The sequence below is a fragment of the Oncorhynchus gorbuscha genome, linkage group LG26 (assembly GCF_021184085.1).
Source record: "Oncorhynchus gorbuscha isolate QuinsamMale2020 ecotype Even-year linkage group LG26, OgorEven_v1.0, whole genome shotgun sequence".
Classification (NCBI taxonomy): domain Eukaryota; kingdom Metazoa; phylum Chordata; class Actinopteri; order Salmoniformes; family Salmonidae; genus Oncorhynchus; species Oncorhynchus gorbuscha.
Window position 1 is genome coordinate 7267373 of NC_060198.1, and position 144179 is coordinate 7411551.

Consider the following 144179-nt stretch of genomic DNA (forward strand, 5'->3'; position numbering starts at 1 on the left):
AACGCAAGAAGCCCAACCTCAGCCGACGAACCAGCACGCTTACTCGCCCCAAAGTCCCACCCCCAGCTCCACCCGTCAAAAAGCAAGACTCAGAGGAGACGCCCTCACCTTCACCCAGTCACTCCATCTCCTCATCGTCCAAAGCCACAGAATCCCCTAGTCGGCCTGCAGTATACGAGGAACCTGAATACGACATTCCCGCCGTTGGATGCGAGGGCGAGTCAGACACAGATTCCCTGAAGGGAGAGACAATACATCGCCCCCTGGAGGTGAAAATCAACAATGTGGTCTATGAGAAGTACCGTAGTTCTCCTCCGGTCTGCAAGACCTCCCCTGTGATTATCAGCTATAGAAGAAGGTCCTTCAGGTCTGTTGAAGAGATGGCCAAGGAGGAATGTATCTATGAGAATGATGGCTTCAGGCGCAGTAGTGGTGATGAAGGGGCTTCGGCCAAAGGCTGCGGCGGTTCCAACTCCCCAAGGATCTACCACTCCTCGACTGTACCCCGCAAACCCTCAGGGTCTTCACCTCTAGCAGGGGGAAAGCCATTGAAGAAGGTCGCCCCAGAGCTGAGCCGGAGCCAGTCCTTAGCCAAAGCCGACACCAGCCCCAGGTCGTCCTCAGATGAATCAGGTAGAGGTTCCAGGAGACCTCCAGGCATCCGGACGGTGGAGCAAAGGATAGGCCAGAGCCCCTCCACCAAGCTCAAGCCCTCGGTGAGGCCTAAACCTCTGCTCACCACCAAGTCAGAGCCACAGTGCTCCGAGAGAATGGACATCACTTCCCTGAGACGCCAGTTGAGGCCCACGGGACAACTCCGGCATACCGTCCATGGGCTCAAAGACTCAGAGACGTCCTCTGTCATCTCGTCGGAGGACTCCCATTCTTCCCGCAACAGCACCTCAGACCTCTCTTCCATCTACTCCAAGGGGAGCCGGGGAGATTCAGATCTGGAGGGGTTCAACCTGTACCGGACCACAGACGCCTATGACAAGGTCCAGGAGTCAGAGCTGAGCTTTCCACCTGGGGTGGAGGTGGAGGTCCTGGAGAGGCAGGAGAGTGGATGGTGGTACATTCGTTGGCGGGACGAGGAAGGCTGGGCGCCCACCTTCTACCTGGAGCCCATCCACCAAGGGAGGGACGGTGGTGGGTCCGAGTCTGACGGGCAGCGCTCTGGGTCGGGCAGCGGCACCGGGAGCAAGTCCAACAGCCTGGAGAAGAATGAGCAGCGCGTGCTGGCGCTCAACGACATCAACCTCCAGGGACTCACCAACCACCACCAGGTACACAACACGCCAGGGGGTCTGAGATCGAGGAACATTCCCCCCATCCCCTCCAAGCCTCCGGGGGGCTTCTCCAAGCCGGCTGTGCTGGTTAACGGAGCTGTGAGAATGAGGAACGGTGGGGTGAGACCGCAGTCCGCTGTCAGACCCCAGTCCGTGTTCGTGTCTGTGCCACAGCCTGCCATGGACAGTCAACACTACATGACGAGTTCCCTGAGGCGGAACGAGTCATTGGCCGCCCACAACCAGTATCGTACCGACCAGTACCGCTCCGGTTCCTCTACCCTCGGCGTGCGCCGTAACTCCTCTTTCAACGCGGTGCGTGCGCAACCCGTCATAGTCGAGACCCGATCGCGACCCTCAGAGCGCTCAATCACCACCAGGGATTCTTCGGCGGAACGATTTGGCGCCGGTGGCGGGACGGACGCCTTGAGCAGGGTTGGGGTTGTTGTGCAGCGTAATGGTATCCCCGTAACCACAGTCAGGCCCAAGCCTATCGAGAAGAGCCAGCTGATCCATAACAACCTGGGGAGGGAGGTATATATTTCCATCGCTGACTACCGGGGGGACGATGAGACCATGGGCTTCCCTGAGGGCACCTGCCTGGAGGTTCTAGACAGGAACCCCAACGGGTGGTGGTACTGCCAGGTCCAAGATGCCCTGCACCCCCGCAAGGGCTGGGTCCCCTCCAACTACCTAGAGAGGAAGAAGTAATGGCCTAGTAATAATAACAATGTCCCCCTTTGATGATGTCACTAAGAATATTGGTGATGACATCACTCCATAAGAATGTTACCCCACAAGAGCTACCACAAGCAATATGCTCCAAATATGTAAACAGATGATTGATTCTGAAAGACTTTATGTAAAAAAACTACATGTTGTTTTAACCTTATAATGAGAAAGAGACACTTTTATTTCTGGCTTACTAAAGTGTACACGTAAAAGACTAAAAGTCCAGATTTTTGCGTGCGATATGGGATATAACGAGAGACTGAAAACAGGGTTGGCCACCCCCAGTGTTAGAAACACAAATACGTTTTTGTAACTTTGGAACGATTTGACACGACACCTTTTAGAAGGGGTTTACATTAGAAAGAGAAGATAGCTGGGCAATGATGGCAAGCCTTATACCTGCCCTTGTGACTATAATGCCAAATAGGTGCCTTTCGTAGATGATCAACTGAATGGGGGTTCGAAGAAGTGGACGGAACACATCGGTGAATCAACGTCATTACCAAATGTATTACTGTGCCATAGGCCTATGAGCATGAATACCACCAAAATGATTTTTGTAACGTTCAAGAGAATCACTTGAGTAGGAGTGTTTTAAGAGCGTTACCGAGCGAATAGGATCAATCTAGAGTGTTCCGAATCAAATAAGAAAAAAACAAGAGAACAGGAGAGATATCAGTGACTCTCAGTGAGTCACAATTGAGTCCCAATTGACTCACTGAAAATGACTCATTGTTTGATTATCTTTTTTAGACATTACTGTATGTTTTGTTCTTTAATGTCTCTGTGTGTCTTTCTGTCTGTCCTTAGAGATGTATTTCTGCTTTCTTGTGAAACACTCCACCGACAGCCCAGAATTGGAAAGAGTCCAAGTTTCCTCTCTCGGATATTCGATTCTCTGAAGTTTCACTGACGGAATATCTCTGTTTGAGGTACACGTAATTAGACAAACTTTGTAGTGTCACCCCGTTTTTGGAGTCCAACTTCTTACTCTATATTTTCAACCAAGCCTACAGTATCTTGCACACAAATAAAGCCGAAACTTGTCAAGCTTGAAATCTAATCAAAGTATAGTTATTGGGAAATAAATTCCAATTGAAGGTGCTTTTCAGTTAAAACATTTTTTTTAACCTACCACCAAGATATTACTTTACACAATAAGTTTTAGTATTGTCTGTCTTAGTCCCAGACAAATATATTTGTATATATGCTTTACTGTATACAGTAAAGCAACCGCAGTTGCACAGAAAATAAGTACTGGAAATATGGCTTCATAATGATCTTTGAATCCCAGGGATATATTTCCATAGCCTCGAGCCCACAATGTGATCAAACCAAAGCAGAATATCATTGCATTGGCTATTTTGTAGCTTTACTATTGTAACGAATGTGCTGGGAGTCAGGAGGCAAGTTCAGGGAGTGTGTTTTAATTAATAAATGTAACATAATACAAAACACAAACAACGCACCTACAAGAAACAGAAACAATGGGGAAGGAACCAAAGCGAGTGAAATATATAGGGCAGGTAATCAAGGAGGTGATGGAGTCCAGGTGAGTGTCTTTATGCGCTAATGTGCATAACATGGTGCCTTAACGAGCAGCCTGGTGACCTAGAGGCCGGAGAGGAATCACACGTGACAACTATCTATTTATGGATACAAATAGCCCAATACAATGTATTCTAAAAAATAACTAAAACGAAGTTTAAAAACTGAAGAATAAAAAAATATATATTTTGATAACATCTGGACTCAGTTAATGTTCTGAACCCAAATGAAAGAATGTTGAAACATGCGGATATTGCTGTGCAGTATTGGTTCATGTGGTATGCAAGAACATTTATGTTCACTTCCTTGCTTTAAAAGTAGTTTGGTATCTACTGGATTTAGAATAGTACTGCAGGACTATTTTGAGTTATTACTATTTACTTATACATTTTCCCCAAACACAAAACTGATATTACTTCAATACGATCCCCAATTGAAAATCCAAATGAAGTACTATTTCAACTGGCTGGTGTTCAAGACTGCTGAAATATTTTTCTAACAGTGTGTGACATTTTTTCATGACATTTTCTGCTGGACAGTATTATAGTATTAAAGTATTGTACCTGCTAGATCGCAGTTATATCTGTTTTAGCCAACCATAGTTGTTTTTTGTTGTTACAGTGTGATCACACATAGACAATAATGAAGATTGAAGTTCCGTTTTTTGTGAATTAATGCACTTTAACACTTGTTTACAGTGCATTAATGTAAAGATGCAGTTGAAATACTCAGCATATTATTTATTGATAAAAAAAAAAACTATTTAATAAGAGTATTTTTTTACCTCAAGTTTTTCAACTCCTGTCTTTTCACAGGAAAATATCTCAGTCATTAGAGGATGCCAAAGCTCCTCACAATATAATAATTGGATACTGTACATGGTACTCTCTTGTGGGAGATTAATGCTACTGCAACATACTTTTTTCCATGTTGCCCTACAAACCGGCAGTTACAATGCAATACCAAATGCACTGCTGGTCAGTGAAACTTCCAACTACACAATCAATGCCTGTACATAATTGAATGTTTTCAAATTTGAATGCAGCTAAGAGTTGTTGTTTTTTGTAGTTTGTACATTTTTTTTAGTTCACTTTATTCTATTTGGCTATCTTTTTTCCCAACCTTCTAAATGATGTTTTTTCCCCCCCATGCTGTGTGCTGCAACTAGCAAAATCATGGACACTTCCTTTCTCCTTATTGGTCTGTACGTAATGCCTGATTCAAATCATATTTATTTTTGACCTAATGTTTATATCTCCCATTTCTGGTTTGACAATCAAATATGTATCCACTGCCTCACTAGACTTTACTACACCTGTCAACCTAGTACAAAAGTCAATAATGTGTGAGATACTGTATCATTTAAAAAAAACATTTCTACAGTCTGTTTGGTATGAATTTCAAGCCGTTGCATACAGATCTATAGAAGCTGAAGTTAGTTCTGCTTCACAAATGGAGGGTATAAAATGCTCCTTATCTCACCCATCATATCCCATCTAAAGCAATGGAAATCAATAATTAGGTCTATGTATAGTACAACTACAGTTGATACAGAACCCCTAACCCATCTCCCTCCCCTCGACGAAGGCATTATGTAAACGTGTTGAATCACCCATAACATTTCGCTTCAGCACATATTAATGCATATCGCTGTTGTTTAATTGAGTACAATTTACATGGCTTCTCTGCCTGCGCCTGCAAATTACAAGGGAATTGTAATGGGTCAAGCTTGACTTTTTCATATTTGGTATTATGTATTTTTTAAATATTTAAAAAAAAAAAAAAAGTTCAATGTTTTGGTCAAAATGATACATTTTTGTCTTATTTGTTTTTCCGTTTTCACCCCATTGTATTTGAACATCTTTCAGAAATGTAATAACGAGGAAATGTGCAACAGAAATAGGCATCTTTAAAAAGCATAGCTATAGAAAAACATGATCAGCATGACCTCCTCTTTCAACATGCCTAAGGATATATGATACAAAAAGATATTGTATATCCCTTAATCCATTCAAGCCCTCATCGGTCATGTAAACACCTTTAGGTCATGACTCATTTCAGGTCCACTGCTTTTTGCATATTAGCCTTTTTCAAAACAGCAACAATCTAATGGCACTAAACATACTCCTATCCCATTGGAGATGCTTACTTCCATTGAGCTACAGCACAACATGTTGTGACATGATGGACAGGATTTTTAACCAATGGCCACATAAGAATCCCTTCTGGTCCTTCCTCCTGGCTAGCGTGTGTGGCTAGTGGACTGTGAATGTCACCGGCAGAAGCCAATGACCCGGGTTCCGACCTCGTTAACATCTAGCTGTGCTCTACCACAGATCCACAGCGGTAAGAGTTGTGTCAGCATCGAGGGCCTCTAGGTACTCACCAGACTGCCTTCGAGCTGTCACGTTTGTGCCTGAACAAAATGTTTTTGTTCTTGGAGTATCTCTCTCCTCCAACTACAGTACGCAGATGCCTCCATGCCATTTGAACACAAGCCATGCTGGCCTCTTTCAACCCCGTTGCCATGGCAAAAGTGACATTTGGAACCATCACAGATGTCAACCGCGTAATGTAAACTGGGAGAGAGACTGTTAACCGGTAGTCTTGTAGGAAAACAGTGATGTGTACTACAGGGCCACCGTAGTTTAATCCATCCGCTTCCAAACCTATACCTACCACCAAATATAAGAAAACACTTTTTTTAATGTATCTCTATGTCCTCGATTAAGCCCCATGGGAATTAATTTCAGACTTGACCATGTTCTGAATGTTTAGAATCGTCTGAGGAGAAAGAGAGAAAATACTACATGGGTTTGGTTCTTTGTCCACAGATTACAACAGTGATGTTCTTGAGGTCCACTAAAACTGGTTGGTTTAAAAGTTTCCTCTACAGATTATTTTTTTCACTTATCCCCACATAACAGTTAAGGTGCTTCGTGGCTTTGGAAGGTCTCGGTTCATTTCCTTTCCCCTCCAGTGGGTTTTATAGGGAAGAAACACACACACCCTTGAGTTTTAACTTTGGTGGAGGGTGCCAGTAGCACCCATGCACAGGGCGACACACACACACACACACACACACACACACACACACACACACACACACACACACACACACACACACACACACACACACACACACACACACACACACACACACACACACACACACACACACACACACACACACACACACACACACACACACACACACAGACGAGGGATGCCATTCATGTCAGAGGGAATAGATTAGAGCCTCTACCATATTTGCGAATTCAGCCAAGTGAGACAGTCCCTACTGACGCCACACTGCCTCGACTCTCTGCCCCCGCCTCCTTTCTCTCTTTTTATTTTAACAAATTGGCGGGCCTTCTCGAGCTTGACCTTCCCTTAAGCCTAGTAATCCTAGATAGCACCAGCCGGAATGTCCTTTTTCCTTCCCGGATCTTTTTTTCTACTCTTCCTTTACTAGTGCCTCCTTGCTCACGCTTTGGCCTTTTCCACCATACTTCCACCATGTTCTTTTTCTTTCTTTCGCCTCAACCAAAGCTAGCAGTTCCCAGTGCCGAAAGCTAGTCACTTGAAGAAAGAAGAGATTGGATATGTTGAGTGTATCTAGTGTATGAGGTTTGGGTCATAGAAGCAGGTAATGTGAGATATTGTGTGTTGGTGTGTTTGAGAGAGAGGACGTGCGCACTGTGATGAGATGGATTGCGTGCAGGTGAGGTCAGGAGAAAGATAGGAGGAGGTCAGGGATGAGGTTGGTTGTGTGTGGGATGCGTCGGGAAACCTGAGATGGATCAGATTGTGGATCGTAGATGACATGGCAAGAATGAGACAGAGATAGATAACAAGAGAGAGTGAGAATGAGAGAAAGAGAGACAGGAGCTGGATACAGTTGTGGACATTGTGCTCCTCTGTTCATGCTGACTGGACTTCCATTAAAACCAGCAGCAACAGCTTCCATCAGAGACAATGAATAACACATCATACTTCCTCCTCATCTCCCATGGCTTGGGCTAATGAACTATTCAATGTACGATGCGTGGCTGTGAAATCTCATTACCAAAACAACATTTTAATTGCGGTAGTTAAAGGTTTGAAGGCCAGTAATTCTCGCGCCGGTGGGGCCCTGATAGCGGTGTAGCACAGCCACGAGGGGCTAATCTAAAACAAATGAGATTGCGGCTGTCGAAGATGGATAGATGCTCTCACTCTTTGTCGCTCTCGTTCTGTCTCTCTCCAGCTTTTTAGCGGGTGGCATATTAATCATGTGTCTGATTTATTCGGCTTTATATAATTTCCTGTGGTGAAGCTTCAACTTCTGTCTGAAGGCTTATTCTGCCCTGGTGTGAAGGGAGAGGCTGGAGAGCCAGGTTAATGAGAGAAAGGGTAGGAGGTGTGATGTTTTGAGAAAGTTAGTAGTAAGTGTTTGTGAAAGGGGTGTGAGGTGTTTAACCTAAGGGTTGTTTTTAGTAGGTATTTTTAACATAACTTTTTTAGAGTGAATTTTTTATGTTGTTTGCTCATGAAGTAAGTCAATGAATGAAAGAAAAGAAGAAGAAAATGAGAGGGATGAAAGCTTACTCAGTGCTAGAACTGATGGTAACGCTTCAGACAGGTGGAATGGGACTGCCGACTACGCCAAGTGTTACTTAACACAACAGGTGGCGTTGGGGCATTGCTTAGAATGCTAATGTATTGCATGGCTGAGGAATAGTGCATGCTGGTTCTTTTTTTGTGTTTCCTGCTGTGCTGAGACTCTCACTGTTTGACTTCCTGTTCTAATTACTACTTTATACTCTCTTTAATTAACCCTCAGACAGATACATCATGTCATATCACTCTTAGCAATAACTGCTCACACTGCTTAAAACTACCTTCCTTTTTTGTATGGGTACCAATATGGACCATATTTATTGCCACATCCATATTTTCTGGAGGGAGGATTTGTCAGATAAAGATGTGTGTCATTTCAGGGGTCACCAAATTCTTTTTAGTTTGCATAGTCAAAAGTCTTGTTATTACCTAAGATCAGGCCTTCATGAGCATTCTCTGATGCCAGTTATAGTCTAATTCCTATTTACAGTAGAAAGTAGTGTGGCAAGTCTCCAACACTGTCACAAAAACCTAATTTGTAGACAAGGCCTCAAACCAAAGTTATACTCTCTAAACCTACGCTCTGTAAACCGTCTAGGTCCTTATACCCAAACTCGAAACAATAATGACCCACTACCAGCATGTCAACTCTGTTACATCATACCACCAGTGCTTCGAGTTGGACCAAAGGAGTTGCTATAATATCTGTTTTTCTCTCTTTTTTTTAAATTTGCATTATTCTTATGCAACATTTGTGTTCAACTCTATAGAGACAACTATAGAGACTGGTCCTGTTTTCAATAGAAAGGTATCGTGGGAGGATGAAGTTCAAGAGAAACGTGTTTTCTGATTCCTTTTGTCAATGTCACTTGACGTGAGTCATTCGGTGTGACAAGATGTCATGTTGTGTGACAAGGCGATAAAGAAGCAGGACATGTCATGATATTACAATGTGGCATCAGTGAGTCAACAAGTGTATGTGAAAGTACAGCAAATGTACAAATAATCGAATCAGTCTACTCTTCAACGGGAAACATCGGAATTGGTCTGTGTGCCAGCGGTTCGTTTTGAAAACAGGGCCGTCCCTTTTTACCGTTCTCATTTTGAAAACTTTTTTGTTGTTGTTGTCTCGTTTATGTTTCCATTGTATCTTGCATTGCCCCTAAAGAGAAACACTATTAAATGTATTATCTTTGTTTAATTCATGTTGCCTCTCTGTCTTCATTTGTTAGCCTGAACACTCACATGCCATATATTACAAAACAGAATATTTACAGCACTATTAAATGTTTCAGTCATTTAGCACTTTTATCCAAGCAACTTACAAGAGTAAATATTCATACTTTTCCCCCTGTGCTGGTCCCCAGTGGGAATAGAACCCACAACCCTATCGTTGCAAGCACCACTCTCTACCACCTGATATTTAGATTTATTTATAACTTTTACATACAATCGTAGGCGACAGTCATTTTCTGGAACGACACATATATCTTCATTTGTTGTATGGTATAAATCAGAATAAGTATAATTAGACTTGGATTGTACAATTGAACAACCCTGTTTTTAGATGTATATTGTATGAGTTACGAGAGAATGTTGTAAGGGCAGCGAATGAAGACGAACTAGTATTGGTAGAGCCCTCCGTACCGCTACGAAGAAAGATGGAGCGGGGGGGGGGGGGGGGGGGGGGGGAGCATATTTAAGTGTGACAGTGTCGACAGCTGAGGAAAGCTCCCATAGGACGACCCATCCCTAAAACAGATTCTCATTGGTCAGTGGAACTATTTCTATATATCCACTAGATGGCAATCTTGAACTAGTCTGTTCTCCTCAGCCTTAGTCAGACGGGAGTTTGAGCTCATGGTTTGTGGTTTTTGGATGTTTATTTGTGGTCTTACCTCAAGGGGCTTTGTAATGCTGGACTGCATTATGTATTCAAATTATTATTCTTTTTTTAACACATGAAGGTTTAATCCATCATCACAGAGTATTGCCTATCGACATGAACTATGACCCATCATGGTATAACAGAGTCATGGGATACTAAGACATCTTGATGACAGATTTGATATATATCGTCTAGAATATTATCAGACCTCATACCTGCTCCTAGCTATTACCATGTCTTACATGCTATTAATCCACTACTGACAGACATATTGGGGACATCAGAGGGATATTTGGAAGAGGCGGTAGCTGCCTGCAGTGTTTGGAGCCCCTGACCCTAAGCCTAGTGTCCTCCTGGAGGACCACGGTTGAACATAAACCACCTAGGCAGCTGGGGCCGTCCAAAACACATGATGTAACAGGTGCCACAAATCACATACCACTGAAAGCACCAAGTTCCACTGGACCACAGAAGGTCAGGGTTGTGTAGGTCTGGGTTAGCCTCTCTATTTGGATTCCTGTGTGTTTTACGACTATGCTGACGCAAACTGTTTTTAAATGATATCACTCAAACCCTTGACGAAAAAACAGCAATGTGTCTCGCTTTTTATTGATCTCTCTTAAGGTTTTTGATACAGTTGATACTAAAGCAGAGAGTGTCGCGCGTTAGTCTTTCGGTGCACACAGTTGCATGATTTGCTAACTACAGTTGAAGTCGGAAGTGTATGTACACCTTAGCCAAATACATTTAAACTCTGTTTCTCACAATTCCTGACATTTAATCCTCGTATAAACTCCCTGTCTTAGGTCAGTTAGGATCACCACTTTATTTTAAGAATGTGAAATGTCAGAATAATAGTAGAGAGTATGATTTATTTCAGCTTTTATGTCTTTCATCACATTCCCAGTGGGTCAGAAGTTTACATACACTCAATTAGTATTTTCTAGCATTGCCATTAAATTGTTTAACTTGGGTCAAACATAGCCTTCCACAAGCTTCACACAATAAGTTGGGTGAATTTTGCGTCATTCCTCCTGACAGAGCTGAGTCAGGTTTGTAGACCTCCTTGCTCGCAAAAGCTTTTTCAGTTCTGCCCACACATTTTCAATTGGATTGAGGTCAGGGCTTTGTGATGGCCACTCCAATACCTTGACTTATTTGGCCTTAAGCCATTTTGCCACAACTTTGGAAGTATGCTCGTGGTCAATGTCCATTTGGAAGACTCATTTGCGACCAAGCTTTAACTTCCTGACTGAGGTCTTGAGATGTTGCTTCAACATATCCACATAATTTTCCTACCTATGCCATCTATTTTGTGAAGTGCACCAGTCCCTCCTGCAGCAAAGCACCCCCCCCCGCTTCATGGTTGGAATGGTGTTCTTCGGCTTACAAGCCTTCCCCTCTTTCCTACAAACATAATGATGGTCATTATGGCCAAACAGTTGTATTTTTGTTTCATTAGACCAGAGGACATTTCTCCAAAAAATACGATCTTTGTCCCCATGTGCAGTTGCAAACCATAGTCTGGCTTTTTTTATGGAGGTTTTGGAACAGTGGCTTCTTCCTTGCTGAGCGGCCTTTCAGGTTATGTCGATATAGGACTAATTTTACTGTGGATATAGATACTTTTGTACCTGTTTTCTCCAACAAGGTCGTTTTACTGTGCTGTTGTTCTGGGATGGATTTGCACTTTTCGCACCAAAGTCCATTCATCTCTAGGAGACAGAACGCATCTCCTTCCTGAGCGGTATGATGGCTGCATGGTCCCATGGTGTTTATACTTGCGTACTATTGTTTGTACAGATGAACGTGGCACATTCAGGCACTTGGAAATTGCTCCCAAGGATGAACTAGACTTGTGGAGGTCTACAATTATTTTTCTGAGGTCTTGGCTGATTTCTTTGATTTTCCTATGATGTCAAGCAAAGAGGCACTGAGTAATGTAAAACAAAACTCAAAAGAAATGTCAAACAACATTTCAGCTAACCTAATCAAATTAAAATCACTAAACTGAAAAAAAACTCCACGAAGAAAAATTATTTAACCCCTATGGTCATAGGGAAATAGACTTAAAGCAGCATACCCTTAGTTAAAAGCAATGCCCTACTCCCTCTTCACAGTGGTCAAAATTACAAATATGGATAAGAAACATATTTACCAATTACACAAATTATTTTGAAAGTAGTATTAAAAATGACCATACATTTATTATCCAAATGGCTTTCCAATGCGGGTGATCAAGCCACAACAGAAAGTCATCATAAGGTCATAGGTCATACAAAATCCTTCAAAGCAGTGTTTTTCACTATATAATAAAACAATTTGCAAACAATAATCAACTAGTTGCAAACATTTTTGTATTTCCATGTTCCCAGAACATTCCTTTATCAAAATAATTTGCGTGTGTAATGAAAAGTGAGTGCCCCTTTCAATGTGGTAGTTTATGGCCCCAATTTCACTCACTCTCCCCAAGAGTATAGTCCCTGGAAACATTCCAGAGAGAGACAGTGAAATTTCAATTTTCCCAGAGAAAACACAAAAACACTTAGTATTCATTTACACTACATCGATTCAGAAACTCAAACGTGAACTATAAACCAAACCTAATGATAATTCCACTGTACCTCAAATCATTAATCATACGTTTTAATCAAATAAACGTATATGTATGATACAATGTTTAATTAAGTTAAATCAACTCCTAAAAAACATTTTAATCAGCAACCTAATAATTTCAAGAATTTAGTAAAAACTAATCCTGATTTTTTTAAACAAATCTAAAATCCTTCAAAAGTCGGTGCTGTCTCATCATCTAAAAATAAAAATAAACTTGTTTTTTCCCCCACTGATATCCACAAAGGTCAATACTGTTCAGCACATCCATTAATGATCTTCCTTTAGTCTGTACAGGGTCTGAAGTTCCAATGTATGCAGATGATACAGTGATAAATTCATGCAAATAACAAACTACACAAGAACTCACTACTATAGCACATCCATAATTAAAATCTATGATACTCCCCCACTCAACATACTAGTTTAGTCTTTGGCCCAATCTTGCTTTTCAACAGTCATACCCATTCAGTCTTCTGTCAACAAGTTGGCGTACTATTCAATCCAGCAACCATCTTTAATGACCTGACATTGTTCCACATAATGGAAACATACTATAACGTTAGACTACATGAACTTTCCTGCTCACATTAACTGGTGTTACTTAAACAATCAAACCAAGAATCAATAACCATCAGAATCTATCCTTACGACGTTTTATGATTCAGACATCCAGTTTCCCAATTCTCATAGCCTAACACAGTAAATATAAACGCCACAAATCTATGATGCCCACCTAGCGAATCAGCTGCTAGAAATACAGAAATAATGTACCTGAACAACGGTTAAAACAATCAGAGTAAGGTTATTGTATATTCAAACTAATAACGCAAATTTACGTTATTCTACAACAATCTACCTGCCTCCAGCAACTTTCCCTGACAATTAGTAGCCAACATAACAACTAACTCTCTTCCATACTTTCAACTAAACTTTCCAATTTCTTTTTCCCCCAGTGGGCAAAAATATAACCCCTCTCATTTCAACGTTTTTCCTTACCTCTATCGTAAGATTAAAACCCAACTTCATAACTTCCTCTTCTCACTTATGAAATGTATCCTATTTCTTTAAAAATAAATTATAACATGCGTCAGTCACTCTATAAGAATGAAAAACATTTCGGTAATCACTTCCTATCGCCATTCTCTCCCCGCTATCATTCAGAATTTCTTTAACTTAGGTAACTGTCTTCTCTATTGATACAGTAATTTAAGTACGACCCAATTCTCAATACATTATTCCAGCAGATAATTTAGTGAACAGACATCGTCTTGCATCAGAATTCGCTTCGTTATTATTTTAAGTTGAATTAGTCTATCAATTTAATCTAAACAATCTATTGAAAACGTTCAATTTATCTCTTATACAAACACTAGCGACCATAACTTTCCAGGCAAAACATACAAATAGATGATTTACAATCAAAAACTCTGAATTTAGCCAGCGACATGACTAGGAGTGGAACTCTGGCCTCCAGTGTGCCAGGTGAGAATCCTACCACTGAACCACTAATGCTATTGCAAAAAACTAAGATTCTCGGCATATAAACCCCATTTACAAAGTAAAATCAAAACACGTCACTATCGGTAATTCCCAGAAGAATAATAGCCCAATTTTAATAGTACAAACGTTACTCATATTCTCATACTCCAGCTATGATTCTCAAATTCCAAATGAATATATTAGCAATCAAAGAATAAAATCGTCATTAATGACTAGGAAAAGATATTGCGCCTTTTAATTAAAGTAGATTATGTTTACTTATGTGTTACGCTCCCCAGTTTATGTGTTGTAGTTTGTGTATTTGCATGTGTTTATTTCAGGAAATGGCTTCCTGAAATCCCTCAAGCAGCTGATTGGTCGACTCCATGGCTAATTGGAGAGCTGACCCTGCCCCCTCGTCAAGACACAGCTGTCTCCAGTTACACATTCATTCTGAAGCTATATAAAAGCCAGTGTTCTGTTCAGTAGATTTTGCTGGGAGTTCATTGCAGAGAGATTTTGCTGGGAGTTCATTGCAGAGAGATTTTGCTGGGAGTTCATTGCAGAGAGATTTTGCTGGGAGTTCATTGCAGAGAGATTTTGCTGGGAGTTCATTGCTGGGAGTTCATTGCTGGGAGTTCATTGCTGGGAGTTCATTGCTGGGAGTTCATTGCTGGGAGTTCATTGCTGGGAGTTCATTGCTGGGAGTTCATTGCTGGGATTTTGCTGGGAGTTCATTGCAGAGATTTTGCTGGGAGTTCATTGCAGAGAGATTTTGCTGGGAGTTCATTGCAGAGAGATTTTGCTGGGAGTTCGATTTTGCTGGGAGTTCGATTTTGCTGGGAGTTCGATTTTGCTGGGAGTTCGATTTTGCTGGGAGTTTGTTGCTCAGGTAGAGCTTATTTGATGTCCTTTGTTTCTTAGTTTGTTTGTGAAAATGGTTTAATATTCTGTTTCATTTGTTCCCAGGGGGAAGGGGAAGGCACCTAGGGAGTGCTTAGGCAAGAGGCCCGCGGGCATACATATACCCGTAGTATATTCATTGTCTAGGCACAATAGGTAAGACCTGGGCGGACCACCCCCTGTATTTTGGTTGGGGCACCAGGTGGTGCTAAATTAAGTAAGTATTGGTTAGGCAGGTAAGATAGGAGAGGGGGTGGCTTTGAAATGTACTTTCTTTGCTTTGGTTCCGTCCAGCCCCTTTTCCCCATATTACCGTGTAAAGGAATAAAGTCCTTGCAAACGGTACCACATTCTGCCTGTTGTCATTCTTACTTGCACCTACAGTCCATACCTTTTTCACTTCACGGAGAGTTTAGTTGTAGCAGGGTGTTGCGCTCCCTCTTCATAGAGGCGTGTGTAACATTATGCAACGTATTTCAATTACTTTACTACATCACATTAATCACGCAATGATAATTAGTTTGATGGAAAACCTTAGGCTTTGTACAACATTATAAATTACATCGAGCATCCCTCGAATTCTCTTTAACTTTATGGAAAACAGTTTATTCAATAAATCCCGCAACTTCTCTCATACTGGGAGGAAAAATTATAACATGTTCAGACCTTAAGGGCAGTTTAATTTAACATGTTTCACCTAGACGGAGATAATCCAATATGCGTTTTATAGTTACATCGTTAGGGTAAAATAACCAACAGTGGACACTCTAATCAGTTTCTAGAGTTCAATTTCCCAGATTTTGGGATTATTTTAATAGTGCCTAACTTAATCTTTATCATATCCATTTAAGATACCAACTCAAAACCTACGTACATCTACGAATGGGTGGTTTAAATTGTATCTAATCATTCTCCGCATTACTTTATACACACATACCATTTATCAATTTCAAATAATTCACAGAACCCATATAAAACTTTAAAAATCTTAGGTACTCACACAGAACTTTCACGATCATCCACACAGGATTGGTCAGATTTTCACAGAACTGTTCTGACGTCCACACAGAACATCAAAAGGTTTGCCCACACAGAGTCAACCCTACCCCAGAGTAACCCAGGGCATACCTGGCTAGCACATTTAAAATCATTGGAATTCCCCACATCTGAGGGTCACTTAGACAAATCACACAGATACACAGAATGAGGTCCTTCTTCAATAGGGCTTCACCAAGTGCCGTGTTTCACCTAGAACACACAGACCCCCTGGCCCATCACTCCGACAGACCTCACCAAATCCCCACCGTGATCAATTCAGTGTCAGGAGGGCTCTTGGTCACTGGCAACCGGACAGTGCAGAGCATCTTTTGAGTCTACAGAACCCCCAGATTACTCTCCTCTGACTCGGCCCTGCTTACACCGCCATGGTGCCTTCCTTACAAAGGAATTCACGCTCAGAATATACGTAACAGGCATAATTTAAAAACTTGACTTCAAATCTGTGTGTGGTTCGCTCACCTTTTTCTTAAAAAAAACTCCGTTCGAGATGTGGAATCCACTTGGCTCGCTTCCTCTTAGATCAAAGGTTGGTTCATCTGCTTCGTTCCCGAAGTGTGGTTCTCCCTGAGATCCCAAGTTTAGGGCATCCCTCGTGCACGATTTATTTACCTAGATTGTAGGAACGGTCACCGAGTGAAGATTCACATCCCCTCCTCGTCGCCAAATGTCGTGGAAATTTCCTCTATTTACCAAATCATGGGAGCAAACACCACACAAGTCAGAGTTAGTCATAAAAGTCCATCTTTAATTATATAGCATTTTGACTTTCAACAGTTCAGTATCTCTAATGAAAAGTTGAGAGTCTCCCCACAATGGCAAAATGGGATCCTTTATAGCAAAGATCACACATAGTCAGACAGCATAGACATAATTCATCGTTCAGCTTTGTCTCCTTTCTCAAACCCCAGAACCATAAACCAATCCTCCATATCAACAGGCCTATATCAAATTGTCATTTAGATACAACCAACCGTAAATACAACCAATCCTGGACAAACTCACGGAGAGGAGAATGAGGCTATAGGTTAAGATAGAAACAACATTAGAGGGAGCATAGAGGGAGCATAGAATGATTCCAGACACTGCCACCTTCCTTTCCCCACTTTGACCTCTCCCCTCTCTGCTGCCCATGCAACTTAGTCTTGACATAGAACAGATAACTGCAACCTCGCCACAGAATTTATACAAAAATACCATTCTGATGAGAAGTAACTTACACATTTGATGAATATAAAACATCTTACATATGTTACCAACAAATTCTGAATCTTCCACGACATGACTCCAACCTAAGTGTATGTAAACATCCGACTTCAACTTTATCTGTCTGATAGAACTCATTGCATTTGATGGGCTCATGTCTGTTAAATTGTCTGTCTGTAATGGTGTGCCCCGGAACTCTGTACTTGGTCCCCTCTTACTCACTATTCATATAATTAATTTAGACAAAAATGTGCAAAATACGCAAGCTCACTTTTATGCCGATGATACTGTTTTTTATTGTTGTGCCTCTTCTCTCACAAAAGCAATCAAGAACATGCAAACTGCTTATCCTCAATACTGACGAAACTAAACCTATGTTGTTTTCTTATTTTTCTCCTCAATTTTATGTCATCCAATTGGTAGTTACAAGCTTGTCTCATCACTGCCACTCCCGTACGGACTCGGGAGAGGCAAAGGTCGAGAGCCTGGACGAGAATCTCTAGTGGCACAGTTTTCTAAAGCAAGAAATTGACCTCTGAACCTTTCACCTTTTACTACCTGTCAGGGCAATGAGATTGAGACTGTAATCTCATATAAATATCTTGGAATTTTAATTGATGACGGCCTCTCTTTTAAATTGTATATTCAACAATTTACACAAACATTGAACCTGAACTTGGGATTTTATTTGAGGAATAAGGCCTGTTTTTCTTTTGAAGCCAGTAGTAGACTAGTATCAGCTACATTTATGCCTATACTAGACTATGGGGATATTCTATATTTGAATGCTTCCACACAGTGTTTGAGATCAATTGACACCCTTTACCATGGAGCATTGAGATTTATTTTAAACTGCAAAATCCTTACACACCACTGCACGTTATATAACAGGGTTGGCTGGCCTTCTCTAGTCAATTGTAGGCTCAGTCACTGGTATACTTTTATTTACAAAGACATTTTGGGTTTACTACCATTTCATTTGGGCATTTTTATTGTCCAGAAGGATGATTTGAGGCTGATTCCCTGACCTGTCAATGTTTTTAATTGTATGATTTTGTTATACTCTTGTGAATTCTATGTCGTTTTACTAGATTACCTGTAGTTTGGCCAAGGCGCTCTTGAAAAAGAGACTTCAAATCTCAATGAGCCCTTCATGGTTAAATAAAAGTTAAATAAAAAAATAAAAAATGACATTTACAGGATGAATTCAAATCAAGAGTATGGATATAATAAACAAGAATTTGTCATCAAGTGTATGTTATAGTTGGATATGTATGGGAGATAAGCCAATCATATTAAGATGGATATTGGAGATGTGATAGAAAATATAGAATTAGTCTGTAATCAAATGTATTTAATGTATGTTCTATTTAAGTTTTATGAGAAAAGCAGGCACAGACACTTCCTTGAAACACGTATGGAAAGTTTATTGACACAATCATCCGAATCACATTTAACAGAGCTCGCAAACAGATCACTTGGAAACTAGTTTTCAAATAAAGACATGTTTGCAAAGTATCTCAAACAATGGATGAGTCACAACATAGAACATATATTATTCTATATCATATAAAATAGGAGCAATCGTGTTTGACCTATAGCCTATGTTACATTTCTATGTGTAGCGTTCTGATCGACCCCTGAACTCTGTCTAAATGATGGCCTAGGAGATTAAAAAATATATATATATTTTTCAGCTAGTCTTCTATTGGTCCCAAAGTTCACTAACTAGGACGGAGTGAACAAACAACTCAAACAACTAAAAGACAGAAAATAAAAGTATATTTCCCAGGTGAAACCTGTCTAGAAGAAGGGGTTTTCTAAAATGGAGGACAGTAGAAGAAGAAAGCAAACACCCAAGTACTGTTGGATCTGAGATCCAAACACTTCAATGGAAAATAGATACAATACAGGGTCGACAAACAATCAGGAGAGAAACCAAAAATGTTTTTTTTTTTTTGTGGTAAATTGGTATCACACCGCAACTGGTTGGTGTTATAGTTAGGGCCCTGAGTTTTCCAGGTCACTAGTCCAGGAACAATTCTGGGCCCTGGTCATAGTATCTGTGTGGAGGGCTGAACTTTAAGCTACTGAGTACTGACACGAGTCAGACCACTTCAATTAATCCTGTATGTAGTAACTCAATAAATACGATAGGCAGCAATGTAGGTGCCTTGTTGATTTTGCATGATATTTCACTTTTACATGATTATAGGTTGTCAATGCCATTTATGACATGACCGTATGTCCAATGACTATTGTTTACATTAGTGGTTGCAGGTTCAATTCCTTGGATTAAGGGGCAGTAAAAACAAGTTTCAAGCTAGAGGAAATGACGTGTGTTTAGCACAGGCTTTTCAAATGACGAGGTGGATTAACACATGATTTTTTTATTGGGTTTCGGATTTCGTCGGACACTTAGTATCAGCACAATTTTTCTCTGCAATAGAATATGCCAGAGATTACCTATAGACAACCTATAGACCATTTAAAAAGTACAATCAGGATTCTTATAAAGTGACATTTAACATTGCCATACAACGACGGCCTTTAAACTATATACTTGGTAGGGGCTATAAAAACAAACCTGGTTTGGACTCGAAAGGAGGCATAAAAAAACAACGTATAAATTACAACATAATTCAGCGTCTGAATATTCAGGGTTTGTAAAAATGATTCATCTGTGCTTGTCTTGTACTCAAACGCAACAAGGTGTTATGATTGTATGCTGCAGGTACAAGATAATATCGTTCCTGGCTCTAGGATACACCGTCGAAGTAGAAATAGCGGATTATTTCATGGTTTCAATCAACCAGAAAACAAACATTACAATCATGACTATCATTCAACAACAAAAAAGCTGACAAAATATGTTTTTCTCTCTCGATACTACCAACCACACCAATAAAACGATTTGCCTCATTTGAAAACATAAATTAACATTCAAAATGTGAAAAAACACTTCAAGCAGTAGCGTATAATGTCATGAAACCACAAAGTTCTGTTTGTGAGTGTAAAGAGGACGTATACGAAACATCTGTCAGTATTTGCCCCAAAAACAAGGAACTGGCAAATACCGTTGCATCATTACATTCCAGATTCAATTGTCGATTATCTATTAATTACACCAAGATGCAAGATAAACGTGTTAAAAAGAAACGGCCTTTTCAGCTCTCGGCAGAAAGCTATGGCATATAGCTCCAGGACACACAAGCGTGATGGGAATTTCAATGGGATATATGACACATACTGATCAAAAAGGGGAAAATTCTTACTTTTACAAAATCACATTTTCAGGTAGTCTTGCATTGATGTGATAATTCGACTTTAGTGGAAATTACGATTCTCCTCAAAGTGATAAAAGTCATATGGGGTAAGTGACAACATGTGTAACCAAACTGTATATCAACTTGTAACATTGAGGAACTCCCATCTACCTCTCATAACCCTACATTAATGTGTGCAACTGTGAAGGGTATTTGTTGCTGGTTGAAGCACTATGCAGATGTTAGAATAGTACCGTTATAGGGCTTAGGGTTGTGTACATATTACTGACTGTATGTGATGCAAATGACCACTGACCAGTAAGTATTTTGAGTTATAAAAATAAGTTGGGGTCAATTCAGTTTTGTTACATGTGCTTCTTACCGTCTGAGTTTATCCTCTGAAGTCCTGTTTCGGAAAGCTTTTCTTCGGACACACAACATCGTATTTGGTATTTTAGTAAGGGGTCTTGGTGAAAAATATGAATAGAAACAAGGTATTATTTATCACACATCCGCATGTAACAAATGAACTGTTCATAAAATAAGGCAGGGGGCTGTGTCACGGATCGACGGTGGACAGTATTCCATGGCAACAATCACAGTGCATTGGGCTGGTGTCTGCGTAAACTGTCACCATTTTTGGGGCGTTAAACAGCTGGACCTGAGGAACACCCAATAAATGTACTTTCACTTCCTGCTTCCAAGTCACATGATGTGGGTACAAATTCTGGGATTGGATTGGGAGCTGAGGCTTCCAGTGACATGGTTTTGATGGTTGTTTAAATGTATTGTGTAAAATAATCTGTTTAGATGGGGCATTTCCGAGAGCGCAGTACTGACTTCAGTGCAACACACGACACTGCAGAGCAAGCAGATAGCGAGCTAGCGCAACAGGACAGCTACCACCAATGAATGTGCTATAGAACTACCACACAAATACATTTGGTTGAGAATATATGACCTACTATATAGGAGCAAGAGGTGATTACAGACCTCCTTCACACGTCATATACTTATGTCCCCATAATTCACAACTTTATACAACTGTGATCATCTTCCTATTGATGAATCCTATGACTACTGCAGAAATGCATCCCTATCCGGTCACGACGCTTCAGCAACAAATAAGTCCTCTCTTTTCCTCTGCAGTTTGCCTAAGTAACACACAGACAGAAGTTGTGCCATACTGAGACGTAGTGTTAATAAAGAACTGATCTGTAGACAAGGACGGCTATTTCCTGTTGTTTTGGTTTTCACAGACAGAAGTTAAAAAAGCAAATGTTGGAAGTTAACAGTCCTTCTGCTCTTAAACATAGATAGATCACCTCGAGACCAAAAACGTTGAATTGAAACCACCTCGTTTGCTCCCATGCAAACGAGCAAACTCGCGGCAGTCGTCTGGAAGTGGCTTCTCTTCCCTCAAAGTCTGAAACTTCCTGAATCCTTGGAGAGAGCAAGAAGAATGAACACTTCTAGTTGAGAGAGGAAGCTCTCGCCGCGGTTGCAAACCCCCCGCCACTTCAAAAGCCGTCACACACTGCGTCAGAGAGGGAAAGTGGAAATGTAAGAGACCTTTGCAGTGAAGGTCTACTAACTGTACCAGCCAACAAAAAATGGGTTTTTGAAACAAAAATTCTTCTTGAAACAAGATTCTTCCTCAATATCTATCACACAAAAGTACCAGAGTGAACTGTCCATTGTCCATTTCCCTGATCTTAAAAGTTTATCAAAGTCTTTTCCCAACGTCTTCCTCCTCTCCCCATTAACTTATGCCTGTGGCCCTCAGTTTCGGGGCCCTTAGCTTCAAAGGCCCCCTACGTGCTACGGTAGGTCTTAATGATGTCTTTGATTTGTCTCCTGCAGATGGGGCAGCAGGCGTTGGACATCTTCTTGAGTTTGACGCCGCAGGTGTAGCAGAGACACATGTGACCGCAGGCGTAGATGACCGTGTCCACGTGGTTCTCGTAGCAGATGGAACACTCATCTCCAGTCGGCCACCCGGGCCCTCTCCCGCTGCCTGATGGGAAGGTGGGCGACTTGGGGAGGCTGATGGGCGAGCTGGGGGTCGTTCCTGTTAGGGGGGACGTAGTGACGGAGGGAGGGAAGGAGGGAGAGGGAGAAAGAGAGAGACATTCTGCATGTACACTACAGGTCAAAAGTTTTAGAACACCAACTCATTCAATGGTCTTTCTTTCTTTTTACTATTTTCTACATTGTAGAATAATGAAGACATCAAAACTATGAAATAACACATGGAATCATGTAGTAACCAAAAAAGTGTTAAACAAATCAAAATATATGTATTCAAATAGCCACCCTTTACCTTGATGAGAGCTTTGCACACTCTTTGCATTCTCTCAACCAGCTTCACCTGGAATGATTTTCCAACAGTCTTGAAGGAGTTCAACTGAGCACTTGTTGGCTGCTGAGCACATGTTGGCTGCTTTTCCTTCACTCTACGGTCCAACTCATCCCAAACCATCTCAATCTGTTTGAGGTCGGGGGATTGTGAAGGCAAGGTCATCTTATGCAGCACTCCATCACTCTCCTTCTTGGTAAAATAGCCCTTACGCAGCCTGGAGGTGAGTTGGGTCATTGTCCTGCTGAAAAATAATTTATAGTCCTAATAAGCCCAAACCACATGGGATGGGGTATTGCTGTGGTAGCCATGCTGCTTGGGTGCCTTGAATTCTAAATAAATCACAGACAGTGTCATCAGCAAAGCATCCCCACAACATAAGACCTCCTCCATGCTTTATGGTGGGAAATACACACATGGAGATCTGTTCACCTATTCTGCGTCTCACAAAAACATGGCGGTTGGAACCAAAAATCTTCAAATTGGACTCCAGACCAAAGGACAAATTTCCACCGGTGTAATGTACATTGCTTGTGTTTCTTAGCCCATGAAAGTCTCTTGTTGTTATTGGTGTCCTTTAGTAGTGGTTTCTTTGCAGCAATTCAACCATGAAGACCTGATTCACACAGTCTCCTCTGAACAGTTGATGTTGAGATGTGTCTGTTACTTGAAGTCTGCGAAGCATTTATTTGTCCGCAATTTCTGAGGCTGGTAACTCTGAAGAACTTATCCTCTGCAGCAAAGGTAACGCTGGGTCTTCCATTCCTGTGGCGGTCCCCATGAGCTTGATGGTTTTTGCGACTGCCCTTGAAGAAACCAAGTTCTAAGTTCTTGAAATGTTCCGTATTGACTGACCTTCAGGTCTTAAAATAACAATGGATTGTTTCTATTTGCTTATTCTTGCCATAATATGGACTTGGTCTTTTACCAAATAAGACTATCTTCTGTAAACCATCTCTACCTTGTCACAACACCACTGATTGTCTCAAACGTATTAAGAAGGAAAGACGTTCCACAAATTCACTTTGAAGAAGGTACACCTGTTAATTGAAATGCATTCCATGTGACTACCTCATGAAGCTGGTTGAGAGAATGCCAAGAGTGTGCAAAGCTGTCATCAAGGCAAAGAGTGGCTGTTTGAAGAATCTCAAAAATAAAATATATTTTGATTGGTTTAACACTTTTTGGGTTACTACATGATTCCATATGTGTTATTTCATAGTTTTGATATATCTTCACTATTATTATACAATGTAGAAAATAGTAAAAATTAAGAAAAATCCTTGAATGAGGAGTTGTTCTACAAATGTTGACCAGTAGTGTATGTATTGATGTAATGGATCTAATCTACAGTGTTGATCAATACATTCCTTACAATAAACACAGTACAAATCCATTTTACCACTGTTGTTCTACTATGAAGGCAGCCTCACATGATGTAACTACAACAGTATACGAGACATTGTGTCCTCCCGCTGCACAGCACGAGAAGCAATGTACTGAACAGACTCACCACCCAGGACATTTGCTACCTAGTGTCCCCCTCTCTCCTCTCTTAACCCCCTGCAGTGGGTTTGATAGTTTGATTAATAGAGTGGCTCTGAAAGGTACAGACCTCCCGCAGAGCCACCACAGTAGACCGCTGAGCTGGGGCCTCCCAGGCCTCCGTTAAGGACCGGGTCGGAGCTTCCACTACCCAGGGCCAGGGCACTGGGGGTGTGGGGGGAGGAGGAGGGAGAGCTGGGGTTGGAGGGAGGCCGCGCCGGCTGGTCCCCGAGATGTGTGGAACCTGGAGTCCGAGAACAGACAGAGAGAAAATAGATGGTTATGAAAGCATAGAGTTCAAATATAGGCACCCCAACTAAAGGCACCTCAATTATAAGCACCTCAAATATAGGCACCTCTAGTACTGTAAGTGGACTATCCAGTAGGTTCTACATTGAAGAATGATCCTATATCATAAAGAACCGAGAAAAATAAAGATTGTTATTACTATTTTGATGTATTATTATTATTGTTTTATTCTTTTAAAAATAATCTCTGGTAATATTATATGTATATATGTTTTCTTTTTTCCCCCCTTTCTCTAATCACCATTACAATGCTTTTTTTTTTAAACTGTCATTATTGGTGTCGTTTTCTCACCTGGTTTTAGCAACAGTGGCCTTGTTCATTCATGCTAATAAAGCTTATTTGCATCTGAAAGAAGAGTTGGTATGTTATAAAGACATGGGCCTACAAAGATCAGAGGGGGTTTTCTCTAAGTGTGCTATACAGTAGACAGATGAATGATCGTATGATCAAGTGAATGGCTTTTCAATAACTTTTGGGGATTACTAGCGTGAAGTTTAGGGAGATATGTGAGGGGTTTGTCACGTTCCACTCTTTTTTTAAACAGTTTTTTATTTGACATCCCCTGTTTCTGTGGTGAAGGCAGGGTAACAAATGGAAATTCCGAGTCCACGTTTAAGAAGCACATATTAGGATGCCAGTGATGGCTGGGGTGAGGGGTCATGTTTCAGAGACCCCAGCCCCAGTGTGATTAACATGACATATTGGGTTCCAAAGTCACAGACATGGACACATTAAGTAAGTCTGGCTGCGTCAGACATACAGTACATGCCTGTACATTTTTTATTTTACCTTTATTTGGCAAGTCAGTTAAGAACAAATTCTTATTTTCAATAACGGCCTAGGAACAGTGGGTTAACTACCTGTTCAGGGGCAGAACCTTGTCAGCTCGGGGGTTTGAACTGGCAACCTTCCGGTTACTAATCCAACACTCTAACCACTAGGCTACCCGGCTACCCTGGATGAAATACAGTACATGCCTGTACATGGATGAAAGAGGATACGTCAGACATACAGTACATGCCTGTACATGGATGAAGAGGATACGTCAGACATACAGTACATGCCTGTACATGGATGAAGAGGATACGTCAGACATACAGTACATGCCTGTACATGGATGAAGAGGATACGTCAGACATACAGTACATGCCTGTACATGGATGAAGAGGATACGTCAGACATACAGTACATGCCTGTACATGGATGAAGAGGATACGTCAGACATACAGTACATGCCTGTACACCGATGAAGAGGATACGTCAGACATACAGTACATGCCTGTACATGGATGAAGAGGATACGTCAGACATACAGTACATGCCTGTACATGGATGAAGAGGATACGTCAGACATACAGTACATGTCTGTACACCAATGAAGAGGATACGTCAGACATGCCTGTACATGGATGAAAGAGGATACGTCAGACATACAGTACATGCCTGTACACCGATGAAGAGGATACGTCAGACATACAGTACATGCCTGTACATGGATGAAGAGGATACGTCAGACATACAGTACATGCCTGTACATGGATGAAAGAGGATACGTCAGACATACAGTACATGCCTGTACATGGATGAAGAGGATACGTCAGACATACAGTACATGCCTGTACATGGATGAAGAGGATACGTCAGACATACAGTACATGCCTGTACATGGATGAAAGAGGATACGTCAGACATGCCTGTACATGGATGAAAGAGGATACGTCAGACATACAGTACATGCCTGTACATGGATGAAAGAGGATACGTCAGACATGCCTGTACATGGATGAAAGAGGATACGTTAGACATGCCTGTACATGGATGAAAGAGGATACGTCAGACATACAGTACATGCCTGTACATGGATGAAGAGGATACGTCAGACATACAGTACATGCCTGTACATGGATGAAGAGAATACGTCAGACATACAGTACATGCCTGTACATGGATGAAGAGGATACGTCAGACATACAGTACATGCCTGTACATGGATGAAGAGGATACGTCAGACATACAGTACATGCCTGTACATGGATGAAGAGGATACGTCAGACATACAGTACATGTCTGTACACCGATGAAGAGGATACGTCAGACATGCCTGTACATCGATGAAAGAGGATACGTTAGACATACAGTACATGGATGAAGAGGATACGTTAGACATACAGTACATGCCTGTACATCGATGAAAGAGGATACGTCAGACATACAGTACATGCCTGTACATGTATGAAAGAGGATACGTCAGACATACAGTACATGCCTGTACATGGATGAAAGAGGATACGTCAGACATACAGTACATGCCTGTACATGTATGAAAGAGGATACGTCAGACATACAGTACATGCCTGTACATGTATGAAAGAGGATACGTCAGACATACAGTACATGCCTGTACATGGATGAAAGAGGATACGTCAGACATACAGTACATGGATGAAGAGGATCCGTTAGACATACAGTACATGGATGAAAGAGGATACGTCAGACATACAGTACATGGATGAAAAAGGATACGTTAGACATGCCTGTACATGGATGAAAGAGGATACGTCAGACATACAGTACATGGATGAAGAGGATCCGTTAGACATACAGTACATGCCTGTACATCGATGAAGAGGATACGTCAGACATGCCTGTACATGGATGAAAGAGGATACGTTAGACATACAGTACATGGATGAAAGAGGATACATTAGACATGCCTGTACATGGATGAAAGAGGATACGTCAGACATACAGTACATGGATGAAAGAGGATACGTTAGACATACAGTACATGGATGAAAGAGGATACGTCAGACATACAGTACATGCCTGTACATGGATGAAAGAGGATACGTCATACATACAGTACATGGATGAAAGAGGATACGTCAGAGAAATGATGTTTGTATCTGAGGACCAAGTGGTTCCTTAACATTGGTTTGACGGTTGGTTAGTTAAATGGTTGCTAGTGATTGAGTAGAAATAATTTATATAGACTGAGCAAGATTGAGTGTCGCTATTGTTTTTTTTAAAGGGGGATCACCTAATCAAAAGTGATACCACACCAAAAAAAATGTAATTTATTTCTAGACTGTATTCATGTAGACATATTTTAGTAGACATATTGTATGCATCCAGGCATTGTTAGTCTTGCGCTGACCCGCAGGAGTTGTAATATGAGACCAATTGTTTTATTTTTGGTTTAAGTAGGCACTAACAGAATGACTATTTAATGTTTAGTAAATTACTATGAAAATTGTCTGTCTTGTTGAGTGTACGTGTCATAATTAAAATAGAAAAATGAATAAAAGATTATCAAATTCGCTTGGAACAATGGAAATGGCTATAGTCACCATTCGGCCCGAAAGCCACACCATCCAAAAACATGGACATCATCAACAACAACAGCAAACAAACAAGCCACAATGAACTACAATGAATCCTTGAACATTTCAATAACATGTTATTTTAAGACACGAGGGATGAGAGGAGGAATAGTTCATCAAAGCCTATGGGGACTGTGGTAACTGGGAGTGACCTCCATGGTCTTTCTCAGCGCGCTATGTCTGTTTTTCTGGATGGCATGATGGAAGAATGTGAAAAATGAGTCGTCTGGTGTGTGGCCCATGGTCCATCATTAAGACTGCCGTCAGCTGACAACATGGCGACCGGCCACCGTTTCTGGCATCTCTCTGGGAGCGATTGATCTATGGCCAGATCCAAAATGGCTGTCTTTCTATGCTCACGAACACTGGAGAGGCTGTCGACTAGGCCAGTGGTTCCCAAACTTTTTCACTTACTGTACCACCAACTCAATTTACCCACTCGTGCATTTTATCAGTCGGCCTATGGTCTCATGAGTCTTCACAAGTACACCGTGTGGATAGGCCAAGTACCGCCAAGGGTCCTAGTACCCCTGGTTGGGAACCACTGGACTAGGTGGCCATTTTGGTTCTGCGATAATGCTAACATAATGCATTAGGACCCATGTTGGCTGTAATACTGATCTCTGTTACCTGATGACTGACTGACATGGTGCATTACGTCATGTGGTAGGTAGGCTGCTCTGTACAAGTCTTGTGGAGTCTTTGAGGTTTTCTAAATGGGGCTGTATGTGCTGGTATAGTTGGAGAGGAGGGTTAAGACCTGGGCTGTTTGTTTGTGTAGAGGGTTGCTCTGGTGCCCCTAGGCTCTTGGTGCCTCAGTGTGTGTGTGTGTGTATATGTCTAAGTGTGTGTGTGTTTATACGGTGTGTTTTTAGATGGTCATTTGTAGAATGTCTATGTATAACGCACACTCCCATAACTACCCTTAGTTCGTACGGACACACCCTTATCCTCCTTATAAACTACCACTACAACTACTATTCAGAGTCCCCCTACGATCATATTACTACTACGCCGACAGGTCCCCCTGTGGACTCTAACCCAGAGGTGTGGTGGTGGTGCCGAGCCTCTCTCTGTCCTCCATCTCTCCCATTTTAATCCCCTATCTGGCTTGTCCTCAGCAGCTGACCTAGGATCAGTGGAGCCCAGCCCCGATCCTCCTGTTCACTCCCAGATTAATTTAGAGAGGGACTGTAGACAGCTGTGGCGGCTCACTCTCCGCCTCCCAAATGGCACCCTATTCCCTATGTGGTGCACTACTTTTGACTGCACTACTTTTGACCAGAGCTCTATGGGCCCTAGTAAAAAGTAGTGCACTATATAAGGAATAGGGTGCCATTTGGGACACAGGGTGTTTATTAAGAAGAGTATGTTTGTCCAGATCCTCTAAAGCAGTCTGCTATGGCAGGATTCTGAGGAATGTGGGCTATGTGACACTGAGACTGGGACATACTTTGACTCAACAACACTGGGTCACACACTGTCGCAGCACCTCGATGGGGTTGTGGCTTCAAAATGGCCGCTTGGCCCTACAGTCATGGTTGTGACTGAGGATGTCCTTTGTTGTCATATAGTGAGTGACCTTAGGTCATCATAGGTCTCCACATCTTAGAAGAGGAGTGTGGGATATCCTTGTAGGGATCTGTTCAGTGGTAGACTGATGAATAGGAGGAGGGGAAGATGGGAGGAGGAAAAGAGGAGAGTGGGGTTGTAAAGTGGTTGCTTATCTTTCTACATCCATTGATCTTTCTGAAACACGATATCCAAAGAAACTTTAAGAGCTTTGAGAGGTTTGGCGACTGTATATGGGTGGTCTTTAAGTTGGTTGGCAGCACCATTTTCTACATTTAGGCTCTCAATGGTAATTTGTCAAATATATATATATATATAGGATAGTATATACTGTATATATAGTTAAAGCTGCAATATGTCACTTTTTGGACGACCTGACCAATGAGAGTTAAAGATCTGTCATTCTCATTGAAAACCAGCAGTAGATCAGATGTGGTTTAATGCTTCCTGTGCTTTGTTTGATTTCTGTGTCTATTACCAGTTTCAATCAGCTGAAAACACAATATGTTTGTTTATGGAAACGATATTTCACAGCGGTTTACATGGTACAATGATTCTCTACACTATACATACTTGCAGGCATGTGGAGAGTGTGTGTGAGAGACAGGATATTATCTGGCCCGACATGAAGTGAGTGATTTTATCAGTGCTCTGGTGCTGGAAAATGTTTTGCAACATCCAGGTGTTTATAGCCCTGACATCTTAACATCCAGGTGTTTATAGCCCTGACATCTTAACATCCAGGTGTTTATAGCCCTGACATCTTAACATCCAGGTGTTTATAGCCGTGACATCTTAACATCCAGGTGTTTATAGCCCTGGCATCTTAACATCCAGGTGTTTATAGACCTGACATCTTAACATTCAGGTGTTTATAGCCCTGACATCTTAACATCCAGGTGTTTATAGCCGTGACATCTTAACATCGAGGTGTTTATAGCCCTGACATCTTAACATCCAGGTGTTTATAGCCCTGACATCTTAACATCCAGGTGTTTATAGCCCTGGCATCTTAACATCCAGGTGTTTATAGCCGTGACATCTTAACATCCAGGTGTTTATAGCCCTGACATCTTAACATCCAGGTGTTTATAGCCCTGACATCTTAACATCCAGGTGTTTATAGCCCTGACATCTTAACATCCAGATGTTTATAGCCCTGACATCTTAACATCCAGGTGTTTATAGCCCTGACATCTTAACATCCAGGTGTTTATAGCCCTGGCATCTTAACATCCAGGTGTTTATAGCCCTGGCATCTTAACACCCAGGTGTTTATAGCCCTGACACCTTAACATCCAGGTGTTTATAGCCCTGACATCTTAACATCCAGGTGTTTATAGCCCTGACATCTTAACATCCAGGTGTTTATAGCCCTGGCATCTTAACATCCAGGTGTTTATAGCCCTGGCATCTTAACATCCAGGTGTTTATAGCCGTGACATCTTAACATCCAGGTGTTTATAGCCCTGACATCTTAACATCCAGGTGTTTATAGCCCTGACATCTTAACATCCAAGTGTTTATAGCCCTGACATCTTAACATCCAGGTGTTTATAGCCCTGGTATCTTAACATCCAGGTGTTTATAGCCCTGACATCTTAACATCCAGGTGTTTATAGCCGTGACATCTTAACATCCAGGTGTTTATAGCCCTGGCATCTTAACATCCAGGTGTTTATAGCCGTGACATCTTAACATCCAGGTGTTTATAGCCCTGGCATCTTAACATCCAGGTGTTTATAGCCCTGACATCTAAACATCCAGGTGTTTATAGCCGTGACATCTTAACATCCAGGTGTTTATAGCCGTGACATCTTAACATCCAGGTGTTTATAGCCCTGGCATCTTAACATCCAGGTGTTTATAGCCCTGACATCTAAACATCCCTGCTATCAGATGTTGGTATCTGTAGGGCGGTGAGTGTGTATATGTGTGTGTGTGTGTGTATGTGTCCATTAAGGTCCCTTTCAGAATATTGAGTTGTACCCCCCCTTTGCCGTCAGAACAGCCTCACTGGTTGGGGCATGGACTCAACAAGGTGTCGAGAGCGTTCCACAGGGATGCTGACCCATGTTGACTCCAATGCTTCCCACAGTTGTGTCAAGTTGGCTGGATGTCCTTTGGGTGGTGAACCATTCTTGATACACACAGAAAACAGTTGAGTGTGAAAACCTCAGCTGCATTGCAGTTCTTGACACAAACCGGTGCGCCTGGCACCTACTACCATACCCCGTTCAAAGGAACTGAAATCTTTTGTCTTGCCCATTCACCCTACATACACAATCACAAACAATCCATGTCTCAATTGTCTCAAAGCTTGAAAAAGATTATTTAATCTCCTCCCCTTCCTCTACACTGGATTTAACAAGTGTAGCTTTCACCTGGATTAACCTGGTCAGTCTATGTCATGGAAAGTGTGTGTGTGTGTGTGTGTGTGTGTGTGTGTGTGTGTGTGTGTGTGTGTGTGTGTGTGTGTGTGTGTGTGTGTGTGTGTGTGTGTGTGTGTGTGTGTGTGTGTGTGTGTGGTATTAGAGACTAGAGAGATCATGTTTACTGTAAGCACAGACCGCTGGATGATACTAACTCACGTCATATGCTGCCCTTTATCGCTCATTAAAGTCCAGTGGTGTGTGTGTGTGTGTGTGTGTGTGTGTGTGTGTGTGTGTGTGTGTGTGTGTGTGTGTGTGTGTGTGTGTGTGTGTGTGTGTGTGTGTGTGTGTGTGTGTGTGTGTGTGTGTGTGTGTGTGTGTGTGTGTGTGTGTGTGTGTGTGTGTGTGACTGCTAGGGAAGAGAAGGACATCAGAGTCACTAGACACGGAGAGTGAGAGAAGGTGAGAGAGAGAGGGAGAGGGGGGGGGAGAAAGAGAGAGAGAGAGAGGGCGAGAGATAGAGAGGGCGAGAGAGAGAGGAAGAGAGAGTGAGAGAGAGAGGAAGAGAGAGCGAGAGAGAGAGAGAGAGAGGAAGAGAGAGTGAGAGAGAGAGGAAGAGAGAGCGAGAGAGAGAGGAAGAGAGAGCGAGAGAGCGACGTCAGGAAATGTGAATAAACGGCCAACCATGCCAGACCCAAGGATGTTTCAATGTTTCAGTCTGAAGGAGGGAGAAAAGAACGAGGGAGAAAGAAAGAAAGAAAGAAAGAAAGAGAGAAAGAAAGAGAGAATTACAGTGGCTGGAGTAGCTGTGGGTGTCGGGCGAGACTGTTCACTTGAGCGTGAACGAGCTGACATTCTAATGGAATCTATAATGTATGGGGAGAGTGTCAGAGTAATAGTGTCCTATTTCTCTACTGCTGTTCTCTCCCTCCCTCTAACATCTCCTCCACTATCACACCATCAGTCTCCCCATTTACAGATGTAGGACCTTCATTTGATCACCCTGTTGCACGACAGGTCATTTAAAACGTGTAGTGTAGATTATAAACAACATTGATTATAATCCACATAATAATTCACATTCATTTGTATTTTCATTTGCTTATCCAATCATCCATTCACTCATTTATTCATTACTCTTAATCATTCATTCGTGAACTGTTCAATCATTAATGAATTCATTCATTCGTTCGTTCATTCTCTCTGAATATCAAATTGTTGCTTCTTAGCGGGCACGCTAGCTAGGAGCCCTAATACTTGACCTTCGGTGTTCACTCACCCTACCAAGGGCACTCCCCCACTAGGGGAGCTCAGGGATTAGTGGACCTCATGTCAGTGCACAACACACACACAGCTTAAGCCAGTTTAAAGGAGCACTCCCAAATGTACACGCTGCCCCACGGGACAAATCCAGGTAAACCTGAAAGCCTATAAAAACACATTTAGACCTGCCGTCACATACACAGACAAGACACTTCCTAACGTTGAACAACTGGAACATAAAGGTGATTTACTATCTATCAGGGTCAGACGGAATTCCTAGATTTGTTCGGATGAATGATTGTAGTGCAGAGTCTCTAGAACGGCTTCTTCATGTTGCCGTAAGCTCCTCGTAAGGCGATCCGTCCTAAAAGAAACTCAGCAGTATTCAGGCAGTTTCTGTTGTCAACAAGAGAACTTCCTTGAACTCCTTGAAAAAAATGGAAGAAGTAGCCGTTGTGCTTCTAGCCAAATGTTTTTAAAAGCACGTGTGATGTACCAGCACAACAGACAATCAGAACAAACCACAACACCATAACCATCTCTCTATGCAGCTAACGAGTTCCTAGTAATAAACAAAAGCACGGTAAGAAGAACCATAGGGGTGCATTTCCTGTGCACTTTTCATGTAGGCCCATAGTATTGACCGTTGGCTTAGTGCCACTGCGGTTGCCCGATCTATCAATACCCCAGAGCCACACTCCAGCCTCAGAAAGTGTGTAGTGTGCGCTGCAGCCCTAAGTGTAATGTATTGCTGTGGCTTTCATTGATCGCGCTGTCAGCCACCTACCTCCCTGTGTGTCTCCAGAGTGCCTAAAGGAGCAGACCAGATCCAAAATGGCGGCTGTGTAATGTAATATAATGAGAACAGTGCTAACAGGGCGGCATGAGGGCATGTCGATGCCTCGCTAACTGCTGTGACCTCCATGGCTGCATGGAGAATAAGCGTGTTAGTATGAGGGCAAGTGACAGGTGGGCAAACAAGCAGCACTTAATGAAAATACCATGTTAGCATTATATATCAGCACTGTAAGGTGTAGTATCTCTCCCTCCCTCCCTCCCTCCTTTACTTCACTGAGAGGAAAGAGGGATATATTTATGCGGCGCTTGATTCGTCCTGAGAAGCAAAACAATGATGACACATTGATGAGGTTGTGCCTGATTTGGTTGTGCGGCTTCGTAATTGGACTGTTAAAATAAGACAGGCCATCAACCTTCCCAGTCCTTCTACATGATACACCTAACAAAGATGTGTCATTTTTTAATTTCCGTTTGTCCAATCTCCGGAAACGCTCTGCCAAATTTTAATTTGCATGTAATTATGGCTCAATAAAAAAAGCCATTATGTCATAGAAGGATTTAGGAGTGAACATTCGCTGTTCTTTAGTTTTGACCGTTTGTCTGCCCTTTTCACAGACTATGTAAAGAGGGATCTTGTGCACCAGTCGGCTTGATAGGGGGCCTACAGGTGTAGGATCTACATTTGATCATTTCATTTTTAAATTTTCCACTTTGAGATTTCACACTAGATTTTCTTCGTATAACCCACATAATAATTCACATTTGCTGTTGCTGCAGGTTGATTTTCCTCTGTCGCAAACTCGCTCAAACTAAGATCCTACATCTGTAAGTCCCCAAAAATATAAAGAGCGCAGCAATTCACCTCTCAAAAAGTCTAAAAGCACAGTTGTAGCTACTTTAGGAACACCTGCCTGCCACGGCAGAAATACATTATGTTTGGGCATATTGCAAATGAAGCGTACGGCCTCCCGCTCACCCACACATCTTTCCCACTTCATGTTCATTATCTGTATTTAGAGTGTGTAATCAAGCATGGGGGCTCTCGGCATACTGCTGAGAGGTAGCGTGTGTCCCGCAGCGAAGACACGTTTCCACCGCTGTGAGTAGGTCGCAAACACACACACACACACGCACGCGCACGCACACGCACGCGCACACGCACGCGCACACGCACACGCACACGCACACGCACACGCACACGCACACACACACACACACACACACACACACACACACACACACACACACACACAGACACCATACAGACACCATACAGACAGGAGAAGATGTGTTGTTGCCGCTAGGTTGCAGGGCCTGGCTCCCACACTCCTCCTTTCACTTGTTCCCTCTCTTCCTGTTATTTATCGTGGCAGGTGGTGAGACAGCGTCGACTTTGCTCCCTATCGATACCTCCAGAAGTGCATTTGGATCTGACTTCCTGTGTCAAGACTCTGTGTTGAAGCACATGACATAAGTGCACATCTCTGAGCTCTGTGATGCGGGTGAGGCCCTAAATCCATGGCTTACGATCGATCATGAACGGATAAATGAAAAAGTTTATACCGTTGTATACCATGTCAGATTCAGCCCTCCTAGGGCCTGTAGTACTGTAGACACTGTTGTATTAAAGGCCAGGACCTGACCATCTGACTTGATCAGGAAAAGTCCCCTAGCCCCTACAGTCCATAGCTAGGGCCTGGAGTTTTCCCTAGTCAGGTAACATAAATAGGGAAAACTCCTGGCCCCACGCAGAGCATACAAGTAATAGTAGAGAGAAGTACTCTAAGTACACGTAACTGCCAAATTAAAGGAAACACGTGCGGTGGCCCAGCGGCCTATTAAGACAAGTTAGGTCAGTGTTTCCTTTATTTTGGCAGTTACCTGTATAACATAAAAGTCATACTGACTTACCCAGTATCCTGAGTTGAGTGACGGCTCCATGCAGACCAAAGAACATCCACAGGGGCCGGGAGTTGTCCACACAAACTTGCATCCCTGCGTTGGTGCCATTGTGGCTCAAGATCACCTCCCCTTCCTGGTTGACCAGGAAGCCCAGAATATCACTGCTCTGGAGCAGCGTGGGCACTCGGCACACGGCCCAGAATTCCTTGCGGTCGACTAACGCCTCCGGGTTGTAGGGCAGGTCGCTAGGGCGCAGCACAGCGGGGTCACATGATGTCACGCCATAGGACAGCGATCCCGACCTAGCCGGGCTCGACTTGGTCACCTTGATAAACACGGTCTCGCCGGTACGCAGTGGCCGGTCAGTGAAGACGAGCGTTCGCTCCTCTCTGGCGTGCTCGGATCTCGCCACCGTCTGCTCGTCGAGCGTCTTGATGTGGGCACCGCGGAGGGCGTGGAAATGGAGGTCGCTTTCGAGGGAGTGTGGGAGGACAGAGCACTGCTGGGTGTTGAGGGAGTTCTGGGGGATGGGGCAGGAGGCGGAGGGAGGGGCCAGGTGGAGATGGGCGTGGTTATGTGGGTGAGCTGGGCCAGAGCCGTCCACTTGCTGCAGGTTGAGGTCACAGAGGCTGACAGAGAGGCGGGAGTCATCTGCCTCGCGGCGGAGAGAAGAGGAGCGTACGGTGGTGAAGGAGCGGGGACGGAGGAAGTCGGGAGGGACCATCTCACTCTCTGGAAGAAAAGAAGAAGGGAGAGAGAGGGGGAGAGCGAGGGAGGCAATTTTAGTTTCTATAATCATTGTAAATTGTGTTGAAATATAAAGAGAAAGAGAGACCATTATATCTAAGAAAGAGACGAAGAGATAAAATGAGGGATAGTCAACTAATAATAATACTGCAGTGTTGTCATTTGTTAGTGTTAGAATTATTTGACAGTTTATATAGCCGTTTCTGTCGCAATGTATTGTTTTGCCAACCTTGGAATATTCCTTGAATTGAAAAGAGAGAGAAACAGAGAGGAACAGAGAGAGAATTAAAGGAAGAGAGACAAGCCAAGCACTAAAGAAAAGGCAGAAATTGGCTGATGTCACAAACTAGTACGAGATGTAGGATATTGCTAATTAGCTGGTACAGCAGCAGAGGAAAGTGTCATTTAGCTTGTTTAAAGATGTAGAAATTAATTTGAAAAAGAACCCTACAGATTTGGTTGAGTGCTTTAATATCAGTAGGGAGCAGAATCAGCTCATTTCACACGAGGAGGACAAAGTGCTTAATTAACCAGCCTTGGATGATACCAAGAAAGGAATTAGTGTTTGTGAGACCGTGTGTGTGTATGTGTGTGTCTGTGTGTGTGTGGAGCTCCCTCCTTCTGCATTCCCAGCAGTCCATAGTACAGTATCATCCCTCTACAGTGAGCCATTTATATCTGCCAATACATGTCTCCCTTCACACAGTAGGGTGGCTAGAAGTGGCGCACACACACACACACACACACACACACACACACACACACACACACACACACACACACACACACACACACACACACACACACACACACACACACACACACACACACACACACACACACAGAGAATGCCCTGCTTATAGTCTCCCCCTCCCCACCCCACCCCTGCTGGGCAGCTGCCTGCCTGAAAATAAGGTCTCTAAATGTGTAACCCCCTCCACTCCCCATCAGCCCAGCATTGGGAGAATTAGCCCTGGGGTGTATTCAATAGGAGCCAAACATAACCAAAATGGAAGCAAATGGAACGAAATGAGGCACCTACAGTACCTGAATTTGTCAAATAGAAATGCTCGTTTTTGTTGCGAAACGTTTTCCGTTTGCAACTGTTTCCTACGGTTACGACCAATGATTACACCCCTGGCGGCGCTGAAGAGACATCCTCATCACTCAGACAGAGAGAGAAGCAGGAGGGAGAGAGGGAGGGGGGAGAGGGGAAGGGACGGACAAAGAAGAGGGACAGTCATTGCTCAGAGGGTGTAAGTGGATAAGGAAAATGAGTGACCAGACTGACTACCCTTGTTGATGGAGAGAGAGAGAGAGATTGGGGAGATGGATAGCAAGGTAAGCGGGGGAGGGAAAGAGAAAGAAAATGACATTGTTGACCACCTCCTCTGAGGGCAGAAGATAGGAAGAGAGCCCATCACTCAGAGAGAGAGAGAGAGAGAGAGAGAGAGAGAGAGAGAGAGAGAGAGAGAGAGAGAGAGAGAGAGAGAGAGAGAGAGAGAGAGAGAGAGAGAGAGAGAGAGAGAGAGAGAGAGAGAGAGAGAGAGAGAGAGAGAGAGAGAGAGAGAGAGACACAGAGAGAGAGAGAGAGAGAGAGAGAGAGAGAGAGAGAGAGAGAGAGAGAGAGAGAGACACAGAGAGAGAGAGAGACAGAGAGAGAGAGAGAGAGAGAGAGAGAGAGAGAGAGAGAGAGAGAGAGAGAGAGAGAGAGAGAGAGAGAGAGAGACAGAGACACACAGAGAGAGAGAGAGAGAGAGAGAGAGAGAGAGAGAGAGAGATGATAAAGCCAGCATCCACCAGTCCTCCCAGGAGAGGTCTAGTCTGCAGCCAGGCCCATTTTACCCACTGCTCCCTCTGAGGCCTGTCCCAGAAAGCCTTTTAGAGGCCAGGACCAGCTCTGGACATAGATAAACCTCTTACCCCTTAATTACTACTCTCACGAGGCCTGCCAGAGTGTGTGTGTGTGTGTGTGTGTGTGTGTGTGTGTGTGTGTGTGTGTGTGTGTGTGTGTGTGTGTGTGTGTGTGTGTGTGTGTGTGTGTGTGTGTGTGTGTGTGTGTGTGTGTGTGTGTGTGTGTGTGTGTGTGTGTGTGTGTGTGTGTGTGTGTCTGCTAATAACAGCAGTGAAACCACAGAGAGCTAAAATCTCTTAGCCTGTCCCATCTGAAAGGGCTGAAAGGGACCCTGGCCAGAGTGGGATTATCTTCCATTCGAAAAAATTAAAATGTATTTTGTCCTGATAAGGACACCGTACAAACATTAATGCCTGGCAAGTCAATGTAGTGCATTTGAATGTGTGCCAGCAAACCAACTGCTGTCCATTTGTTAGCTATGCTGCATTTTGGTGTACATTCCTTTGTCCACTTAAATGTGATGAACGGTATGACATTTAACTGTGTTAACAACAGCCAGAGAACCTATGCTGTCAAATGCGGTGAGGAAAATCTAATTGAGAACCGGTTGCGACCCGTCAGGCTGACCAAGCCGGCGAGATTATCAGACCTTCGTCTTTCTTGTTGTTCACTAAGAAGATTATGTCCAGATTGTACAGGGAAAAGGAGAGATTTCTGTTTTAGTGCTGGCTGCAATAAATGTTAGAGTCAAACCAGGATCCAACTCTTACCCAATACCAGATCATTCAATCAAACCTCACTAAATCATTTCAAAGAGGCACTGTAAGGGAACATTTCAGTGGCCTACTGAGAGTCAACAATGAACTTCCTATACTAATTTTACATTTGAGTAATTTAGCAAGAGCTCTTATCCTGAGTGACATAACGTAGTGAGTGCATACGTTTTCACCCCCCTAACCCCCCAATGGGAATCGAACCGGCAACCCTGGGGTTGCAAGCGCCACACTCTACCAACTGAGCCACACTTGCTCCCTTCACATACTATACTGTGTGTGATTGACAGATGACATCATTAGGGTTATAGGTGCTCATTCAGTCTATCAAAAGACCAGAGGACAAAGACACCTTACAGTGTGTGATCCTCCTGTTTGGCAATGCTGATTCAACGTAGCTCATCCTCCAAATGCCATCCCTTTGATCAGTTCCCGCCTTTAAATCCAAGATGGCAGCCCAGTTTGCCTCAAAGTCATGTCAAGTGTCAATTAGCATTAGTGGCTAATGCACAGACTGCTCTGGAAACTGACTGTATTCATGTTTCTCGGGACTATGGGACTTTAATTGTTCTATTTGATCTTTGTTGGGAGTACAACATGGATGGAACAGTGGCTTGAAAAAGCGTGCATTCTTCTCAGTGACTGCTAATCGACCGTTAAACTAACAGCCCAAAAAGCACGCAGTGCAGTTAGCACTGTTAGCGCCCGAAGCCAGCAGAGAGAGAGATGACTACCGCTAGCTTTTTATTCAATCCTCCCCTACTGTAGTGTCCAATAGGCCCTTAGTGGATGCCGCAGACCGGCTAATGTAAAGGAAGAAAATGATCAAAATCTATTTCCATTTCATAAAACTTTTAATTTCCCAAACAGTCGAACGCAGAGGGGCTACCGGTCAATGAAGTATTTCCTAATGAGGCAAGGAGACAAAAGCACTTGGCCACATACTTAAGCCAAATGATTGGGGAAGGAAAGGGATTCTCCCTTGGCGGTGGGAGTATGTGTGCTGCTCAGGCGTACTAACTTCTAACATCCCCAAAGTCAGCCCTGATTCCAATGCTGGATGAACTCTCACTCTCTAGACCAGGGATGGGCAACTGGGGCCCGCGGACCAAAAATAATGACATGTACAGTACCAGTCAGAAGTTTGGATACACCTATACGTTTAAAAAGAAAACTATTTTCTACATTGTAGAATAGTGAAGACATCACAACTATGACATAACACATATGGAATCACGTAGTAACCAGAAATATTATGTTTGAGATTCTTCAAAGTAGCCACCCTTTGCCTTTTTTATTTATTGATTTATTTCTCCTTTATTTAACCAGGTGGGCAAGTTGAGAACAAGTTCTCATTTACAACTGCGACCTGGCCAAGATAAAGCAAAGCAGTACGACACATACAACGACACAGAGTTACACATGGAGTAAAACAAACATACAGTCAATAAAAAAGTCTATACACTATGTGAGCAAATGGGGTGAGATAAGGGAGGTAAAGGCAAAAAAAGTTCATTGTCACACCCTGACCATAGTTTGCTTTCTATGTTTCTATGTTTTGGTTGGTCAAGGTGTGAGCTGAGTGGGCATTCTATTTTACATGTCTAGTTTGTCTAGTTCTATGTTTGGCCTGATATGGTTCTCAATCAGAGGCAGGTGTTAGTCGTTGTCTCTGATTGGGAACCATATTTAGGTAGCCTGTTTGGTGTTGGGTTTTGGTGGGTGATTGTCCTTGTTCTGTCTCTGTGTTACTTTGCACCAGTATTAGGCTGTTTCGGTTTTCGTGTTACGTTTTTATTTGATTCGTGTTTACTTTGTTTCATTAAACATGGATCACAATAGCCATGCCGCATTTTGGTCTGACTCTCCTTTGCCTACAGAAAACTGTTACAGCCATGGTGGCGAAGTAAATACAATATAGAAAGAAACACTGGAATGGTATATTTGCAGTGGAAGAATGTGCAAAGTAGAAATAAAAATAAAGGGGTGCAAAGGAGGAAAATAAATAAATAAATAAAGTAGGGGAAGAGGTAGTTGTTTGGGCTAAATTATAGATGGGCTATGTACAGGTGCAGTAATCTCTGAGCTGCTCTGACAGCTGGTGGTAAAAGCTAGTGAGGGAGATAAGTGTTTCCAGTTTCAGAGATTTTTGTAGTTCGTTCCAGTCATTGGCAACAGAGAACTGGAAGGAGAGGCGGCCAAAGTAAGAATTGGTTTTGGGGGTGACCAGAGAGATATACCTGCAGGAGCACGTGCTACAGGTGGGTGCTGGTATGGTGACCAGCTAACTGAGACAAGGGGGGATTTTACATAGCAGGGTCTTGTAGATGACCTGGAGACAGTGGTTTCACGATGAGTATGAAGCGAGGGCCAGCCAACGAGAGTGTACAGGTCGCAGTGGTGGGTAGAATATAGGGCTTTGGTGACAAAACGGATGGCACTGTGATAGACTGCATCCAATTTATTGAGTAGGGTATTGGAGGCTATTTTGTAAATGACATCGCCGAAGTCAAGGATTGGTAGGATGGTCAGTTTTACGAGGGTATGTTTGGCAGCATGAGTGAAGGATGCTTTGTTGCGAAATAGGAAGTCAATTCTAGATTTAACTTTGGACTGGAGATGTTTGATGTGAGTCTGGAAGGAGAATTTACAGTCTAACCAGACGCCTTGTTATTTTTAGTTGTCCACATATTCTAAGTCAGAATTTTCCAGAGTAGTGATGCTGGACAGGCGGGCAGGTGCAGGCAGCGATCGTTGAAGAACATGCATTTAGTTTTACTTGTATTTAAGAGCAGTTGGAGGCCACAGAAGGAGAGTTGTTTGACATTGAAGCTCGTCTGGAGGGTTGTTAACACAGTGTCCAAAGAAGGGCCAGAAGTATACAGAATGGTGTTGTCTGCGTAGAAGTGGATCAGAGACTCACCAGCAGCAAGAGCGAAATCATTGATGTATACAGAGAAGAGAGTCGGCCCAAGAATTGAACCCTGTAGCACCCCCATAGAGACTGCCAGAGGTCCGGACAACAGGCCCTCCGATTTGACACACTGAACTCTATCAGAAAAGTAGTTGGTGAACCAGGCGAGGCAATCATTTGAGAAACCAAGGCTATCGAGTCTACCGATGAGGATGTGGTGATTGACAGAGTCGAAAGCCTTGGCCAGGTCAATGAATATGGCTGCACACTATTGTTCTTATCGATGGCGGTTAAGATATCGTTTAGGACCTTGAGCGTGGCTGAGGTGCACCCATGACCAGCTCTGAAACCAGATTGCATAGTGGAGAAGATGCGGTGGGATTCGAAATGGTCAGTAATCTGTTTGTTGACTTGGCTTTCAAAGACTTTAGAAAGGCAGGGTAGGATAGATATAGGTCTGTAGCAGTTTGGGTCAATGACAGCTTTGTACACTCTTGGCATTCTCTCTGGTTTCACCTGGAATGCATTTCAATTAATAGGTGTGCCTTGTTAAAAGCTCATTTTGTGGAATTTCTTTCCTTCTTAATGCGTTTGAGCCAATCAGTTGTGTTGTGACAAGGTAGGATGGGTATACAGAAGATAGACCTATCCATATTATGTCAAGAACAGTTCGACACTCCAACCCATCTCTCAGATTTGGTCCTGCCGTACATACCTACACGTACGCTACGGTCACAAGACGTATTGTCCCTAGAATTTCTAAGCAAACAGCTGGATGCAGGGCTTTCTCCTACAGATATACATTTTTATGGAATGATCTGCCTATCCATGCGAGAGACGCAGACTCGGTCTCGACCTTTAAGTCTTTACTGAAGACTCATCTCTTCAGTAGGTCCTATGATTGAGTGAAGTCTGGCCCAGGGGTGCGAAGGTGAACGACAAGGCACTGGAGCGAAAAACTGCCCTTGCTGTCTCTGCCTGGCCGGCTCCCCTCTCTCCACTGGGATTCTCTGCCTCTGTCCCTATTCCATGCCGTCCCTAGGATGGGTGTGTCACTTGAGTGGGTTGAGTCACAGACGTGATCTTCCTGTCTGGTTTTGTGCCCCCTCTGGCTCGTGCGGTGGAGGAGATCTTCGTGGGGTATACTCAGCCTTGTCTCAGGGTAGTAAGTTGGTGGTCTGTTGATATCTCTCTAGTGGTGTGGGGGCTGTGCTTTGGCAAAGTGGGTGGGGTTATATCCTGCCTGGTTGGCCCTGTCCGGGGTATCGTCAGACGGGGCCACGTGTCCCCCGACACATCCCTGTCTCAGTCTCCAGTATCTATGCTGCAATAGTCTATGTGCCAGGGTCAGTTAGTTATTTCTAGTATAATTATCCTGTCTTATCTCGTGTCCTGTATGAATGTCAGTGCTCCCTCTAATTCTCTCTCTCCTTCTGTCTCCCCTACCGGAGGACCTGGGCCCTTGGCCCATGCCTCAGGACTACCTGCCCTGATGACTCCTGGCTCTCCCCAGTCCACCTGGTCGTGCTGCTGCTCCAGTTTCAATTGTTCTGCTTGTAGGCTAGGGAAACCTGACCTGTTCACCAGACGTGCTACCTAGTCCCGGCCCTGCTGTTTTCGACTCGCCCTCTCTCTCTCTCTCTACCGCACCTGCTGTCTCGACCTCTGAATGCTCGGCTATGAAAAGCCAACTGACATTTACTCCTGAGGTGCTGACCTGTTGCACCCTCTACAACCACTGTGATTATTATTTGACCCTGCTGGTCATTAATGACCGTTTGAGCAATCTGGCCTTAAATGGCCACGTACTCTCCACCTGGCACAGCCAGAAGAGGACTGGCCAACCCTCAGAGCCTGGTTCCTCTCTAGGTTTCTTCCCAGGTTGCGTCCTTTCTAGGGAGTTTTTCCTAGCCACCGTGCTTCTACACCTGCATTGCTTGCTTTTTTGGGGTTTCAGGCTGGGTTTCTGTACAGCACTTAGTGACATCAGCTAATGTATAAAGGGCTTTATAAAGACATTTGATTGATTGATTAAATGTTTTTTTCCCCCTTCATCGATCTACTACACACACTACCCCAGAAGGTACAATTTAGAAACGTGGTTGTGAATCAGCAGTCACTCAATTAGCCCACGTCAGCAAAACATTTTTTTTAGATTGATCAATTAACAGTCAGCTATCTTCATTTGTGGTAAGTATGATTGAATTACTGACTGGCGCGGGGCCCACTGGTTATCGGATATCATATTGAAAACCGCAAACATTTTCCTCCACCCTATTGACAAAATGTGTAGAATTTCAGGAAATTAGTTATAAAATTGCTAAATCTTCTCCCCTCCCCATGGGAAAAAAAGTGTAACATTCAAGCAAACTGGCTTTACAACGGCAAAAGGGAATGAATGTTAAAACTGAGTTTATTTCTCTTTGCTGTTTCTAACTTTTTTTCTAGCGGGGGGGTTGGGGGGGTATGGATGCGGCTGTGGCCCCTCATGTATTTACTGTAGTGTTCTGTTGTCCTGCCCTGCTCTAGGCTCACTCAAATCAAATCACCAGGCTCTTTGAGAATCATAGCATCATCAAACGTAGCCGAGAGTGGCGTGTGGCTTTCTTTCATTATTGCAGAGCTCTGTGGGGATAGACGTTTGGCATGCCGAGGAATAGCTGAGGAACCCACGGGCACGGGAGAGGCACGGAGGAATGGAGTTTGGGAGGAGGGCATGATGATGACACGACTCAGGGGATAACGGGATTTAGGAGAAGAGACGGAGGGATGTGAAAGGAGAGGGTGGGATAGGAGGAGAGGAGTTGAGACAATGTCAGATTAGGAATGCTGAAAGAGGGGAGCAGCCCACCTATTAATTAATTCTCTCTCTCTCTCTCTCTCTCTCTCTCTCTCTCTCTCTCTCTCTCTCTCTCTCTCTCTCTCTCTCTCTCTCTCTCTCTCTCTCTCTCTCTCTCTCTCTCTCTCTCTCTCTCTCTCTCTCTCTCTCTCTCTCTCTCTCTCTCTCTCTCTCTCTCTATGATCTGATCTTACACTAGCTCTGGCCCAGGGCGTTCACACGTTCCTCTACTTAGGGTAAAACATGTGTTAGTAGAGGGACTTGCTAGTGCCGTGGACAAGAGCTAGTCTTACTGTATAACAAATACAGCAATCATCATGAAGATTGTACCATGAGATTTGATAACGGTTCATTTTTTTCTGCCGAGCTGAATGTTGACATTCATGAACACAGTTTCAAGATGTTAGGCTTTGGCCCAGTTCTTCATGAAAGGAGGTCTCTGTCGACCAGTTCTAAAAGGCAGTGCATGTTTACCTTGTGCCCCTATTGAGACGGAGAGAGGGAGGAGAATATGAGAGGGAAGATAAAAGAGTGAAGGATGCTGTGCCTATGCTGAAAAAGTGGAGTGTGTGTTTGTGTATGTTTGTGTGTGTAAGTTTGTGTATGTGTGAGTGTATGCGTGTAACTGCACCAGCTGCTGCCCACTCATCATGGTGCACCTGCTCTTTAAGCTAGAGACAAACCCCTTTGTCCCAATTGGTCCTTGTCAGATAGGCTGCCCACAGATGTGCGTTCTCATTGGCCGAGGGCACAGATTTGCAATTGCAGCTCTCTGAAAGAAGCTTCAAACAAAGTGGACACTCTGGCCTCTCACTGACACTCTCTCTCACACACACACACACACACACACACACACACACACACACACACACACACACACACACACACACACACACACACACACACACACACACACACACACACACACACACACACACACACACACACACACACACACACACACACACACCATCCCAATCTAACCATGTTAAGGAAACTAACTGTAATGGGGACACAAAGCGAGGCAGCTGTAGTCAATACACTAGGAGAGGGGGGGAGTATTTAAAATCCAAACACATTCAATTGAGAACCAAATGCAGCACCTGTTGGGCAAAACCAACAAGTATACAAAATGGATGAGGGGAGGGGGGTGTTTGGGCTCTTTCTCTGAGCGTTTTATTGGGGTTGGCAGTGAAGCTAGCAGGCTACTAATGCTGTGTGTGTGAGGGGAAGAGGAGGGAGGAGAGGGAGAAGAAGGAGAGGGATAGGCTGGCTGGCTTAGAGGCTTTGCTAGCTTTCCACATGAAAAAGTACTATAGTATTTACTGTAGTATACAGTAGTACTTACAGTTAACTAAAGTATAAATACTGTAGTAAAATAACTAGTATATACTATAGTAATTAATGTAGTGTTTTGACAGATTGTAGTATACATTTACATTTAAGTCATTTAGCAGACGCTCTTATCCAGAGCGACTTACAAATTGGTGCATTCACATCATACTGTAGTATGGATTGTTGTTCTTTTGTGGACTGTAGTGTACTATAGTATTTACTGTAGTGTTTTGGGGGCATTACTGTAATTTTTACAATAGTGATCTTGTTTTATTATCTTTGACATATAAGTGGAGGCTTTCTCCTTAAAAAATACTATAAGAGGATATTTTCTATAACCTGTAGGGAACACAATATATGGTCTTTATGTGGCATGTAGGTCTCTTACTTATGGGTGCGATATGGGGAGAGGAATGGGCAGGGTATATGCACATTAACTACTGTAGTATTTAGTATAGTTTAAAAAGGGTAGTGTTTTTGGAGACTGTAGTGTTTTTGTGGACATTTCTGTAGTATTTGCTACAGTGTTTTTCTTCCAGATAATACTTTTGTATTTACTATAGTATTCTACAACATTCTATGGTAATTACTACACATGATAGAGGGTTTCCACAGTGTGTAGTATTTTGTATGTGGGTTTAGCAGAGCGAACGTGCCAGGGCCCGTCCCCGTGAGAGGGGGGATTTGCACAGTTATACATCTGGTCTCTCTCTCTCTCTCTCTCTCTCTCTCTCTCTCTCTCTCTCTCTCTCTCTCTCTCTCTCTCTCTCTCTCTCTCTCTCTCTCTCTCTCTCTCTCTCTCTCTCTCTCTCTCTCTCTCTCTCTCTCTCTCTCTCTCTCTCTCTCTCTCTCTCTCTCTCTCTCTCTCTCTCTCTCTCTCTCTCTCTCTCTCTCTCTCTCTCTCTCTCTCTCTCTCTCTCTCTCTCTCAGAGCTTGGCTTTATTTACAAACTCTCAGGGATTCATAAGATGTGAGAGACTGATGGGAGTGGAGGATTGGGACGGGGCTGAAAGGAGGAGAGGAGAAGTGGAGTACGGAGGAAGGAGAGCAGCTCACAGCTGTGTTCTTTTAGAAGTAGAGCTGCACAGCTGAGACGGGCGGGGATGGATGGGGAGGAGAATGCTCATGTTTGAGATGGTTCCCAGGAGAGACTAAGTGATGGAGAGATAAAGAGGGATGGAGAGAGGTGGAGAGAGAGAGTTGGAGAAAGAGAGAGGTGGGTGAGAGAGGTAAAGAAGTGTGTGTGTGAGAGGGATAGAAGGAGAGAGTGATTGAGTGAGTGAGAGAGAGAAAGAAAAGAGATGAAGTAGAGAGAGAGAGAGAGAGAGAGAGAGAGAGAGAGAGAGAGAGAGAGAGAGAGAGAGAGGCAGCGAGGGAGGGTTCGAGGGATGCTTTGGATGGTGCCGTATACCCTGATACTCCCTGGCTTTGGGCCAGTCGCTCCCTCGCCTCACCGGCAGGTCGATTTCGAACCCCCAGGCTGGAAAGATCAACAGCCTTTTGGGAGGCAACACACGCCACATGACTCCAAAACAAAAGCTCATGCACAAACGCTCTCCATAAGTCACAAAAGCCCCAGAAGCCCCGGTCCCTTAGGTCATCGGCAAAATTCAGCATGTGCAACATCTCTCAACCAATCAGTGGTCAGGGCCTAAGCATTAATAGATGAATAAATCCATCATAAGGTTCTTATATTAAAGCCTCTCTCAGTCAGTTTTCCTCCTGCTCGACTGCTCCAACCAGACCGTGGCAGGTCTGGGTTCAAGTACTATTTACAATTTTTCAAATACTTTTGAGTGTTCGCTCTCAACTGCCTGGAATGCAAGATGGGCAGGGTTTACAGTATTGGGGCTATTCTGTTGGTTCCATTAAGCCAGTCACACTCAATTAAGAACAGATAAAGCATTTGAAGTTACTTCGAGTAGTATTTGAACCCAGGTCTGGATTGTGGTGGGTACAGAGCTGTTATTTGGCTAATCAATTATCGGGTCAAAAGGGGGGAATTAATTCCAGCCAATGTAAGGGACTGCCTTTGACTCGGATTGAATGTATTGTCTTGCAATCTTCTATGCATCACCTATATGTTTAGACAGGTGTCACGTTCGTCATAACGAGGAGACCAAGGCGCAGCGTGATAAGAATATATTTGTCTTTATTTACACAAAGAACACTAAACGACCTAACCAAACGTGGCGCTATACGACACGAGTGCTGAAAGGCAACTACACATAGACAATAACCCACAAAACCAAAATGGAAAAAGGCAACCTAAATAGGATCCCCAATCAGAGACAACGATAAACAGCTGTCTCTGATTGGGAACCAATTTAGGCCACCATTGACCTACAAATATACCTAGACAATACCAAAACCCCATAGAAGTACAAAAACCCTAGACAAGACGAAAACACACAAAACCACCTCGTCACACCCTGACCTAACCAAAATAATAAAGAAAATAAAGATAAGTAAGGGCGTGACAACAGGGCTATATAAATGGTGTTGTTTCCCACACTTTCCCACTGTACGGTGTCCATTTTAGGATGTGAAAGACATGAAGTACAACGTCAGGAAGGACAACATAGATCTTGGCATTACACCTCTGGTGTCTTCCCACTGAGCACAGATGATCAGTTCAACGTCTAGTTAGGATTTACATTTGGTTGAGATGTCAACTAATGTGAATTAAATCCGGAAACAACAAAACATTTCACCATGTTATTATTGGATTTAGGTTAAAAGTTTGGTGGAAAAAAGGACAACATTCCTTTACGTTGACGACTTTTTCCCAAATCCAATCAGTTTTCCACGTTGGTTCAACGTCATCACACTGAATTATTTTGTTGAAATAACGTGGAAACAACATGGATTCAACCAGGTCTTGCCCAGTGGGTTTAATCGACTTCATAATGTCCTACAAAATAGGAAATTAGTATTAAACTCAGTCAACATAATCTCAAATTGGTTTCACTGCCAAACCATACAGAATATTTTTTCTCTGTCTATCCAAACCACTGACCAAACAATGACCTTGACTTCTACAGTACATTTCACATTTATGTCCAAAAACACAGCCAGACAATTCATTCGTATTTTGAATGCGGAGACCGTTGTGACATTCTACAATACATTTCCAGTTTGAACGCTTAAAACCACAAAGTTACAACATCATTTATCCTAGCGCGTATTATCCTTGGATCACCTATTTTGACCAGGGGACTTATAAGTGCACCTACAGTATTAGCTAGGAATTAGACAGTTCGGCCAAGTCAAACCTCAATGCCAGTCAAAATACGAAAATAATCAAATAACCATTTCACAGACAGGAGTGTGTTTTCCCCTCAGTGGACCGTAACCAGTAACCTCTGTGGTCTGCGTCTATGGTTTTGGGTAACGTTTGGATAACGTCCCTCAATGACTTCCAGTGTTCCAAATGACTTCATGTTACCGCAGTCATAAGATTGGACCAAGAACATAGTGGACGATTGGTCCAAAACGTGGCAAGGAACCAAGGGTCCAATAATCTCGACTTCAGAATCCATCTTCTCTGTGCAATATCTTGATAATAACAATAATAGGAGATGTTTTCCATATGGGGACATATTGCAGATATTCCTTGAGAAAGTCCTTACTCCAGTGACACGTGTCATCTACATGTTTGCGTTTCAACCTTGGCCGACCTCTCAGCAGTTGTCAATCTCTTCTCGTTGCCATTGGAATCGTCATTAGTTTATATACAGATGTGGGATCTGAATTTGATCACCCTGCTGCAGGAGAACGTTCCTGAAATGTAAAACCTGTAGTGTATTTGAGGTTTAAAAAGGCTTCTGAAGTTTGTAATTTCCACTTACAAATTTCAGACCTGATTTCCTCTTCTGAAAAATGCATCAGCCCCTACAAAAAAATGTCCATTCATTATAATCTGCATAATAGTTCACATTTCCTGTTGCTGCAGGGTTATTTAGCAAATTGTCTCAAATTAACTACCATCTCTCGGTAGTTACTCTCTCAGTATCCTTAGGGTAAAAGTAAGTGAGAAAACGTTGTGAGTTTGCAGTGAGAGTAAAGCAAAATAGTGAATTAGCTTGCTTTCATGAATGCTCTTCTATGCTAATGCCTCTCTTCTCACACTCATTTATTCTCTCTCTTCCGCTCCTTCTTTCCTTCTCTCTCTCTCTCTCTCTCTCTCTCTCTCTCTCTCTCTCTCTCTCTCTCTCTCTCTCTCTCTCACTTTCTCCCTCACTCCCACTTTTTCACTCATCCCATCATTCTCTGTCCCTTCCTCTCCCTCCCTCCCTCCCTCCCACCCACCAGCTCTCCTACTAATCATTAGTTGGTGCCACTACACAGCTGCACCACGACATATCACATATGCATCTTGGTACGAGCCAGCAAAACACAGCCCAAGCAGACTGGTTCCATCCAGATCTCATATGTCATTAATGCTTACGTTAATAGAGTAATTCTCTACAGCTGGTCACAAAGGTTTAAACTGTGTTAACTCCAAACAGGGACACAGTCAACTACACTGCAAGAGCCTCTACGCTGGTCTGCGATGTCTGAAATGATCTGCACTGTATATAAAAGTCCTGTCTTATTGGATGTATCGATAAGGAGAGGTCTACAGTTGAAGTCGGTAGTTTACAAACACTTAGGTTGGAGTCATTAAAACTTGTTTTTCAACCACTCCACCAATTACTTGCTAACAAACTATAGTTTTGGTAAGTTGGTTAGGGCTTCTACTTGTGCATGACACAAGTCATTGTTCCAACAATTGTTTACAGACAGATTTTTTTTCACTTATAATTCACTGTATCCCAATTCCAGTGGGTCAGAAGTTTACATGCACTAAGTTGACTTTGCCTTTAAACAGCTTGGGAAATTCCAGAAAATGATGCCATGGCTTTAGAAGCCTCTGATAGGCTAATTGACATAAATTTAGTCAATTGGAGGTGTACCTGTGGATGTATTTCAAGGCCTACCTTCAAACTCAGTGCCTCTTTGCTTGAAATGAGAAAATCAAAAGAAATCCGCCAAGACCTCAGAAAGAAAAATTGTAGACCTCCACAAGCATTTCGCTACACCCGCAATAACATCTGCAAAGCACATGTATGTGACCAGTCACATTTGATTTGATACCTCTGCACAACAAATCATAAGTGAAAGGTGCTGTATAACCATGAAGAGACGTCAGGTTTCTAACCTGCTGCCAACCAGACAACAGAGCAATATGAAAGATTTGAATATGTTCCCGTATCAGACCTGGCATATTTTCATTCTTCACATCTCTCCTAACACACACACACACACACACACACACACACACACACACACACACACACACACACACACACACACACACACACACACACACACACACACACACACACACACACACACACACACACACACACACACACACAAACACACACACACACACACACACACACACACACAGACACACACACACACACACACTCTACAAGGTTCGGACAACCTTCTAGACATTGTGACACCTTGTCAGAGATAAGCGACATTTCTCTGACACATTCGCGAAAGACATAAACAAAAGCACCCATTTTTCTCACGACCTCATCCGTCAAGCTTTCACAGCTTGTGTTCCCCCGTGTCAAAACATTGGGCTCTTTTTTCTCTGTTGCCCCTGCCGACATCTATAGAAAAGAGCACATTCCGCAATCACTGGTGTTTTGCCCTACAGTATAAACAATACATTGAGCCAAAATGGGAGAAAGTAAAATCTACTTGTATTGAAAACTTTTTAAACAGGTCAAGGAGCAGAAAGGCTTTTGCATGTCCTAGAGTATTCTCTGGAAACACACACACGCTTTGAAAATGTTTTCGGGGCCATTTGAAAAGTAACAGAATGTTCCCTTGCTTTGAAATGTTTATTTACCCCCTGATTTTCTATGAGAGAGAGAGAGAGAGAGAGACAGAGAGAGAGAGAGAGACAGAGAGAGGAGACAGAGAGAGAGACAGAGACAGAGACAGAGACAGAGACAGAGACAGAGACAGAGACAGAGAGAGAGAGAGAGAGAGAGAGAGAGAGAGAGAGAGAGAGAGAGAGAGAGAGAGAGAGAGAGAGAGACAAACACACCCTACAGAGCCCCAGGACAACAGCACAATTAGACCCAACCAAATCATGAGAAAACAAAAAGATAATTACTTAACACATTGGAAAGAATTAACAAAAAAACAGAGCAAACTAGAATGCTATTTGGCCCTACACAGAGAGTACATAGCGGCAGAATACCTGACCACTGTGACTAACCCAAAATTAAGGAAAGCTTTGACTATGTACAGACTCAGTGAGCATAGCCTTGCTATTGAGAAAGGCCGCCGTAGGCAGACATGGCTCTCAAGAGAAGACAGGCTATGTGCTCACTGCCCACAAAATGAAGTGGAAACTGAGCTGCACTTCCTAACCTCCTGCCCAATGTATGACCATATTAGAGAGACATATTTCCCCCAGATTACACAGATCCACAAAGAATTCGAAAACAAATCCAATTTTGAAAAACTCCCATATCTACTGGGTGAAATTCCACAGTGTGCCATCACAGCAGCAAGATTTGTGACCTGTTGCCACGAGAAAAGGGCAACCAGTGAAGAACAAACACCATTGTAAATACAACCCATATTTATGCTTATTTATTTTATCTTGTGTCCTTTAACTATTTGTACATTGTATATATTGTATATATATATATATATATATATATATAAATAAGTCTCAATACACCATGATTGTGTCACGAAACCATGAAAAGTTGTGCACCTAAGCTGAGATCTGGTGTTGGGAGGGGCTTTGAATGTAAACCCAATGTAAGTGTTTTAATACACCGAATGTTCTTTAAAACAGAAACGAAGTACCCTGAAATACCCAAAGTGGTTCATCACCTGAATATTGGTGTTTTTGAGAGAATGTGTGAAAACACTTCTTAGGGTTTCAGTGCATGTAAAAGGCAGCGTCAAAACACAAAAACTTTGTTTCTCATAAAATCAATGGTTTATAAATGCAAGTGGTTTATAGCCTAAATATTGGTTGATGATAAGAGACTACGGAGATGACAAAATCTCCAAAAATGCTTCCCCCGAAAGTTCTGCTCCTGTTTGTTGGTACGTCCAGCAGACATGTAAAATACGACCATACAATACATTATTCAAAAAGGTACTAAAAAGTACAGCAAAAATATGGAATTGTGGAATTCCACCTTAAATCTTCTTCATTTAGACAGATTGGGAAAAGGACAGGCAGAACAGATGATACATTTCGTTAGAATGTTACCCGCTCAACCACACAGCCACACTGTAGGAAATGACTCTGTGGTGAATTGAAATAGTTTGGCGGTAACACACCCGGGTTAGTCACCACTCTCCCCAACGAAGACCAGGTATAATTTCCCTGCTCCAACCCTTCATTCTGTTTATCTCACCTATCTCTATCCCCTCTAATCATTTCAGAACTGTCTCAATAAAATGGATGCAAGTCGTTTCAATTATTCACTATTTCCATTTGACCAAAATAATGTACAAATATATGTGTCCTTTATGAGGATAACAAAGACAGAGAACATTGAGTGATTGAACTCATTAGAAGTCTTTGGTTTGAATCACCTTGCATTTCCTGTCTTGCCACTTGACTCTGTTTTCAGAGGATTGTGGGTAATTCAAACAATTAGGACTTTGTGATTTTTTTCTTCTCTCACACAATGTCGTGTGCATGTTTGAAGAAAGAAAACTCTAACGTTAAGCTTGTTGTGCCATGATGTGTAATGGATCATGACGAGCAGTTATCAAAACTGTCAGGCAAAATGACGTTCAACGAAAACTGCACCCATTCCCACATTCATTATTGTTAATGAAAGATGTGAAGGCAGAATCCTCAAGTTCTTGCAGTTCAACCTTCAGTTGGGTCTGACAATGCCTGCCAAAATTTGTATAGAAAGGCAAGTTCTCAAATACATAAAATAAAGTTAAACATTAAGACACTCCAGAAAAAGTCATCTACTTCGGTACTAGACGGGATTCAAAACATCGTAATGGTGTTTAGAAGCTTTAGAGAGAGGAAACTACACCAAAAGAGAAGGGATCAACAGAACTTAACAGAACTTGAAACACCAAAATAGTGTTTTCAATATTTTCTGTGAGTGCTCCCAGTCCCTGGCAAGGTGTTGCACAACGCTTGATTTAGTGGTGTTACAACACACCATGCAATATTTCAAAACATCTCAGGATGATGTGTTTCAATACTCCAGCACTGTTAAGGTTCCGTCTCCTTCAAGATGGTGGCGAGCTCATTGTTACAAAGCACTTCATTTTAACAGTGTTGGGTCAGTTCCTACCTAGGAGGCTCTAGCAGTGAGTGTCACGCTATCACCTTTCCCAAATACCAGCGCCATAAAGATATGGACTTGTTTATGGCTACATATATTGCCGGGGAAGGTGAGCTTAATGGTGCCAAAAAGGAGAAGTCAGATAAGAGAGATGATAGATTGACAGCCAGGCAGGCAAGCGCATCTACATTTCTATGGTCGTCATTGACGGTGTGTGTGTGGTGTGTGCGTGTGTGTCTGTCTAAGACTGTGTGTGTGTGTGTGTGATGTGTGTGTGTCTCTCTCTCTCCATCCATGTGTGTGTTTGTGGAATGAAACTGTCACCCTCAGAGTAGCTAGATGTATCGAGCCCATAATTCTGCTTGTCTGGGTTTCATTAGCTAGAGCTGGGATCTTAAACTATGCTCATCATCCAACTGTAGGGGTGGAAAACACTAAATCACACTATGCCATGTGCAATAATATCCCCAAAGGCTTTAAGACTAGTGTTCTGTGCTGACCTCAATACAAAATGTATTTAAAAAAAAACATGTACATTTGCATCTTTGCTAAAAATGCATTTAACGACTCAAAAAGCATATACAGTGCTTTCAGAAAGTATTCACACTCCTTGATTTTTTTCACATTTTGTTGTGTTACAAAGTAGGATTAAAATGTATTTAATTGTCTTATTTGTGCTTAGCTCTATTCTGTTTTTTTTGCCATAAAAAACTCCCTAGTCCTTGCTGATGACAAGCATACCCATAACATGATGCAGCCACCACCATGCTTGAAAATATGAAAAGTGATACTTAGTGTTGCGTTGGATTTGCCCCAAAAATAACGCTTGGTATTCAGGACATAAAGTTTGTTTCTTTGCCAAAATTTTAGCAGTTACTTTAGTGTCTTATTGCGAACAGGAATGTTTTTATTCCGTACAGGCTTCCTTCTTTTCACTTTGTCAATTAGGTTAGGATTGTGGAGTAATTACAATATTGTTGATTCATCCTACATTTTATCCTATCACAGCCATTAAACTCTGTCATTGTTTTAAAGTTACCATTGGCCTCATGGTGAAATCCCTGAGCAGTTTCCTTCCTCTCTGGCAAATGAGTAAGTAAGGGCGTTTGTATCTTTGTAGTGACTGGGAGTATTGATACACCATCCAACGTGTAATCAAAGAGATATTCAATGTCTGCTTTTTATTTATTTTTACCCATCTACCAATAGGTGCCTATTTTTGCGAGGCATTGGAAAACCTCCCTGGTCTTTGTGGTTGAATCTGTGTTTGAAATTCACTGCTCAACTGAGGGACCTTAAAAATGGTTAAACAATGTTATTGCACACAAAGTGAGTGCATGCCTTCTTATTATGTGACTTGTTATGCAAATGTGTACTCCTGAACTTATTTAGGCTTGCCATAACAAAGGGGTTGAATACTTATTGACTTTTCATTTTTTTTTATTAATTTGTGAATATTTTGAAAAACACAATTCCACTTTGACATGATGGGGTATTGTGTGGAGTCTAGTGACAAAAATAAAGGCTGCAACACAACAAAATAAAAATAAAAAAGTGGAAAAAGTATAGGGCTTGCTGAAATGCATGTAATGACTGACAATGTTCCAGAAATGTATGGCTGTGACATCTAGGCTACAAGGTGGCCAAAGTGTTTAATCATTTGGCTTCCTAGATTTCCCTTTACATATTGATCGATGCAAATCATTTGTTTGGCCACCAAGCCAAAACTTTGTCAGTAGCTAGGTTTCCATCTACTTTTCCCACCAGCGATGTGTCTCCATGAAACTGACTTGTTGCGGATAATAGTCTGTGTGTGATAATGTAGTGCACATAAACAAAATAACCTTTGCCGTTAATTTCCAATGTACCAAATAAAAAATACAAGTTAAATTTCCATCGCCTTTTCAACTCTACTGTACTGATGGTTTTGTCAAAACAACTGCTGTGTTATATAGAAAATGTGCCCACTCTGGTCTTGGTACATGTGCTTCTCGAGCCAACAGCTTGCAGATACAGTACGGGTAGGCTACATGATGAGATCATTATGGATAAAGAGCGATATTATTTATATCTGTCAAAGGGCAGCCAAGCATCGATAATCTAGTTACCAGAACAAGACCCTCGATATTTATTGGACAGGAGCATCAAGCTCATCATCTTGCACTTTCACCATCCTGTGAAGTTCATCATTACTTATCTCATCTGTAGCCTAATAAACTGCATTCTTTCCCGAGTCGTAGTGGGAGGACCGCACAACATATCATCGCGTGACTACAAGTTTCCTTCTATATGATGGTTAATATATCAATATTTGCGCATGAAGTCATTTCCACCACTATTTCTCCCCCAAATAACTTTGCAGACACAAAAGATCCCACCATGTCGAATGAACAAATTGTCTTTCGGCATTTATAAAATTAGACATTCGCATTTCATGTTTCCATCGGCCCGTTTGTGACGCATCGGGTAATTCATCCGCATGAATTGGTTGGATGGAAGCGTGGGTCGTGACAGCCTTTCAATTGTGATGGGGAGTAAAATCATTTCACATCAAAGGGATGCAGAAGGCGGTCAGTTCGTGGAACGACCCCAGTACACGTTCATTTTATTACATTTTTGATTCAACCTTTATTTAACTAGGCAAGTCAGTTAAGAATACATTTTTTATTCACAATTGACGGCCTAACGAAAGGCAAAAAGGCCTCCTGCCGGGGACGGGGGCTGGGATTCAAAATAAAATACAATTAGAGGACAAAACACACATCACTGACAAGAGAGACAACACAACACTACATACAGAGAGACCTAAGACAACAACATAGCAAGGCAGCCACACGTGACAACACAGAGTGGTAGCAACACAACACCACAACAACGTGGTAGCAACATAACATGGTAGCAGCACAACACATGGGATAAACATTATTGGGCACAGACAACAGCACAAAGGGCAAGAAGGTAGAGAACAACGACACATCACGCCGAAGCAGCCACCACTGTCAGTAAGAGTGTTCACGATCGAGTCTTTGAATGAAGAGATGGAGATACCACGGTCCAGTTGGAGTGTTTGTTGCAGCTTGTTCCAGTCGCTGGCTGCAGCGAACTGAAAAGAGGAGCGACCCAGGGATGTGTGTGCTTTGGGGGCCTTTAACAGAATGTGACAGGCAGGACGGGTGTTGTATGTTAAGTTCAATGCTCTCGTCAACTTTGCTTGTTTATTTGCCATGATGCACTCTTAATAAGAGATAGATGGTTAAGAAGAGATAGATAGTTAAGAAGAGATAGACAGAGAAGATAGTTAAGAAGAGATAGATGGTTAAGAAGAGATAGACAGAGAAGATAGTTAAGAAGAGATAGATGGTTAAGAAGAGATAGACAGAGAAGATAGTTAAGAAGAGATAGACAGAGAAGATATTTAAGAAGAGATAGATAGTTAAGAAGAGATAGATGGTTAAGAAGAGATCGTTAAAAAGAGATAGACAGGCAGGCAGGGAAGTGCAGTGCATTGCCATTCTCATGGTTGTCAGAGAAGGTGCAGTCTGTGTATGAGGAATGAAGCTGCCAACACCAGAGTAGCTAGATTTATTCATCCCATAATTCTGCCTGTCTGGGTTTCATTATCTACAGCTTGGATCTTAAATTATGCTCATCACCCAACCGGAGGTGTGGAAAACACTATATCACACTAAGCAATGTGTAATAATCGGAGGCCTTGAAGTTGTTGCCGGGTGCAACTGGCGTCATACTGTCATCCTAACCTTCTGTGCTGACCTCAACACAACCCTGGGGACTTTAACCGATGTTATCGAATGACAAAATGCACTTTATTTTTAGAAGTAGGCACGTGTGTTCACTTTGCTGGTGAGATGGTAAATAACGGTTTCTGTGTGTGTGTGTGTGTGTGTGTGTGTGTGTGTGTGTGTGTGTGTGTGTGTGTGTGTGTGTGTGTGTGTGTGTGTGTGTGTGTGTGTGTGTGTGTGTGTGTGTGTGTGTGTGTGTGTGTGTGTGTGTGTGTGTGTGTGTGTGTAATTATGGGTTTTGAAATAGCTCATATCTTGCAACAGGGTTTGTTTTTCAGTGATTAAGGATCGTTTACGTTCATTTAATAAATCTTTCGGGGGTTGGCATTTGATTAAACAGAACAGACAGTTTGAAAGCTATTCTAGGTATGGTCCGTAACAGTAGTCTGTGGGAACACCAGGATGACTAACAGATGCCTCAGGTACTTCTCTATCTGTGCCATTCCCAATAAGCAGAAACCTGTGATCAGTTAAACATTTCCTTAGCCCAACCATTACCACTATCAGGTAAAGCTAAATCTGACCTTAGATGATTACCTGCATGTTAGACTTTACAGTAGCAGCTAAACAGACATGTCCTGGCGCATGTACAGTGCAGTGGAGTCATTAAGTTAAATGAATAGAATATGTAACATAATGCGTGTCGGCAGGCTTGGGAAAAAAAGTGATTTGGTCTGACAGATACCACCTCTGATAGGGAATATGAAGTGAAGGCAGCCTGGAGGTTTGCGTGTGGTAGGTGGAAACAAGTATAAGGCCCACGTTCATTCCTGTCACATGAAATTTCACGAAGCCCTAATAAGGTAGAATGTTCCATGTTCCATCCTTATAAGAGATTAATGTGCCTAAATAAGAATGTGTAGGCCTACAGTACTGAAGGGGGAAAAAAATAGCTGGACTGCTGCATGTCTGTGTATACAGAGAGATAAGAGGACGCTGGTTTTATTGCATTCACGATGTATATATTTTGGATGTAGCTGGAAAGCTAAAGCAGGAAAATAACAAAAAACATCTGGGGAAGAAAATGTTAGGACTGTTACAGTTCAGATGTAAGCGACCAGTATGATGAGGGCAGATGTTAGTCAGAAGGCCCCCTGAGGACCTATAGGAGCTCTGCACCCTAGGCTGCCCTGGCTATAGCCTGACTGTAAAAGGCTGTGTGTTGATTTAACTAGGGCTGAAGAGAGCGATTGTAACAGCACTCCGAGCAGCATACAGTTTACCAAGACGCCAGGGATCTCCCCAAGTGACTTATAGAAGAGAGTTCAAACTGTCCAAGTATTGTAGGAAATATACTTTTAGCCAAAGGAACACACATGATTCTTGACATTTTAATATTTTTTGTTTGTTTTGTTAACTTTTTTCTCTCCCCCCGATGCTATTCTTGCTTTCCGGCGTCACGGTAATGCGAGACGACAATGTGAACTTTGGGCCAACAAATTGTGGCCCCGTTGTCTGACGTTGCTACTCTCAGGAGTCCGTGCTAGTCTGTTCAGGAATACAGCTAGGTTTCTATCGCTGCTTGTCATCACTGCCTCCCGTCAAGACTAGGAGTGCGGGGGGACTGGGGAGGGGTTCAGATAAAACGACTCCAACATCACACCCCTCTGCTATCCGAGACAGGAGATACCACTGTACTCCTGTCAATTGGCACGGCTCGCAATTAGGATCAAATGGGCTATCTATGGAACATGTGACCAACCCCCTTGTCTATTTTTATCATAAGCGGGATGACAACATTGGCACATTGAATCTCTAGAGAACAGAAACATGCACAGTATGCCATAGGCCCTGGTTACATCAAAGCATTGGCTAATGCTAGGTTATCGCATGCTATGTCTATCGCTATGGTTGCATGCTAAGCCTTTGGCTAATGCTAGGCTATCGTATGCTATGTCTATCTCTATGGTATGTATGGTAAAGCTGCATTTGCAGCCCATGTGCTATAGTGGTGCAGACATACTAGGGCCAAATGTTAGTCATATATAGATAGCATTTGTAAAGACCTTGTCATCAGATCTTAGAGTGGTTCACATTAGGTCAGAATAACTATCACTAACCTCATCCACCTTAAGAAAATATATTTCATTCCCAGTCAGGAGACACTATGTTTACAGTAGGTAAACATGTTACAAAACCTAACATGACTTTGGAGTGGACAAAACGCACCATTACATTCTGTATGATCATAAGGTGCTCACCGTAAAGGCATGGGTGATCACCAAATGCCATAACCTCCTAATTCTCTCATTGTCCATCACCGTACCAAGACGCTAGAAGTGAGGAATGGTATGGAGATGTATGTGTAGGTGTGCATGCATGCTTTCTTAACATACCTAGCAGTTGCACTCCACGGGTCAACCCATAGACATCTATCAGTCCCCACAGAGGTTCTCCTGTTCTCACCCCACTGAAGAACAACATTGGGTTGGACTCATTGATTCTATAGAAGACCCGGCCCTTCTTGTCCACCCAGAAGGCGATGACGTTCCCTTCGTTGGCGAACTCCTCAGGGAGTGCCTTGGCCCAGAAGCCACTCTGGGAGACCAGGTCAGGACAGGCATACTTGGGCAGGCTGTCTGGGTTGATACGGGACGGGTCTTTAGCCGTGAAGCCCAGACGGAGAGCGCCGCTCCAGCAACACTGCTTCTTAGTGATCTGCGGAAGGAGGACAGACTGTGATAGGTCGATGGTCTTAGAGCAGTTTGTCGTAGCATAAGAGTGTAAGGGTCTCGGATTGTACTTCATAAGGAAGTCTAAATGTTGCCTTGAAGTTTGAAGGTTCCCTTTGTGTATTGTCTGTCAATGAGATTCCATTTTGTGACCGAGGCCTATACAATGCTGACAGGTTGCAAAAGAAAGCAAGTAATGGGCCTATTTGGTTGGTTGAGTGAATGGCTTGCCTTGGTTGTATAACTGTACTAGGGTTTCCGTTAGTAAAATATGGTGGCAGACCTTTGACAGGCAGCATTTTAATTTACCGGACATTGCATCATTTTCATTTTCCCGGACATTTAAGACATTTAACGGACCCAATATGCATTGGGTGCGTAACCTGATAAGGGCGTCCACCCACAGTGACAGAAATCCCATTTAGATTATGGCAATTCATCTCAACAGACCATGCGACTCTAGGACGCAATGGCGTGCGTCCTTCTTACAGAAATCCGATGCGCAATTTGAAAATAACTGCCACATTTGATTTTCCTCAGCTAACAACAGGAGTAATGAACAGCAAAATCACTAGCCTATGTCAATCTGCTATCCCCCATAGTTGAAAAGTGTACCTATTCTATTGGACAGCTTGTCGTTCCGTGTGAAAGAAATAGGCTATTACAAACTAAATCTGGGACAGCTGTGGGACGATAGTTCCCAAATTCATACAACTAGAAGACCTAGGCTACATCTCCAAAACAATGTAAAAAGCAATGACGCTCGTGCAACTGATCAGAATATTTAGCTTAAAATATTGATACGTTATTATTTCTTCACATTATAAGCGCAGCAATGCGCACAAGGCAGTAGGAAACATGCAAATGTATGTTTCATAATGCAAGTAGCAGGAAAACACAGTTGTCAGAAGCGCACAGAGAAAAATATATACAATACAACATGAGAGGAATAGGCTACTGGTTTCAATGGCATATGGAATACGGTACGTTTGGTTGGATTTTGGCTAGGCTACTTCGAAGCCAGGTAAGACATGCCTCATAATATGTACTGTAGTAAAACTTTCAGGTTTCAAACAGTTAAGTATATGTTTTCAAAATTCATACTGCCTTCAGCCCATTGCAAAGTGGTGTGTGACACACTAATGCCTGCCTAGTTGCCTATGCACTTGACTTGCGAATGGGAAGTGCAAAGCAATTACCAGTTGAGAAATAAAAATAGTAGCTCTTTTTAATCGTGGCCATCAAAACTGTTTTTAACAGGCGATTGCATTAAGAATTGTTGCACAATGATTGGGCTTATAAAAGCACGTTTCACTCCAGCACTAACGAACCAGCTGTTTGATGAGCTGTAGCAGAAAATCTCACGCTACAGCGACTGGTATTTCAATGGCTCCGGACATTTGAGTGAAAACCTCGCTGAGGTTTTAGCAGCTTTTCTTTCTTTTCTACAGGTTAACGGAAATCCTGAACTGTACCTAAATAAAACTAATGCAAAACAAAAGCCTACGTTGTCTTGAAGTTTAAGTGTACTTCAGAGCAGGGGTTCCCAAACCTTTTTCACTCAGGCTCCCATTGCAGCATCGGGGAACATCACGCGTTCCCCCCAGCGAGCGAGCCAAGTCTATTTTTGTGGGCACAAGCACTATATTGCAGGTTTAAAACATATTTCCTGCAGTTCTACACATTTGTCAAAGGGTGAGGAGAGCATTTATCAGTTTTAAAGATTATTTTATTTTAATTATATATATATATATATATATATATATATATATATATATATATATATATAATATATATATACAGTGAGGCAAACAAGTATTTAGTCAGCCATCAATTGTGCAAGTTCTCCCACTTAAAAAGGTGAGACAGACAAAATGAGAAAAAAATCCAGAAAATCACATTGTAGGATTTTTAATGAATTTATTTGCAAATTTTGTTGGAGAATAAGTATTTTGTTAAAACAAAAGTTTATCTCAATACTTCTTTCCTTTACACGGATCAGTCGTCCTGGTCCCTTTGCAGAAAAACAGTCCCAAAGCATGATGTTTCCACCCCCATGCTTCACAGTAGGTATGGTGTTCTTTGGATGCAACTCAGCATTCTTTGTCCTTCAAACACGACAAGTTGAGTTTTTACCAAAAAGTTATATTTTGGTTTCATCTGACCATATGACATTCTCCCAATCTTCTTCTGGATCATCCAAATGCTCTCTAGCAAACTTCAGACGGGCCTGGACATGTACTGGCTTAAGCAGGGGAACACGTCTGGCACTGCAGGATTTGAGTCCCTGGCGGCGTAGTGTGTTACTTAGGCTTTGTTACTTTGGGCCCAGTTCTCTGCAGGTCATTCAATAGGTCCCCCCGTGTGGTTCTGGGATTTCTGCTCACCGTTCTTGTGATCATTTTGACCCCACGGGGTGAGATCTTGCGTGGAGTCCCAGATCGAGGGAGATTATCAGTGGTGTTGTATGTCTTCCATTTCCTAATAATTGCTCCCACAGTCCCACAGTCTTCCCAGCCTGGTGCAGGTCTACAATTTTGTTTCTGGTGTCCTTTGACAGCTCTTTGGTCTTGGCCATAGTGGAGTTTGGAGTGTGACTGTTTGAGGTTGTGGACAGGTGTATTTTATACTGATAACAAGTTTGAAACAGGTGCCATTAATACAGGTAATGAGTGGAGGAAAGAGGAGCCTCTTAAATAAGAAGTTACAGGTCTGTGAGAGCCAGAAATCTTGCTTGTTTGTAGGTGACCAAATACTTATTTTCCACCATAATTTGCAAATAAATTCATAAAAAATCCTACAATGTAATTTACTGGATTTTGTTTCCTCATTTTGTCTGTTATAGTTGAAGTGTACCGATGATGAAAATTACAGGCCTCTTATCCTTTTAAGTGGGAGAACTTGCACAATTGGTGGCTGACTAAATACTTTTTTGCCCACTGTATGTATGTATGTATATATATATATATACGTATATATATGCGTATATATATGTATATATATATGTATATATATAAATAAATAAAAGACGTTTAGGAACCACTGCTTTAGAGCACTTGGCTGAATTAACTGTTGCGCTTGCTGCTATTCACTCATCACTGTTTTACCAACACCCAGTAAAGCCACAACCACTTGCCCTGGAGCCATAAGCAGTATTGACCCAGTGCTTTGACTGTGTTGACATGCTGGCTTGTTAGATGGAAAGCTGCTAAGCCTATTTGGGGAGACACAGGAACAGGAGGGGGAAGCAGCAGTAGACTGAAAGAAGGATGTACCTGGACAAACTCATAAGCTAGGTGTGTGTGTGTGTGTGTGTGTGTGTGTGTGTGTGTGTGTGTGTGTGTGTGTGTGTGTGTGTGTGTGTGTGTGTGTGTGTGTGTGTGTGTGTGTGTGTGTGTGTGTGTGTGTGTGTGTGTGTGTGTGTGTGTGTGTGTGTGTGTTCACATCACCATCCTGACTTGGTGTGTTTACATTATATATACCGTGCATACATCAGATACTGTACCCATCAAAGCTCGTCTCACCTATTTTACAGATCCGTGTTAGTATCTCTCTCCGTATCTTGCGTCACCATCTTTGGAGCCTATGGTGTCAGCATCCCACCATGTATAGAACATCCTACAAAAGTTCCCTACAACTGGATGTTCTGGTGCCTCTCTGGCAGTTCAACATGTTGATTGGGGACCTCGTTGAGGGATGGGCTTTTTTGTTGTTCTTGAAAATGTTCATAAAAATCAACAAATAAAATGAATCTACCGTTGTTAGAATACTTTGTACACTGTAAATAAACCTCCTTGGGTGTGGTGTTGTGTCCATCTAAATCTCTACATACCTTGATCCGGACCTGCTCGTACAACGCTACGGGTCTGTTGCTGAAGGTGATGGCGTTACAGAAGCTGGCCTGCCTCTTGACGGTCCTCTGGGCCAGGTCCATGGCGATCTGGGAGCCCTTGGTGTTCGGGTGGAAGAGCAAGGGACTTATGGCCAGGCCTCTCCTCTGGCCCCCGCCCACAACGCCACACTGCTGGATGGGCAGGCAGCGCTTGGGCTTGTGGTGGCATCGGTGGGTGGTGGAGGGGAACGGACCGCCCAGAGAGTCTGATGGATAGACAGAGGGGTGCCATCAGAATGATATTCAACCCCTTCTAATCCTTTATACAGCATGGGTTTGTGTTCTACGTTGTTATGCGTCTTGTACTGTATGTAACACTCATCACCACACATGGCGTTCCCGACCAGGAAATATATAGGATTACATCTAGATAGATAATTTAGTCCATTAGTGCCTCACTAGGATCATCCTCATAGGAAAGCTTCAATATGAGTGTGTGCCTGAGTCCTGACTACTGGTAATGAATAAGATGCAGAGTGAATGAATGTGTTTACCAATGACTGAGGGAGCAGGTGGCGGTTCTAAAAAAATCGGTCCCCAGTCACCTCTCGTTTCAATTTCATGGCTCCTTCAACTGTTCTGGCTATAATGTGAGACCTTTATCATGTCATGTGAAAGGGACATTAGCCTGTCCCCCCCCCCCCCCCATGAAGTTCCCTCACAGAGAATAAAAGTTGTTTGAATTGAATTGAATATAAATACAATCATTAGAATAGGCGTAGTTCTTGCTCAGCTTCAGCTGAAGTTGGATGATTGTCACATATTGGAAAGTGTAAATTGCCCCATGATGCCGATCTAAGCACAACGTCACGTTTCCCCACGTTTACGGCAAAGGTTATGATTTAGGGAGGCTACAGCTGATCCCAGATCTGTGTCTATGGGGAACTTCTATGGATTTCTAGGCCTCTTCCTACTAGTTCACCTCTCACTACAATCTGACACATAAACACCAGTTGCTCAGTAATCCGGTCGGTCCTCCAGCGAAAACCAATTGCCCATGCTGTTGTTTAACGTTTTACAATGTTTGACTAGGAAATGACATTTCCCTCCCTGTTCATTGCTTTGTGCTTGACCTTATGACCTTAGGACTGGCAAATACAGTCAGCGGTTGATGTGCACCATCGCTGACCCAACATGATCATCCTGTTGTGAGTATTGATGCCAAGCCTGAGTCAGTGACAACGTGGCATTCTCAGTTAGGATAAAGCATCATTACTGTACAGTGTAGGATATAATATAATACTATTATAGTATCCATGTTTATAGTATAAACCACGTGTAAATGAACTTTGAGTTTAATTGAATATTATTTATTGATATAAGGAGGGGGGGGGGTGTCCAATAACCTCGTATTGTCTCGGGAAAATGCATACAGTTCATCATGTGACTCATATAAACAAGTACAGGGAAGTACAAACGGACAGGAAACTTCAAACTACATGATTTAAATCTAGTAACAGAATCCAAATAGATATTCTAGCGCATCATTAGGAACTGCAATACTAGGAAAGTTCCAGTACGGTACAATATATCATATGACTCATATAAACCAACTCAGGGACGCACAAACTACATGATTTGATTACTATCTACAAAAATAATGTAAATAGAGAACCTAGTGCATTAGGAACAAACTATAGGATTTCACTTCTATCTAGTGCAGCCACATCTGTTATAACACATCAGTAGGATCTGCAACGGAAAGCTTCAGTATTATCATGACTATTAGGAATTACATCTAGATAGATAATTAGGCCATTAGTGCCTCACTAGGATCATCTGCATAAGAAAGCTTCAATATGAGTGTGTGCCTGAGTCCTAACTACTGGTAATAAATAAGATGCAGAGTGAATGAATGGGTTTACCAATGACTCAGGGAGCAGGTGGCGGTTCTAAAAATGGGTCCCCAGTCACCTACTACACTGCAGCAGCCAGCCATGCTCTCAAAGACACACGTCTCGTTTCAATTTCATGGCTCCTTCAACTGTTCTGGCTATAATGGCCTACACTGTGTACAAAAAGGTAGGAATACCTTCCTACTATTGAGCTGCACTCCCTTTTGCCCCCAGAACAGCCTCAATTCGTCAGGACATGGACTCTATAAGGTGTCAAAAGCGTTCCACAGGGATGCTGGTCCATGTTGACTCCAATGCTTCCCAAAGTTGTGTCAAATTGTCTGGATGTCCATTGACCATTTTTGATACACACGGAAAACTGTTGAGTGTGAAAAACCCTGTAGTGTCATAGTTCTTGACAAAAACCGGTGCGCCTGGTACCTACTACCATACCCCGTTCAAATTCACTTCAATCTTTTGTCTGGCCCGTTCACCCTCTGAATGGCACACAAACACAATTCATGTCTCAATTGTCTCAAGACATAAAAATCCTTCTTTAACCTGTCTCCTCCCCTTCATCTACACTGATTGAAGTGGATTCCGCACTACAGTGGGTAGTGTGAACGGCCCAGTACATCACTGGAGCCAAGCTTCCGGTCATCCAGGACCTCTATACCAGGTGGTGTCAGAAGAAGGCCCTAAAAATTGTCAAAGACTCCAGCCACCCTAGTCTTAGACTGTTCTCTCTGCTACCGCACGGCAAGCAGTACTGGAGCGCCATGTCTAGAGGCTTTTAAACAGCTTCAACCCCAAGACATAAGACTCCTGAACATCTAATCAAATGGCTACCCAGACTATTTGCAGTGCCCCCCCCCTCATCCCCTCTTTACACCACTGCTACTCCCAGTTGTCATCTATGCATAGTCACTTTAACAACTCCACCTACATGTACATACTACCTCAACTAACCGGTGCCCCCGCACGCTAACTCTGAACCGGTACTCCACATATATAGTGTCGCTATTGTTATTTTACTGCTCCTCTTTAATTACTTGCTACTTTGAACTCTTATTCTTATCCGTATTTTTTTGAAGCTGCATTGTTAGTTAGTGGCTCGTAAGTAAGCATTTCACTGTAAGGTCGGCGCATGTCACTAATAAAATTGTAGTTGATTTGATTGGATTTAACAAGTGAGATCAACAAGGGATCACAGCTTTCACCTGGATTCACCTGGTCAGTCTATGTCATGGAAAGAGCAGGTGTTCCTAATGTTTTGTAGACGCAGTGTACATAATGTCACGTGAATGGGGTATTAGCCTGTTGTGCCCTTTCAATTAGCTCACTGTGTTTTTGTTCTATTCTATATTAAAATCAGGGCATCTTGGTTGTCCTCACCAAATTGTACAAATCACAATAACCCAGCTCTCCTACTTTTTACCATTGATAACCTCAACAAAGGCTGCAACAGCAACTGAGGTTCTGGAAATCACCGATAAGGCCAGTATACAGCGTTCTACATAACAGCTAGCCTACGTCCCAAATGGCACCCTATTCCCTACACAGTGCACTACCTTCAACCAGAGCCCTATAGGGTACTGTCACGGTCGTCGTATAGAGGAGACCAAGGTGCAGCGTGGTAAGCGTACATAACTCTTTTAATGAAAGAACAAACACTGAACAAAACAACAAAACGTGAAGCTATATGGCTAATGTAGACAGGCAACTAAATATAGAATAACAACCCACAGAATACCCAAGGAAAATGGCTACCTAAATATGGTCCCCAATCAGAGACAATGATAAACAGCTGACTGATTGAGAACCAATCTAGGCAACCATAGACATATAAGCCCTAGACATACAAAAACCCTAGACAATACAAAAACTAAACAAACCACCTCGTCACACCCTGACCTAACCAAAATAATAAAGAAAACAGAGATAACTGAGGTCAGGGTGTGACATGTACGGCCAAAATGAGTGCACTAACAAGGAAATAGGGTGCCATTCGGGAGGAAGACACTACTTTATCAATAGATACCCACTCCCAGTGTTTAGCCTATACAACCACTTACTCACTCAGGCCCCATAATCAAGCATCATGTCCTTTGTCTTAGCGTTGGGGCAAAGGGAGAGCATTCATCGAATGGGGCATACATGGTCGCAGCAGATTGGACAGTGTGTGTGTGTGTGTGTAGTGTACAGTATGTGTGTGTCAGGCCAGATTGAACTGAATGCATTAGCGACAACTAGCGAAATGAGAGCCGCAGCTGTTGGTTGAGGGAAACAGGGGTTAAGTGTGAATTCACGTTCCTTAGCAACCCTCAATCCCTGCGTCAAAGGCTAGATTTGCGGGAACGGCTCAGGCTTGATACGGACAGATGCTATTTGTTTGCTAGCAGACAACAGATGACTGATAATTGCATTTTAGTGCCACGGTTTATCAGGACAGCATTGTAGGCTACAGTAGGATCACTAATATTTCCCAACTCATCTCAGCCTATCTGAATGAAAGTCATTTTTCCATAAAGGATTGCTGTGTTTTATGCTTATTGAAAGGCTGTCTGTCAATGCTTTGGAGCTATGCCTACAGATATAGGATATTAATTTGACCAGTTTCTAACGCAGGTTGGCGTTTCTTGTCATGAGTCTTGTCCTGGAGGCAGAACGGAGCGATTTCCATTAAATAGCCCAGCGGTTAGCTTTTTGGTCTGAATTTAAAGAGGTGCCCCAGTCTCCTTTTCACCTCATTCCACACCTGATTTACTTAACACAAGGCACATCTCTATAGGTGGTCCGGGTAAGTCACAGATTCCCATCAGACCAACTCCTAGAATGCCCTACTAAAATAAAAACACACTCTTTTGCTCAGATTTGGTTGTTGTTTGTTTACCCTTTACTGTCTGTACTTTACTGTATTCATACTTGGGATATTGCTTTTCAACAGTAACAGTTCTAACCATCGCTGAAGGACATTTTTAAGGATAGGGTTAGGCATTAGGGGCAGTTTGAATGATGAGCGATGTTTGAACTTCTACTGTTGAAAAGCAATATCCCAAGTAGAAATACAGTAGCAGTGTGGTTTTATGACTTTACAGCTGTGCCAGCTAGTGAACACTCCGCAGAGCTGCCTCCAGAAGAGTATTCATGATGAAAAATGCTAACCTGCGTTTCGCAGAAAATAATCCTGCAGCAACAGGAAATGTGAATTATTATGTGGATTATAATAAATTGATATTTTCATTGTAGGAGTTGATGCATTTTACATTACGGCAGATCAAGTTAGAAATGTAAAAGTGGAAATTACAACCTTTAGAAGCCTTTTTAAACCTGAATACACTAAAAGCCTCCATTTCCTGCTGTACAGGAAAATGATCATTAACAAAAGAGTGGTCAAATTAAGATCCTACGTCTGTACCATCGGAGGGATGTTAATCAGAATGACCAACCTTCCCAGAGAATTCCACTTCTAATTCTCAATAGGTGGGCTCCCGAGTGGTGCAGCGGTCTAAGGCACTGCATCTCAGTGCTAGAGGCGTCACTACAGACCCCGTTCCGATCCTGGGCTGTATCACAACCGGCCGTGATCAGGAGTCCCATCTGAACTGGCTTGCCTAGTTAAATAAATACAAAATTCCCAATGCCTACAATTTGACCTCAAGTAACATCTGCGGAAGGATGGAAGCATATTGGGTGACGTAGCCGATGATTACGAAGCTCCAATTCCGGTCATGTGTAACAGGTCCTTCCACCTCATACATATATATACTGTTGATAGGATTTCACATGCCTAATTTGTGCTCTCACTGCCATTGGTTACACTCATAGGGAAAAAAAGGTGCTATCTAGAACCTAAAAGGGTTCATTGGCTGTCTCCATATGAGAACCATTTGAAGAACCCTTTTGGTTCCAGGGAACCTTATTGGGTTCAATGTAGAACCCTTTACCCAGAGGGGGAAATGACCTGGAACGAAAAAGGGTTCTCCCATGGGGACAGCCAAAGAACCCTTTTTTCTGAGAGTGTAGTTTTAGAGTTGAGGGTACAATTCCTACAGTATAATAGTGAGATGAAAAAGCCCAATTATGGCAATTGTTTCAGTGATGTTCTGTGTGCACACATAGTTCACACATGGAGCCACTCTCCTATTCAAGCTCTGCATTAAAACATTGTTTATAATGATGAATACCTCATTTTGATTCCATTAGCCATAGATGATTAATTAGCTGTTAGCGAGCTATTTTTCGAAGGCGAAAAGCGAGCGAGGAGCCTAAGTGTCCAATTTGATTGATTTCTTTCTGTACACAAAAGAGGTAACTCTATGAATCAGGTAGAGAGGAATGCAAGACACAAGGGGTATTTAAATAAAATAAAAAGTTATTTGTCACCTGCTCGATAAACTAATAGTGAAATGCTTATTTACGGGCCCTTCCCAACAATGCAGAGAAAGAAACTAGAGAAATAATAGAACGGAATAACACGTAATAATAAATACACAGTGAGTAACGGTAACTTGGCTATAGAGTCAATGTGCAGGGATACGAGGTAATTGAGGTAGATACTGTGTGTACAAATACCATGCATTTGGAATGTATCCAGACCCCTTGGCTTTTTCCACATTGTGTTACGTTTCAGCCTTATTCTAAAATGTATTAAATCATTTCCCCCCTCATCAATCTATGACAAAGTAAAAACAGGTTTTTAGACATTGTTCCAAATGTATTAACAATAACAACATTGAAATATTACATTTACATAAGTATTCAGACCCTTTACTCCAGTCTGTGACCCTTCGCCCCAGTCTGAATGCTCTGGAGCAGGTTTCACTCAAGGATCTCTCTGTACTTGGCTTGGTTCATCTTTCCCTTGATCGTGACTAGTCTCCTAGTCCCTGCCGCTGAAATACATCCCCACAGCATGATGCTGCCACCACCAGGCTTCACAGTAGGGATGGTGCCAGGTTTCCTCCAGATGTGACGCTTGGCATTCAAGAGAATCTTTTTTTCTCATGGTCTGAGAGTCCTTAAGGGGCATTTTGGCAAAATACAAGCGGGCTTCCGTGCCTTTTACTGAGGAGTGGCTTCAGTCTGGCCACTCTACCATAAAGGCCTGATTGGTGGAGTGCTGCAGAGATGGTTGTCCTTCTGGAAGGTTCTCCCATCTCCACAGAGGAACTTCTTCCATTTAAGAATGATGGAGGCCACTCTGTTCTTGGGGACCTTCAGTGCTGCAGAAACGTTTTGGTACCCTTCCCAAGATCTGTGCCTTGACACAATCCTGTCTGGGAGCTCTACGGACAATTCCTTCGCCTCATGGCTTGGTTTTTGCTTTGACATGCACTGTCAACTATGGGACCTTATATAGACAGGTGTGTGCCTTTCCAAATCATGTCCAATCAATTGAATTTACCACAGGTGGACTCCAGTCAAGTTGTAGAAACATCTCAAGGATGATCAATGGAAAAAGGATGCACCTGAGCTCAATTTCGAGTCTCATAGCAAAGCGTCTGAATAATTATGTAAATAAGGTATTTCTGTTTCTTATTTTTAATACATTTGCAAACATTTATACAAATCAGTTTTCGTTTTGTCATTATGGGGTATTGTGTGTAGATTGATAAGACAAACCATTTATTAAATCCATTTGAGAATAAGGCTGTAACTTAAGAAAATGTGGAAAAGTCAAGGGGTCTGTCATGTTTTGTCTTATATTGTCTTGTCATTATGCTTTCCCTTCTGTTCGTTTCCCCCTGCTGGTCTTATTAGGTTTGTTCCCTTTTTCTATCCCTCTCTCTCCCCCTCCCTCTCTCTCCTCTCTCTATCGTTCCGTTCCTGCTCCCAGCTGTTCCTCATTCTCCTAACTCACTCATTTAGTCTTTTCACACCTGTCCCCTATTTTGTCCTCTGATTAGAGTCCCTATTTCTCCCCTTGTTTTCCGCTTCTGTCCTTGTCGGATCCTTGTATGATGTTCGCTGTGCTGTGTCATTGTCTCGCCCTGTCGTGTCTTGTCTCCTTCAGATGCTGCGTGTGAGCAGGTGTCTTAGTCTGCTACGGTCGGTGCCTTCCCGAGGCAACCTGCAGTCAATGGTCGAGTCTCCAGTCTGTCCTCGTCACTACGAGTGGATTTAAGTTTTTTCATGTTTTGTTTTCTTCTTTAATTGTCCAGGAGTATTACTTTTGCCATTTACTGGAATAAAGACTCTGTTTTCGCCAAGTCGCTTTTGGGTCCTCATTCACCTGCATAACAGAAGGATCCGACCAAGAATGGACCCAGCGACTACGGATTCTCGTAACACTGCCGTCGAGATCCAGGGAGCTATGCTCGGCAGACACGAGCAGGAATTGTCTGCTGTTCGTCATGCCGTTGAGACCCTGGCCGCTCAGGTTTCCGACCTCTCTGGACAGTTCCAGAGTCTTCGTCTCGTGCCACCAGCTACTTCCTGGTCTGCCGAGTCTCCGGAACCTAGGGTTAATAACCCACCTTGTTACTCCGGGCAGCCCACTGAGTGTCGCTCCTTTCTCACCCAGTGTGATATTGTGTTCTCTCTCCAACCCAACACATACTCAAGAGAGAGAGCTCGGGTTGCTTACGTCATATCACTCCTTACTGGCCGGGCTCGAGAGTGGGGCACAGCTATCTGGGAGGCAAGGGCTGATTGTTCTAACAATTACCTGAACTTTAAAGAGGAGATGATACGGGTTTTTGATCGTTCAGTTTTTGGTAGGGAGGCTTCTAGGGCCCTGGCTTCCCTATGTCAAGGTGATCGATCCATAACGGATTACTCTATAGAGTTTCGCACTCTTGCTGCCTCTAGTGACTGGAACGAGCCGGCGCTGCTCGCTCGTTTCGAGTTTGTGATTTCTTATCGCCCGGGTAATAAGAACACCAAGCCTGATGCCTTATCCCGTCTCTTTAGTTCTTCTGTGGCTTCTACTGATCCCGAGGGGATTCTTCCTTATGGGCGTGTTGTCGGGTTGACAGTCTGGGGAATTGAGAGACAGGTTAAGCAAGCACTCACTCACACTGCGTCGCCGCACGCTTGTCCTAGTAACCTTCTTTTCGTTCCTGTTTCTACTCGTCTGGCTGTTCTTCAGTGGGCTCACTCTGCCAAGTTAGCTGGCCATCCCGGCGTTCGAGGTACTCTTGCTTCTATTCGCCAGCGCTTTTGGTGGCCTACTCAGGAGCGTGACACGCGCCGTTTCGTGGCTGCTTGTTCGGACTGCGCGCAGACTAAGTCAGGTAACTCTCCTCCTGCCGGTCGTCTCAGACCGCTTCCCATTCCTTCTCGACCATGGTCTCACATCGCCTTAGACTTCATTACCGGTCTGCCTTCATCTGCGGGGAAGACTGTGATTCTTACGGTTGTCGATAGGTTCTCTAAGGCGGCACATTTCATTCCCCTCGCTAAGCTTCCTTCCGCTAAGGAGACGGCACAAATCATCATCGAGAATGTGTTCAGAATTCATGGCCTCCCGTTAGACGCCGTTTCAGACAGAGGCCCGCAATTCACGTCACAGTTTTGGAGGGAGTTCTGTCGTTTGATTGGTGCTTCCGTCAGTCTCTCTTCCGGTTTTCATCCCCAGTCTAACGGTCAAGCAGAAAGGGCCAATCAGACGATTGGTCGCATACTACGCAGCCTTTCTTTTAGAAACCCTGCGTCTTGGGCAGAACAGCTCCCCTGGGCAGAATACGCTCACAACTTGCTTCCTTCGTCTGCTACCGGGCTATCTCCGTTTCAGAGTAGTCTGGGTTACCAGCCTCCTCTGTTCTCGTCCCAGCTCGCCGAGTCCAGCGTTCCCTCCGCTCAGGCGTTTGTCCAACGTTGTGAGCGCACCTGGAGGAGGGTGAGGTCTGCACTTTGCCGTTACAGGGCGCAGACTGTGAGAGCCGCCAATAAACGTAGGATTAAGAGTCCTAGGTATTGTCGCGGCCAGAGAGTGTGGCTTTCCACTCGTAACCTTCCCCTTACGACAGCTTCTCGTAAGTTGACTCCGCGGTTCATTGGTCCGTTCCGTGTCTCCCAGGTCGTCAATCCTGTCGCTGTGCGACTGATTCTTCTGCGACATCTTCGTCGCGTCCATCCTGTCTTCCATGTCTCCTGTGTCAAGCCCTTTCTTCGCACCCCGTTCGTCTTCCCCCCCCGTCCTTGTCGAGGGCGCACCTATTTACAAGGTACGTAGGATCATGGACATGCGTTCTCGGGGACGTGGTCACCAGTACTTAGTGGATTGGGAGGGTTACGGTCCTGAGGAGAGGAGTTGGGTTCCATCTCGGGACGTGCTGGACCGTTCGCTGATTGATGATTTCCTCCGTTGCCGCCAGGATTCCTCCTCGAGTGCGCCAGGTGGCGCTCGGTGAGTGGGGGGGTACTGTCATGTTTTGTCTTATATTGTCTTGTCATTATGCTTTCCCTTCTGTTCGTTTCCCCCTGCTGGTCTTATTAGGTTTCGTTCCCTTTTTCTATCCCTCTCTCTCCCCCTCCCTCTCTCTCCTCTCTCTATCGTTCCGTTCCTGCTCCCAGCTGTTCCTCATTCTCCTAACTCACTCATTTAGTCTTTTCACACCTGTCCCCTATTTTGTCCTCTGATTAGAGTCCCTATTTCTCCCCTTGTTTTCCGCTTCTGTCCTTGTCGGATCCTTGTATGATGTTCGCTGTGCTGTGTCATTGTCTCGCCCTGTCGTGTCTTGTCTCCTTCAGATGCTGCGTGTGAGCAGGTGTCTTAGTCTGCTACGGTCGGTGCCTTCCCGAGGCAACCTGCAGTCAATGGTCGAGTCTCCAGTCTGTCCTCGTCACTACGAGTGGATTTAAGTTTTTTCATGTTTTGTTTTCTTCTTTAATTGTCCAGGAGTATTACTTTTGCCATTTACTGGAATAAAGACTCTGTTTTCGCCAAGTCGCTTTTGGGTCCTCATTCACCTGCATAACAGGGTCTGAATCCTTTCCAAATGCACTGTAGGTAGGGATAAGGTGCTCCTATCAGATCGTGTAGTTGCTCCAGCAACGTGTCCAAAGTTGGTGTCTGTCACACACGCAAGCACACGCAAGCACACACACACACACACACACACACACACACACACACACACACACACAGCTTTAAAATGGCTCTATTTAACCTTCTAGTCCGGAAGCTGCATCCCATAACACAGCAACATCCTCATTAGTGTGTGTGTGTGTGTGTGTGTGTGTGTGTGTGTGTGTGTGTGTGTGTGTGTGTGTGTGTGTGTGTGTGTGTGTGTGTGTGTGTGTGTGTGTGTGTCAGTGTCCATTTAAAATCCTTACATGACTGTTCTCTCCCTCTCTCCCAAAGGTCAAGGATGTCTCTTTATGGATAAACATTGTGCATACTGTGGTTCTCCTTCCGTAGCCTGGAGAAGTGTGTGTGTGTGCGCGGCGCGCGTGTGAGGACTTATTTCGCTAATGACCTCACAGTAATGACAAGTCTAATCCCTGTCGGAACACACACGGCTTCTGTGTGACTAAGACATGTCATCCTTCAATGAACATCTTTGTAAAACTGTAAACTAATCTTCCTGCTGTAGTTGTATAACTAGACTGAGTGGGCTGCGTCTCAATTGACAGCCTATTCCCTATTTAGTGCATGTACTGTATATATCTATGTAGGGAATAGGGTGCCACGACACACCCTTAGAGCAGTGTGAGGGAATGTAATTGCCATACTGCACGGGTTACTGACAGTATAATGGCATAGAATGTGAATAGTGTTCCATCAGCTAGGATAAATATTCAAATATTTGTTCAGGAGAACAAATTGACGTTGGAGTCATGACTTCCTGGTTGTATCTTATCTTTCAGTTATAACTGTCATTCATACAATAGCACTTGAGTCCTCATTATGGTATTGCCCACATAAAACAGAATTAGTCCTCATAATACTATTGTCTTCATAATACACATGGTACTAGTCATCATAATGGTATTGTCTTCTAGGCTTGGGCGGTGTACCAGAGATTGTATACCGGGGTACTTGGAAATAGCCACGGGACGGTTTCTCAATGCCGTTGAAACTATTTTGTTAAAGTTTTTCATAGTACATGGCCTCACACATGAATCCAAATCAAAATATTTGTAGCTACTTTTGAAGTAAATACCTGCAGTCAACTTGTGCAATACGTTAGAAGATAAAACAGATCACGTTCCTCATTTCACCTGTCACATTCGTTTGGTCCGAAAGTCGTTTTCATTGCAAGCACCAGCGTACTGTTAGCTAGCTAGCTTACGTTAGCTGGCTGGCTTGCTAGCTAATGCTACGTGAATGAGCTGTGCAGTAATAGTATTTGTATCTTTGAAAGCCATATGCATTGCTAGTTATAGCCTCATGTTAGCTAGCTAACATTGAACCTAGTTGATTAGCTTTAGCTCACCTGCAGATTTATATAATAATAATATATGCATGGTGCATGATTACAGTCATGGTGTTTCTACGGCATTATGGGTCTAAAAAACTGAGACTGGTGCATGATAGTATGGGTTGGCATTATGGGTCTAAAAAAAAGACTCTATGCAAGTAACCGTTTACACCTTCTGTTTCCTCTGTATGTGACAAATAAACATGGATTCTACTTGATATAGTATGTGTTTACCAGAGACGGTAATGTGAAGAAGAACACCAAAGTCAGATTAGGATATAGACCAAGGATTAGATCAAGTGTATTTTTACTACTACTTTTTGCTACTACTCTCACCACTTTTAGTCTTAATCTTTGGTTGTTTACTACACTAGCTGATACACTCTGTTTAGTACATGGCCTCACAAGTGAATCCCTAAAGACATGGGTGGGGCTAAGGCTTAAGAGGGTGTGAACGATGTTAAATTGGTGTAGATAAAGAAAATCTCTCCAGTAGGTGTACCAACCCATTTACGGGCCATTTTCTCAAATGTGGGTTTACAAGTTGATCAGCCTTTCCAAGAATAATTAATTTCCCATACTTCCCCAACTACAGTGTATGATATACAATTTTCTAGCTCTGAGCCTCTACTTTTATCAATGTAAAAACACCATTTCAAATTTTGCTACATAGGAACGAATCAAGGTGGTGGGTCACATATGAACATTTGGTTACCGCCCAACCCTATTGTATTCATAAACACATACTACTAGTCAACATAATACTATAATGTCTTCATAATACACATAGTACTAGTCCTCATAATACTATAATGTCTTCATAAAACACATGGTATTAGTCATCATAATACTATAATGTCTTCATAATACACATAGTACTAGTCATCATAATACTATGTCTTCATAATACACATAGTAGTAGTCATCATAATACTATAATATCTTCATAAAACACAGGGTATTAGTCCTCATAATACTATTCTCCTTACAATACACAGTTATGATTCCACAAGAAAACGGGTATTGTGTCATACTATTGTCATACAATGTGCCAATCAAAGCATAATTAAGCCATAAACAGAATCGCTGTGGCAACATAGGGCAAGCAGGATTCTAAGAATGCAGGGACAATGGAGCTTGCCAGGGTGTCTATCAGCAACTGAGACCCACAGCAAAGCAACATAACCTCCCCTCTCTCCTCTTCATTGAAGTGTGGGCTGGGTGTTAGACCAGCAGTTAAGAGGTTCAGCAAAGGAACCCAAAATGTTGCTGGTCCGAATCCCCAAGTTAACTAGGTGAAATCAGTCGATGTGCCTTTGAGCAAGGCACTTATCCCTAATTGCTCCTGTAAGTCGCTCTGTACAAGAGCGTCTGCTAAATGACAACAACAAAAAATGAAACAAAATACAAACTAATTTCCACCTGTCACTCATAGCTCCCCAGGCTTGCTTCTCTATAAAACACAGCTTAATACACACATCCTCCAGAGATCCGGGACCAACACACAGACATGCACGAACACACACACACACACACACGAATGCACACACACACACTCTGGGCAGACGTTTAGCCTTATGATCGACCCACAGTCAGAGCAGCAGTAGGAATAGAGGATTTGAATGTCTGCTTACAAATACAGGAATTCGGGGGATTGAAAAAGTTCTATAAAATAAAGATTACACAAAATAAACACAGGATCTGAGTTTCGTATTCAGTTTCACATTTCTTTCTGTAAGCATCTGTTGGCAATGGCGTTTACACAATATTGTAGATAAGCCTGAGGCATGGTGACAAACAACATTTTAACGATGTTTGCATAGGTCGTCTGAACAATGTGTATATCATTTCGGTCATCAGCAAATGGCGTTTCGGCTTGAAATGATGAACTATGAAATGAATCAACAAATCACACTCACATAGATCAAGCTAACAATATACTGTACAGCACTAGCATTGTCTCTTATTGCATTGCCTCTATGCATCATACATTCGTAATGTTTGTGTTATAGACAAGCAATTCCATTTTCTGGAGGCTGGAGTTGCTAGTGTTCATGTGTGAATGACATATTGGTCATATAAGTTAGACTGAGGTATACGAGGCTGAGGTTACTAAGTGTAAATGTGTGAATGACAGCTGCTATGACAGAGATACAGATCAAGTGGGTAAAACCCAACACTATCCTGCTGGGTTTACAGGTAGGAAGAGATTACTGCCAATGATACTGTAGCTATGGCTGCCTTCTGCTCTACTGCTCTTCTAACTGGGCGCCAGCACTTATGTTTGTGGTAACCTGGGCTACCTCATCTGCTGCTAGGCAACGACATGACAACACCATTGTTTTGCACTTGATAGACGCATGGCTCGAGAGTCGGGACTGAGCAGATGTTCAAGATTTTCAAGATTAAAAGAGGAAAACTATTCCTGTGCGCAATTCCATAGATAACACACAAAAAAATGTATACAAAATATACTACTAACGCAAGCTAAATTTAGTGACATTGCTAGCTCCGTTCTCAAATAGCCTTTCCCTCTGCTTCAACCGAGACTGTGTCAGCTGAATAATTTACACATCCCCGTCATGGCGTCATGACGACCTGAGAGTGCAAGGTGAGCTGTCCAACTTAATAAAGACCTCACGTCGTGACTGTCGTCTCGCTAAGTCGTACACCTGAGCTCACCCATGTTGCCACATTCCCCCAGAGAACAGTGTTAAGCAGCTGCAATCAATAAGTAATAACCATTTTTAGCTTCGATATGGTGTAGTATGACAATATAATGACTCTATGCTCCTCCACAGTAGGTTTGTAGAATGCTTTGTGGAGGAGCCTGGTGAGAGTATATTGATTGCAAGCAGGACGCTATTTTTACTGACGCACATGTTAGCACTAACGCACTAACACACACACACACACCCACAGTCGTTATGCGCCGCCTCAAAGGTGACCTGTCAAGTCAAGAGGAATATGGGGTATGTGACAACAGGGGCATTGTCACAAAGTGTGTATGTGTGTGTTGCTATGTGTGTGTTGACTCACGTTAACCCAGTCTGAATCCACAGGGAGGGAGACACTGGTGGCACCCACCAATGCCGCTTGACCCCCTAGACATGTGTTCCTGTCACACCATGGCAAGAGGCCATGACTAAACACACTGGGCACTACTCTGTTAGTAGACCCTGAGTTACTGCTGGGGCGGCAGGGTAGCCTAGTGGTTAGAGCGTTGGACTAGTAACTGAAAGGTTGCAAGTTCAAATCCCTGAGCTGACAAGGTACAAATCTGTCGTTCTGCCCCTGAACGAGGCAGTTAACCCACTGTTCCTAGGCCGTCACTGATAATAAGAATTTGTTCTGAACTGACTTGCCTAGTTAAATAAATAAAAATAAACTTCTCCTACTTGTTTCTTTCCCTATTTCTTTCATGTTCTCCCTCTCTCCAGTGACTTGAGACAGATGATATGTGTAATACCACTTTAGCCTTTAATCATGAACAGCCTCTGCATGATGAGTGATCTGTGTGCATTTCTTCAGTCCCATGACTATATCCAAATGACATTTCATATTCGAAAGGACAAGGTGAGACACGGAACCTTGATAAGACTTTCACATCAATCAGCAGCTCGTATTTGGAGACTGAACTTCCTGTAGAGGATCTCTCTCCTATAGAGAACCTCAACAAGTGCTCCCAACACATTCAGCCACAACATTGTCCTGATGTGTTCTGCTACAGAACTGGCCTTTTCACCACTTCACACTAGCCTTTACACCGAAACTCACTCACTTAAAATCATACTTACGGTTAGATTTCAGCTAACTCCTTTCATATAGAAACTGAAAGTGCAGTGTAAAACCAAGAAACTAGGCTAGTAAACATGGACTCCTCTCCCTCTCTCTTTAAGGCCTTTGACCTTGATCCTACAGTGAGAAGCCACGCACACACACCTACATGCAAACACACACACGCGCACACACGGTCATTCTGCTGTCCTGTCGTCTCAGGCCCTACTGTGTCCTTATCTACCTAATTGGATTCATCAATGGACTTTGATTAGACCTAATGATCAGGTGGTCTGACTCCTGGGAGGCTGTGAGGGACTTGGTGTCAGTATGGTGGAGGTAGGCCACTCCACAGCTACAGGTCCAGACAACTAAGTCAACATGTGTTATCTAGACAAGGCCTTTAGTAACCTGATCCAATGCATCGCTGCAGCATTGTGTTTTTATGAACTGTATATTGTGTTTATTATGTTACTTGGATGGATGTGACTGGGCGTGTTTTTACACGTGTTCTGACCTACATGTGTGACAGCCCATAGACTTGAATAATAGAACACGTAGCTTATGCTCACTGATAAACGATACGGCGTTCTATTCATTTTCTGAATTACAGCCTTGCAGCAATTGACTTGTTTCCCCTTGCACTGAAGGGTCCAAGCGCAATGAATACATGTCATGTTTATTGTTAAAATACCATTTCATAGGCCCACGGAATCCTTTAAAATGTTGTTCTTTAGAGACATTTACTGTAATTCTGGGACTTGGCAATAAGGCTATGCACAGGATGAGCTAAGCTGTGATAGCCTACATAAACACAAGTTGATTTATTGATTGGTTTGGTTGGCCCACTAACAGCACAGCTGGATATGACTGACTTCCCCCAGTGCACAGAGTGTGGGAAACCCCCACACCAACGTGAGACAACGAGGGGCCTTGGAGGGTGGGGGGGTGGGGGGGAACCCCACACCAACGTGAGACAACGAGGGTGGGGGGGAAACCCCACACCAACGTGAGACAACTGAAATACACCGAGGGGCTTGGGGGAGGAAACCCCCACACCAACGTGAGACAACTGAAATACACCGAGGAGCTTGGGGGGGAAACCCCCACACCAACATGAGACAACTGAAATACACCGAGGGGCTTGGGGGGAGGAAACCACCACACCAACGTGAGACGACTGAAATACACCGAGGCGCTTGGGGGGGAAACCCCCACACCAACATGAGACAACTGAAATACACCGAGGGGCTTGGGGGGAGGAAACCCCCGCACCAACGTGAGACAACTGAAATACACCGAGGGGCTTGGGGGGAGGAAACCCCCACACCAACGTGAGACAACGAGGGGCCTTGGAGGGTGGGGGGGGGGGAACCCCACACCAACGTGAGACAACGAGGGTGGGGGGGAAACCCCACACCAACGTGAGACAACTGAAATACACCGAGGGGCTTGGGGGAGGAAACCCCCACACCAACGTGAGACAACTGAAATACACCGAGGAGCTTGGGGGGGAAACCCCCACACCAACATGAGACAACTGAAATACACCGAGGGGCTTGGGGGGAGGAAACCACCACACCAACGTGAGACGACTGAAATACACCGAGGAGCTTGGGGGGGAAACCCCCACACCAACATGAGACAACTGAAATACACCGAGGGGCTTGGGGGGAGGAAACCCCCGCACCAACGTGAGACAACTGAAATACACCGAGGGGCTTGGGGGGAGGAAACCCCCACACCAAGGTGAGACAACGAGGGGCTTGGGAGGGTGGGGGGGAAACCCCACACCAACGTGAGACAACGAGGGTGGGGGGGAAACCCCACACCAACGTGAGACAACTGAAATACACCGAGGGGCTTGGGGGGAGGAAACCCCCACACCAACGTGAGACAACTGAAATACACCGAGGAGCTTGGGGGGGAAACCCCCACACCAACATGAGACAACTGAAATACACCGAGGGGCTTGGGGGGAGGAAACCACCACACCAACGTGAGACAACTGAAATACACCGAAGAGCTTGGGGGGGCGCAACCTTCTTACAAATTGCGTCTACAGTTACTATCATCAATAGAAGGCGACGCAAACGATGGCATCAACGTGGAAACGGATAAAGGGATGATAGACGAATATTGACAGCAGGTTTTCCTATGAATTGCTATGAATTACTCAACTGCATTCAATACAGAATATATCCAATCGACCCAAAGGAAAAACCTCAATGTTTGTATTTCTACTATAACACTGATCAAAGGGAATAGCCGTCTGTAGCCTAGCCAATGTATGCACATGTCTATAATGAACTGTCTATAGTGTGACATCTGTGTGACATCAGAATTTGGGTAGCCTACCTGATACACACGCAACGTTGTTTTACGCGACAGGAATTGCACTCTCCAACTATTCTCCATTGCATTGCATATTGAACGAAACGATAACCTACAGTGTGTACAGTATAAGCAATGGTGACGTGATCCATGTCTATCTAAACGTTATTTTTCCTTACCGTACAAGGCATTTCGCGTTATCTGGCCTCCCATGACTACAATTCCAGTCCGCAGCCCTTATATCCCGGCTCTCAATATTCAAACACTTGCGGTATTGATGCACATTCCAACGCCGACAACATGATTGGAGGCTACATCCAGAACGGTCGATTCTTTCTCCGGATTGGGATATAAACACAGTGCACGCCAGCTTCCCTAAGCACCAAGCAGAGCGGTAGTGAAGGCGGCTCCCCCATTCACTGTGCGCCCTCAGCGCCTTGAGCCTCACTCACACACAGACATTTACATAAAAGGTGGAGTCATGACAAAGTGTTGTTAACGCGCTCGCTGCCAGTTTCCAACAATCATAAAGGATATGAGTAACATGGACACTTGGACAATTTCATTGTAGGCTATACAGGGGAATAGAGTAGAATCGAACATTGCATTGCCTTCCAGAGAGAATGTGTCTTGCAAATAATTTTAAAGAACTGTCAATATGAAATAAAGATGGGCATAGTATACAATGGAGAGTGTGGACATAGGCAGACTATGTGAGAGCTATAGGCTATGCTGGAACGCTAGTTCTATGGGCTTATCTCTCACAGTGTCATCCCGTCTCTCTCTCTGATGAGTAACCGCACTATGTTTGGGTCCAGAGTGGGGCAGAGGAACCAAGCGGTCACATTCTTTACCCTCAGCACTCTACCTTTCACCTCAAATGAGTCCCGTCTGCCTCCTGGTGTGCCTCGGTGCCCCTCTGCCCCTGGCAGACAGCCTGGGTTACCCCTCAAGAGTCACGCCTCTGACTTAAGCTGTCATCGCGTATCCACGGTGACATCGGAGCCCCTCCGCCTCAGAGTAGTTTACATTATCCTCAAGGATGTTCACTGCTTATATATCTCTTAGGGGTGATAATGGCTTTGTGAATGACTAGGAGTGACAGATGTAAGTGATATTGGCAAAAATGGAGAATGAAAAGGCTTATGGGCTGAGTGTTTCTATCAGGGGTTAAATTGGAGTGGGTGGTGGGGGATCTTGGGAAGGCAACCAACGTGAAGAATAGTTGAACGCATATAGGCCCACTATCTTGACCTTCTGTGTTGTGTAATGAATGGAAAATTCCCCTCCAATCACTCATTCCCGATTCACACGTGCCAACACTATTATTATCGACTGAAAAAAAGGACTAGCGAACGAACCATACCATTTCGATCTATCCTGGGGAATTCTATTCATTTTACCCAGTGAGACATGGCATTGTTGTGTGAGGGTGGTGTCATAAAAGTTCTGTTTGGAGTATTCAGAGGAGAGTGATGAAAACAACTGGTTAACTAAGCCCTTCTTGTTTGAGTTGAAAACATTGCCATTGAATCATACTGACAATAATATTGACCATTTCCCCCTTTAACGATTCCGGCTACGTAACCATAACAAACACTTGAGGCTGGATGGTGGCTTCAATCTAAACTAAATCAGGGCCGCAAACCGAAGGTTCTTTTTTTGTAGATCAGGCGGCATACTCACACATGGTGTGCACATTTTGAATATAAACATACATGCATTGAGTCCGATTCAATTGGTGGCATGAATTGGAGAGGAGTTTTCAATGGCCTAGATGCTCCCACACGACCACTGGGCCGAAATAAGTAAGAATGGGTGGGTGTGTGTGTGTGAATGAGGAAAACTGCTGTTGTCTGACACGGCTTACTTTAAAATGTTCGCCACGTCACCAATTGACCAAAGTCTACACCAGGTGGTAGTGCTAGTACCTAGGGTGATCATGTCAAGCTTGACCCCAACCAGGTTCCATGAGTGGACTCGGACGGACTTCCTGCCCTCTCCCCCCGAAGGCCATCATGTCTTCTTAAAGAGCGATGCTAAATGTAGCCTAATTACAGTTCAACACCGGTTCAACACTTCCTTGAATTTCCTGACATTCATGAAGAAACGCTCGGCGAAAACACTTCTGTCCCTTGGCTTCCTGTTTTTAAGAACAGACCTCCTCCATGCGTGCCATCTTAACCTTTTAAGCGATCCTCTTTGACCCTCAGTCCTATATCTGTTACATGACTATGTCTGTAAAGTTGGGTTCTTTATGAATCCAGGTGTAGATACTGTACCTCCCCCCCACACACACACACACACAAACACACTCACTCCAACAGAAACACACTTTTATTTTAGTGTCTTTGGCAAAGCTTTACGCTCCTTATTGTCTTGACTCAAAGGAAGAGCCCTGACAGCCCTGGCTCGTTCCATTAGTAAGTACCCCAGCTGTCCTGGTCCGTCCTTATCCCACAACATATTTTTGGGCTACGTCCTGTTTAGCCTCAGCAATGGTTGCCAAACACACACACGCTCACACACACACACAGCGTTTGGGATTTACGACTACTCCATTGTGTGTTCGTTGTCTGTGGTTGCACCAGACTACAGGCGGTGAGAATTGTATGTCCATAATAACGGGAATATGGGTTGGAAAAACTGTCTTCTGTACATCTGTCATTCTCAAATAAAACTAAAAGGAGGAAAGAATGATGAATAGGTCTTATCTTTTTGTTGAGTTTGATTCGTTTCTGCCTCTGTTTATTATCCAAAAGATATTGAGGTTGTGTCTCAGGTCAATGTGATTGACTGTGTTTAGTGATTTGTTTCAAATGGATACTTCCTATGGGAAATTAGCCTTAGTGTAGACAAAGGTGCAAGCACAAACACGCACGCACGCACGCACACACACGCACACACACGCACACACACGCACACGACCTAAAGGAAAACATGCACAGTGTTAAGTTACACTGTATGCTAACAGAATGTCAGTTGATCATTAACTGTCTGCTTCCTAGTTATGCTACAAGAACAAACACGTTTGTTGGCTTCTGGCAGTTTGGTTGTTTGAAAATCAAATAGCCCATGTCTATTACCAGTGAAAAGGTGAAAAAAAAGACATGAGGGTGATTTGTGAGAATTGATTGGCGACGTTTGACTGATGATTTTAATTTCCAATACCAGTATCAGGCCTCATCACTATGTTAAGTAAGATTTGTAGATTTGACTGTATATAGATTTTTCTATTGTGTGTATGTCTGTTTATCCCATGTGTAACTCTGTGTTGTTGTTTTTGTCGCCCTGCTTTGCATTTTATTGGCCAGGTCACAGTTGTAAATGAGAACCTGTTCTCAACTGGCCTACCTGGTTAAATAAAGGTGAAATAAAAAAAAATAAAAAAAATGAAGTATCTAATTCAGTTGATGACTTTATCTGGTATATTAACGAGGGGACATTAACCTTGTGGGAGGTATCTGTACCTTGATCAGTCGATCAGTCTATTCTCTTACCAGTCTGTACTAAATCGAGAACAGTTTGATAGATCAAGAACAGACGGCGCTTTATGATATCAAACTATAGCTGAACAAACATCAACAGATCATTTTCATGGCACCTGGAAACCAGTCGGACATGTTTCCAAAAAAAATTGTAGCATTCGGCTGCAGCCTGGGTTATAACAGTGGGGCAAAAAAGTATTTAGTCATCCACCAATTGTGCAAGTTCTCCCACTTAAAAAGATGAGAGGCCTGTAATTTTCATCATAGGTACACTTCAACTATGACAGACAAAATGAGAAGGAAAAAAATCCAGAAAATCACATTGTAGGATTTTTAATGAATTTATTTGCAAATTATGGTGGAAAATAAGTATTTGGTCAATAACAAAAGTTTATCTCAATACTTTGTTATATATACTTTGTTGGCAATGACAGAGGTCAAATGTTTTCTGTAAGTCTTCACAAGGTTTTCACACACTGTTGCTGGTATTTTGGCCCATTCCTCCATGCAGATCTCCTCTAGAGCAGTGATGTTTTGGGGCTGTTGCTGGGCAACACAGACTTTCATCTCCCTCCAAAGATTTTCTATGGGGTTGAGATCTGGAGACTGGCTAGGCCACTCCAGGACCTTGAAATGCTTCTTACGAAGCCCCTCCTTCGTTGCCCGGGCGGTGTGTTTGGGATCATTGTCATGCTGAAAGATCCAGCCACATTTCATCTTCAATGCCCTTTCTGATGGAAGGAGTTTTTCACTCAACATCTCACGATACGTGGCCCCATTCATTCTTTCCTTTACACGGATCAGTCGTCCTGGTCCCTTTGCAGAAAAACAGCCCCAACGCATGATGTTTCCACCCCCATGCTTCAAAGTAGGTATGGTGTTCTTTGGATGCAACTCAGCATTCTTTGTCCTCCAAACACGACGAGTTGAGTTCTTACCAAAAAGTTATATTTTGGTTTCATCTGACCATATGACATTCTCCCAATCTTCTTCTGGATCATCCAAATGCTCTCTAGCAAATTTCAGACGGGCCTGGACATGTACTGGCTTAAGCAGGGGGGCACGTCTGGCACTGCAGGATTTGAGTCCCTGGCGGCGTAGTGTGTTACTGATGGTAGGCTTTGTTACTTTGGGCCCAGCTCTCTGCAGGTCATTCACTAGGACCCCCCATGTGGTTCTGGGATTTTTGCTCACCGTTCTTGTGATCATTTTGACCCCACGGCGTGAGATCTTGCGTGGAGCCCCAGATCGAGGGAGATTATCAGTGGTCTTGTATGTCTTCCATTTCCTAATAATTGCTCCCACGGTTGATTTCTTCAAACCAAGCTGCTTACCTATTGCAGATTCAGTCTTCCCAGCCTGGTGCAGGTCTACAATTTTGTTTCTGGTGTCCTTTGACAGCTCTTTTGGTCTTGGCCATAGTGGAGTTTGGAGTGTGACTGTTTGAGGTTGTGGACAGGTGTCTTTTATACGGATAACAAGTTCAAACAGGTGCCATTAATACAGGTAACGAGTGAAGGACAGAGGAGCCTCTTAAAGAAGAAGTTACAGGTCTGTGAGAGCCAGAAATCTTGCTCATTTGTAGGTGACCAAATACTTATTTTCCACTATAATTTGCAAATAAATTAATTAAAAATCATACAATGTGATTTTCTGGATTTTTTTTCTCATTTTGTCTGTCATCGTTGAAGTGTACCTATGATGAAAATTACAGGCCTCTCTCATCTTTTTAAGTTGGAGAACTTGCACAATTGGTGGCTGACTAAATACTTTCTTTGCCCCACTGTATATTAGCATGATCCTGCCCTCCACTAACAGACACACATCTTCTCCCACCTCCTGGCCTAAAAGTGTTGTCACGCCTTGGTCATAGTATTTTGTGTTTTCTTTATTATTTGATCAGGCCAGGGTGTGACATGGGTTTATGTTATATTGTATGTTCGTATTGGGGTTTGTAGTATGTGGGATCGCGGCTGATTAGGGGTGTTGTATAGGCTTGGCTGCCTGAGGCGGTTCTCAATCAGAGTCAGGTGATTCTCGTTGTCTCTGATTGGGAACCGTATTTAGGTAGCCTGGTTTCGCTTTGTATTTTGTGGGTGATTGTTCCTGTCTCTGTGTAGTTTCACCAGATAGGCTGTAATAGGTTTCAAGGTCCGTTTGTTGTTTTCGTATTTGTATAGTTATTTCATGTATCGCTTTTTTCCTTTTATTAAAGACACGAGTAACCACTACGCTGCATTTCGGTCCGACTCTCATTCTACAAACGAAGAAAGCAGTTACAAGTGTAACAAAAATGAAATTGTGTCCGTATATAAACAGCAATCTCACCAAGACAAATAAGGACACAAAGACTGTCCAATACAATACAACGACAAGGTAAGCTACACACACACACACACACACACACACACACACACACACACACACACACACACACACACACACACACACACACACACACACACACACACACACACACACACACACACACACACACACACACACACACACACACACACACACACAGCCACCTATCCCTGAGTGCCTGGTGAAATGGAATACGCAAACAGATGCTTGAGGAGGGATATTGGACTGGGTCTCCTGCGGAACGTATTTTTATTTTATTTTATTATTCATAATACAAAAATCAACTTACATTGCTACATCAAACATGTATATCAAAACCAAACACAAGTATTAACAATGCTCAAACATACAAAAAATATATTCTGAGTGGGCCGTGTGACACGTCTGGTGCAAACATTAGCCCTTTTCAGAGCCAGCCTCCAGCGTCCCATCACTGGGTCATGTGCAACATATTACTAGGTTACACGACAACATCGTATGATCTGAGAAAGAGGGGATGAGAGAAAGAGAGAAGAATGGAATGGGTATCAAATAAACGTTGTATAGCTTTGTCACTATGTACGGAACATTAACAGTTATTATATTGTAGCAAAAACATATGGTAATAGGTGATATATTTTACAACATCATATGATCTGAGAGATACAGGTAACTGCCAAAATAAAGGAAACATCAACATGAAGTGTCTTAATAGGGCGTTGGGGCACCACGAGCCAGAACAGAACTTCAATGCGACCTTGGCATAGATTCTGCAGGTGTCTGGAAATCTATTGGAGGGATGCGACACCATTCTTCCACAAGAAATTCCATAATTTGGTGTTTTGCTGGTGGAAAACTCTGTCTCAGGTGCAGCTCTAGAATCTACCATAAGTGTTCAATTGGGTTGAGATCTGGTGACACACAGACACACACACACACTAGGAGAAACGCATCCCAGTCGTTCCATTAGTTTGATATTGTAATAAAACAGCAGGGAGCAGGTCTCGAACCCTCGACCTTCTAGCCCGGGGTTCGGTGTGCTATCGACTGTACCACAAAAGCATGCTCATGCGGCAGAGTCGATTTCCTCGCTTATAAACCCAGGGTCGTTACTATATTACGTTAATATTTACGGACACGTTCTTTCTTTATATGTTCTTTCTTTATATTCCGCTACCATGCTCAGTAGCGATGTTCTTATCCCTTGCTTGCTGCTAGCTAGCCAGCCAACTCGCTATGGCTACACAGTCACGACCTCTGCAGCCAGAATAACAGCAAAGTTTATTCCGTTGCATTTGTTTAAGCTGTTCATCCCACTTATACCACCGTTGCCAAAGAAAACAATACTAAGCACACATTTACAGGTAAAAAAAAATCCATTCTCATGTTTTGGTTGCTAGAGATGCGACCCAGTCGTTCGTTCGATTAGTTTGATATTTATGGACGCGACCCAGTCGATCGTTCTTCATGTTACGTTGCCATGCTCGCTGGTAACATTCTTATCCCTTGCTTTCTAACTAGCCAAGTAGCTATGGCTAACAGTCACAATTCATTTGCACACAACATTGAGCTGATAATGCTAGATTTTCGCCTGGCATTGCTAGAAAACGTTGCCCTTTCGTCAGGACACACGTCAACACTGGCTGTTAAGTATGAGGAGATTGCGTTGCATATTAAACACTAGGCTACAAGCTAGCTAAGTAGTTTAAAAACTAGCAAACCTGCCAATACTGCATGACAACCGAATTCAAAAATATCAGTTGCTTAAAACAGCTGTCAAACTAGAAACATGTGGGAGGATTTGACAGCTTTAGCGGAAGGAGGGGACAGGAGAAATTCATGTTTATCACTCACCACTTTAGGTCATCAGAATCTCCCCAAAAAACATGCTTCTGCAAAAACAAATCAATGCTATGTTTTTTACTTGTCGAACCTGCGTTTACAATGTATCTGATTTGAGTTTGTGTAGTTGTTGGTTTTAGCCTTCTGTAACTTTGTAGCAAGTACAGTCTGCATGTGTAGGCGCACTTTGCGTAATGATTGCAAGGTGTCCCGGTATCTTTTCCAACTGTCCCGTTATCTGGTTTTAATGTCCATTCTAGGACGCCAATCAGAAACAAGTATTCAACAATGCTGTGGTACAAAATGGTAATAACTATGCACATCAGACTGTCTTCAAGGGGAAACCATACTATCCTTCTTGCATGATTTCTGTCCCGTACAGAAAATCAATGAGGTTCAAAGGTAATAGCACAATGTCTTAGGGTTCAATCAGTACAGTATGTGGTATATCCCCACCATAACACAATCAACTCTAAACCTTGTCTTGTCAGTGTATATTACACCACTATCCAACATGCCCGAGAGGGCGAATGACTCCATGACATGTCTTAGTGAAGGTGAACGTTTGAGCCGATTACGTGTCTTGTGTAACATAGTTGTCATCAGGGTGATGGAAGGGAAGTGGAGAGGTGATAATAAGATCTGTCAGTCTTCTTTAATATCTCGCTGAGTCGCCAGGAGGATTACTGTTAAGAAACGGGACCCTGTAATTTAACAGAGAATGTCATTTCCATGTCTATGGGGCTACAGTGAAATGTTTTGGTGTGGAGGGATACCTCAAAATATATTACGGAAACAGCACGCAGGTTTGAGTGGACGGAAAGACTTTAGGTCACCACTTGCTTCTCCATAATATAGTACAGTACCTAAGATTCAGTCGTGTGATGGAGCGTTTTCAAACGTATTTAAGTAACTTTAATCGAATCAACTGAATTACTAAAATTATGATTGACACATATTAGTATCAAAACAGGTTAACTGTTGCAGGAACATCATTTTGTAGAGACTAAAACCACAAAGGCCGACATCGTCCTCTTTCCTTTACCCACTAGGCCTACACCAGATACATGTGGCTGTAATTCTTCACCAAATATACCCAGACAGCTTTAAATTGATGTTCCGATCATAATAGAGTGTTTATTGTTCATTACAATAGTGTAATGCAGAACAGCTGTTCCAACCAGGAAGCATATTTTCGTACTTTTGCTTGAATGGACTACATTTTCCATTAATCAGTGACCGTGCTGAATTAGCCCGTTGGTGGAATCAGCGTACCTGTGTGTGTGTGTGTGTGTGTGTGGGGGGGGGGGGGGGCTGCTGTTGACCACATGTTAACTTTGGCTGGCGGATGGTGATGTGAGTTGGCCCTCTGTGTGATTGTGACTGCACCTCCCCATTTGGCCTCTCCTTCTTCCTCCTCCTCCTCTCTTTTATCACTCTATCTATCTCTGTCACTAATCTCACCCCTGGTTTGATCCCCTCTTTCATCTATACTTCGGATCATCATTGAAACCGATTTGATCTGAGACCAGATCAACAGAAAGGGAAACGGTGTGACTGCCTTGTGAGAGCCAATAGTGGCATTTGTCCCATAGAGAGGATTGCCTTGGATGCAGCAACAGCATTCACTCCTTGTTTCTAATACCACAGCTTTTTTAATTAGGCCCTGAAAAGGCCACCAATAGATTTTTTAAGGGCCCCATCTGGCCCAGGCCCCAAATGGGAAAAAGAAACAGTAGCAAGAGACAGAGTGGCAGATTGGGGCATTTGTTCAGGGTATGGTTCTATTCCCAGTGCACTAATTGGAGGAGCTGATGTATGTATCAGTTTTTCCTCTGCCGGATGCACACAAACACACAGGGAGACATGTCAAGTCAAGTCAAGTCAAGTCAAGTCAAGTCAAGTCAAGTCAAGTCAAGTCAAGTCAAGTCAAGTCAAGTCAAGTCAAGTCAAGTCAAGTCAAGTCAAGTCAAGTCAAGTCATGTCTGTCTGTCTGTCTGTCTGTCTGTCTGTCTGTCTGTCTGTCTGTCTGTCTGTCTGTCTGTCTGTCTGTCTGTCTGTCTGTCTGTCTGTCTGTCTGTCTGTCTGTCTGTCTGTCTGTCTGTCTGTCTGTCTGTCTGTCCGTCTGTCCGTCTGTCCGTCTGTCCGTCTGTCCGCCCTCCCGCCCGCCTGCCTGAGGGAAGGAGGGAAGGATGTGAGAGAAAGAGAGAAGGAGTCACCGTAAATGAGTGGAAGCGGCCTCTAACTTAGTGGCAGAGAAGACGGTCTCAAAGTATCATGAGGACTTGGGGGTGATTCAGGAGGGTACTCCCATGTCCTTTTGTCCGGTTTGATCTAAATCAGTCACTTTTTAAAGGACGGAATCAGATTAAATGTGTGTGTGTTGGTGTGTGGCTGAGTGTGTGTGTATGTGTGTGCGTGTGGATTCTACAGATTAAAAGACAACCTTTCTGTACACTCCACAGTTGAGACAGAGTGAGCATCTGGGAACTGTAGGATTCAACAGAACCTGACTGCATTTCTACTTTCCCCTAAAATGATCCCTCTCAGCAGGAGAGGGTTAGAAGGGGGCTTGTTCTGTCATAAAAGTGGTGTAATCTAGAAATGCAACCGTCACAGTGTGTGCGTGTGTCTGTGTGTGCGTGTGTCTGTGCGTGCGTGTGTCTGTGCGTGCGTGTGTCTGTGTGTGCGTGTGTCTGTGTGTGCGTGTGTTTGTGCGTGCGTGTGTCTGTGTGTGCGTGTGTCTGTGCGTGCGTGTGTCTGTGCGTGCATGTGTCTGTGTGTGCGTATTACATTCTTTGATTGCCCTGGGATAGGGCGATCAGAGGGATAACAGGGTCGCAGCAGACCAGTCACTACTGTCAGACACTTCCCACTGCAATAGAGAACCATGGGAAAAGTCCCATATAGGATCTAATAAGGAAGAGTGAACGGGCCAGATAGGACCTGTACGACACAGAATACCGTAGCTATTAGGGACCTCAGGTTCAGTCTGCAACGGGGGCCTCTTTAGGGGTTGGGATAGGGAGGGTTATATTGTTCTCTAGGGGTAAAGGACGTTAGGGCTTACTTATCTCTATCTCGCTCTCTTTCGCTCTCTCTTTTACCACTGAGCACCGTGCTGTAGTGTGTTTCTGATAATCTGCCGCGGCCCATGTGAGCAGTGGATTACATATTTATTCAGGGAGTTTTCATCCCGGCTCTACTGCCATCTGTCACCCATAGCACAGCCATGGGAGAGTTACAGTAGAGTGTGTGAGAGTGAGTGAGTGAGTGAGTGAGTGAGTGAGTGAGTGAGTGAGTGTGAGTGGTGAGTGGTGGTGAGTGAGTGAGTGTGGTGAGTGGTGGTGGTGGTGGTGGTGGTGGTGGTGGTGGTGAGTGGTGAGTGAGTGAGTGTGAGAGAGAGAGAGAGAGAGAGAGAGAGAGAGAGAGAGAGAGAGAGAGAGAGAGAGAGAGAGAGAGAGAGAGAGAGAGAGAGAGAGAGAAGATCTGGATAGATCAGTTGAGTTGGATGTTTTACAAATCAATGAATTACATTTATATTCTTTTCACCTTTCAACAAACATTTCTGCTATAGAGACTCAACGATTAGAGCTGACCATGGAGTGACTGTTTCGGTACCATTTGACCAGCATCAAGTGATTGGTCAAGTGTTGACGAATCCATAAAACTATGTTGTCTGTTTACATACTAGTGTTTATTTCATTTATATTTTGACCGTAGACTAACTCTATGACTGTGTTTGTGTGTGACAGCTCTCGGTCTTCCCACGCATTGGCCTACTCTCCCTTAAGGCTGGGGATATGTGGAAGTGAAAGAGAGAGGAGAGAGAAAGAGAGAGAGTCTGAGCGAAAGAGTCCGAGAGAGAGAAAGAGAGAGGAGATAGAGAAAGAGAGAGAGAGAGTCCGAGAGAGAGAGATTTTATACTCACACAAGGGGACTGTATGTTTTTGACCACAACACTGCCATCCACCCCCAAGGCAAGACTGCCTCTCTGGTTGTTGGTAAGCAACTGACAACCTGCAAGTCTTTCTGTTTTTAGCTTTGATGTAGCCTTACAGGAGTTCACACACACACACACACACACACACACACACACACACACACACACACACACACACACACACACACACACACACACACACACACACACACACACACACACACACACACACACACACACACACACACACACACACACACACACACACACACAACCCCCTTGTAAGGTGCCTCTGCAGACTGATCAAGTGAACGAATCGCACAAGAACAAGAAATGCAGCTTATGTCCTACACTGAACCCATCTACCCCATAGTGTTACTGAATAACAAAACACATCATTAAAATCATGCCGTCAATTGTTTCAATGTTCTTTCCTGTAAGCCAAACAAACTTGTGGTCTGGGTAAAATACATGTTATGACTAATATGGCGTCATGCTGTTCTCAGCTGCATGACCTGTTCTGGCTACATTGTGCAGAGCCTGGTCTATGACACACGGCATGTGTTTGATCATTGAGCCATTTATGCAATGCCTGAATACACGTGGATGAATAAATGAATAATGCATTCTATTCATACAGAGAGAGTGAGTGAGAACGAGAGAGTGAGAGAGAAGGGGGGGAGGGAAAGAGAGAGAGAGGAGGGAGAGACAGAGAGACAGAGACAGAGAGAGAGTTAGAGAGAGAGAGAGAGAGAGAGAGAGGGAAAGAGAGACAGACAGACAGACACGGATCTCACGTCTCTTTGGTTTGATCAAACTCCTTAACAAAAAGATATACGCAGTCATTTCTATCGAGCTGTTTTCCCTACCTAGCTCCTGCAAAGAATAACCACATTCACTTTCCTATCAAACTCCATGCCAATTCTGCCAGGTGCAAATTCTTTAATCATCCATTTTGTCTCCTGAGTGGCACAGCGGTTTAAGGCACTGCACCTCACCTAGTGGATAAAAGGACAACTAGGCACATCTTAAGAAACATCTTCGTTGGGGGATAAGGTGGCAGGCTTTGGCGCAGGCATTTACGTTACCAGTCAAACGTCTGGAGACACCCAGTCATTCAAGGGCTTTTCTTTATTTGTACTATTTTCTACATTGTAGAATAATAGTGAAGACATCAAAACTATGAAATAACACGTATGGAATCATGTAGTGACCCAAAAAGAGTTAAACAAATCAAAAGATAGTTTTGATTTGAGATTCTTTAAAAGTCACCACCCTTTTATCTTGATAGAAAACAGGGGAAAATAAAGAAAAACTCTTGAATGAGTAGGTGTGTCCAAATTTTGGACTGGCACTGTTACCTGATAAAACTGCACGTCATTTAATATTATTAAGACAGCTATTAAAATGTCATTTTCAACCCACCGTAAAGCAAGGCATGCACTCCAGTTTCAAAGTTTCATAGTTACAGAACGTAGAAACGGGACACCTTTATCTAGGGGACTGCTTTGTGTATCGACCAGGAAAGGGCACAACATCATTCAGCAAAAGAGCTTCCATGTTGCTTGGGTAAAATAACATGTTCACAAGGTTCCGTCCCAAAAGTGCATTTAAAAAGGCAGCGGGTTTGTTACGTTCAGGCTTGTTCATCAGTTGGCACCACTTTAGTTCATTTGCTCTTTACAGGTGCTGATTCAGAAGCATTACGGTCATTTCGAGAATACACTCTATTTGTGTCAGTGAGTCACATGGACGGAGTTAAAAAAAAAAAAAAGGGCTTTGACATATGGAACGTTTATGTGCACTTGCAACATCACAAGCCCATAAAAAGACATGTTTACGTAGACATTCATGTGGCATGCTGCAAAATCTCGGCCCCCTTTTTGTTTTACAAAGACGTCGGCACTTCGTGGTGGAATAGAGTTCTCCAGCCCAAATCGCCTGGAATCGCAGCATTTAGGATTTACCCACAACAAGGTCAAATCTGCACGCATGGTTAATTAAAAACAGCAGTAAAACCAGTACACTAACATTTCTGTGCCCCCATACTGCTGCATGATCATTCATAATGGCTAGCACCAAACCGTTTATTGAAACATTTAAAAGGTAGCACACCCAAGTATTTACACTTTGCCATAATGTGACCGAGGGCACCATTCACATGGTTAGGCGGATGTACTTAACAGACACATTGTAATCCACAAATTCATTCATAATCAACCCCAAATACAACATCTAGTATGACAGAGCCACGGGACAAACTAAAAAGTGTACTAGGTCCTGCTGACGAAATACATGCTGTCTCTGTTGCACCTACTGTTGCACTTTGCAGGACTATAGATGGCAGTCTGTTATTATGGCCTCTGGTCTGCATAAGGCCCAGAGTTGTTCTTAGTCAGGTCACATGGTCAGGGAAACTCATTGCCTTGCTCATGGGTTATGTCCTCAGAGGGTTGGAATGTTTTCAGTGAGGCGTGATGTCAAGCGTGTGTAAAAACCAAATTTCAAACCAATAAGAGACATACAGATGTAAGAACTTAATTTGAGCTAGTTGGCTACAGCAGGAAAAAAATCCTCCAGCAACAGGAAATGACAATTATGTGGCTTAAAATTAATGGATTTTTATTTTTGTAAGGCTTGATACAGTCTGAAATTTTGACGTGGAAATTACAAACTTTAGAAGCCTTTTAAACCCTTGGACACACTACATGTTTGCATTTCCTGCCGTGCAGGAAAATTCTAATCAATAAATGAGTGATCAAATTAAGATCCTACATCTGTATTGCATGTTTAGCTAATTACATCATGTCAGCTTACTTGTCATGTTGTTGCTCCTTTCTCTCTGCTTCCATTTATTAATAATAATCCTCCTCAAAACTATAATTCATCCAATTTCTCTTTATCCTGTTAATAATAATGTGGTTTTGGAAATATACATGTTTTGTGAAAAATGTTAGTATCAGGTTACTTTAGGACAAGCAAACAGTTACTCTCAGTCAATAGATCCTCATTCCAGAGCTGTCCACAAAAATGTCACATGTCCAGTTTTATTTCATAATTCACAGATTACCAAATTGGAAATTGTGCAGATTAAACGCTTAAATTTCAAACACAACACAGGCCATTCAGGGGATGACAAAACACCAGGCAAATCCAAAAATGAGTTCTCCGAGAACTCACTCAAATCATTTGATGCAACAGCAACGACACTTGAATTAAACGACAGAAAGGGCAGTCACATGGGGAGATGCAGAGAGTGCATTGGCAAGGAGTTAGTCTAGTGTAGTGATTCAATCTGTCTGGGCTGTAGCGTGTCATCATGCATGTAAACGTCCCTTTTTCAGGACCCTGTCTTTCAAAGATCATTCGGAAAAAATCCAAATAACTTCACAGATCTTCATTGTAAAAGGTTTAAAACATTGTTTCCCATACTTGTTCAATGAACCATAAACAATCAATGAACATGCACCTGTGGAACGGTCGTTAAGATACTAACAGCTTACAGACGGTGGGCAATAAAGGTCACTGTTATAAAAACGTTGGACACTAAAGAGGCCTTACTACTGAGTCTGTAAAACACCAAAAGAAAGATGCCCAGAGTCCCTGCTCATCCGCATGAATAAGGACTGCAGATGTGGCCAGGGAAATAAATTGCAATGTCCGTACTGTGACACGCCTAAGACAGTGTTACAGGGAGACAGATGGACAGCTGATCGTCCTCGCAGTGGCAGACCACGGGTACATCCGAACATCACACCTGCGGGACAGGTACAGGATGGCAACAACTGCCCGAGTTACACCAGGAACACACAATCCCTCCATCAGTGCTCAGACTGTCCTCAATAGGCTGAGAGAGGCTGGACTGAGGGCTTGTAGGCCTGTGGTAAGGCAGGTCCTCACCAGACATCACCGGCAACAACGTCACCTATGGGTACCAACCCACCGTCGCTGGACCAGATAGGACTGGCAAAAAGTGCTCTTCACCGACGAGTCGTTGTTTTGTCTCACCAGGGGTAATGGTCGGATTTGTGTTTATCATTGAAGGAATGAGCGTTACACTGAGGCCTGTACTCTGGAACGGGATCAATTTGGAGGTGGAGGGTCCATCATGGTCTGGGGCGGTGTGTCACAGCATCATCGAACTGAGCTTGTTGTCATTGCAGGCAATCTCATCGCTGTGCGTTACAGGGAAGACATCCTCCTCCCTTATGTGGTACCCTTCCTGCAGGCTCATCCAGCATGACAATGCCACCAGTCATACTGCTCATTCTGTGTGTGATTTCCTGAAAGACAGGAATGTCAGTGTTCTGCCATGGCCAGCGAAGAGCCTGGATCTCAATCCCATTGAGCACATCTGTGACCTGTTGGATTGGAGGGTGAGGGCTAGGGCCATTCCCCTCAAAAATGTCCGGGAACTTGCAGGTGCCTTGGTGGAAGAGTCGGGTAACATCTCACAGCAAGAACTGGCAAATCTGGTGCAGTCCATGAGGAGGAGATGCACTGCAGTACTTAATGCAGCTGGTGGCCACACCAGATACTGACTGTTACTATTGATTTTGACCCCCCCTTTGTTCAGGGACACATTATTCCATTTCTGTTAGTCATATGTCTGTGGAACTTGTTCAGTTTGTGTCTCAATTGTTGAATCTTGTTATGCTCATACACATATTTACACATGTTAAGTTTGCTGAAAAGAAACAGTTGACAGTGAGAGGACGTTTCTTTTTTCGCTGAGTATATGTCAATAGTTTGCTGGTGTACAGTATGGAAACTGGCTATAGTAGTATAGTACTATAGAAATGTTGAGAGAATAGCTGAAAGATTTGTAAAATGTCAACTTTGGATCCAGAATAAAAGAATGTCCAATGAAGTACGGTTTTCATATGTGATCAAGAGGGACTTCCCTAACTGTCAGCCAGAGCTTTGTGGCAGCAGTCCCACAAAATATCACCACTGCACCTGACTGTGAGAAACCCACACAGGAATCCATTTGTTACTCAGCACTCCATACAGATTCAATTCTGACTTTGCAACTGGCCCTTTCAGATATTGGATTGTGGATTGTTACTGTGCACTGTATGCCCTTGTTCTTGCAATTCAGTCAGGCACTTCCTCTAACACTACGTAATACTTTCTGGATTTTTTCCCATCAAGCAATTCAAAATACACTACATGACCTAAAGTATGTGGGCACCTGCTTGTTGGAAATCTCATTGGCATTAATATGGAGTTGGTATGGAGTTGGCTTCCATTCAGCCGCAAGAGCAATGCTGAGGTTGGGCGCTAATGTTGTGCTATCAGCACTGCCTCAAAGTCGACGTTCCAATTCATCCCAAAGGTGTTCGATGGGGTTGAGGTCAGGGCTCTGTGCAGGCCAGTCAAGTTCTAGGCCAGTCAATTTCTTCCACACCAATCTTGACAAACCATTTCTGTATAGACCTCGCTTTGTGCACAGGGGCATTGCCATGCTGAAACAGGAAAGGGCCTTTCTCAAACGGTTTCCTCAAAGTTGGAAGCACAGATTAGTCTAGAATGCCATTGACTGCTGAAGCGTTAACATTTCCATTCACTGGAATTAAGAGGCCTAGCCCAAACCATGAGAAACAGCCCCGACCATTATTCCTCATCCACCAAACTTTACAGTTGGCACTATGCATTTGGGCATGTAGTGTTCTCCTGGGATCCGCCAAACTCAGATTCGTCTGTCAGATGGTGATGCGTGATTCATCACTCCACATAAAGCGTTTTTCTGCTCCAGAATCCAATGGCAGTGAGCTTTACACCACTCCAGCCGACAAGCCTAAGCTGCACTTAGACTTGTGTGTGGCTTCTCGGCCAAGGAAACCCATTTCATGAAGCTCCAGACGAACAGTTGACGTTGCTTCCAGAGGCAGTTTGGAACTCGGTAGTGAGAGTTGCAACCGAGGACAGGCAATTTTTACGCGCTACGCGATTCAGCGTCTTGTTCTGTGAGCTTGTGTGGCCTACCACTTTGCGGTTGAGCAGTTGTTACTTCTACACGTTTCCCCTTCACAATAACAGCACTTACAGTTGACCGGGGAAGCTCTAGCAGGGCAGACATTTTATGAACTGACTTGTTGAAAAGGTGGCATACAATGACGGTGCCACATTGAAAGTCACTGAGCTCTTCAGTAAGGCCATTCTATTGTCAATGTTTGTCTATGGAGATTGCATGGCTGTGTGCTCAATTGTATATGCCTGTCAGCAACAGGTGTGGCTGAAATAGCCAAATCCACTAATTTGAAGGGGTGTCCACATACTTGTGTATATATAGTGTACATTACATCAAGTATTGTATTGTCGATGCCAATGTTACCGATGAACAAGGCATGAACCATTGCCATGAACCCTATGGTGTTACATTGTACAGATGTAGAATCTTCATTTGATCACTCTTTTGCTGATGAGAATTTCCCTGTACAGCAAGAAATGCAAACTTGTAGTGTATTCAAGGTTTTAAAAGCCTTCTAAAGTTTGTAATTTCCACTTTAAAATGTCAGACTTGATTTGCCCGAACATAAAATGTATCAACCCCTACAAATGTTTTTCCGTGAATTATAATCCATACAATAATGATAATTTCCTTAATGCTGCAGGATTATTTTCCTGCTGTAGCAAACTGGCTCAAATGAAGATCCTATATCTGTACGTGGACCTAAAGCTGTTTGTCTCATATTACTGTACCATCTGCTTCTGTCAGTTTAAACAGTTTAACAGCCAAAGTTCCCACTTTTACAACACATTGTAAATACACCTGTGTACTCAGATAACAGTCACAAGGCTGGCTATTGCTGTAGCACTATCTAGCACTATAATTCAGCTAGAGTCCTCCCGTTCCAGGGGAGGAAAAGAGGACGGTTGTGTCCATAGTGCCACCGTGAGGAACTGAAGTCATTATAGATAACCTGACTTCAACAGTCCCTATTACCTTGAATTATATGAAGCCATATGTCAGTGTACTCGTGACCGATAACTAATACATCAACATAGATTATAACTATAATGGTTCAACGTCACTATTTTTTGGGCATATTCTAATGAGACCGTGTTGAAGCAGAAATAAGAAATGATTTTCGGGTTAATCCATAGTGCAGCTAGAAGGTGTATAGAGAGCACTGATGTGTAATCAAGGCCTGACTTTGACAACAACGATTTGAATGGAAAGTTACGGGCTATGGTCAGATCTCTTGGTTGCTCCCTCGGCATCACTGATCACATATCTTTGTAGCAGCATCATTGTTAGGCTAAACATGTCCTCTTGCTTAACACTGATGTAAATGCTATTTACAGGTCGCTGGTTGTGTGTATGTCATTGTGGTCGTGGTCATTTTGGGCTTTTGGGGTTAAGTCAATAACATAGCTCTCCACTTGACCTTGCAGTTTATTGCAGTCACTTTGGTACAGTTTCCACACGTGTGCGGCACAATACAACGTTTTGAATATGAGACTTTCAGTGTGGAGTTCTGGAAATCCACTACAGACTTCTGAAAATAGCACCAAAGCGATTGAAGAAAACTGTAATGCCCAGTAAACTGTTTGAAATGAACAACAATCACAGTAAGTCCATTTAGACATTGAAATGTAATGGTTAATCATCGAAATGTAATGGTTAATAATCTAAATGTAATGGATAATAATTGAAATGTAATGGATAATAATTGAAATGTAATCGTTAATAATTTAAATGTAATGGATAATAATTGAAATGTAATTGTTAATAATTGAAATGTAATCGTTAACAATTGAAATGTAATGGATAATAATTGAAATGTAATTGTTAATAATTGAAATGTAATCGTTAACAATTGAAATGTAATGGATAATAATTGAAATGTAATCGTTAATAATTGAAATGTAATGGCTAATCACATTTATTTATAAACTTCTTACATCAGCTGATAACTCAAAGTGCTGTACAGAAACCCAGCCTAAAACCCTAAACAGCAAGCAATCCAGGTGTTGAAGCAAGGTTGCTACGAAGAACTCCCTAGAAAGGCCAAAACCTACGAAGAAACCTATAGAGGAACCAGGCTATGTGGGGTGGCCAGTCCTCTTCTGGCTGTGCCGGGTTGAGATTATAACAGTACATGGCCAAGATGTTCAAATGTTCATAGATGACCAGCAGGGTCAAATAATAATAATCACAGTGGTTGTCGAGGGTGCAACAGGTCAGCACCCCAGGAGTAAATGTCAGTTGGCTAATAATAATTTAAATGCAATGGTTGAAATATAGTTGTAATGTGGTTTACATAATGGCCTCAGATGAGATATGAATATAAATATATCATGTTTAATTAGTGGTTTGTTTGTCAATAATCATTTCCAGGCTCTTTTAACCCCACTTAGCTGTTAATAGGTCTGTGTCTCACCGATTGCTCAAGGCACAGTAATCATAAACAAGAATGTTCTATTAAATGAGTACTCTCCAATGACTAGAAAGGTGATCTTTTGATTAATTCATGAATAAAATGGAACTTAACCAAGTATGCCCTGAGTCTACAGACATGACAATGAACACTTGAGTAGAACAGCATGCACTGTGTGTGTGTGTGTGTGTGTGTGTGTGTGTGTGTGTGTGTGTGTGTGTGTGTGTGTGTGTGTGTGTGTGTGTGTGTGTGTGTGTGTGTGTGTGTGTGTGTGTGTGTGTGTGTGTGTGTGTGTGTGTGTGTGTGTGTGTGTGTGTGTGTGTGTGTACAGTAACAGCCATGCCCCTCCAGTGCCCCAGCAGCAATAATGAAAGGGCGATGGTATACTCTCGTTCAGACAGGAGCTGCCTACCCACCGTTCATTCTCTCTGGTATCACTAAACAGCCTTGGATACAACTCAATGGAAAGCACTATAACAGGGGTGTACAGCAGCAGTTTAAAGGTCAACATAAACCTAATTGACCCCATAGTGGTTATATATGAGTGTAAAATAGCATATAGACTATACGCATATGGAGGGGTTCTAAGTATGGGCTTTGCTCGTGGTGTTGACTGCCGCTGTCCTACTGGTGTCACCTGTTTATCCGACTGAACAACCGGACATCACCTGCTCAGCTTAATGAAGTAGAAAGCTCTTTCAGCAACCTGCCTTCAGCTATTAAGTGAAATGAATCTACATATTTTACTCATCCTGACTGGCACTACCCTCTAATGCTTTCCCAATCCACCTAAATGTGTCTAATGCATGTCTCCTAGCTCTGAGATAGTATTACTTATTAAGACATTAATCATTATATCCAGAACAGACACGACTTTTTCCCCCGATAAAAACATTATTCTCCTTCCAATTGGCACCCTATTCCCTATGTGGTGCACTACTTTTGACCAGAGTTCTATGGGCTCTGTTGAAAAGTAATACAGCATAAAGGGAATAGGGTGCCATTTGGGATGCAGACAGGGAGAAGTGGACTGGAAGTAAAGTGTTGTTTCCCCAGAGGGATCATTCTACAACTTGTTCTATGGTCCAGAATACATTTGCATGTTATTTTTCAGCCTCTGAGTCTGTGTGCGTGTGTGTGTGTGTGTGTGTGTGTGTGTGTGTGTGTGTGTGTGTGTGTGTGTGTGTGAAAGTCCTAATACCTGACCTGTCCAAGCTGCTGTGTGTGTGTGTGTGTGTGTGTGAGTCCTAATACCTGACCTGTCCAAGCTGCTGTGTGTGTGTGTGTTTAAACAAAGACAGATAGTCTCCCCGAGGAAGTCTCTCCTCTACTCCCTGTCACAGTTCCTTCCTGCCACACTTTCACACATAATAATATATGCCATTTAGCCGACGCTTTTATCCAAAGCGACTTACAGTCATGTGTGCATACATTCTACGTATGGGTGGTCCCGGGAATCAAACCCACTACCCTGGCGTTACAAGCGCCATGCTCTACCAACTGAGCTACAGAAGGACCACATTCCTAGAGTGTTCTCTGCTATTCCCAGAGGCTCTGAGCCTGAGGTGAAGAGAGCATGGTCAACCTCGGGGGTCTGTTAGCTTAGAGACATCTGTCTGGGTACCACCACCTACCCAGGGTCGCCGCCAGAATTAATCAGTTGGACGGGCATTTGTTTTCCATAGGGGGGATATTTTTCACGGGACCTCATAGGTGTGCATGTACTTGTGCGTGAATACATTTTCTTTTATGGGTGTTATTAAGACTACAGGCGGCAATACCAAATTTGACAAATGTTCTGCAATTGTATGTAATGACTTACAGTATGTTCACAACTTAGTCAATTGATTAGATGATTTAATCAATGTAAACAAATGACATGAATTGATACAGTAGTTCACCTCTCTGTTTTCTTTTATTCTGCAATAGAGTATATTGTAACCATGTGTTCAAGCTAATCAAATCAACATTTATTTATGATACAGCGTAGTGTGCGCTCAAAATGCAATGAAAGTCCCACTCGCAACCAAAGCTCTCCTCATAAACAGTGCAATGATATTAAGCCCAAATGTATTTACATTAGGCTATAGAGTAGACATAGCTATATCATGTAGTCATAGGCCTATACTGCAGATTAGAGTTTTTTTCCTGAACTTATATTTATTTAACCAGGCAAGTCAGTTAAGAACAAATTAAGTTAATTTAAGAACAAATTCTTATTTACAATGACGGCCTACCCCGGTCAAACCCGAATGACACTGGGCCAATTATGCACCGCCTTATGGGACTCACAAATCACAGCTGGTTGTGATACAGTCTGGAATTAAACCAGGGTCTGTAGTGACACCTCGAGCACTGAGATGCAGTGCCTTAGACCCCTGCGCATGGCAGAGCTAACATTAAGCTATCCTTCAGCACCGTAAACTGGTTCAACTTCTTTAACATCATTGTGCGATCCTGGCGCTGTCCTTTTAGAGCCACGAAGGGGCACTCCAATCGTTTAAAATAACAATCAGCAAAATCTGTTGACTACGACTAATAGACCTATTCATCACCTATTATTATTATTATTATTAATTATGACAAAAAGAAGATTCTCACTTCTCACAATGAGGCTCGTTTAGTAGAATTAGATCAAAGATGAATCAATGTCTCTCAAGATCACATAATGATTAATCTTGGTGACCTAGAAGGAAAATTATTTTGTCATATCCTGTTTTACTTCTGGGAGAATGCCATTAACAATTGTGATTACCTTTGTGCACAGGAAGGAAGCGAAATTTCCTCCCTTACAAACGGAAACTCCCTTCCGCTAATTTTACCCGTGTTTATCATGGCCAAATAGCTATAGATTTTTACGATACAGGTAATTTTGACTTTGTGGCTGTGGAATCTAGTGGGAAAAGCTTTATCATCCGCACACGGGCTTCAAAATCCTCACGCCAGTTAAAGCACCGCCTTTGCCCAATCCTGATTTGTCCAAATCATCCACGACGAAAACCTCAAACCGGGAACAACTGCTGCTGGTAATCTCCTCGAGTCTTGACAGATTTTTACCGTTTCATGTCCTCGAGAATCTGTCCATGAGAGATTACGTCACGAGTAATTAGTATTTTACGTAACAGAACAGAATATAATAGCATAGCATACTAGACCTATAACGTTACTGCTACAACAAAAACGCCTCCAAATGAGAAAGAGATTTTAGGATGGTTATCTGAAGATGAATAGTAAAAAGAAAAAACTCTACAGAGTGCACCATTAGGGAGAATGTATGCCTAAACTTTGAAATAAAATAAATGTTCTCATAGTTTGTTAGCACCATCTGCTCTAATTTGCTCACAAAAAAAGTAATTGAAGAAGATATAATGGCATAGGCTACTCCCATGAAACCGATTGAAATCAACCAAATGATTGGCGTGTTAGTTACAACTGGGGTTGGAGTGAATACCTTACAGGAGGGTGGTTCTCCAGGAACACGGTTGGAGAGCCCTGTTCTATAATGATTGGCTATTCAATAGTCTACAATTTAAATTGTTCTCCCTTACCTTAAGAAATAGGACTAAATCACTGCCTATGGGCCAGTAGCCTAGGCCTATAACTTCCATCGTCAACTACGTAAAATAAATAGGCCTAACGCCAACAAATAGAAAACAGTAGAAGTAACCTGATGAAAATGCAGGTTATTTCAGTGGCATTCACCTCTCTGCTCGGCCTGTTCAATTCCCTTTTCTATCTGTCTGGACTTGAGCTATCTACTAGTGAAGTGCAACATTGTGTGAAATAAATCAACTGGGTCCTAGCGGACTTGCAACATTGTATCAACTAGCCTATTCTGGGGCCCTCAGAGATTCCTGCACCAGTGAGCTTCGGACAGACAGCTGTTTTTGCGGGTTCAAATCAGACCTCCCCAAATGCGCATTTTCCTACATTTGCGAGCAGCAGGCCGAGTACTTCTAATCGTGCTCAGGTGCTCATGCTCTCTCAACATTACCAGGACAGAGAAACCAGACACATGCTCTCCCAACATTACCAGGACAGAGAAACCAGACACATGCTCTCCAACATTACCAGGACAGAGAAACCAGACATGTGCTCCCCCATCATTACCAGGACAGAGAAACCAGACACATGCTCTCTCAACATTACCAGGACAGAGAAACCAGACACATGCTCATTGCACATACATAAAAAAAAGGTTGTCAGTATTGTCATATTACCTGTTAATGATGCTTATGAAATCAAATAAAACTTGTTCCTCACAAGTGTAGCAGGTTGTGAACTCCGCAAACAATGTTTCCACCAAGAATGAGAATGTAAATTACTGTAATTATTGCATGCATTTATTGAAGTTACTGTAACCAAAATAAGGGAATTAACAGTACATTTACTAGGACTACTGGTGAAATATGTAATGGGGAATAAATTATCAAAATGTCAATATTTTATTTGGATGGGCAAGGAGGTACGGTAGGGTGTGCCAGGTCGCCTAAGGCCCACCCATAACGCTGGCCCTGCACCCACCAACAGATCTCTATCTCTTTAAGTCAGCATAGACTAAACTAGACTTGAGCATCCAGCAGGGGTCAGAAGCAGGCAGCGATGTGTTTTGCCCATTTCACAATTATTATATTTTTTGTGTGGTTTAAAAACAACAACTGTGAAATCACTGTGAATTCAACAAAAAATGTGATTAATTTAGGAATTCTGTTCCCAAATATTGCCACAAAAAAAATGTGTCTCAATGTATTCGCTAAATGATTTAAATGTAAATGTAAATGTATTCAAGGTATGAACTTATTATTTTCAAATACAAATTATTTTTGGGCTTAGTTGTGGTCAATTTGCATCGTACAAAATATTGTTGTTTTGGCCCCCCCAATACGGCCCACGGCTGAATGTACAGTAGTTGCCTACCCCTGTTATACAGCATAGGCTATACATTAGACCATACTGCTATTCCATACACCCCCACCAACCCAAATCAAGTGGTTGAATCGAGTTGTTAGTGTGTTCGTGTGTTGTGTGTGTGTGTGTGTGTGTGTGTGTGTGTGTGTGTGTGTGTGTGTGTGTGTGTGTCATCATTTACTGCCCAATCAGCATTTACCAGCATGGGCCTATATGCAAATCACAGGTGATTCAGAAGATAATGACAGTAAATGTGTTCTGACACAAAGCCATATTGGAAATGTACATCTGTCTTGCATTTCCAATATGGCTGGTCTGACTAATACAGGTCTCTCTATCCACCTCCAGATCTATTATTACCTCCCACTGATCACACTTAGCAACCATCGCCATGGGAACCGTTTTCATGTTAGACATAGTCGTCAAGGAGACGTGGATGAAAGCATCACAGGACCCTCTCTCATGCTCCTCCTGCCTTCTGTTCTGTGTCCAGTACAAACATAGCCTGGTCCCAGATCTGTTTGTGCTCAATGACCATAAAATGTCTGTATACAGAACAAACAGAGACCAGAGACCTGAGACCAGGCTAATACAAACACAGGTTGCTGTGTGTGTGTGATATTAGCCACTCGATTGTGTGGCCTTGACGTCTCTCATCTTGTTTCCGATAAAAAGGGAACACTGTCTGCCTTTGTAAATGTGTCAAGTGAGAAAGTGCAAAAATATATATTTTTAAATACAACTGGCACTCAGACACACAATAGACCCCTACAAATTGTGTATTCTCCATTAGTGTAATATTTCCCTGTCCTTTTATCCAGTGGTTTTATCCAGTAAATCCTGAAAAAAAGTAAAAGTATTAAGATACCTTAATAGAACATTTCTCAAGTAAAAGTTCAAGTAAAAGTCTAAAAGCATTTGGTTTAAAATATACTTATGTATCAAAAGTAAATGTAATTGCTTCAATATATTTAAGAGTCAAAAGTAAAAATAGAAATAATTTCACATTCCTTATATTAAGCAGACCAGACCTTTTGACGTTCTTGTTTTTTATTTACAGAAAGCCCGGGGCACACTCTAACACTCAGACGTAGTACTTTAAGGTATTTTTTACTTAAGTACTTTACACCACTGCTTTTATCTATGGGATAATTGTATTGGAAATGCATGTTCAAGTGTGCACTTAACGGAATAAAATGTTTTGCATGTCAGCAATCAAGTGTTCAAGATTTAGGATTTACAAAAAGCTCATTATAACAGGCTACATCACACTTTTGCATCATCATGATGATGTGACAAGTTACCATTTGCATATTAAAGTCTTGTATCTTGAAAACTTGATTGCTGACATTCAAAACAATGTGTACTGTATCAACAGTGGACTAAAAAAAATGAATAAAATCGTTTTTGAGTGGATTATTCCTTTAAGTAATTGTAATCCACACATTGTGTTTTTATTGTCACCCATTCATTTCAATATAATTAACTATAATCTAATGACCAGTTGCAATTGCTATTGTCTCCCATGTGCTACAGCAACAGAAACCAGTATAATAGAATCCTCATTATAAAATAATGCATTTCATAAACCCACATTATGCAGAGATAAAGTAAAAGTATCCCGATTTGTATATAATGAATATAGTGAATTGTGGAGTCTATTGTGATTATAGTCTAATGAATTGCTAAAACCCCCCAGACCATGCGAGTTTAGTGTTGAGTTTGACAGATAGCCTGTAGCGGTCTGCTACATGCGCTGTTCTTCAGCACCACACCACTATTCACACTGGACTGGAAAGGCATGCAGGGATTATCTACGGGAGTATGGATTCAAATAAATCCATCCACGCAGAATGATCCCTGCACATTCCTGATTTCCAAATGCATTTAGGCCATTTTTTTGTGTTCGTGTTGCCTAGACTACAGGCCTACTTTCCCATTGATAATGGAGGATGCTGATGTTAGAACCACTTGTATGTGTGTTCACAGTAAAACAAATCATGTTAGATCTCATTCGTTTGCTATAAAGTGGTAAAAAAAAAATATTAAACCGAATATAACATTTCTCAATAGTTACTGACCTTTCGGAGAGCTCGGAAGTCTTTGAAATCTTTTCTGATGCAACGTTGAAATGCCCGACACGTTATTACCCATGTCGGATTTATGTTCACCGTCCTGATGTGCGCTCGAGCTCCAGTGGTTTTAGGGGAAATTGTCCACTTTAGTTTAATTTCCAAAGAAGCTGCCATGCTGTGTTGAAGGGGGTACATGATACACTTTTGCCTTTGACAAAAGAGCAGAGCTTCTTTTGATGCGGACACGTCATCCAAATGCCAAAAGACACCGTTTTAAAAGTGGGCCAAGCGGCGGCGCAGGTGTGCTGCTCAGAACACCGGAGAGAGCAGTTGGAGGTGAAGCACCTATTTCCTATAGATTTGGACAGTATTTTCTCTGTAGGCCTACAACCGCCACCTAAACTCATGAGTTCTACAAAAGTAAATGATTTATGAAAAATATAAATACACACATGCAACAGCAAAAACATCTCTCTTTGTAAACATATGGGAATAGGAACACTCACCATGTCCCCACTGAATGGAATGAAGTAAAGTAAATGATTTATGAAAAATGGCAACATGCAAACATGTTGAATCATTCAGATGAGAAAACATGGAGATGGAGATGCTATATTTATCACCAAGCCATGAATTGTGTAAAACTGCCATCTAGTGTAAAAACAATTACAACTAAATAAAGACTGACATCACAGAGCAAGCGGACCATTACAATTAGTAAAAGTTAAGACAATGATATTTAGGTCATGTAGCCTATTGATTCACTATTTTATGGGAGCCCCTGGAAAAGATTTCCTCTGTTTATGCGTAAAGGCGGTTCTTCCAATAATTAATGAACACACCGCCATGCCCGCCGGCAAAGAGCACCAACTCTGCCAAAGTCAATACCGAGCGATTGTTGTCCCAGGAAGGACAATCATACGACCAACTTTTCACTTTTAACCAAAGTCTACATTGCGAAAAAAGTAGCTTCAGTCGCTGATGTGTAATACAGCTTAATTGTCATGGTTATGGTGCAGGTTGTCATTCGTGTTGAGCTATGAGTGCACCAACTTGCATTATTCAGTAGGCTAATTTTGAGCAGTCAAGAGAATCATATGAATTATGTAGCGAACCCTGATTGCCTTTATTTCTATGGCCATCACTAGAAAGCTTGGGAACATTTTTCTTGAATTCCTTTTAGGAAAGGAAAAAGACTATACATGGAAAATGGTTAAAGCTTTACTTGAAAAATGGTTGATGCATCACAAAGAATATCCGGCGTATTACGTCTGTTTCGGGCATGGCACATTAGGAAAAGAAAAGTATATTGATTGATAAGGTAGCACAAAATGAAGGTTAATAAAAACATTTGAATATATGCATTTTATATTAAGGCGAGAAAGAAAAAACATATCTGTGACTCTGGAGTCTAATGCACTGCTTGAGACCCAGGTTAGATCCCAAACTGTTACAACCGGCTGTGACCAAGGGTCCCATAGGGTGGTGCACAATTGGCCCAGTGTTGTCTGGGTTAGGGGAGGGTTTGACCAGGGGGGGGGCTTTACTTGGCTCATCGCACTCTAGCGACTCCTTGTGAAGGGCAGGCACCCTGCAGGCTGACTCTGGTCATCAGTTGAATGGTGTTTCCTCCGACACATTGGTGCAGTTGGCTTGCAGGTTAAACGGGCGGGTGTTAAGGAGCGCGGTTTGGCGGTTATAATTTGATAACAGTTATTTTCAAACACTATGAGATTCGTGGTGATGCAAGGAGCATGAAAATAAGGCTAGGAACTTGATGCACGTTTTTGAAAATCACTGCTTTTTAAAAACGTTTATTCTTACCTTGTGATGTCACAGAGAAGCATTTTGTTGAGGACCTTTCTTCTTATCTTTTTAATCACAGACTATAGAAACGTGTTTTCCAATATGTAGGCACCAGTGAGTAAAAGTAAAATGACTGGTTACATTATTTCTTATACATCAGAAAGGAAGAAACGTGCCAATACTAGGCTGAGAGAAATTGAAAGAGAGTTAGGGGAACAGGAGAAAGTTTTTAGGACGAATTCCTCGTATACAGTCCTTGAGAAGATCACAAAGTTAAAATATGAATACAACACCATCTTTTCGAAACGGGTGGGCTCTTTACTTGCGAGAACGCAACAAAGTTATTTTGAACTGGGTGACAAACCACATAAATTATTAACACGACAGCTAAGGCATGTACAGGCATCTAGAGCTATTCACAAAATAAAAGACAAGAAGGGTAAAATAGTAACAGATCCGCAGGATATTAATAAATGCTTTGCACAGTTTTACTCAGAGCTATACCAATCAAAATGCGATGCTACTGATCCACAAACTATGGAACGCTTTCTCGCTGAATGTGAACTTCAGATTCTGCACTCGATGCAGGGATAACTTTAGAGGAAATGAACACAGCGGTAGCACAATTTCCATACAGCAAGGTCCCTGGGCCCGATGGATATGTAATAGAATTCTATAAGAAGTACTGCGCCAGTCTAGCTCTCTGCTTATGTTGCGAATGTTTAAACAATCCAAAGAAAATGCCAAACTCCCGCAAACACCGTGAGGCTACAATAGCACTGATCTTGAAAAAATATAGAGATTCCATGGAGATGTCGTCTTATCGCCCCGTGTCGTTACTCCCCATAGAAAACAAGGTGTTGACAAAGATATTGGCAAACCGATTGAAAACATACATTTCCGACATCATACACCCTGACCAGACAGGTTTTATCCCGGGCCGACATATACACTACAATTTGAGACGCCTTTTCAACGTAATGTATCACGATCATAAGGTTGAGGCCGTGGTAATAGCTCTTGATGCAGAGAAGGTGTTTGATCGGATTGAGTGGAGGTATATTATGTTGGTTCTGGAGCACTTCGGGTTCGGAAAGGAATTTATTAATTGGATAAGAATTATTTATGCACACCCAATGGCGTCCGTGGTAACCAATCAAGAAATGTTGCTGTCATTCCACTTGTTCAAGGGGTGCCGACAGGGGTGCCCTATTTCGCCTGCTCTCTTCGCTATAGCCATGGAACCCCTTGCTACTGGCATCCGGGCATGTGCCGATATAGCTTCTGTTAAAATAAAGGACACACAGCACAAAATCTCCCTATATGCAGACGATGTTCTTTTGTTTTTATCCAAGCCTAAAACTTCTATTCCACCCTTACTTAACTTGGCAAGAAAGTGAGTTGATGCCAATATCACGGCCTGTGGATATCAATTTCTGCAATCTACCCCGTTTAGAACAGTGATGGACAAGTTCACAAGCCTTGGCACTGTAGTGACAAGAGACCTTGATCAGCTATTGAAAGAGAATTGGGACATGAAAATATATCAGCTTAAACAAAATATAGATTTTTGGAAAACTCTGCCTATCTCCTTGGTTGGTCGTATAAACGCTATTAAAATGGTTGTCCTACCCAGGTTTCTATACCTCTTCCAATGTCTACCCAATTTCATACCACAAATCTATTTCAAGAAACTGGATTCAATAGTAACTCCATTTTTTATGGGATAACAAGGCATCCAGAATTTCAAAGAAGCATTTATGCAAGTACAAAATAGAAAGGGACTTTGGCCTTCCTCATTTTAAACTGTATTATTGGGCTGCTAATCTGAACATTGTGTCTTTCTGGAGGGAAAGTTTACCTGGGATGAGACAGAAGGATATGCCTTCATGGCTTTTGATTGAGCAGGCCTCCTGTCAACGTTCCTCACTCCCTGCACTTGTTAATAGCCCATCATATGTGAAAAAAATCCACTTATGACTCTAACCCAGTCATTTGTCATACGCTTAGGATCTGGAAACTGATTAGGTATTTTCTTAACATACCCACTGTTTACATTGACAGCACAATTTGCCTGAATCATTCTTTCCACCCCGCATTGGATGGTGTGGTGTTTTCACAGTGGAGGGAGAAGGGGCTCACAACAATTGGTAATCTATACATAGATGGCCAGTTAGCTTCAGTTCAACAATTACAGGGAAAGTTCAACATGCCAACAACACATTCTTTCAGATACCTACAAATCAGGAATTTCGTAAGGACACATATCCCACAGTATGGCATGAAGCCAAATAGTCCTACATTAGATAGCTTGATCCTTGTCAAACCCCATTCAAAAGGGTCGGTCTCTAGACTGTATGATGTGCTACAGGCCCACATAGAGGTATCCACAGACACCATTAAAAGCGCTTGGGAACAAGAACTTGGGTCAGAAATCTCAGATGAGGACTGGGTAGAAGCTCTCAGGAATATAAACCACAGTTCAGTGAATGCCAGACACAACCTTGTACAGTGTAAGGTGACACACAGGTTACATTACTCAAAAGTAAAACTGCATAAAATATTCCCGGACACCTCACCACTGTGTGAGAGGTGCAAGCAGGATGAGGGGACGTTGACCCACTTATTCTGGACATGTCCTAAGTTACATGTTTACTGGGCTCTCATTTTTGATTACTTATCTAAAGCCTTTGATAGAGTTCTAGCCCCAGACCCATTGACCACTCTGTTTGGTACAGTTGATGGGAATAACCACGAAGGGAAAGCTGTCTCTCTTTGTACTCTATTAGCCAAAAGGCTCATATTGCAATTTTGGAAACTGGAGACTGTACCTACCTTTGAAATGTGGTTATGGGATTTAGGGAATGTAATACATATGGAATAGATTCGATACAATACTTACAATAGAAGTCCAATGTTTGACAAAATATGGCAGCCGATACTGGATAAATGGTCTAGTCCCGCTTCATAACTGGGTTGACGATCTGCTGCTACTCTGTGCTGTACTCCACTCAATATCTATTTTTGTCTTAACTACACTGCTTGTAGTGACTATATGCTGTCTTCTTATACATGTACCACCTAATAGGATTTTGTTTTATTTTGTGTATGTGTGAGTTAAGTTTAGTTTTGTCCTCTAAAATGGCCATCCCATTCAACAGTACACTGAATGTCATTGTTAGTATTGCTGTCTTTTTTATTTGATTTTTTATTGTAAAATAATAAACATATTATTTAAAAAAAGAAAAAAAAGGTAAAATGACTCAAGTAAAAGTGAAAGTCACCCTGTAAATTATGAACTTGAGTAAAAGTCTGAAGGTGTCTGGTTTTAAAAGTACTTCAGTACAATGGTGGAAAAAGTCCTCAATTGTGATACTTGAGTAAAAGGATGAAGTAAAAGTAGTCGACACTATTATTAGTTACAAAGAATGACGGTCAGTCGGGCACACTCCAACACTCTGACATAATTTACAAACACAGTATTTGTATTTAGAGAGTCCACCAGATCAGAGGCAGTAGGGATGAAAATGTGTTATATATTGATAGGTGCGTGAATTGTACCATATTGTTGTCTTGCCTGAGCATTCAAAATGTAACATGTACTTTTTGGTGTCAGGGAAAATGTATGGGAGTAAAAGGTAAAAATTACAAATATTTTCTTTGCAAATGCAGTGAAGTAAAAATAAAAGTTGTCAAAAATATAAGTAGTATAGAAAGTACACATACCCCCCAAAACTTACTTTAAAGTTTACATCGTTACTATACACCACTGGTAGACACGGGTTTGGTGCTGATGAATAGGAGGTTGGAAAGTGTCAGAATTGCCCTTTAAGTTGGCAACTTAACAAGCTTAGGCTTGGCTCAGGTATGCCGGGCACATACTAGTGCTGTGTGCATTATTTTATTACCAAGGATAGTGAGACAAGGCTAAAGCATAGCGCTGTTTCTTCTCAGCTGAACCAACTGAGGTCAGCAAATCAAATATATAATACAATTGCATCTTGAAAAGTGCATTTTCCCTTCACGGACGTTACTATGACTCCAAACAGAAACCCGAACAGTTATCTGGATCCTGGCCCTGCAATGGTTGATAAATGAAGGACTCAGGCCTTGTCTGTTGCAACTTCAAACCTGTAATGCTTTGTTTGTGGTACAGTAGACAGACCTCTTCACATCTCTAAATAGATCAGGACCTTAGCATACAGTGCACTTCAGTGTCTGCCTGTCAGAATACCTGCTAGGCTGCATGGTCTACTTTTTGGAAATATCCTGTTTACATCTTGTGTCCATCCACCCACAGCTCCAGCAGAACACCTAGGTCTGCCTAAGACGCGGCGGAAGGAGACAGAGGAGAAGGAGGTGAAGCAGCCGGTTGCACATGGATCTACCTGGGCACCAAGCAGTCATCCGTAGGCTACAGAGCCAAGACCTATAGAGCCAACTATTGCAGAAGAGAGGAAGCTGTTGAGGCTGTGGCAGCAGGCAGCAGAGAGGAGGCAGCAGAGGCTGGAGCAGCAGGCTGCAGAGAGGAGGCAGCAGAGGTTGGAGCAGTAGGCAGCAGAGAGGAGGCAGCAGAGGCTGGAGCAGCAGGAAGCAGAGAGGAAGCCGCAGCAGAGGCTGGAGCAGCAGGCAGCAGAGAGGAATCAGCAGAGGCTGGAGCAGCAGGCAGAGAGGAGGCAGCAGAGGCTGGAGCAGCAGGAAGCAGAGAGGAAGCCGCAGCAGAGGCTGGAGCAGCAGGCAGCAGAGAGGAGGCAGCAGAGTTTGGAGCAGCAGGAAGCAGAGAGGAGGCAGCAGAGGTTGGAGCAGCAGGCAGCAGAGAGGAGGCAGCAGAGGTTGGAGCAGCAAGAAGCAGAGAGGAAGCCGCAGCAGAGGTTGGAGCAGCAGGCAGCAGAGAGGAAGCCGCAGCAGAGGTTGGAGCAGTAGGCAGCAGAGAGGAGGCAGCAGAGGCTGGAGCAGCAGGAAGCAGAGAGGAAGCCGCAGCAGAGGCTGGAGCAGCAGGCAGCAGAGAGGAGGCAGCAGTTGAGGCCACCACGACCAGGGCTCTCTCTCTCTCTCTCTCTCTCTCTCTCTCTCTCTCTCTCTCTCTCTCTCTCTCTCTCTCTCTCTCTCTCTCTCTCTCTCTCTCTCTCTCTCTCTCTCTCTCTCTCTCTCTCTCTCTCTCTCTCTCTCTCTCTCTCTCTCTCTCTCTCTCTCTCTCTCTCTCTCTCTCTCTCTCTCTCTCTCTCTCTCTCTCTCTCTCTCTCTCTCCCTCCCCCTCCCCTCCTCATCTCCCCTTTCACATTCTCTCCCACCCCATCCCCCCTCTCTCACCCCCTCTCATTCCTCTCCCATCCCTCCATTCTCCAGTCTGTTCAAATGGGCACAGGGAGTGCCAACTGGGAGTTTGGATTTGATTTGTGCCCCCTTTACCCCCTTGCAGATCCTCGATGAGCGATCCACAAAGGACATAGAGCAGCTGCAAGAGAGAAAAAAACAAATTACCGCGCACACACACACACACACACACACACACACACACACACACACACACACACACACACACACACACACACACACACACACACACACACACACACACACACACACACACACACACACACACACACACACACACACACACACACACACACACACACACAGAGAGAGAGAACGCCCTGAGTATGGAGCTGCTCAGCTGTCCCTCGACAATCAACACAAAGGGCATCCAACCTGAAGGTAAGGCGCCTACTCACTGAAAACACACGCAGGAGTGTGTGTGTGGCGTGTACGTGAGTGTGTGGATCTTTGCTCCTGTATGTGAGTATGTGCCCCTGTGTGTGTGTGTGTGTGTGTGTCATCTGTGTGTGTGTGTCTGGAGAAGACTTCACAGATGAAAGCCCCATCCACAGAGAGATGCCTCTCAAAGTGTTGCCTACTGCGGATCAAAACACCATGGCAGCAGGATCTTACATAATAAGAGTTCTGGGAACCCAAGGTTGTTTTTTAGGTTGCTTTCCACACACCCTATATTTGCTCCAAATGGTACCCTATACCCTTTCTAGTGTGCTACTTTTAACCAGGGCCCATAGTCGTCCCCATAGGGCTCTGGCCAAAAGTAGTGTACTTTATAGGGATTAAACTTGCCATGCAGTTCAAAGAACATTTTTTTATTTTGGGAAAGTGGGAATTGAGAGATATTTGACTTATTCTGAAGGCTTCAAGAACTTCTAATGCAATTCACTTCCTTGTGCACTTGTGCATAACCTAGCCTCCTCTCGCCTTAGGCAACTCTGTTTGTGGAGACGTGTGATGGAATTTCGGTTTGACTACAGTTTTTTTCCCAATCGTTTTGGCACCTCCCCCCCCCCGCAGATTTAAGTTTTATATTGTCAAATCTTTAAGTACAAAACTCTAAGCTGATAACACTTGTCATAACCCATATGTCATTTTCAGGACATTTGTTTGTGCATTCATTGAGGTTTCACACATCTTTCACCCCTGAGTCATTCCATGAGAGCATTCAGTTTAGTCACCAATACATCAGATAATGATCGGCTCACCATATCGTCCTTTTAACTACCATTACATCCAATAGCAGAAATGAAGCGCTGAATAGAAACCATAGTAGATGGTAAATATCATTTTACGTACGGCATTTGACTACACAAGCGCCATTTTAAAAAAATAAACGAATTTGGAACGAATGGCAGGTTGAGGAAAAAAAACGGGTCTTACATCTTCATTATCCTTATACAGTACATACGTCGGATAAATCCTCAGGAACAGGGCTATTGTCAAGCATTTGGCGACAGCAAGAACGTAGCATGGCGTTGGATGCCGTTTCTGCCCCACCTTTTCTCCCCGACTTGTCAATGGGTATGGTACTACCCGTCTCTGCTTGAAATTATGCAGCTGACAGTGTATCAATGAAATTCAGATGATGAGTGGAATATATTGTTTTATAAACTGGGTGGTTTGAGCCTTGAATGCTGATTGGCTGACAGCCGTGGTATATCAGACCGGGTATGACAAAACGTTTATTTTTACTGCTCTAATTACGTTGATAACCAGGTTATAATAGCAATAAGGCACCTCGGGGGTTTGTGTTATATGGCCAGTGTACCATGGCTAAGGGATGTGTCTAGGCACTCCGCATTGTGTCGTGCATAAGAACAGCCCTTAGCCGTGGTATATTGGCTGTATAAAACACCTACTTGGGCCTTATTGCTTAAATATACATTATACACTGCATTATAATCCCAAAATCCCACTTTGTCCCATTGAAGCACACTGGCTGATGGAGAATGATGATGTGGTATTTACAGACACACATATATATAATTTGGCTGTACCTTCCAACATCAATGATCAAATTGATACAATTATGAGGTCAAAATATAGAAATGTAGTGAAAACTATATGTTACAGTAACTAGACAGACACTACATCATTGTGGTTCAGTAGTTATCCGTTTTGAGCAGTTTGATTAAGTGCTAGTTAATTGTATTGTTAACAAATTACAAGACATTAATATAAAAAGTAAAGTGAATATTGCATTTGGAAAAAGCAGATACTTAGATTGAGTATTGTATGTATCCAAATTCAAAGAGTGATTTGGTGCATTGAAAAGTGACGTTGTGAATTTGTTGGTTGAACTCACTCAAAACGTGCTTGGAAAATTACACCAAAGTGATAAAAAATACGTATTTGGCTTCACGTCTTCACAGCTTTTCGATTGTATCAAATGCATGATATGGGGCCTACAGGTAGAATGAATACTACATATTGTGGTCTCTGATTGAGAATCCATGGTACTTTAATAATCACTGTAGCCAAAAATTTCCCCACCTGTGTTTGGCCTGGTATGGTTCTCAATCAGAGACCACTAACGACACCTGCCTCTGATTGAGAACCATACCAGGCCAAACACAGGTGGGGAAAGGCTACCTAGGTATGATTCTCAATCAGAGACCACTAACGACACCTGCCTCTGATTGAGAACCATACCAGGCCAAACACAGGTGGGAAAAGGCTACCTAGGTATGATTCTCAATCAGAGACCACTAACGACACCTGCCTCTGATTGAGAACCATACCAGGCCAAACACAGGTGGGGAAAGGCTACCTAGGTATGATTCTCAATCAGAGACCACTAACGACACCTGCCTCTGATTGAGAACCATACCAGGCCAAACACAGGTGGGAAAAGGCTACCTAGGTATGATTCTCAATCAGAGACCACTAACGACACCTGCCTCTGATTGAGAACCATACCAGGCCAAACACAGGTGGGGAAAGGCTACCTAGGTATGATTCTCAATCAGAGACCACTAACGACACCTGCCTCTGATTGAGAACCATACCAGGCCAAACACAGGTGGGAAAAGGCTACCTAGGTATGATTCTCAATCAGAGACCACTAACGACACCTGCCTCTGATTGAGAACCATACCAGGCCAAACACAGGTGGGGAAAGGCTACCTAGTTGTCTCTGATTGAGAACCATACCAGGCCAAACACAGGTGGGAAAAGGCTACCTAGGTATGATTCTCAATCAGAGACAACTAACGACACCTGCCTCTGATTGAGAACCATACCAGGCCAAACACAGGTGGGGAAAGGCTACCTAGGTATGATTCTCAATCAGAGACCACTAACAACACCTGCCTCTGATTGAGAACCATACCAGGCCAAACACAGGTGGGAAAAGGCTACCTAGGTATGATTCTCAATCAGAGACCACTAACGACACCTGCCTCTGATTGAGAACCATACCAGGCCAAACACAGGTGGGAAAAGGCTACCTAGGTATGATTCTCAATCAGAGACCACTAACGACACCTGCCTCTGATTGAGAACCATACCAGGCCAAACACAGGTGGGAAAAGGCTACCTAGGTATGATTCTCAATCAGAGACCACTAACGACACCTGCCTCTGATTGAGAACCATACCAGGCCAAACACAGGTGGGAAAAGGCTACCTAGGTATGATTCTCAATCAGAGACCACTAACGACACCTGCCTCTGATTGAGAACCATACCAGGCCAAACACAGGTGGGGAAAGGCTACCTAGGTATGATTCTCAATCAGAGACCACTAACGACACCTGCCTCTGATTGAGAACCATACCAGGCCAAACACAAAACACAAATTGCTACCTAGGTATGATTCTCAATCAGAGACCACTAACGACACCTGCCTCTGATTGAGAACCATACCAGGCCAAACACAGGTGGGGAAAGGCTACCTAGGTATGATTCTCAATCAGAGACTCACTAACGACACCTGCCTCTGATTGAGAACCATACCAGGCCAAACACAGGTGGGGAAAGGCTACCTAGGTATGATTCTCAATCAGAGACCACTAACGACACCTGCCTCTGATTGAGAACCATACCAGGCCAAACACAGGTGGGAAAAGGCTACCTAGGTATGATTCTCAATCAGAACCACTAGACATGTCCTCTGATTGAGAACCATACCAGGCCAAACACAGGTGGGGAAAGGCTACCTAGGTATGATTCTCAATCAGAGACCAGACACCTGCCTCTGATTGAGAACCATACCAGGCCAAACACAGGTGGGGAAAGGCTACCTAGGTATGATTCTCAATCAGAGACCACTAACGACACCTGCCTCTGATTGAGAACCATACCAGGCCAAACACAGGTGGGGAAAGGCTACCTGTATGATTCTCAATCAGAGACCACTAAACACCTGCCTCTGATTGAGAACCATACCAGGCCAAACACAGGTGGGGAAAGGCTACCTAGGTATGATTCTCAATCAGAGACCACTAACGACACCTGCCTCTGATTGAGAACCATACCAGGCCAAACACAGGTGGGGAAAGGCTACTGGTATGATTCTCAATCAGAGACCACTAGACATGTCCTGCCTCTGATTGAGAACCATACCAGGCCAAACACAGGTGGGAAAAGGCTACCTAGGTATCATTCTCAATCAGAGACCACTGAACTAGACACCTGCCTCTGATTGAGAACCATACCAGGCCAAACACAGGTGGGGAAAGGCTACCTAGGTATGATTCTCAATCAGAGACCACTGAACTAGACACCTGCCTCTGATTGAGAACCATACTGGCCAAACACAGGTGGGAAAAGGCTACCTGGTATGATTCTCAATCAGAACTAGACACCTGCCTCTGATTGAGAACCATACCAGGCCAAACACAGGTGGGGAAAGGCTAACTAGGTATGATTCTCAATCAGAGACCACTGAACTACACATGCCTCTGATTGAGAACCATACCAGGCCAAACACAGGTGGGAAAAGGCTACTAGGTATGATTCTCAATCAGAGACCACTAACGACATCTGCCTCTGATTGAGAACCATACCAGGCCAAACACAGGTGGGAAAAGGCTACCTAGGTATGATTCTCAATCAGAGACCACTGAACTAGACACCTGCCTCTGATTGAGAACCATACCAGGCCAAACACAGGTGGGAAAATGCTCCTAGGTATGATTCTCAATCAGAGACCACTAGACACCTGTCTCTGATTGAGAACCATGGCCAAACACAGGTGGGGAACTACCTAGGTATGATTCTCAATCAGAGACCACTAGACACCTGCCTCTGATTGAGAACCATACCAGGCCAAACACAGGTGGGAAAAGGCTACCTAGGTATGATTCTCAATCAGAGACCACTAGACACCTGCCTCTGATTGAGAACCATACCAGGCCAAACACAGGTGGGAAATGTCTACCTGTATGATTCTCAATCAGAGACCACTAGACACCTGCCTCTGATTGAGAACCATACCAGGCCAAACACAGGTGGGAAAAGGCTACCTAGGTATGATTCTCAATCAGAGACCACTAGACACCTGCCTCTGATTGAGAACCATACCAGGCCAAACACAGGTGGGAAAAGGCTACTAGGTCTGATTCTCAATCAGAGAACTAGACACCTGCCTCTGATTGAGAACCATACCATACCAAACACAGGTGGGAAAAGGCTACCTAGGTATGATTCTCAATCAGAGACCACTAGACACCTGCCTCTGATTGAGAACCATACCAGGCCAAACACAGGTGGGAAAAGGCTACCTAGGTATGATTCTCAATCAGAGACTACTATGACACCTGCCTCTGATTGAGAACCATACCAGGCCAAACACAGGTGGGAAAAGGCTACCTGTATGATTCTCAATCAGAGACCACTAACATGTCACCTGCCTCTGATTGAGAACCATACCAGGCCAAACACAGGTGGGAAAAGGCTATCTGGTATGATTCTCAATCAGAGACCACTAACGACACCTGCCTCTGATTGAGAACCATACCAGGCCAAACACAGGTGGGAAAAGGCTACCTAGGTATGATTCTCAATCAGAGACCACTATGTCCTGCCTCTGATTGAGAACCATACCAGGCCAAACGCAGGTGGGAAAAGGCTACCTAGGTATGATTCTCAATCAGAGACCACTAACGACACCTGCCTCTGATTGAGAACCATACCAGGCCAAACACAGGTGGGAAATGTCTATCTGTCTGATTCTCAATCAGAGACCACTAGACACCTGCCTCTGATTGAGAACCATACCAGGCCAAACACAAAACACAACATTGAAAAAAAAAGAACATAGACAACCCACCCAACTGTTGCCCATACTAAAACAGAGACATAACAAAAGAACTAAGGTCAGAATGTGACACATCTCCTATCCATTGCAATTCTCTGACTTCACTCTCCTCAATGGAAAGCCACACTCAAAGTCCTTCCACAGCTCTGACATTGATATCCAGTGTATTAAATCATGGCTAAATAGAGACAGGCTACTTTGCTACTGAACTAGACATGTCTATCTGTCTGTCCTACTGAACTAGACATGTCTATCTGTCTGTCCTACTGAACTAGACATGTCTATCTGTCTGTCCTACTGAACTAGACATGTCTATCTGTCTGTCCTACTGAACTAGACATGTCTATCTGTCTATCATACTGAACTAGACATGTCTATCTGTCTGTCCTACTGAACTAGACATGTCTATCTGTTTGTCTATTCTTTGACATGTCTATCTGTCTATCATACTGAACTAGACACTATTTGTCTTCATACTGAACTAGACATGTCTATCTGTCTATCATACTGAACTAGACATGTCTATCTGTTTGTCATTCTTTGACATGTCTATATGTCTATCATACTGAACTAGACATGTCTATCTGTCTATCATACTGAACTAGACATGTCTATCTGTCTATCATACTGAACTAGACATGTCTATCTGTCTATCATACTGAACTAGACATGTCTATCTGTCTATCATACTGAACTAGACATGTCTATCTGTCTTGTCTATTCTTTGACTGTCTATCTGTCTATCATACTGAACTAGACATGTCTATCTGTCTATCATACTGAACTAGACATGTCTATCTGTTTGTCTATTCTTTGACATGTCTATCTGTCTATCATACTGAACTAGACATGTCTATCTGTCTATCATACTGAACTAGACATGTCTATCTGTCTATCATACTGAACTAGACATGTCTATCTGTCTGCCTACTGAACTAGACATGTCTATTACTGACTAGACATGTCTATCTGTTTGTACTGAACTAACATGTCTATCTGTCTGGCCTACTGAACTAGACATGTCTATCATACTGAACTAGACATGTCTATCTGTTTGGCCTACTGAACTAGACATGTCTATCTGTCTGGCCTACTGAACTAGACATGTCTATCATACTGAACTAGACATGTCTATCATACTGAACTAGACATGTCTATCTGTTTGTCTATTCTTTGACATGTCCATAAAGATATGGCCTACAGTTGGACGTCAGTCTAGAGACTGTGATTCTGATCCTAAATGTACCATATCCTTCTTGATGTGATACTGAATCAACTTGTGATTTATCATAGGAATGGGATGCACATATTAAGACAAGCACAAGGGGGCACTGGCTAGACACAATTCATCACGTCAAGCACATCACCACTGAAAGGCTTTTACTCCATCCATCAGGCTTAGGGTTGCAACGCTACCAGTAGTTTATCAAACCTTCCGGTAACTTTAGTAATAACTTAAAAAATGTTTTATTCATATATGGTATTCATTTTTTAAAATATCTGATATTATCCATGAGTTTCTAATGGATAGAACATTTGGTTCAAGAGAAAAGAGCCTAATTCATGAAAAAAGCATCTAATCAACAATGGCATTATTTTCAATTAACTCTGCAAGTCTTCCAATTTTTACATACATTTCTTTATTAGAAAATGAAATTGTATTTAGTTATTTCATTTTTTTTTTTTTACATGTGATTAGGCCACACAGAGAGCCAGAGATAATCACAGACACCCAAAAGGGCCTCTAGATGTCTTGTGATAGATCACATTAAATACTAAAAGATATCACAAATCTGGCAGTTTACTTGTAAACTTCGGAAGTTGCCAGTAATATTCCCTCCCTTTCTTTGCTAGCATTATCAGGCTACAGAGATGCAGCCATTTGAAATGAAGCATGCATGATCTTGAAGCATAACATTATCCATGCCATGAACATTCTGACCCTACTTGTGTTTAAAATGAGACATGTGTAACCAAGTGAAAACCATAGCAGCAGGACAGCAGCGTAGCATCCTTTGTCAGGTTGACACCAGGAGATGCATCCTGATTTCAGCTAAAAAGGTTCCCTCATGCTTGAAGGATCATTGTCATTTTCCTTGAAGTGGATATGTGATTTCCCAGGCAGAGAGAGAGAGAGGAGAGAAAGACAAGGGAGAGGAGGGACAGGGGGACAGAGAGGGAGAGAAAGACAAGGGAGAGGAGGGACAGGGGGACAGAGAGGGAGAGAAAGACAAGGGAGAGGAGGGACAGGGGGACAGAGGCAGAGAGAGAGAGAGAGGAGGAGAGGAAGAAAAGGGAGAGGAGGGACAGGGGACAGAGAGGGAGAGAGAGAGAGAGAGAGAGAGAGAGAAAGACAAGGGAGAGGAGGGACAGGGGGACAGAGAGGCAGAGAGAGAGAGAGGGAGAGAGAGAAAAAGACAAGGGAGAGGAGGGACAGGGGGACAGAGAGGGAGGGAGAGAGAACGAGGGATAGGGAGAAAGAGAGGGAGAGAAAGACAAGGGAGAGGAGGGACAGGGGGACAGAGAGGGAGAGAGAGAGAACGAGGGGTAGGGAGAAAGAGAGGGAGAGAAAGACAAGGGAGAGGAGGGACAGGGGGACAGAGAGGGAGAGAGAGAGAGAACGAGGGATAGGGAGAAAGAGAGGGAGAGAAAGACAAGGGAGAGGAGGGACAGGGGGACAGAGAGGGAGAGAGAGAGAACGAGGGATGGGGAGAAAGAGAGGAGAAAAGACAAGGGAGAGGAGGGACAGGGGGACAGAGAGGGAGAGAGAGAGAACAAGGGATAGGGAGAAAGAGAGGGAGAGAAAGACAAGGGAGAGGAGGGACAGGGGGACAGAGAGGAAGAGAAAGACAAGGGAGGGAGGGAGGGAGAGAAGAGAGGAGAGAAAGACAAGGGAGAGGAGGGACAGGGGGACAGAGAGGGAGAGAGAGAGAACGAGGGATGGGGAGAAAGAGAGGGAGAAAAGACAAGGGAGAGGAGGGACAGGGGGACAGAGAGGGAGAGAGAGAGAACGAGGGATGGGGAGAAAGAGAGGGAGAGAAAGACAAGGGAGAGGAGGGACAGGGGGACAGAGGGACAGAGAGGGAGAGAGAAGAGGAGGGACGAGGGGTAGGGAGAAAGAGAGGGAGAGAAAGACAAGGGAGAGGAGGGACAGGGGGACAGAGAGGGAGAGAGAGAGAACGAGGGATAGGGAGAAAGAGAGGGAGAGAATGACAAGGGAGAGGAGGGACAGGGGGACAGAGAGGGAGAGAGAGAATGAGGGATAGGGAGAAAGAGAGGGAGAGAAAGACAAGGGAGAGGAGGGACAGGGGGACAGAGAGGGAGAGAGAGAAGAGAGGGATAGGGAGAAAGAGAGGGAGAGAAAGACAAGGGAGAGGAGGGACAGGGGGACAGAGAGGGAGAGAGAGAGAACGAGGGATAGGGAGAAAGAGAGGGAGAGAAAGACAAGGGAGAGGAGGGACAGGGGGACAGAGAGGGATAGAGAGAGAACGAGGGATAGGGAGAAAGAGAGGGAGAGAAAGACAAGGAGAGGATACAGGGGGACAGAGAGGGAGAGAAAGACAGGGATAGGGAGAGAGAGGGAGAGGGGGGGACAGGAGGGAGAGAGAGAGAACAAGGGATAGGGAGAAAGAGAGGGAGAGAAAGACAAGGGAGAGGAGGGGGACAGGGGGAGAGAGGAGAAAGAGAAGGGAGAGGAGGGACAGGGAGAAAGAGAGGGAGAGAAAGACAAGGGATAGGAGGGACAGAGGGGACAGAGAGGAGAGAGAGAGAGGAGGGACAGGGGACAGAGAGGGAGAGAGAAGACAATGAGGGATAGGGAGAAAGAGAGGGAGAGAAATACAAGGGAGAGGAGGGACAGGGGGACAGAGAGGGAGAGAGAGAGAACGAGGGATAGGGAGAAAGAGAGGAAGAGAAAGACAAGGGAGAGGAGGGACAGGGGGACAGAGAGGGAGAGAGAGAGAACGAGGGATAGGGAGAAAGAGAGGGAGAGAAAGACAAGGGAGACGAGGGACAGGGGGACAGAGAGGGAGAGAGAGAGAACGAGGGGTAGGGAGAAAGAGAGGGAGATAAAGACAAGGGAGAGGAGGGACAGGGGGACAGAGAGGGAGAGAGAGAGAACGAGGGTAGGGAGAAAGAGAGGGAGAGAAAGACAAGGGAGAGGAGGGACAGGGGGACAGAGAGGGAGAGAGAGTGAACAAGGGGTAGGGAGAAAGAGAGGGAGAGAAAGACAAGGGAGAGGAGGGACAGGGGGACAGAGAGGGAGAGAGAGAGAACGAGGGATAGGGAGAAAGAGAGGGAGATAAAGACAAGGGAGAGGAGGGACAGGGGGACAGAGAGGGAGTGAGAGAGAACGAGGGATGGGGAGAAAGAGCAAGAGACAAACAAACAAAGTGAGAGGTAATGGCGAACAAGAAGAGGGAGACAAAGAGGAGAGAGTGAGAGAGCGAGAGAGATAAGGGAGGGATGTAAAAAGAAGGGATGGAATAGTTTGCCCAAACCATTGTAAAACACTCGTCTTCCTCTAGCAAATCCTCTTGAGAATGGAAAGGTCTCTCCTTGAGTTGAGACAAAAAAAATTGAACAGGAGCCCTAATGCCAGCAACACAATAAATACCTGTTCTTCACTCTCACTTTTTCTTTCTCACTCTGACTCTCTTGCCCTCAAATTATTTCTCCGTCACTCTCTCTTGCTCTCCTTTCTCCTTTCTTCCCTCCCCTCCTCTCTCCCTATTCTTCACCCCCTTCCCCGGTCTCCCTCCCACTCCCTCTGTCTCTCTCTCACCCTCCCTCCCGCTCCCCGTCCCTAGATGAAAGAGAAAGAGGTGAATCGGATGTGTCAGGAGATTGCCTGGCCAAGGAAGATGAGAGGCCACCCAGACGTAGTTAGACAGACAGACAGACAGACAGAGAAAAGACAGACAGACAGACAGACAGACAGCTGGAAGGGGGGACGTTTTAAAAACCAGGTTCTGGCCTGGAGCTGGAAGAGGAGCTGAGCTGCAAAGGGACGTTTTGAAAAACCAGGTATCTGGCCTGGAGAGGCAAGGACACACACACACACACGGCTGGTTGGGTTGAAAGTTCACACACACACACACACACACACACACACACACACACACACACACACACACACACACACACACACACACACACACACACACACACACACACACACACACACACACACACACACACACACACACACACACACACACACACACACACACACGGCTGGTTGGGTTGAAAGTTAAACATCTCCTCTGAGTCTGTTTCACTGTCCTGACAGAAGCACTCCGTTTGGGCGACACTGAAAATATTTGTTAATGATTTTGTTTGAGGGCCCTTCTAAGAACAAAGTACCAGAATTGATCTCTGTGTCACATGAAAAAGAAAAACAGAAACATCATTCAGTCAATAACATTTACTCATAAAGCCCTTTCTACATCAGCAGTTGTCACAAAGTACTTTCACAGTCACCCAAAACATGGCATCTGACATGAGACTAACCACAATAATTCTGTGATGATGACTCATTACTGACGTGATGATAGCTAGTGATTATGATTTAAGGAAGAGATGGCTATGTGATTAATCAGGTGGGACCGTTGGGGTCCCCACACTAAGTGGTGTGTGGCGGCTGGCTTGTTTGACATGTGATGGATGAGGTTTTAAAAAGCTGGTGTCACACTAATCAGTTACCTTTGGAGTGATGGATTGAAAAGGAACCGGCAGAGGGGTGGGAGATCTCAGTCACCACACAGGGACCACAGGATGGGGGAACATGGAATGTGCATTTGCTATGACAACACCCAGGAGGCTGGTGGGAGGAGTTATAGCAGGACGGGCTCGTTGTAATGGCTGGAATGGAATCAATTGAAAGTATCAAACACATCAAACATATGGAAACCACATGTTTGACTCATTTATTCCCCTCCAGCAATTAGAATGAGCCCGCCCTCCTATAAGTCCTCCCACCAGCCTCCTCTGGACAGAACCGATGCTCACGTTTTCTGACGCTGTATGCACTTAGCGATGCTCAGTAACTTCCCTTTTTCTCTCTATCCTACTTTTCTATTTCTCCCTATGTGTCTGTATGCCCCTCTCTTCCTGCATCTATTTATTTCTGCCTCTCTCTTTCAATCTCTTTCTGTCTCTCTCGGTCTCCCCCTTTCCCCTCTCTCTCTTCATATGCCTTTTCTTCTTCTTTTACTCTCTCTCTCCTCTGTTTGGACTCTCGCCTCAAGGCAAAAGAACTGACAGTCTCCTCACTTGTGTAATTATTTCGTATGGGTTTGATGTGCCTCCACAAAGTGGTTACCATCTGCACCTCCCATTTCAAACAGATTTTTTTAAAAGTAGCAATTATCAAAATATCCCGACTGGCTTTGAATATGAACATGAAACATGTGTTTTCAGCATAAATGCAGTTATCCAAAAGGTAGACAGAGACTGACACAAAAGCTGATGACAAACTGATGCGGGAAATCAGCAGGAAGAGACAAAATGGGTCACGCTCGTTGGGGCACAACGCAGCAAAATGTTTTGCAACGGATAAAGAAACCGAGCATTTCTTATCCCAACCTTTTTCGCTTACTCTACCACCTACTGAATTTAGCTCCGCCCGGAGTACCCCTGAAGTACCCCCTCATGTGCATTTTACCAGTAGGCCTATGGTCTCACGGGTCTTCTCAAGTACCCCCTGTGGATAGCCCAAGAACCCCCAGGAATCACAATCGTATTGGACAAGTTCACACAGTCCCCCGTCTGTTTTGGACCCCATTTCCATCGTTTCGTGCGTGCCGAACACAATGTCGAGAACTGGTGGAGGAGAACAATGTCACACCTCTTCTCCTGTTCCTGTCAGATCTGAGATGAAGTGTTCTCGTATCAAAAAGGTCGGTGGCTTCCCGCATCGCTCCATGACACAACTGTTACATACTAACGAGATGCTCCTGACGTGCTGCAACACACCTGCCGTGTCTCGTGTCAGACCGTATATCGCACACACACAGTCTCAGCAATGTTGAACGCGCCTCCGACGATACTTCCGAAGCCTCATACGTGAACATGGCTTTCACTTAGTACGGCTATATGACCTAATTTGGGTTGTTAAAAAATGTCATTCACAAACAGTGTACTTTCTGAGTTTGAATATAACGCGAGCGTACTTGTGGATGCCTATTCAAGCCTTCTTCTCCCCTCTATAATTATAGTAATATTAACTCTAATTGCCTTTTCATTGGTTAATATGAGGACAGGAGAGTGTTCCGACTGATGAGGATCTCCTGAATATTGCATTGTTGTTGTTCATGAGGAAATTAGGAGAGTAATTCATTTTGAATACGTTGAGGATACGCTGCACTACACACTCTCATGCTAAGAGCGAGACTGAGGCCTCTTCAGATTTGTCATGGAAAGAGACGGGAGAGATGTGAGGGATAAGAAGGTATTTGAAAAAGGGGAAAAAATTAAGGATTTGAGGGGAAAGAATGACGGAAGTGGGAAAATGTATTTCATTACATCCTTGTAGTTTAAAGTAGGAGACATAACACATCAAATCAAATTGTATCGGTCGCATACACATATTTAGCAGATGTTATCGCTGCTGTAGCGAAATGCTTTGTGTTCCTAGCTCCGACAGTGCAGTGGAGTCCGGCAATTCACAACAATACGCACACATCTAAAAGTAAGAGAATGGAATTAAGAAACATATAAATATTAGGACAAGAAATCCACATCTGAAATGAGTAAAACAGTATGTAAACATTATTAAAGTGACTAGTGTTCCATTTAAAGTGACCAGCGATTTCCTTGTACTGGTTTCTTCTTTTCTTAGTCTACTGCTCCATGACATCATCTATTGACAATGCTTTCCTGTTTTGTTGTTTGCCGGTTTTGCTTGATGACCTTAATTAGACTTTCTCAACGGGAACAATGTGCACAACACCAAACCCTCACATCCGCTCATAATCCATTATGCAAACATCTGCATTTAGGTACAGCTGTTTGCGGTGGTGCTCCACAAGCTTCTCCAAGAAGAACCAGGACTCGAAAATCATGAACTACTGTGAGACGACCAAGAAGCAGCAACCAGATCATACCAGCTGGAAAAGGAGTGGGACCTCAACAAGGCCAGTCACCTTGCATGCAAGGCGGGCCAGTGTGGGCAAAAGAAACACTAGGGTGGGAGGAGGAAATAGGGTTTCAGCCTCAGCTACATAATTGTGCTATTTTACATACCATTACATGCAGGAATGTACAGTACAGTATCTCGGCACATGAACGCTCTTGATATTGTGCTGTGTCACTCTGTGTTGTTTTTTTGTCGCACTGCTTTGCTTTATCTTGGCCAGTTCACAGTTGTAAATGAGAACTTGTTCTCAACTGGCGTACCTGGTTAGATAAAGGTGAATATATATATATACATATATTTTTAGCATTTATGACGACACCACAGGGAGGAGAAACCAGGGGTGTGATGTAGCCACAGTATTATCATACCATGATACATGTTGCAACGTGAGCTTTATAACATGCAACATGCAGTACATAACATGCAACATGCAGTACATAACATGCAACATGCAGTACATAACATGCAACATGCAGTACATAACATGCAACATGCATTACATAGTATTGCAACATGCAGTACATAACATTGCAACATGCAGTACATAACATTGCAACATGCAGTACATACCATTGCAACATGCAGTACATACCATTGCAACATGCAGTACATACCATTGCAACATACAGTACATAACATGCAACATGCAGTACATTTTTTTTTTTTATTTTAAATTTGACCTTTATTTAACCAGGCAAGTCAGTTAAGAACACATTCTTATTTTCAATGACGGCCTGGGAACAGTGGGTTAACTGCCTGTTTCAGGGGCAGAACGACAGATTTGTACCTTGTCAGCTCGTACCTGGACAGAGGGGCAGCTTGGGACAGAGGGGCAGAAGCTCTGGACAGAGGGGCAGGGGCTCTGGCGCCTCTGGGCTGAGGGGCTCTGGCGCCTCTGGGCTGAGGGGCTCTGGCGCCTCTGGGCTGAGGGGCTCTGGCGCCTCTGGGCTGAGGGGCTCCGGCGCCGGACAGGCGGGAGGCTCCGGCAGCGGCGCCGGACAGGCGGGAGGCTCCGGCAGCGGCGCCGGACAGGCGGGACGCTCCGGCAGCGGCGCCGGACAGGCGGGAGCACCTGCAGGGTGGAGACAGAGAGACAGCCTGGTGCGTGGAGCTGCCACAGGAGGCAGCGGCGCCGGACAGGCGGGAGGCTCCGGCAACGCTGGAGAGGAGGAAGGCTCTGTAGGCCTGATGCGTGGTGCTGGCACTGGTGGTACTAGGCCGAGGACACGCACAGGAAGCCTGGTGCGGGGAGCTGCCACCGGAGGGCTGGTGTGGTGACGGATAGACCGGACCGTGAAGTCGTACTGGAGATCTTGAGAGCAGGGCTGGCACCAACCGCCCTGGCTGGATCTTCAGTCTAGCCCGGCAGATGTGAGGAGCTAAGATGTAGCGTACTGGGCTAAGCACGCGTACTGGGGACACCGTGCGTTCCACCGCATAGCACGGTGCCTGACCAGTACCACGCCCGCCACGGTTAGCACTACTAGGCGCACTGTAGCGCTGAGCTGGCACAGGACATGCAAGGCTAGGGAGGTGCACAGGAGGCCTGGTGCGTGAGGCTGGCACCATCTTCACCAGCCGACTAGCACGCACCTCAGGACGAGTATGGAGAGCTGACCCAGGTGTCATCAAATCCTCGACACGTTCCGTCGGGCGAATTCCGTGTCTCATGCACCAACACAGCAACTCCCTCATATCTCTCTCCTCCAATCTCCCCATTAACTCATTCACAGTCTCTGCTTCGCTCACCTCCAACACCAGCTCTGGTTCTGAGCTCCTCCTTGGCTCCTCACGATAAGCGGGGGGAGTTGGCTCAGGTCCGACTCCTGACTCTGCCACACTCTCCCTGTGCCCCCCCCAAGAAAATTTTGGGGGTGCGTCTCGGGCTTCCAGCCGCTCTGCCGTGCTAGCTCCTCATAATGCCGCCTCTCTGCCTTCGCTGCCTCCAGCTCGGCTTTGGGGCGGCAATATTCCTCTGGCTCTGCCCAGGGTCCTTTCCCGTCAAGGATCTCCTCCCAAGTCCATTTATCCAAATAGTGCAGCCTCTCCCACTGCTGCTGCTGCTGCTCCTGCTGCCTTTGCTGCTGCTGCTCCTGCTGCATCTGTCGCTTCTCCTGCTGCTGCTGTTGCTGCTCCTGCTGCCTTTGCTGCTGCTGCTCCTGCTGCATCTGTCGCTTCTCCTGCTGCTGCTGCTGCTGCTCCTGCTGCCTTTGCTGCTGCTGCTCCTGCTGCATCTGTCGCTTCTCCTGCTGCTGCTGTTGCTGCTCCTGCTGCCTTTGCTGCTGCTGCTCCTGCTGCATCTGTCGCTGCTGCTGCTGTTGCTGCTCCTGCTGCCTTTGCTGCTGCTGCTCCTGCTGCATCTGTCGCTTCTCCTGCTGCTGCTGCTGCTGCTCCTGCTGCCTTTGCTGCTTCTGCTCCTGCTGCATCTGTCGCTTCTCCTGCTGCTGCTGTTGCCTCTGTTTACCACGGCGCTTGGTCCTTGGTTGGTGGGTGATTCTGTAAGGGTTTTCTGGTGAAAGAGAAGCGGACCAAAAAGCAGCATGGTGGTTATTCATTTTCTTTAATTTATAAAGAAACTACACATGAGATAACTAACAAAAACAACAACCGTGAGAACCTAAAACAGTCCTATCTGGTGCAAACACAGAGACAGGAACAATCACCCACCAACACACAGTGAAACCCAGGCTACCTAAGTATGATTCTCAATCAGAGACAACTAATGACACCTGCCTCTGATTGAGAACCATACTAGGCCGAAACATAGAAATTCCCAAAACCTAGAAAAACAAACATAGACTGCCCACCCAACTCACGCCCTGACCATACTAACTAAATACAAAACACAGGAAATAAAGGTCAGAACGTGACAATACCATTGCAACATACAGTACATAACATGCAACATGCAGTACATAACATGCAACATGCAGTACATTACATGCAACATGCAGTACATAACATTGCAACATGTAGTACATAACATGCAACATGCAGTCCATAACATGCAACATGCAGTCCATAACATGCAACATGCAGTTCTATATATATACAGTGCCTTGCGAAAGTATTCGGCTCCCTTGAACTTTGCGACCTTTTGCCACATTTCAGGCTTCAAACATAAAGATATAAAACTGTATTTTTTTGTGAAGAATCAACAACAAGTGGGACACAATCATGAAGTGGAATGACATTTATTGGATATTTCAAACTTTTTTAACAGTTCAAAAACTGAAAAATTGGACGTGCAAAATTATTCAGCCCCTTTACTTTCAGTGCAGCAAACCCTCTCCAGAAGTTCAGTGAGGATCTCTGAATGATCCAATGTTGACCTAAATGACTAATGATGATAAATACAATCCACCTGTGTGTAATCAAGTCTCCATATAAATGCACCTGCACTGTGATAGTCTCAGAGGTCCGTTAAAAGCGCAGAGAGCATCATGAAGAACAAAGAACACACCAGGCAGGTCCGAGATACTGTTGTGAAGAAGTTTAAAGCCGGATTTGGATACAAAAATATTTCCCAAGCTTTAAACATCCCAAGGAGCACTGTGCAAGCGATAATATTGAAATGGAAGGAGTATCAGACCACTGCAAATCTACCAAGACCTGGCCGTCCCTCTAAACGTTCAGCTCATACAAGGAGAAGACTGATCAGAGATGCAGCCAAGAGGCCCATGATCACTCTGGATGAACTGCAGAGATCTACAGCTGAGGTGGGAGACTCTGTCCATAGGACAACAATCAGTCGTATATTGCACAAATCTGGCCTTTATGGAAGAGTGGCAAGAAGAAAGCAATTTCTTAAAGATATCCATAAAAAGTGTTGTTTAAAGTTTGCCACAAGCCACCTGGGAGACACACCAAACATGTGGAAGAAGGTGCTCTGGTCAGATGAAACCAAAATGGAACCTTTTGGCAACAATGCAAAATGTTATGTTTGGCGTAAAAGCAACACAGCTCATCACCCTGAACACACCATCCCCACTGTCAAACATGGTGGTGGCAGCATCATTGTTTGGGCCTGCTTTTCTTCAGCAGGGACAGGGAAGATGGTTAAAATTGATGGGAAGATGGATGGAGCCAAATACAGGACCATTCTGGAAGAATGAACCTGATGGAGTCTGCAAAAGACCTGAGACTGGGACGGAGATTTGTCTTCCAACAAGACAATGATCCAAAACATAAAGCAAAATCTACAATGGAATGGTTCAAAAATAGACATATCCAGGTGTTAGAATGGCCAAGTCAAAGTCCAGACCTGAATCCAATCGAGAATCTGTGGAAAGAACTGAAAACTGCTGTTCTCAAATGCTCTCCATCCAACCTCACTGAGCTCGAGCTGTTTTGCAAGGAGGAATGGGAAAAAATGTCAGTCTCTCGATGTGCAAAACTGATAGAGACATACCCCAAGCGACTTACAGCTGTAATCACAGCAAAAGGTGGCGCTACAAAGTATTAACTTAAGGTGGCTGAATAATTTTGCACGCCCAATTTTTCAGTTTTTGATTTGTTAAAAAAGTTTGAAATATCCAATAAATGTCTTTCCACTTCATGATTGTGTCCCACTTGTTGTTGATTCTTCACAAAAAAATAAATACAGTTTTATATCTTTATGTTTGAAGCCTGAAATGTGGCAAAAGGTCGCAAAGTTCAAGGGGGCCGAATACTTTCGCAAGGCACTGTAACTTCTTTACATTGGTTGATGAGGCGGAATGTGGGAGCTCAATTTAATCACGTATCATTTTACAGTGGTGTAAAGTTCATAGGTATAAAACTACAACTTTTACCACTTCTTTGTGATATCCAATTGGTAGTTACAGTCTTGTCCCATTGCTTCAACTCCACCATAGACTCAGGAAAGGCGAAGGTTGAGAGCCATGCGTCCTCCGAAACACGACGCTGATAAGCTGCACTGTTTTTTGCTCATCTAGCCCGGAAGCCAGCCAACTGGCGATCAAAGTCAGCTTGCTGCACCCGGCTGTCACATGGAGTCGTGGGATCGAACCCGGGGCTGTAGTGACGCCTCAAGCCTTAGACTGCTGTGCAGCTTGGGAGGCCCTTCATTTTTGGGGTTATCTATACTTTCTTTACTATTTATATTTTTGACAACTTTTACTTTTACTACACTACATTCCTGAAGAAAATAATGTACTTTTTCCTCCATACATTTCCCCTGACGCCCAAAAATACTTGTTACATTTCGAATGCTTAGCAGGACAGGAAATTGTCAAGTTCACACACTTTTCAAGAGAACATCAATGGTCATCCCTACGGCCTCTGATCTGGTGGACTCACTAAAAACAAATGCTTCATTTGTAAATTACGTCTGAGTGTTGGAGTGTGCCCCTGGCTTGCCGTAAATAACACAATCATGCCGCCTGGATTGCTTAATATAAGGAATGTGAAATTATTTATACTTTTACTTTTGACACTTAAAAGTATATTTTAGTAATTACATTTACTTTTGATACTTTACTTTTAGACTTTTACTCAAGTACATTTTACTGGGCGATTCTCTTGAGTCCTATTCTCTTAAGGTATCTTAGGAACTTGTTCCACCACTGATAACTTGTGACGACTAAACGTCAGTATTATGTCTAGGTTTTGGTTTGACATAGACTGTTATTCTGCCTGGTAACATCCCTGTCACATTTGCATAATGTTTCTATCTAATTGATTCATGGAACCTCTCAAACCTATGATAATGGCAGAGAATAAAATGGCAGCGATAGAAAGAGAGTAGACAATAATAGCAGACGATTGAAGTACCTGACGAGTTAAACCAGAGGGCTTTTGGCGCACTCACTTTATTCCTGTCTGTGAACCAGTCTCACTGAGAGTAAAAATCCTAACCTTTGAGGACGCTATTGCTCAGATCTCATGTCGGGATTTCATCCAGTGTTGTTTTTATGATGCTTCAAGATTACCAGGTGTCACACTGTACCGAGAGTAAACCCAGCCAACCCCAAATTGGTTCCCAGAACATTCATTAGGTTGCCCCAAAAGTTCCAATAACACCAAAAAGTGTACAGTTGTACGGATGATTATACAGTGTTTGTCTAAAACGTTCGCCTGAACACATTTTGTTCCCGCAACACATTTAGTCTGTTTCTTTAAAAGTTCCCTGAATGGTTCGTTAGGTTGTGGGAACAGTATAGGGACATCACAAGAGATGTTCCCACATTTTGTTGCAGCACTATGTTCTAAAAACATTACTGGGACATTGTGTTATTACAGTACATGGAAACCTAACAAAAAAAACCTAGGGGAATGTTTGTTACAGATGTTGTGCACATTTGAGTGAATGTTAGGAGAACATTTCAAGACTGCCAATACGCCAGCATTCCCTTCAAACAATGCAGTCAAACAACAGCCAAGCACTGGCTCATATCAGTGGAGGATAGGACTTATACAAGTTGCAACTGCAACAAGTACTGATATTGCATCACATAAAAGCACTCCAAGAAAACGCTTTCCAAGAAAACAAAACCTGAGACATTTGTGGTCTGTTTACACATATTTTTGAGGCTATTTATACAGAAGATGGGTATGAAACCTGTATAAACTGTATTTATAATTATATTTAGGTTGACTATAATTCCACTACAGAATTTCTGATACGTCTCGTGCCTTACTTTCATTTTCCTGAACAAGTAGAAGCAGGAAATGCATCACCTATGCCTCTACTGCCATTCATTCCAATTAGACTGGTTTTGGATTTTCTCCCTAACCAAGATGGCTGCCATTTTCGTCCCATTAAAGAATTTGATGGTTTATGACCGAGCCCGTCTAGTAATTCTCTATGATTTGGAGCCTCCTCTAGTGCCACTGCAGCTAAACGACGATAACTGTTCAATATGGAAGATCAATTGCTTTTGAATGAAAATAATATATGATAATAACCATTATTAAATTTGGTCATAGACGTAGCTGTTTGACATGCCCCAGAAAATATTAAACATTGATTTTTCATCTCAACTCCTCAGTATCCTATCCACAGTGGCAGTTTTATTTTAAAGCGGGTAATAGCTTACACACACACACACACACACACACACACACACACACACACACACACACACACACACACACACACACACACACACACACACACACACACACACACACACACACACACACACACACACACACACACACACACACACACACACACACACACACACCCAGCAACTGATGACTCAACACTGCACTAGGACATATCAAAATTATGTTTCTTAATCAATCATGTTACATTACTCGAATATTGCAGAGAACAGCACACATCAATGAGAGTCCCAGACTCACAGTCTCAGTATTTCCTCATCTGTCAGGGAACTGAACCAAGCCCGTCTTTTCACCTCTGAGTTTAGATGAAATATAATATAATCAGAAGTGTAATTTGATTTGGAAAGGATTGATAATGTAATTTTACATTTTTTATCTCAAGACTGAGAATTCGCTGGATAGGGAGAAAGACTGACTACAGTACATGAATCCCAAGTTCCGTCGACAGTGTCTCAATGCTCGTGTCTCAAATGGCACCCTACTCCCCACAAAGTGCACTACTTTTAACTAGAGGCCCATGGGCAGTCAATGAGATCTTATTGAGAAAGTCCTCGGACTTTAAACATGTTTTTGGAGGAGATTTCCAGCACTTTTCAAAGGGATGTCGTTAGAAAGGCGTTCTGTTATTGTCACAGCTCTCTGCCAGGTCTTGTGCTTCCTTTGTGTGTTTGTCAGAGTGTCAGAGTTTGGCTGGAGAGAGGAAGAAAATGATTGAGATATTGAGCGAGTGTTAGTGTTTAACTTAAGACAGCTATCAGCCCTCTGGTTTAACGCATCCAAAATGGTAACCTGTCGCTTAACGAAGTGTCATTCCTATATAGGGCACCTTTGACTGCTCTCTCCATTCCCCCCATCCCAAGCAGATACATTGGCAGTGTCTTCATGTTGTCAAGTTAGTTTCTCATCCCCGTCCACCATAGTAGAGAGACAGACTACGACACCCGAGGGGAAGACTTCTACAGGTCATTTGTAATAGTGCAATCAAGCTCATTCATTTAACGACTCATTTATTTTGTCGTTCGTGTCTGTTCCATTGTGAGCCCCGCTCATTCAAGTCCAACTTTGCCTGCCAAGTCTGACTCTTGCCACTGCCAATATCTGTGCAGTGCTTCCGAACACTAGTAAACGAGACGTGGCTAGAGTGAACGTGTCAACGTCGGGAAATGTCATTTTCGTTTCCACTGGGAGGTTTGTGATTCAGCACCTATCAAAGATTCATCCTCAACTTTTTATTTCGTCATATTTTCATTTTCCCCGACTCAAGATGCTTTGATCAAATGAAATAATAAATCCAGCCCGTCTGACACTCCCTGACACTGTGTCCTCGTCTGACAAGCTGGTCAATCTTGTCACAGTCTTTGTAACTTTTTGACTGCATATGTACTTTTTTAATGCCTTTATATCCCCCCCCATCTCTCTCTCTCTCTCCTTTCTCTCCCTACTTTCTCTCTCTCTCTCTCTCTCTCTCTCTCATACCTACACTCTCCCTTTTCTCTTTCCCTCTCATTCTCCCATTCTTCTCTCGGTCTGTCTGTCTGGCGAGAGAGAAGAGGAAACGGATTGAGCTATTGAGTGCTTGTTACTGTCGGTGTCTGACTTAGACAGCTATCAGCCTCTATTTAATAAATCCCCAAGTGTCTTATACTTCTTTACATCATGCTTATTGGACAGAGACAGTGACAGGAAAGAGAGGAAGAGCGATGTTTGAAGTGTATTGGATTGAGCACATGCCAACACGCATGTGGTCTGAAGGAAGCGTCACTCACCCTCCCGCCATTAACGTCCCGAAATGACATTCACTGAGAGTTTTTTCTTTCTCTTATTACACTCTCTCTCTCTCTCTCTCTCTCTCTCTCTCTCTCTCTCTCTCTCTCTCTCTCTCTCTCTCTCTCTCTCTCTCTCTCTCTCTCTCTCTCTCTCTCTCTCTCTCTCTCTCTCTCTCTGTGTGTGTGTGTGTGTGTGATAGGGGGATGTTACACAGTATGCCGGTGGTCTGAACAGATGGATTTGTGGGGAGCACCGGAAGGTAGTTGCAGAGAGAGCAGTCCTGATGTTCACGGGTAGCTGACTCAACCACTGGGGGGCCAGGTAGGGGATAGGGGGGATTGGGAGGTGGGGAGAGAGCAGGTAGTTAGAGGGGTAGCTAGTTTGGTTTTTAAATATATTTGTCTACCCATCTGACAAAATGTCTCATGGCTGTGTACAGTACATTGCCTCCCTTCCCACCTCCCTCCCGCTGCCCCTTAGCAGACTACCCAGCATGCCTCAGGAGGAAGCCAGCGCCTCCGGTTCGCTCGGTACATGGCAAACCCTCAGATCCCAATGGTCCCTGATGGCTATCGCTCACCCGTTAACACTCTCCAACCGACTACTGTGTCTGCTGTTACTGATTAGTACAGAGGCTTCCTGTGGGCGCCACGGGACACTGAGTCCAGTTATCTGAGGAGAGAGAGAGGGAGAGATGGAGAGAGAAGCAGGGAGAGAGAGAGAGGCAGAGAGAGAGAGGAAGAGAGAGAGAGGAAGAGAGAGAGGCAGAGAGAGAGGGAGAGGGAGAGGGAGAGGGAGAGGGAGAGGGAGAGGGAGAGGGAGAGGGAGAGGGAGAGGGAGAGGGAGAGGGAGAGGGAGGGAGAGAGAGAGAGATTCAGGGGGAGGGAGAGGGAGAGGGAGAGAGATGCAGAGGGAGAGAGAGGGAAAGGGAGAGGCAGACGGAGGGAGGGAGGGAGAGAGAGAGAGAGGACATAATGATGTCAGGGGAGCTCAACTTAACCTCCAAGCCCCTCTCCTCTTTCCCACGAGCCTTAGAAGAACCCATCTCGCTCGCTCCCCCAAAATCTACTCCCTCCTTCCCTCCCCTCCATCGTTTGATTGCTGAATTAATGAGAGTGCAGGAGAGTGTGAAAAGTAGAAAAGATGACTAGCGGCCAGGCGGAAAGATCCGGGAGCTTTCCTTCGCTCTGATCACATATGGACATTTTGGATGACAAGTTGAAAAGGGAAAAGCGTTGGTGGGAATAGGGGATAAAGGAGTCCTTTATTTAGTCATAGACTTGGAGCAAGGCTACGGAATTGCAACATTTGTGTTCATCATGAATGTAAAGAATCATCCAAAATTGTACGCTTTGAATTGAGAAATGATATTTCTTAATGCTTGTCGTCTTTCTCCGTTTTTTTCCCCCACACCATAATGCCATGTCCTATATTACGCTACCTCATCCAATCAATATCATAATTGTTGGGATACGCCACTGTTCTGATATTGCTCTGATAATTGAATCATAAGTTGCGCTGCAATCAAAAAAACATTAGCGGCAGCGAGGCGGCTTCAAATGGCTCTTCCCAATGAGAATGGGGAGACGCTCAGTCACGAAGGCCTGCTCCAGATCCTTACTCACAGCTCACTGCCTTTGAGTGTTAAGCAACGGTGCATCGTATAATTATGTACATTGGAGGAAATGAACTACTGTAATAGTTGAGAGTACAATGACATCGCGTCATGGCAATGCTGAAAATGGCTATGCAAATCATGTTCACGAATCACACTTCTCAAGATTCCCGAACTTCCGCTCGAAGTATCGTCTTGGAAATGTTGTCAGTGAGAGAGGGAGGGAGAGAGAGGATGGGAAATAACAGGAATACTCTATATACGAGTGTTTCATGTTTGAGGGTCCTGGGGGGGGGGAAATGATGCAGACAACAGTGAATTAAAGAGGAAGCTGTACAACAGCCTTAAATAAACCAGATATTTCCATACACTTTAAAAAAATGTCTTTCATTTTTTATTTTGATCTTGTGTTTGTGGTTCAGTTTTCAAAGGCTCAGCTCGCCTGAAGTATCCTTCTCTCCGTTTCCCCGCCATCTTCAAGTCATCTTGTCTTTTCAATCACTCTTCCTGTCTTAACATCAGCGTCATTCATTTCACTCACTCACCTCATCTGTGGCATGAAGACTTCTCTCGAGCTCTCTGACACGTTCCACACTCTCAGTTGAGCATACTCTGTTATCTCACTCTCTCTCCCCAGTCTGGCAAGACTCACCTGTAACTGTACGTGGAGGGAAAGCCACTAGCACAAATTTTCAATACCAACACAATTATACATGACTTCCGTGCATCCACTTTCTATGCGGGGGCTCTAATGGTAGATTTTCACCCACATGTTATTCAAACAGCTTCCAGGAGATTGGAGTAATACACTATGCTAATTAAGAGGTCACTGGGAAACGCCTCCCAAATGGCACCCTAATCCCTTTATAGGCCACTACATTTGACCAGATCCTATGGGCCCTAGTCAAAAAGTAGTGCACTATAGGGAATAGGGTGCCATGTGGGACGCAAACTGTGTTTGGAAATCCATTACAGCCATCTATTCACTTAATCTTAATAGCCTGATGGACGTTTACCTCTACGACATGCTCTAGTAGCCCCGCACGACCACCCACCCGTTTCTGCCCTGTACACTTTCATCCATTTCTCAGTCTGTCTTTCTGTTGTTTCCGCCTGTCCTTTTCTGAGTGTCTGTAGCTGAGATTGGTGCAGGTTAGGTGGACTTGGTTGGTTATACAAGGGGTTTTTGGGGGGTGATGCAGGGAGAAGGTGGATGCCGAATTAAGGAACAAGGCTTATCACGAGAGTTGAGGTTTGAGCTCCGACAAGCATTCTGCTCAGCGAGCTATGACACCCACGGTCTCAGATTGTTTCTGAAATCGTTGTTTTAGTTAGAAATCCTCTTTCTTTGTGATTCGAGGTGGAATGAGCCAAGTAATGACTCGACACGATCAACCGACTCGACACAATCAAAAAGAAGTACCGGAGAGTCATGGACGTCGTAGAAATAGAGAATAATGGCAACGACACGTGTAAAGTCCCCCCTGTTCAGATTGCTTCATAAAAACTGAGGTCTGACCGTTAGTACACTTTAGTTGAACTTGACTCGGAAGTCTGCTGGCGTTACATGGCTCACATGGCATATCGCTCCCACTGTCAGGCTACCATAAACCATGGA

At 43.4% G+C, this 144179-nt stretch overlaps 2 protein-coding genes across 5 annotated transcripts in view; one reads left to right on the plus strand and one right to left on the minus strand.

Moving 5' to 3' along the window:
• LOC124016521 (SH3 and PX domain-containing protein 2A-like) overlaps positions 1-9373 on the plus strand; it is a 140918-nt gene extending 131545 nt beyond the window's left edge. For all 3 annotated transcript variants that reach the window (XM_046332095.1, XM_046332096.1, XM_046332097.1), the window contains one exon: positions 1-9373. This exon is cut by the window's left edge and continues 82 nt beyond it. In XM_046332095.1, the coding sequence (XP_046188051.1) occupies positions 1-1997 (1997 nt within the window). In that variant the 3' untranslated portion in view covers positions 1998-9373.
• An 8654-nt stretch (positions 9374-18027) lies between these two features.
• Positions 18028-110816, minus strand: LOC124015574 (E3 ubiquitin-protein ligase NEURL1-like). 2 transcript variants are annotated; one of them, XM_046330892.1, is made up of 6 exons: positions 110578-110816; positions 65207-65472; positions 61039-61360; positions 36095-36817; positions 24557-24730; positions 18028-22653 (listed from the first exon to the last, which is right to left on the minus strand). In XM_046330892.1, the coding sequence occupies exons 1-6, from the start codon at positions 110648-110650 to the stop codon at positions 22397-22399; spliced, it is 1815 nt and encodes a 604-aa protein (XP_046186848.1). In that variant the 5' UTR covers positions 110651-110816; the 3' UTR covers positions 18028-22396. The 2 variants fall into 2 exon arrangements, with proteins under 2 accessions (XP_046186848.1, XP_046186849.1); XM_046330893.1 differs by lacking the exon at positions 110578-110816 and adding an exon at positions 83762-84015.
• Positions 110817-144179: the final 33363 nt, after the last annotated feature.

Coding starts and splice junctions, on each gene's coding strand:
- LOC124015574 (XM_046330892.1), bottom strand. CDS start 110,650: ATGGGTAATAACGTGTCGGGCATTTCAACGTTGCATCAGAAAAGATTT. Junction 36,818..61,038: donor CCGTGGAGTGCAACTGCTAG/GTATGTTAAGAA, acceptor CTTTTCTTCCAG/AGAGTGAGATGGTCCCTCCC. Junction 24,731..36,094: donor CACTCAACTCAGGATACTGG/GTAAGTCAGTAT, acceptor CTCGGACTCCAG/GTTCCACACATCTCGGGGAC.